The following is a 121,896-nucleotide window of genomic DNA, read 5'->3' as shown; positions in this document are numbered from 1 at the left end:
CACAAATAGAGGTAGTCAAAAAAGTGAAATATCTTGGTATTTGGATAACACCTAAGAACATAGATTTATTTAAAAATAATTATGAACCGACGTGGAGGGAAATAAAAAAAGACTTGGAAATATGGGGGAGGTTAAAACTGTCATTTTGGGGCAGGATTAACACAATTAAGATGAATGTATTACCCAGGTTGATGTTTCTGTTTCAAACTATCCCAATAATTAAAGGAAGCCGAATTTTTAAAGAGTGGCAACGAACGCTCTCGAGATACATCTGGCAGGGAAAGAAGCCGCGGATTCAGTTTAAATTATTGACAGATATAAAAGAAAGGGGAGGTTTCGCATTGCCGGATGTGAAGTTATACTATGAGGCGGTTTGCCTATGTTGGGTTAAGGACTGGGTAAAGTTGGAGAATAGGGAGTTATTGGATTTGGAGGGTCATGACAACAACTTCGGCTGGCACGCCTATTTATGGCGGGAAAAATGGAGGATACACAGGGGGTTTGGAAATCATATTTTTAGAGGACCACTAATTGAAATTTGGGAAAAATATAAAAACTTGCTGGAACCAAAAACGCCACATTGGCTTTCACCTCTGGAAGTAATGTGCGTAAAGGCTATTAATATGAGAAGTAACTGGGCAAGATATAATCAGCTAATAATTAAAGAAGACGGTAAATGGAAGGTCCGACCATACGATCAGGTCAAAGAGTATGTTTTCGATTGGCTACACCATCTCCAGGTGAATCAGATGTTTAAGAAAGATCTTAAAGAGAGAGGCTATGGAGAGAAGGAATCCAAGTTTCAGATGGAGATTATAAATAAAGAAGAGAAAACTGTTTCGAAAATGTATAGGATACTGTTAGACTGGAGTTTAGGAGATGAGGAAGTTAAATGTGTGATGATTCGCTGGGCACAGGACGTAGGACATAGTATACTATTTGAAGATTGGGAAAGACTTTGGAATGAAGGATTAAATTTTACGGCCTGTACAATGATAAAGGAGAACGTATTGAAGATGTTTTATAGATGGTATCTAACACCCATGAAATTATCAAAGATGTATAAGGTGGATAATAAATGCTGGAAATGCAGGGTTAGTGAGGGTTCCTTCTACCATATGTGGTGGGAGTGTGGAATAGTGAAGCAGTTCTGGGAAAAAATTTATATAGAATTAAAGAAGATCTTAAAATATACGTTCTCAAAGAAAGCAGAACTTTTCTTATTAGGCATGTTAGGCCATGAGATAAAGAAAAAAGATTGTAAACTAGTGTACTATGCAGTTACAGCAGCAAGAGTAATGCTTGCTCAGATGTGGAAAAGACAGGAAATACCAACGGTAGAGGAGTGGAGATCTAAACTACTAGATTACATGGAAATGGATAGACTTGCAGGTAAAGTAAGATACATAAGAGACCAAAAATTTACCAAGGATTGGGGAAAGTATGTGGATTATCTGGAACTTATTAGTCAAGGGAAAATAACGCTAAGGGGATTTAGAGATGCACTGTAAGTGAATATGAGTTATTGTTTGAAGATAATAGGAGTACAAATAATGTATAACGAATAATGAATAGTATATATTAAGAAATAAATATAAAAAAGTATAATGACAATATTTACTAAGAAATGCGTAGCTTAAAGTATTATTTCGAATGATTGTCGGGAAAGCTAAAGGAAGTCCCGAAAGTGTTAATTTAAGAAGGAGTAAATGTGAAAATTAAGTTTTTTTTTTTCTTTTATATTTCTTCTGTTCTTACTTTTTTTCTCTTTAGTGGTGTATGATTGTGTATGATTTCTATTTTTATTAGCTCATGTGTGTGTAGATAATTCTTCTGTTTAATCTTTTTCTTGATGCAAGTAATAAAAAAAATTAAATGTGAAAAAAAAAAAAAAACAAGTTTTCCCCATTCCCTATTAATATTTCGGTGTCCCAAAAGACGATTAATGCAATTCAGCGGAGTCACAACAATTCAAAACGTTGTTTCCTCGGATTTAATAGCGCTTTTATACTTCTAAGCAGACACGGCTAAGGGCTGCCCTTCATGCAAACCTAAAAAGTAATAAAAATCCCATGGGCACTCAAGTAGCATCGCTCCATCTTCTTATGGCTCGTAACGCTGCTACTACTTTTCCCGTTCTTTGGTCGGTTCTGGTGGAAGGAAGGAAGCTTGTCCTTAGCGGGCACCCATACGGGAGAGCGGTGCAGCGACGGGGAACGAAGCTTGTCCCTAGCGGCGACCCGTAGACGGCACAAGGCAACCGTGAGGAAGGAGGTTTGTGCCTAGCGGGCACCCGTACAGGAGAGCGGTGCAGCGACGGGGAGCGAAGCTTGGCCCTAGCGGCGACCCGTAGACGGCACAAGGCAACCGTGAGGAAGGAGGTTTGTGCCTAGCGGGCACCCGTACAGGAGAGCGGTGCAGCGACGGGGAACGAAGCTTGTCCCTAGCGGCGACCCGTAGACGGCACAAGGCAACCGTGGGGAAGGAGGTTTGTCCCTAGCGGGGACCCGTACAGGAAATCGGCGCAGGAACAGGAAGGCCCTTTCCGGCGCGAGTTCTAGCCAGCGGCCTTTCGCTCCAGCCGAGCCGGGAGGGGAGACGCTCGCCTGAGGGACGCGGTGGTGCGGGAGGCCATGTTCCGCATCGAGGGCCTGGGGCCCAAGCTGGACCCGGAGGAGCTGAAGCGGAAGATGCGCGAGGACGTCCTCTCCTCCGTGCGCACCTTCCTCATCTACGTGGTGGCGCTGCGCATCAGTGAGTGGCGGGCGGGCGGGCGAGGGGAGAGAGGCCTTGGGGGCCGGCCGGCCGTGGGGACAAGCGAGGGCAGGCGGAGGCAGGGCCGGCCCAAGAAGGGTTGGCGCCTGCCAAAGCCTGCAGCCGCCGGCCCTAGTTTGTCTAGGGAGGGAGTTCCAAAGAGCAGCCCAGCCAAGGCCTTTTTATCACCTCATTTTCCACACAAACAAGGAGTCACAACTGGGTGCAGCTACCCACAGAGCCTAGGGCTTGCCGATCAGAAGGTCGGCGTTTCGAATCCCCGCAACGGGGTGAGCTCCCATTTCTCGGTCCCAGCTCCTGCCAACCTAGCAGTTCGAAAGCACGTCAAAGTGCAAGTAGATAAATAGGTACCGCTCCGGCGGGAAGGTAAACGGCGTTCCCGTGCGCTGCTCTGAGTTCGCCAGAAGCGGCTTAGTCATGCTGGCCACATGACCCGGAAGCTGTATGCCGGTTCCCTCGGCCAGTAAAGCGAGATGAGCGCCACAACCCCAGAGTCGGCCACGACTGGACCTAATGGTCAGGGGTCCCTTTACCTTTACCAATGGTGTGCTTCTGTTGAGATCTGTGAATTGGAAAAATATGTACTTGAAACACTGCATTTTTTTTGGGAGGGAGAGAGGGGGGGTCAGATGTTCCTAAATGGAAAGGACATTTGATTATGTGTTATTATTATTATTTATTGAATTTCTATATCACCCTATACCCAGGGGTCTCAGGCGGTTCACAGAATAAAATCAATATATAAAACCACAAAATACATAATAAAAATAACCCAGTAACCCCCCCCCCCAAAAAAAACCCCCACACATTTTAAAAGGGCATCGGATGTAAATCAAATCAACCAAAGGCTTGGTTAAAGAGGAATGTTTTTGCCTGGTGCCTAAAGGTGTGTAATAAATTACGTGTTCCCCATAAATTGTTCCCCATAAAGTGCTGGCATACAAATGACTAGCTCCACAGCAGTGCAAGTGGAACGTCTGTGCAACCTTCTGGATGCAAGAGGGAATGTTGCATGGTGTGAAAACCAAACCACTGCTGTTTTAAGAGAGCTCCCTTTATGACACACCACTTCTTGGAGACCCGATTTTCGCTCCACCTTGTAGATCCAAGATGCGACTGAATGTAATTCGTGTGGCAGATGCGTCTCCAAACTTCAAAACTCCCAAAGCTCAATTCTACAAAGAATTTTTGGAAATGGTAGGAATGAAAATCCCATTAGAGCCACACACACTTAGCTTGACTCCTTTTTCTTTCTGGGTCTCTGAAGCCAGACAGTGGGCAAGACATGATGAGAGCAGCCTTGTAGGCCAGATATTCCCCACTTGAGTTGTAATTGCAGTGTTAAGATATGAAAATTCAAAACACGAAGTTATTTTTCATCAACTCATGGTAGGTAGGTACAAATAGCTCACTTGTTTTTGCTGGGACGCGGAATGGAGATTCCATCAATACAGCAGTGAGACAAGAGAGTTGGGCAGCTGTATGTTGCTTGAAATTAATATATAGATTGAGTTGGAGAAGGGAAGAGCAAATATATTGAGAATATTAGAATAATAGATACATTTTCTAGGAATGAAAATGTAATTGGCGAGATTGAGTATTCGAGGAGAGATGCTCTAATAGGTATATAGGAATACTTTATGGAATAACTGTATCAGAAGCAACCAGTGAATATTGGGAGATGCTCAAGTGTAGAACTAATGTATAGTTCAGAAGCTTCATTTGTTCTAGCATGTGGTTGACCATATTCTGTGCCAGTGCACAGTTAACTTATGGAATTCACTGCTATGTGGTTATGACTACAAACCTAGGTGGCTTTAAAAATGGGTGTATGCTTCTTTCTTCAGCTCCATTCATTTTAAAGAAGCTGGAAAGCATATGAAAACAAAAGAACATCAAGGACGGGCTGAATGGAAGACCCAGGCGGACAGTGGTTGCTCTCCCATTGAATGGGCTGCAAAGAAGAGGCTCTGTATCCTGACAAATGCATCCAGACATTTCCTACTGAAATATTTGGGAAGATTGTAGAAGAGCCAAAGAGAGAAAGCCAATAACCGTTATTTACATGTGCCAGTATGTGGTTTCTTTATGTTTGGTACAAATTTATTGTTCTTCAGAGATTATATCAACCGATTTGGGAAAATTGCTACCTGTAAACAGAGTTCTTTGGAGTAGAGCTTATCTCTGAGATGTTAACGATATGGTTATCACCAGAGTATCTCATTGTATCCTGTGCAATCTCGGTGGTTAAATCTTGAATGGCTGAAATAAAATGTGGCATATGTTCTAACATGGCATTCTACAATTACAGTCATTGTAGAGAATTTTATTCCCTTTGCAAATGTCTTTTCACATATAATGCGAGGAGGATAGTAGAAGCTTAGTGTGACTAGGCAGGAATGAAGAACGGTGAGGATAATGTTCTAGGCTTTTCAGAATGCAAAGATTTGAAAACCAATTGATGCTAAGTAGTGCCAAAATTGGGTCTGACCACTCTTCCTCTTTGCTTAATGAATCAGGGTGACATTGGAAAGAAGGCAGCAGAAAATGGTGACAAGCAGATAAGTTCATCCCCCTCATAATTAGAGATTGAGATCCTGCAGTGAAGTTGACTGGCAGGTTGTTTCTGGGCAGACAAAAAGAAGCCGTTTATATCAGTATGAGGCTCATGAATGAGAGCTAGGGTTAGGCGTGACAGGGCTGGCATTATTACTCCCCATACCACCATTGGGAACAGCCATATCACAGTGGCTTCTATGCTATTGCTTGCAGCATATGGATGGGGCCTGAGATGGCTTTTTAAAAGGATTAGACAAATTCTTGGGAGATGGGTCAATTAGCAGCCAGAATACCTAAATGGAACATCCACAGTCAGAAGAGGCATACTTTAAAAGGGCACCTGGCTCTTGGGAGACAGTTCTCGTCTTGGTTCGATTCCACAAGGCAATCCTTGAAACTATTAACAGGCTGGCAATCTTATTAGTGAGTCTTTCTTTCCCCATATCAAATAGTCAGCAATGCCGGATTTACTACAGTGGTACCTCGGGTTAAGTACTTAATTCGTTCCGGAGGTCCGTTCTTAACCTGAAACTGTTCTTAACCTGAAGCACCACTTTAGCTAATGGGGTCTCCTGCTGCCGCCGTTATGCCACAGCACGATTTCTGTTCTTATCCTGAAGCAAAGTTCTTAGCCCGAGGTACTATTTCTGGGTTAGCAGAGTCTGTAACCTGAAGCGTATGTAACCTGAGGTACCACTGTATAAGTGAGTTAAAAATCAATGATATACCAGAGTGTCAATTGCTCTCCTTAACGGAGAAAAGAAATTGCTGCGTGTTTCACTGTATGAAAGTAGCCACCAGGTGTCAGCAGCCAGTAGCTTTTTCTTCGCAAAAATCTAGCGTGGCTGTTTTAAAATAGCTATTTCAGCTGTCGGTCATGCAGATTAGTGTAGATTTCTTTGATCAGGAATGAATCCTCTCTCTCGAGGCATTGGAAGGAGAGAAATCAGAGATCTGCTAGAAAATTGCGCCTTGTAAGCAATCACTATTTTGGGAAGGAAAGCCATGCCTACATTTCTCATGCAGACTAATGCTGATAATGAAAAATGTCTTCTGTTTAAGCATCTGAAGATGCTGTTTTGGCCCACAAGTGCCACCAAAATGACTGAATTTGCCTGAAAGTTTCTGGCAGTGTCACAGCACAATCCTATGCTTACGTGGAAGTACGCTCCATGGAATTCAATGGGACTTATTCCTAGTTAAGTGTATGTAGGATCACATTATTATTTTTTGCCTGCCCTGCTCTTCTGCCTTGCTTAAATTATGCATGATAGGTTAAAGGCATAGCAGTATGGAAAATGAGGGGAAAGGTCGCAATCCTTTTCTTATTTAAAGATTAAACAAAGACAACTGACAGTGTACTGCCAGAAGTCAAGACAACAACAAATAGTCTTTCTTTGGGTTTACTTTCAAAGATACAAGTATTATAGTTCTACTGTTGAGATTTGTCTTTTATAGTAAATTGCAGTGAGAAGCCAGTGAGACAAGGAGAGGCTGCTCGGGTGCTGTGTTAGAACTACATCTGAGCAGCAGTACAAAGAGAGAAAAAATTAAGAGTGTAAAAAAACCACCATGCTTTTATTGAGCATTTATTACATCATTCACTACATGCCCAGTATTAATCAGACACTCTAAGAAAAAGGTGTGCAAATTGCACCATTAATCAATAAGAATATCAAAATGGTATCTTCTAGTCTTCAGCAAGTTAAGAAAGCAAATCACTATTCCATGGGTTTCTAGTCTGCTTGGCTCTGATTCCCTCAGAGGTAGTCCGATCACTTCATCCTAGAAGGAAGGGATGGAGGGAAAAGACAGTTATTGGGTGAGATCATCTGGTGATGCATTAAGACTACTAACCTCCACCCAAAGGTTGTGCAGCAAAATCCCCTTTGAAAGTTACTTTGGCCAAATTAGAGGGCCACATTGCTATGGAAATTGTAGAAAAGCAAGTACTACTAGTCACTTCTCTTTTTAACCCATTTTCTGATTGCTTTCTCTCTCAGATTGTCTCCAGGCTGTCAGTATTTTGTGGTAGGGATTAACTCTGAGATTTTCTTTCAAGTGGATATGTTATGCTAGGGCCACATGACACTTTAATTGTGCAAACCGAAAGCATCTGCATGAATCACCTGCAAAATACTGACATGCCTGGAGGCATACCTAGAAGATGGAAGTACTCAGTGCATGACAAGAATCTTTGCTACTCGGAGAATACTACTTCCAGCAACATGATCCACTCTATTGTGGGAACAGTGCAAATAAGAAAACCGCTTCTGGATTTTGGAGCATTTACATTCAAAGAATAATCTCAATGCTCGCTTGCTGACTTGTTTTGAGCCTTATTAACCCCCTCCCATTTGATAGCCTTAGAAGGCTTTCAAAGCAGCTTGCAGTGCTGTGAAAACGCAGTAAAAAAAGGTAAAGATACCCCTGCCCGTACGGGCCAGTCTTGCCAGACTCTAGGGTTGTGCGCTCATCTCACTCTATAGGCCGGGAGCCAGCGTTGTCCGCAGACACTTCCGGGTCACGTGGCCAGCGTGACAAGCTGCATCTGGCGAGCCAGTGCAGCACACGGAACACCGTTTACCTTCCCGCTGGTAAGCGGTCCCTATTTATCTACTTGCACCCGGGGGTGCTTTCGAACTGCTAGGTTGGCAGGCGCTGGGACCGAACGACGGGAGCGCACCCCGCCGCGGGGATTCGAACTGCTGACCATGCGATCGGCAAGTCCTAGGCGCTGAGGTTTTACCCACAGCGCCACCCGCGTCCCGTGAAAACGCAGTAGTTGCAATAAAATCACATTTAAATGACAAAGTCTGTCGCCTGAAAGAACATGTCACCAAAAAACTCCCAACCTGTCAGCAATAAATTGGGAAAAACCTGTCTACATGTCCACATTTCACCATGTAAAAAGTAGCTCAATAATGAACACTCCTCTCTAGGAAGGAAGTTCCACAGATGGGAGGAGAATGGAGTGCAACTGTTGTATCCACCCATTTACTTGATGGCCAAGAGGCAGAGACACTAAGCTGGGCTTCCTTAGCTGATCTTAAAGTACGTAGGGGGGGAAAACAGACTGAGAGGTCCCCTGAACCAGGTGTGATATGTCCTCAGGTGTGATGGTGCCAAACTTGTTGACACCATCTCACAACACACTTTATCCTGCAAGGGGCTTTGAAAATGGGATGACGAGCAAAATGGAATCCCTCTATGATTCCTCTTTTTAAAAAATAAATAAATAAATTTTATTTGGTTTTTCAGATTAAAGTTTTTCAATCACATATCCAACATACAACATAAAAACAAAGTTCCAAAGAATTTCCTGGACTTCCCTCCTCCCTCTCCCTTTTGTGGGTCCTGTTGTAAATCATTTCCTCCTGCATCTTTCATAATACCGGTAATCCAAATCTTTTACATCTCCCATTATGTCCAAAATTCCCATTAAACTACAAGTGTTATTCCAGGGACGTCCAACTCCCAAGAGACTGTGATCTACTCCCAGAAAAAACAAATGGCAGTGATCTACCAGTTGTTGTTTTTTTTTGGGGGGGGGGGAGTTCAGAGTTGTCAAGCTTTTTTTAGGGGGGTAGGCCAACGTTGTTAAGCTTTTTTGGGGCATAATCCATCAACTTAATCTGCCATTCTTCTCTGGTCGGGACTTTATCTTCTTTCCATCTCTGGGCCAAGAATCCCTCTACAATTCCTTTTACCTGTCGTCCGTAACTACACTAAGCTGCTTAAAAACGAAGCCTTTGTCTTAACCCCCCAGTCCTGGAAAAAAAAACCTTAAATACATTGGAATGAAGCATGATAGTAGACCAGGAATTTCATGGAGGTGAGCGTAGAATTCCAAGCAGGTGAGAGAGGGAGGAGGGATGGATCTCCCAGTCCACTTTGTGTGCTGGCTGCTGCGGAAAGGAAACTCATGCATCTGCCCTACTCTATTCCACTAGCTTGTTTGGGAAAAGGCTTTTCCCAAACTGGCTTGCTAACTAGTATTTACATGCTAGTTGGTGAGGAGGGATTTCCCACGTTTGGACAGAAACACTGGCTGCCAGCCTCTTAGTGCACTATTATGAAGGCTTATTTTTAAGGCTGTTCTAGAAGTTCCTTGGTATTCATGCCTCTGCCTTTCTCTCCTTGAGTTGAAATTAACACTGTAAGTTCCTCCGGGCAGGAACCTTTTCATTAAGAACACCATGTAAACCATGTACAAATCAGTGCTGACTATGACCCAAGCTGGACATACACAATGTCTTAAAATGGCACTCCTAGACTCAAAGAGGACTCAGCAGCATCAACATTACCTTGCTACTTCATGTCATCCGATGCCGGGAAATTACCCCTCTTATTTTTGCTTTGCTCTAGGACTTTAATATTCCCCTCTGCCTGTGTTTCTCCCACCATGTTTGTAGCATGGCACTGGTAAATGCCCTCGTCTTCTTTTGTCAGTGGGTTAATCTGGAAGGGAGACAGACACACAAAGGAGGAAAGGTGAACCGTAGCAACCAAAAGGGTTAGTTCCTGTCTGTACAATTCATAGATTCAGAATTCACGGCAGCTGCCACAAGGGAAGACTGGTGGGTTTTTTCCCTGGGATATTCTGCAACACTGATGCAATAACAATGGATTTATACCGGATAGTCCACACATCATCCTGCTCTATTTGTTGTTCAGCAATGCTGCTCCACTACAACAACAACAACAACAACAATTTATTATTTATACCCCACCCATCTAGCTGAGTTTCCCCAGCCACTCTGGGCGGCTTCCAATCAAGTGTTAAAAACAATAAAGCATTAAATATTAAAAACTTCCCTAAACAGGGCTGCCTTCAGAAGTCTTTTAAAGAGAAGATAGCTGCTTATTTCCTTCACATCTGAAGGGAGGGCGTTCCACAGGGCGGGTGCCACTACCGAGAAGGCCCTCTGTCTGGTTCCCTGTAACCTCGCTTCTCGCAACGAGGCAACCTACTGCTGTACGGAGGGGCACTCTTGAACTATATAGTGCAATGGGAACTTACCAAAACCCAGCCTGTGCTCTCATGTTTTGAAGGACCACCTCGGACCTGCACTGCCATGTTGACTCTGTCTCCAGGAAGTTCTTCTAAGAGCTTCACTCCCTTTGGGGACTCCGTGACCTGTAGAGTTTTAGCAAGGTGAAAACACAGTAGACAGGCTTTAAGCCCAGATCCGAATGTGAACCCCACCCTCCATGAAGCTAAGCTTTCCCGGACATTTCCTGGGCCATAAAATTGGATGCTGTTTTTGCATTTGATGTTAGAATTCCTGCTCCATGATTGCAGTCATGGGATTGTTGTCTATCACATGACGGTGTATGTTTTGACTCCACAGAGTTGGAAGCAACGGAGACAGGATGTTTGTGTCACTGTGTTCCGTGAAGTGGGACTGTTGTTCTTTGTTCTTTTTTTCTCTTTGCTGTCTGATGCTAGAGAGAGAGGGAGCCATGTTGCAGTGCTCCGTGTGTGTTTATATGTAAATAAAGTAGATTAGCCAAAATGCTGAGTTGCTGAGGTCTGTTACGCAACTGCGCAAACTCTGCAGATCCCTAAATGTGTTGGGTGTGTTGGTTGGCATCGGTCGCTGTGATGTTCGGGCTGAAGAAAGCTTTTGAAGCTCCCGAACGATCGACTAGGAGGGAGGGAACATGCCAGTCGGGCATGTATCTCTGCCAGGGTCCTACTCGAGTGTAGGGTTGAACTCCTGACATTTGAATCCCCTGGTTCCTAATGCTAGTATTGTAAGCAACCTTGAGTGGTGCAGTTATACCACTTCAAGCTTGTTCGGTAGAGCAGGAGACTTAATCTCAGAGAAATGGGTCTGAGCCCCATGTTGGCTAAAAGATTCCTGCACTGCAGGGGGTTGGACCAGATGATCCTTGTGGTTCCAACTCTACAATTCTATGATTCTAAATTTGATGTAAACATCTAGGGCATCTGAACTTACTGGTTATGAGAACAGCCTTCCTTAAGCTAGTGCCCTCCAGAAGTTTTGGTAGAGGCTGATGGGAGTTGTAGTTCAAAATACCTGGAGGGCACCAGGTTGGGGGAAGTCAGTTGTAGGAAAACCAAGATCTGGAGAGGACAACAGCCTATATACCAGTTTCCAGATCACTGGCTCTACCTGAAAGTGAAGCTTCATCTTCTATAATAAATTGATTTTACAAATATAAAATTATAACAATATAACCATCCACATTTAAAGATTCCTCCGAATCTCTAGACTTCCCACCTCCCCCTCCATGGGTCCTAACCTTTTCTGCTGCATCTTTTTCAATAGTCCATATTTTATACAACTCCATTATCTCCACAGTAATTGCTACATTACAAGTGTTATTGCAACCCTGCTAATGTTCTCATCTGCTTACAGTGGTCTCCAATATAAATTACAAATTTCCCCCATTCTTTGTTAAAGTTTTGGTCTTCTTGGTTCCTGAGCTTTCCGGTCAGTTTTGCCATTTTGGCATAGTCCAACAGTTTAATTTGCCATTCTTCTCTGGTAGGGACTTTATCTTCTTTCCATCTCTGGGCTAGTAACATCTGTGTGGCTGTTTTTGCATACACGAAAAGTCTTTTCCTTTCCCTTGGAACATCATCACCTACAATTCCTAATAAAAAAGCCTCTGTTTTTTTAAAAAAAATAAAAGTTAATTTGAACATTTTTTTCAACTCATTATATATCATTTCCCAAAATGACAGAAGCTTCAGCATCGAACATCAGAAACAAGGCTGGCTCAGCTCTAGATCTCTACCCCATAAAACACTTGGCATCTTTCACATACCTTCTTCCAGGTGATGATGGGTGTTGGGACTGCTTTCACCTCACAAGACAGGTAGACTTGGGCTCCAGTTACATTGTGAATCCTCTTTGGGGGTACAACAATAGCGGGAGCTGGAAGAGCAGGGAGAAAGTACATGCATTTCAGAATGGCAGTTTAGTGGGCTTGTCATATACATTGTCCTTTGGCATAATGAGTTCTCTATAGAATGGGAAGCTAGCAAAAAATTGATGGGCTACACTTTTTGTTGTGCTTAAAAGGTAAAGGGACCCCTGACCATTAGGTCCAGTCGTGGCCGACTCTGGGGTTGCGGCGCTCATCTCGCTTTATTGGCCGAGGGAGCCGGCGTACAGCTTCCGGGTCATGTGGCCAGCATGACTAAGCCGCTTCTGGCGAACCAGAGCAACGCACGGAAACGCTGTTTACCTTCCCGCCAGAGTGGTACCTATTGATCTACTTGCACTTTGACGTGCTTTCAAACTGCTAGGTTGGCAGGAGCAGGGACCGAGCAACGGGAGCTCACCCTGTCGCGGGGATTCAAACTGCCTTCTGATCGGCAAGTCCTAGGCTCTGTGGTTTAACCCACAGCACCACCTGTGCTAATTCTTTGTGTTAAGACAGGGCAAACAAAATGCATCCATTGGCTTTAGGACTGTGTTTAGTTTGCTGCCCTGGAAAGAAAAAATCTGTCCAGCAATTTATAGCATGCCACATTTACAAAATCTGAATGCCATAAACTGCTACTTTTATTTCATTTTGTTCATCATCCAAGCCCTCGTGGTTGTGGAGCTGCCTTTGACAACAGAAAGGAAGCATCAAGAAAAGGCTCCGATTATCCAGCACGTGGAGCTGTCTCCCTTTCTCATAGATTCAAACTGTGTTTCCTCATACTGGACCCAGACTGCTTCTGCATAGCTTTCTTCCTGCCGCTATTGAACTGTTTGCAAATTGATTTCAGACCCTGAAAAAAAACTATTTAAAATAAAAATAAAAATGTAAATCGAGCATGAAGAGAGGGTGCATCAATTAATATTCGGGACAACCAGAACAATGATGGGAAAAGTAAAACTTTAGCTGGATTTTTCTTCACGGCTGCAAGAATATTAATTTCTAAGTATTGGAAATATTTGGGGGGGGCTCTTTATAAAGGCATGGTATGAAAAGTTGTCATTTCTAGCAGTTTCTGAGCAGCTAACCACTAAAGTGCGACAATTTAGGGGACAAATTTAAAAAGGCAAATTTTACACCATTAGTGTAATGAGGTTGGCTTGAGATTCAGGAAAACACCTTCGCCCAACTCCTCCTCCTCTTCTTGTAAGGCCTTGAGGAGACCATAAGCACCTCTTCCCTCAGTTAGACTAACCACAGTTTGTCTTTATGTCACGACTGGACCAATTTGTGTTAGATTCAAGTATAGCTTATTAAAGCAAGCCAAGATCAAGTTACGGTTTCTAATCCTGGCTTGTTTCAGCAGACCATCATTTTGAGCGTCTGCGCATGCGCAAACGGTGAAACCTGGAAGTAACACGCTCCTTTACTTCCGGGTCGCCACGGCGCGCAACCCGAAAATGCTTATCCCAAAGCTACTTCAACCCGAGGTATGACTGTAGCACTCACAATCTGAAGCCAATAAAATTGTGGCCTTTTTTAGCCTATTAACCTAAAATACTGGCGTCAAGTGTCTTTATTCAACCTCCGGGGAGGAGGAGGGGCCTTGCCACGCAATGCGAAACTTATGGTTTAGCATTGCATTTGAATTGGGCTAGTGGGTTGCAAGTATTCTGCAGTTGCAGCCAGTTGCGATGTTCTTGGGTGTCACTGAGCAGAAGAGCTTTCATCGCTGGAAGAAAAAATGCCGCGATGTCTGTGGACCAACAAAATGCTTTTCCTTGAGCTGAAACTGGTTTGAGAGTGGGGGATCACTGTCTGTGAAGCACACACAAATGTATTTTGTGTCGTGGTTGCTTTTGATCAAGGAGGTTTTGTGATACAACGGCAAAACCTTATTAACCAGAAGTAAGAAGGGGCCGAGCGTGCCTTGCATACCATCAGAAGCAAGTCCTCTTTCAACCTAGCTTCACTTCTATGAATATCTCTTGGGGGGGGCTGGGGGTGGCAGAGTTACGTTTGTCTGCCAAGCCTGTGGCACAACAAAGGGAGCGCAACGGTTCAGGTGTCTTCATTTCCCTACATTTCCCCCTCGTTTTATTTCACGCAGAGTGCTTTGTTGGCGGTATCTATGGCAACATTTCAGAACAACGGCAAGCTTCTTTTGCGGGGACACCCTGGTGAAATTAAGCCAATTTTCTTCCGGCTTTTACGCCGCCGAGGAAGACGCGGGCTCCCTGGATTCCCTCGGCATTAGCCCTTTCAGACGGCAATTATCTCAGGGGGAGACCTCCGAATCAGTCTCTGGAAGCACAATGCCAAGCCTGCTAGAGTTCCCATCTCTACGGAGCTTAGCTCTCCGGAATCGACATGGCGGCACGTCTTCCGTGGGGCTGCTGCCATCGCACCTGCCACACGCCACAGATGCTGGGGGAATAGAGGACACGGCAGAGGATGCCTTCAGCTCAGGAAATAGGAAGGACACGGGGCTTCCTCCTCTGTTGGCACCTGTCCCTGGCTACACTGCTCTTGTGTGGGTAGGGGGAGAAAGGCAGGAGGCCATCTGTTAGGAGTTCTCCCATCTGTAAAATTACCATTGACAAATGAATATTTGTATTAATGCTACTTAACTGAGTCTGTAAGGAGATGAAGCTTTCCATACAGAATACAGAGTAATTCCCTTTGGATCCCAGGATTAATACCTGCTGAGTCCCTTCTGTTCCAAGATTTTTTTGTGTGTGGGTTTTTTTTTTTTTTGCAGTGTGTATGTGTCTAATGGCATAATTGTTCACACCTGCTTTGAGATGCGGTTGTCCCTCAGATGTAAATGTAACATTTTGTGTACGTGTGTGAAAAACCTGCACCTGACGTACAGAGGGCACAAAGGGATCTTGTTTTATGGTTCTTCCAGGGTTTAATTGTCGGCGGTTCATCGTGCAACCCCTATCACTGCTCTTGGTTTGCTGAAAAGATCTGAAATATGCACCAAGGAACACAATCCAAACCACCTGCACAAATGCAAATGTTTGGGCTCTGTCTAATAATACAGTGGAACCTCGGTTTTCGAACGTAATCTGTTTCAGAAGACCGTTTGACTTCCGAAACGTTCGAAAACTGAGGTGCAAAGGGTAGTCTGCCAATACAATAGGGAAAATTGTGAAAAGCAACAGATACACACAACGGAAGCCGTTTGACTTCTGAGGCACGTTTGAAAATGGAAGCATTTACTTCTGGGTTTTTGGCAACGGAGACGTCCGAAATCTGAGGTGCCACTGCAATACAGTGGACGCTCAGGTTGCGAACGTGTTCCGTGCGGGAGGCATGTTCGCAACCCGCAGCGTTCACAACCTGCAGCACCGTGTCTGTGCATGTGCAGGTTGTGATTCGGCGCTTCTGCGCATGCACAAAGCGCGATTTAGTGCTTCTGCACATGTGCGAGCGCCAAAACCCAGAAGTAACCTGTTCCAGTACTTCTGGGCTCAGCACGGCGTGCAACCCGAAAACGGAGAATCTGAAGCATCTGTAACCTGAGGTATGACTGTAGTAATACAGTGGTACCTTGGGTTACATACGCTTCAGGTTACATATGGTTCAGGTTACAGACTCCGCTAACCCAGAAATAGTACCTCGGGTTAAGAACTTTGCTTCAGGATGAGAACAGAAATTGTGCGGTGGCGGCGCAGCGGCAGCAGGAGGCCCCATTAGCTAAAGTGGTGCTTCAGGTTAAGAACAGTTTCAGGTTAAGAATGGACCTCCAGAACAAATTAAGTACTTAACCCGAGGTACCACTGTAATAATAATAATAATTATTATTATTATTTATACCCCGCCCATCTGACTGGGTTGCTCCAGCCATTCTGGTCAGCCTCCAGCACATATAAAAACATAATAAATCCTTAAACCTTAAAAAGCTTCCCTATACCGGGCTGCCTTCAGAAGTTTGCTAAACGTTATATAATTACGCATTCCACAGGGTGGGCGCCACTACCGAGAAAGCCCTTATAAACAGGTCTTCATTTGATTTGCTCAGTCTTGCATTGCCTAGTGCTTTCTGACTTTTGGAGAGAAGATTCTGGACCAGATGGATTCAGAAAAGCATATTTATTTGTAGCTGTGGAGAGGACAGCTTTATTCCCAGCTCTGCACACTTAACGCTTAATCCTTACGGACACGGGATGGGAAAAATCAATGACTGAGGTGCAAAAAAATGGGTGGACTCCTACAAGAATATTACAGTGCATTTCTCTGCTTCTGAATGAAACTGTGGGGAAAACTTTTGCCATATCTTAATACAAATTAATTGCCCATAAATTGCCCTGGGAGTTGAATCTGGGCCACCACAGGCCACCAGTTTGGGACCTTTATACACCAGGAGAAAACATTCTTCTTTACCCAGGCTGTTGGCCATTAAATTATCTATAGCCTGCTAAAGTTGGTGTGTGTGTGTGTGTGTTGTTATTATGATTATTTTATTATTATGCTTCTTATTGTGTTATTATTAGGGTTCGTAAAATGTGTTCTTAATGTTGTACAATGTCCTGGGGTCTTTTGATAAAGGGCAGTACAGTGGTACCTCAGGTTACATACACTTCAGGTTACAGACTCCGCTAACCCAGAAATAGTACCTCGGGTTAAGAACTTTGCTTCAGGATGAGAACAGAAATCACGTGGTGGCAGCGGGAGGCCCCATTAGCTAAAGTGGAACCTCAGGTTAAGAATGGACCTCCAAAATTAATTAAGTTCTTAGAGTTATAATATGTTAAGATACAGAGTTAAGATAAATGAAAGAGGGTAAGGATTTGCTGATTTGATTATTTAAATGGGAATATAAAAAGGGGAGGTATGAGGAGGCCAAGGAAATAAGCTAATGAGTTCAAAGTTACAAAAAACGGATTTGTTTTTAATTCTTTTTTTAGCTATTTGTCTTTTGTCTTTTGTATTTTTATTCATCTTTTTTCTTTTTCATGTATTTCTCTATGTTCTTTTCTTTGTATCTTTTTCTTATTATATGACCTTTTTTCATTTTGTAAACTTACGTTTTTGTGAAACTTCAATAAATATCTTTAAAAAAACAAAACAAAATTAATTAAGTTCTTAACCTGAGGTACCGCTGTATATAAATTGTATTAACAACAACAACCCTGATAATGTCCCTTGATTTCTTGGATGGAGGGAAGTTTGTATGTGTGCATGGGTGTAGCCAGGATTTGGGGGGCAGGCAGGACATCCACCTGCCATCATCCTCTGCCTGGCTCTGTCTAGCAGATTCGGAATGAAAGGTCTCAACAACAGGTTTTTGTTGTTGTTGTTGTTGTTTTACAAATTTAGTTATTTATTTGGTTTTTCAAATTAAAAATTTACAGAGGTATATCAAACATAAATCATAAAAACAAGATTCCAAGGAATCTCCTGGACTTCTATCCTCCCCTTTGTGGGTCCTATTATTAATTATTTCTTCCCGCATCTTTTATGATACTCCAAATCCTTGACGTCTTCCAGAATCAACCTTAAACTAAAAGTGCTATGCCAATCCTACTAACAAATTTAACAGTTTACAATGGTCTTTAAGATAAGTTATAAATTTTCCCCATTCCTTGTTAAAATTTTGCTCTTCCTGGCTTCTGACTCTTCCAGTCATTTTAGCCCTTTCAGCATAGTCCATTAACTCCATCTGCCATTCTTCTCTGGTAGGGACTTTATCTTCTTTCCATCTCTGGGCCAGGAACATCCGTGCAGCCGTGGTCGCAGACATAAATAGTCTTTTTGCTCCTTTGGGATTTTGGCACCAACAACAGTTGTTTTAAATTACTTTCTTTTGACCCCAAGTGCTCTGAAAAATCTGTTGAAATCTTCACTAGAATGCACCACAACATCATCCAAGTGACCTCAGTGAGCACTTCAATTTCAAATTCTTTCATTGATTATACTTTTAGTTAAGTATTTTTATTTATTGACTTGATATGTGTGGGAGGGCAGCTGCCTCCCCCCAGCTATGCCCATGTATATGTGCCCAGAAATGTCAGAATCCTGCATGGCTGGAATGAGTCTCTGGTCATATTCACAAGTACAGTGGTACCTCGAGTTAAGAACTTAATTCGTTCTGGAGGTCTGTACTTAACCTGAAACTGTTCTTAACCTGAAGCGCCACTTTAGCTAATGGGGCCTCCTGTTGCTGCTGTGCCGCCGGAGCACAATTTCTGTTCTCATCCTGAAGCAAAGTTCTTAACCTGAAGCAATATTTCTGGGTTAACGGAGTCTGTAACCTGAAGCGTATGTAACCCGAGGTACCACTGTATGTGGCCCTCAGAAAGTTGTTGAAAAGGTTCCTTACTCCTAGTGGAGAAGTATACCTAGCAGGACTAGGTCTCCAGTATATATTTGGGTTTTTTATTTAAACAAAAGTTTGGGGATGAGGTACAAGTGTTGGATTTTGGGAAGCCTTTCGATATAAAAGTGATGCACTCTCTTTCTTCAAGCCTTCTGATCCAGCCCTTTGTCTAAGCAACTTAGCTCGGCTTTTCTTTCTCAAACTGTATTGGCAACAATAGAATTGGCAACAGGATTCCAACGTGGTGTTTCTAACAAATTGTTAATAAGCAAGCGAGGGGGGGGGCTGGTGTGGCATTCTGGAGTGTTACTCGCGACTGCAGAGACCCAGATTGCCATGAAACTGGTCTGGGGACCTTAGGCCAGCCAGTGTCTCTGAAGCTCAGACTGCCTCACATGGTTGTGGTGCAGAGAAGCAAAATGGGACAACTTACCGTATTTTTCGCTCCATAAGATGCACTTTTTTCCTCTTAAAAACTAAGGGGAAATGTCTGTGCGTCTTATGGAGTGAATGTGTGGTCCCTGGGGCGGCGGCGGCGGGGACCCGGGCTTCCCCCGCCAGCCCTGGCAACAGCGGGCAGGCTGCGCGCAGATGCCCCGCACTCCTGAGCAGCTCTGGGGTAGCCCTCGAAGCCTCCGCAGGGCAGTGGGATGAAGGCTCCCCGCTGCCCTGCGGAGGCTTCGCAGGCTACCCCAGAAGCCAGAACAGCTAGAGAGAGTGCGGCTATCCTTGGCTTTTGCCCACAAAAGTCCCCAAGAGCTACGCTCCCTTTAAAGAGCCGCGCGGAGTGTGTGTGTGGCTCTTGGGGGCTTCTCCCTCCTCGGGGAAAAGCCTGCAAGCGCCGCACACACGCTCCACGCGGCTCGTGAAAGGGAGCGCTGAGCAGAGCCTGGGATGCATACAGGTTCTGCTCAGCGCTCCCTTTAAATAATATTTTTTTCCTTGAATTCCCCCTCTAAAAACTAGGTGCACCTTATGGTCAGGTGCACCTTATGGAGCGAAAAATACGGTATGTCCTACACTCAAAGCTCTTTAATGAAAAGGCAGGATCTAAATATCATCAATAACGAGGCTGATTTCAGTCCTCTGTATTTTAATAAGATGCTTGTGTGTGCATTTCTGCTGTATTTCAAAACCAGCTGGGGACAGAACCTTTGATCCATTCTCAAACTTGACCATTACGAAGGCTTTCCCTTGTGGCTATTTTGTCCCTTTGCTCTGGCTCTGATGACTACCTCCCTCCCTCCCTCCCTCTCTCTCTCTCTCTCTCTCTCTCTCTCACCCCACACTACAGAGTGCAGTTCTATAAGGCCGTTTCTTATCAGCACAATTTCTTACCACCACATGTCAACACAATTCTTTCCAGGCACAATCCACCCCGGCCCCACTACAAAGACCGACTGTACAAGCTTTGTGCAGGGAGCTAAGCCAAGCTGGGAGGCAGATGGAGACACCCAGGCTGTTGCTCGTCTCTTGCAGCTTATCCAAGACCCTAAGCAAGGAGGGAGGGAGTGCAAATTAGCGCACAGCGCATCCTTTCCTGGAACCCCTTGATAATTACCATTTGCTGAATATGAGGAGCTGTCATATTTATTGAAACTTGTTAAGGCTCCTGCAGACAATCTGTTTATTGAGCATCCATCTTTGCTTGCACAAAGTGCATGTGGTGGTCAGACTATGTCTGGTCTTTATCAAGCATTTGTTCTGAGTGGGTATAGCATAATGAGCACTCATGCCAATTTGCTTGTGGGGTGTTTCCATGTCTTCCTAGCGCACCACGTACAAGGCTCCATCCAACTGTTTTGGGACGCTACTCCAGATTTGTGTAGGGTTTACTCCTTTGCCTTTTCTTTTCCTGAGGACATCCCGCAAGGCAGAAGTTTAGGATCAGAGTTTCCTTCTCCTAGATTGGCTGCCTGTGAGAATGTTGAGGATAGCAGGGGAGGATATATTGATTATCCTTCCTCACTCATGCTAGTGAGCTAGTAGCAGAGCACATTCCCTTGCACATTGTGGGAAGCTAGTTGATGCATTCATTAGAACCATATAAGTTGAGCAATCCAGTCTGGCTTGTCCAGATAGGATTGTTCCTGGTAAATTCCCCTTTAGTTCCCTCTTAAAAACAATAATGATATGACCGTCTTCTTTTAAACGTACAGTGGTACCTCAGGTTAAGTACTTAATTCGTTCCGGAGGTCCGTTCTTAACCTGAAACTGTTCTTAACCTGAAGCACCACTTTAGCTAATGGGACCTCCTGCTGCTGCCACGCCGCTGGAGCACGATTTCTGTTCTCATCCTGAAGCAAGGTTCTTAACCCGAGATAATATTTCTGGGTTAGCAGAGTGTGTAACCTGGAGCGTATGTAACCTGAAGCGTATGTAACCCGAGGTACCACTGTAATGGTGAAGTTTACTTATGTTCAGTTCACAGTACAGTGGTACCTCGGGTTACCTACGCTTCAGGTTACAGACTCCGCTAACCCAGAAATATTATCTCGGGTTAAGAACTTTGCTTCAGGATGAGAACAGAAATCGTGCGGCGGTGGTGCGGCAGCAGCAGCGGGAGGCCCCATTAGCTAAAGTGGTGCTTCAGGTTAAGAACAGTTTCAGGTTAAGAACGGATCTCCGGAATGAATTAAGTATGTAACCAGAGGTACCACTGTATGGTCCTGAAGGCAGGCTTTAGTTTGTAGTTACAGTTACAGAGAAAAGTGTGGGTTCATCCTCCATGAGGGATGAGCCCATGTGCTGCTGGCTGAGAGCCAACAGAGAGGAAGATGGCAAAAGAGCAGTAGCAAAAGAGGAAGATAGCTGCATGACTAGTTCTTTTATAGGGTCTGCTAGGGTCGTGCCCATCTACCTGGTCACATCTACTTGCTCCAGGGCAAGTATGACTGGAAGTCCTCCTTGTCTGGAGCAACATTCCCCTGTGTGTCCGCTCTAGGAAACAGGAAATGTTGTATTTGACTGCTACAGTGAAAATACATCCCACACTGCCTTCCCAGGTTGACAAGACCCATCTGCCCCTCACTTCCCTCTGCAGCACGTGCAGGAACCACCTTCTTGACTGTTGGACCCATTATTGGTCTCACCTACTCAATCCATGGGGCTGTGGGTTAAACCACAGAGCCTAGGGCTTGCCGATCAGAAGGTCGGCAGTTCGAATCCCCGCGACGGGGTGAGCTCCCATTGCTCGGTCCCTGCTCCTGCCAACCTAGCAGTTCGAAGCACATCAAAGTGCAAGTAGATAAATAGGTACCGCTCCGGCGGGAAGGTAAACGGCGTTTCCGTGTGCTGCTCTGGTTCGCCAGAAGAGGCTTAGTCATGCGGGCCACATGACCCAGAAGATGTACGCCGGCTCCCTCGGCCAATAAAGTGAGATGAGTGCCGCAATCCCAGAGTCGGCCACAACTGGACCTGATGGTCAGGGGTCCCTTTACCTTTACTCAATCCATGGGACCCTGTCTTTGCATGCACGGGAAGTCCCTAACTCACTGAGGGTTTGAGACCCATTGGCTACCTTCATCTGGTTTAGCTGTCTAGTGAAAGCCATTTTCAGGGGTCTATGGGGATCGTCGTCATGCTCCTTCTGGGGTAGCTTGTCCGCCTTTGGTCCCCAACCTGCACTCAACTCTCACCTGTGACTCCTGGAAGCTGTCAGTATGAGATTACCTAAGGAGGTGCTAAGAGGCAAGGGGAAGGCATGGCAGCAATGAAGGTGTAAACGACTATCAGACTTTGAAAAGTTGGTTCCACTGGTCCAAGTTCATCAGTTTTGTTTTATTGAACTAAGTAGTTTTAATTGGATTTTGAAATCTTTGTTAGTACAGTAGTACCTTGGTTTTTGAACGTCTCGGAAGTCAAACATTTTGGCTTTCGAACGCCAAAAACCCGGAAGTAGCTGCTCCGGTTTTTGAATGCTTTTCGGAAGCAGAACGTGCCACATGGCTTCCATATTGAGTTTTCTGGACGTAAATGCTTCTGGAAAGGCATGCTTCAGTTTTCGAACATTTTGTAAGTCGAACAGTCTTCCGGAATGGATTATGTTCGAAAACTGAGGTACCACTGTGTTTTGAATTTGATTGTTATTATCTTCATTAGTGGGTCATGCAAATATCTATTCTGAGTAATGCTATATATAGAGAAAGGGCGATGGCCTGAGTTTATGGAACCAAGGGAGCAGTGCCCTGAAAAACTTTAGGAATCACTGTCCCATATGTGGGCACTCTAAGTTCTATGAAAATGACCTACAGTGGTACCTCGCAAGACGAATGCCTCGTAAGACGAAAAACTCGCAAGACGAAAGAGTTTTTCGTTTTTTGAGTTGCTTCGCAAGATGAATTTCCCTGTGGGCTTGCTTTGCAAGACGAAAACGTCTTGCAAGTTTGTTTCCGTTTTCTTAAAACCGTTAATACCCAGGGAATCAGTGCTTCGCAAGACGAAAAATTCGCAAGACGAAAAAACTCGCAGAACGAATTAATTTCGTCTTGCGAGGTACCACTGTACATGTTTTTTTGGGAGGTGAATACAGCTGCAAAATTACATCCCCCCACACAACCAAAATAAATAAAGGGTAACACTTCTATTCATTACCACCAGAATCTCTTTTTCATTTGGGAGTGGGGAGAGAAAGAAGAGAGAAAGGACATTTCTGAACGTCGTATTTCTACTTGCACTGTTGCAAAGCCATAGCCGGCATCAGTTAAAGCTCAAAGTTAAGCCAGGCACCTGTCAATCAAGCTCATTGTGCAACTATCACATAGAAGAAATCTCTTCTGCTCCCCCCCTCTCCCCACTTGCATCTTTCCCCTCCAACAGGAGAAGAGAGGGAAGCAAGATGCAGATGGGAACTTCTTCAAATCCTCCGACTGGCTGATCAGGTATGATGTGCGTAGGAGAGATAAGCCGGCCCAGATGGCAAAATGCACCTGGTTTGGTTTTTTTAAAAAGCTCCTCTATGTTATGGTACCAGCAGGTTTCACTCTGTCTTTAATCTTTAGTACATCCAAGGTCACAAGGTTTTAAAAAAGGAGTCAAGTGAGAGTTGGTGGTTAATACTTGATGGCATCTGCAGATGGTGACAGCAGCCACGAAATTAAAAGACGCCTGCTTCTTGGGAGAAAAGCAATGACAAACCTAGACAGCATCTTAAAAAGCAGAGACATCACCTTGCCAACAAAGGTCCGTATAGTAAAAGCTATGGTTTTCCCAGTAGTGATGTATGGAAGTGAGAGCTGGACCATAAAGAAGGCTGATCGCCGAAGAATTGATGCTTTTGAATTATGGTGCTGGAGGAGACTCTTGAGAGTCCCATGGACTGCAAGAAGATCAAACCTCTCCATTCGGAAGGAAATCAGCCCTGAGTGCTCACTGGAAGGACAGATCCTGAAGCTGAGGCTCCAAGTCTTTGGCCACCTTATGAGAAGAGAAGATTCCCTGGAAAAGACCCTGATGTTGGGAAAGATGGAGGGCACAAGGAGAAGGGGACGACAGAGGACGAGACGGTTGGACAGTGTTCTCGAAGCTACCAGCATGAGTTTGACCAAACTGCGTGAGGCAGTGGAAGACAGGAGTGCCTGGCGTGCTCTGGTCCAGGGGGTCACGAAGAGTCGGACACAACTAAACGACTAAACAACAACAACAACTTGATGGCATAGGCAGATCAAGGCTAGCTGGAATTAGATGGAGAATAAGGACTATTTGGTCCTTATAGATGACTGCAGTGTTTTCATCAAAATTTTCCTGATGAAAATAAGAAAACAAATCCAAATATAGCATTTTTTTAATTACCTTTTTCCTATTCTAGTTTGTATTTGTTTTCAAATTGAGGTCTGCCCCCCGCCCCCCTTTGTTCTTTTAAATATCTTCTGGCGCAGACTAGCACTGGAAATTTGTGCATAAAGGCTGTAGAGAGAAATGCTGAAATTGACAAGTGTCTTTGCCTTCTCTATTATAGAGGTGCGGAGGAATCTGGTCGTTCGCACTGCTAGATGTTGCATGCACTTCCGAGGACTTGAGCACAAAGATTGCTTATCCTTTAGAGCCGAAGTGAAACCGACAAGCTCCAGGCCAGACAATCGCCTTCAGAGTAGAAACGAAAGGGGCAAAAGCTTTCAAACTTGCTGTCGATTTCAGCTCTTGTGATGAAGGAAATTCTCTGGGCGGGCTGAGGTGGGAAGGGAGAACTCACATTTCTTGAGTCTTGGCCATATTGATTTTACAACATCAAAAAATACCCATTTTCTTTCACTTGCAAAACGAGGACGAAGCGAGAGCAGAAAATATTCGAATAATGCTTCCCTTTGCTGGTTTGCAAGGAGCCAGAGAAAACACACTTACTCCTTCCTTTGTGCTTCTAATGCAGTGTGCAGTGTTTGGGGAAGTTTTTAATTTTTCACGTTTTATTGTGTTTTCAATATTCTGTTGGGAGCAGTGCAGAGTGGCGGGGAAACCCAGTCAGACGGGTGGGGTATAAATAATAATAATAATAATAATAATAATAATAATAATAATAATAATAATAATTAAAATATACCATACAACATTTCTCCAGTGAAAATAGGGGTGTCAATACTACTACTACTACTACTACTACTACTACTACTAATGCTCCACCCATCTGACTGGGTTGTTCCAGTCATTCTGGGCATTTTCCAACATATATAAAAATATTAAACATTTAAAACCTTCCCTATACAGGGCTGCCTTCAGATGTCTTCTAAAGATTGTATTACAGTGCTCCCCGCTCCCAATAGGTGCCAGTACTCACCATGAAGTTGTTACAGTAAGTGCCACACTTTTTAATGACAACAAAAAGATATGCTGGTACTGCATACATTTGAGTACCGTATAAAAAAGTACTAGTTGTATACAGCGGTACCTCAGGTTACAGACGCTTCAGGTTACTGACTCCGCTAACCCAGAAATAGTACCTCGGGTTAAGAACTTTGCTTCAGGATGAGAACAGAAATCACGCAGCAGCGGGAGGCCCAATTAGCTAAAGTGGTGCTTTAGGTTAAGAACAGTTTCAGGTTAAGAACGGATCTCTGGAACGAATTAAGTTCTTAACCCGAGGTACCGCTGTAGTTACTTATCTCCTTGGCTCAGGGGTTGCAAAACTATATCCTCCAACATTTCTTAGGGAAGTCCTAAGGAAAAGTGGGACATTCTGGGATCAAATCAGAAACTTGGATGCTTTCTGTACATCTGAGGCTGTCCCTGGAAAACAGGGACACTTGGAGGGTCTGGCATGTGTGTGTTTGTATGTACGCACACGTACACACTTATACCCAAACCTCAGGGATACGTGAGATTTGTATATCTATACAGAAAACACAGGAGTGCCTGGTGTGCTCTGGTCCATGGGGACACGACTAAATGACTAAACAACAACAACATAAAACACACCTCAGCTATATGTACACACACACACATTGATCCCTTTCCTGAAGGCTTTCTCTCTCAATAAAACTACCTGTCTGAAACCACTTTCCCCACCTGCCCTGTTCACATGCAGAACTGCAGCCTAATGAATTTCATCGTTGCTTACACTTGTGGGTATTTGGTGCTGAAATATTCTTTATTTATAACAAAGGAAAGAACATTTGGTGGTTAGCAGATGGTATGCAACAGAGCTTCAGATTTCTAAAAGACCCCCAAACAGGTTTCACGATAATTGCATGGGTTTCCCCCCTTAAACTAATAATACCCTCTCCCTAATAATGCAAACTCCTGAAACAGCATCTGCAATTTGACGCTTTTAGGCTGCAAATCTAAGCAAAGGATCAGCTCTCGTTTCTCCTCTGAAGCCACTCAGGTGCGATGCCGCATTTGTGTCACCCTAGTTCCTGTCATCTTAAGCCATTTCTGAGATCATTAAAGTGTCAATCTCCATGCATCTAGAATATTCCGGTCCCCCAAGCCTCTTGAATCTTAACTCTTCACTTCCCTGGAATCTGATGGTTTAGTGCCACCATGGATGCAAATTCAACGATACTCAGCTGGTGTTCCACCCGCTAATTAGCTGTCCTATACATCACATGCAGACTGGGCTCTTTGCGTCTAAGTGACAAAAAGCTTGATGTTAAAACTATGACATATCTAAGATTATAACCATAAAGAAGTACAACCGTAAAACCAGGGCTCTGAGCAGGTGATGTTGCACGGGGAATTAGAATAAGCAACACTGATCTGAGATGAGAAGCAGCAGCCCCAGTTATCACGAGAAAATTATTGCCGTATTGTTATAGATTTAAGGGGGAGAACCCCCCCTAAACCCTGGAAAATAATAAATGCTAGGATTTTGATTATTTGGGACATGAAGGGAGAATGCAAGCTGCAGAGGAATTCCTGTGGCTAAGCTAAGGAACAATAAAGGTAAAGGACCCCTGGACGGTTAAGTCCAGTCAAAGGCGACTCTGGGGTTTGCGACGCTCATCTCGCTTTCAGGTCGAGGGAGCTGGTGTTTGTCCACAGACAGCTTTCTGGGTCATGTGGCCAACATGACTAAACCGCTTCTGGCGCAGCAGAGCACCATGACAGAAACCAGAGCACATGGAAACACTGTTTGCCTCCCTGCTGCAGAGGTACCTATTTATCTACTTGCACTGGCATGCTTTCGAATTGCTAGGTTGGCAGGAGCTGGGAAAGAGCAACGGGAGCTCACACGGCCTTCTGATTGGCAAGCCCAAGAGGCTCAGTGGTTTAGAACACAGTGCCACCCGTGTCCCTGTTAAGGAACAATAGAGAGCAATTGAGGGACATTAACAGTACAAGAGAACTCCTTTCCCCTTGCCCTGAGTTGTGAAACAGAGACTGGGGATTTGGAAGGTTGCCAGGGTAAATGTTCTGGGAGCATGGGTGGCTGGGAGGAAGGAGGAGGAAGAAGAGCTGAGATCCATCTTGGGGAGGCTGGCTGCAGGGCTGGCTGTAGAGAAGGACTGCACTTCTGTGGGGTACAAGCCCCTCTTGAAAGGTCTGTGCTGTCAGATCTGGACTCCTTCCATGCAGACTGAAGGTGCAAATAGGTGAATAAACCATACAGTGGTACCTCGGGTTAAGTACATAATTCGTTCCGGAGGTCTGTTCTTAACCTGAAACTGTTCTTAACCTGAAGCACCACTTTATCTAATGGGGCCTCCTGCTGCTGCTGCACCACGATTTCTGTTCTCACCCTGAAGCAAAGTTCTTGACCTGAAGCACTATTTCTGGGTTAGCGGAGTCTGTAACCTGAAGCATATATAACCTGAAGCGTATGTAACCCGAGGTACCACTGTATTTCTTAAAGCCACGGCAGTCTCCACCGTGTCTTCCATTCTCTAAAGACCCCGTGTGTGCATTTGGGATGCCATGGGCTCTTGCCACCGTTCGGCAGAGAGGGGGGCAGGCAGCCAACTTTTGTAACCATATGTTTTCTGGAAAGGGGAAAAGAGCCTACTGGATCCAGACCAGCCTCCGGTGGCCCATGTCAATGGGAATCCAGGAAGTAGGACCTAATTGCAACAGCACTCTCCTCATTTGTGATTCACAGCAACTGGTTTTCAAGCAGCCAATGACAGTCTTGTCCTCTTTTCCACCACAGTGCAGCCTCTCTCTCGTGTTCCGTCGGATTTGCCCCGAGTTGAACTGCATCTGTGTGCTGTGCAAAAGGAATGATCTTAATAGATGGTCCTGGTTGCGGGCAGGCCCTCAACCCGGTCGCCCCCACCCTGGCGTGGGTGGAGCCACCCTCATGCCAGGGTGGCACCACAGTCACCCAGGGATATTGCCCAATCAATTTGAATGGGTGATCGCGGGGAATGTATAAAAGCGGCAGCGGAACCTGTGCCAAGCAACTGTTTCACGCTGCAGAACACCCGCCCGCACTCCCTTTAATTTAAGTGTCCTTTGGCCTTGCTTTGGACTTCGGTTGGTTGCCTGTCTTGGGTCGGGGACCGGGTAGGAATTTTTCCATTTGGCGAATTGGCATGGGCCACTTGGTTTTTGCCTACCTCTTAGCAATCGTCACAACTTTGTAAGGTTTGGTGGTTAGGCAGTGGCTTATTGTTGAGGGAGGGAGGGGAGGACGGCCATCGCCTGACCCTCCATTGGTCAAGGGTATTCCGTTAAAGGAATATGGGGCCTGGATCCTGTCCAAAGTCCGCTTGAGGGGCCAGGGCCATTCCAGGCCTCTGGGGACACCAGGGGAGATGCTGGCGGGTTCCCCCGAAGCAGTTTCCCTTTGGGTGGTTTACCCTTACAAACTTCCTGCAAAGGGGGCACGAGTCAGATATAGTCTTTTACCAATGCCTAAGCCAATACAAGGCTGTATATTGTCTCCCTGCTTATTTAACTTATATGCAGAATTCATCATGCGAAAGGCTGGGCTGGATGAATCCCAAGCCGGAATTAAGATTGCCGGAAGAAATATCAACAACCTCAGATATGCAGATGACACAACCTTGATGGCAGAAAGTGAGGAGGAATTAAAGAACCTTTTATTGAGGGTGAAAGAGGAGAGCACAAAATATGGTCTGAAGCTCAACAGCAAAAAAACGAAGATCATGGCCACTGGGCCCATCACCTCCTGGCAAATAGAAGGGGAAGAAATGGAGGCGGTGAGAGATTTTACTTTCTTGGGCTCCATGATCACTGCAGATGGTGACAGCAGTCACGAAATTAAAAGACGCCTGCTCCTTGGGAGAAAGGCGATGGCAAACCTAGACAGCATCTTAAAAAGCAGAGACATCACCTTGCCAACAAAGGTCCGTATAGTTAAAGCTATGGTTTTCCCAGTAGTGATGTATAGAAGTGAGAGCTGGACCATAAAGAAGGCTGATCGCCAAAGAATTGATGCTTTTGAATTATGGTGCTGGAGGAGACTCTTGAGAGTCTCATGGACTGCAAGAAGCTCAAACCTATCCATTCTGAAGGAAATCAGCCCTGAGTGCTCACTGGAAGGACAGATCCTGAAGCTGAGGCTGCAATACTTTGGGCACCTCATGAGCAGAGAAGTCTCCCTGGAAAAGACCCTGATGTTGGGAAAGATGGAGGGCACAAGGAGAAGGGGACGACAGAGGATGAGATGGTTGGACAGTGTTCTCGAAGCTACCAACATGAGTCTGACCAAACTGCGGGAGGCAGTGGAAGACAGGAGTGCCTGGCGTGCTCTGGTCCATGGGGCCATGAAAAGTTGGACATGACTAAACAATAACAAGCCAATACTGCTCTCATTTCCTGTAATCAATAAAGTTGTGGCCAAAAAATTTGCCCGATAACCTTAAACAAAAATTCTGTGTGCGAATTTCTTTATGCTATTGGGCTTGAGGGTCTTGCCTTGCAATCTGTCTTGCAGAATGGCGAGACGCTCATTACTTCAGCCTCGGTGCTATAATTTAGGGAACGGGTGTAACATCCCCCGCAAGCTTTTCCCAGTCTCGGTGCTGAAATTCTAGGGCTCTGCTCACTCCTCTGGCCTCAGCCTTGTGTCACTGCGGTAATTGTCCTTCCGTGAACATGGAAAGTGAGAGGTGATCATTAGCAAGGCTGGGATCAAAGCTGCCACTCAAAGAATAAGAAGGGGACAGGGATCCCCTGCAATCTCAATTGAAGTTTCCCCACCCCCTTGATTTTCTGAGCAGTCTTCCCTCCTGCCTGTCTTCCTGAGAGGAGTCCTACACCTTTAATGATGATAAATATTATTTGTGTCACTATTCCTTGGCGTGTGCTGTGCAAATGATAAGATAAAGGAGATAGTAGTGCCCTTGCCTCAGGCTTACAGTGGAAAAAGATTTGCATTTTTCCACATTTCGTAGAAACACAGAGTTGTAGAGTTGGAAGGGACCCTGAAGGTTGAGTCCAACCATACCTTAGGGCTGGGCAATATATCAATATATCGGCCAAAACTGGTTTGAAGTCCGTATTGTGATATTGTTTTCATAATTTTTGACCTGGCAATATATTGCGAACCATGGTGTGTGGGTGTGTGAGTGTGTTATGCAAAAATCACATTGCGGGGGGAAACGTAAAGCCATATTGGGAAATGATCCATAATGAATTGAAAAAAATGTTTAAAAGTACTCCCCCCCCCCCAACACCAGAGTCCTTTCTTTTGGGGATAATTCAGACTGAAATTTCCAGGTGTCAAAAAACGGTTATTTATGTATGCCATGGACGCGGGTGGCGCTGTGGGTTAAATCACAGAGCCTAGGACTTGCCGATCAGAAGGTCGGCAGTTCGAATCCCCGCGACGGGGTGAGCTCCCGTTGCTCAGTCCCTGCTCCTGCCCACCTAGCAGTTCAAAAGCACGTCAAAGTGCAAGTAGATAAATAGGTACCGCTCCAGCGGGAAGGTAAACGGTGTTTCCATGTGCTGCTCTGGTTCGCCAGAAGCGGCTTAGTCATGCTGGCCACATGACCTGGAAGCTGTACGCCGGCTCCCTCAGCCAATAAAGCGAGATGAGCGCCGCAACCCCAGAGTTGGTCACGACTGGACCTAATGGTCAGGGGTCCCTTTACCTTTACCTTTATGTATGGCACTACTGCGGCCTGTGGTTTGTTAGTCCCAAAATGGAAAATGAGTGAGGTCCCAACCAAAGAAGAATGGCAACTTAAGTTGACAGAATATGTGCAGCTAGCAGACTTAACATAGAGAATAAGAGAACAAGAAGAACATATGTTTAGAGAAGATTGGAAAATGTTTATTGAATATATGAGAAATAATTGTGTGCAGCTGAAAACACTGGCAGCATTAAGATAAATTCAACAGTGTAAATAAGTTTTGATGGATGCAATCATGGAATACTGAATGGTATAGTTTTTGTAAAATATGCAGGGATTTATGATATGTAAAATGAACCATGGAAAGAGAAGAAGGGAAGTCATAGATATCCTAAGGATGTAAAAATGAGTACTTTAAATTGTAAAACAGAAAATTTATTAAAAATTATAAAAAAGAAAGAAAAAACGTGAAGCCAGCCAATTTCACTACATAGCTCCACCCTTATTTCAGACATTGTGATATATTGTGATATTTTGATATATCACGATGTCAAAAACCAGATATCGCCCAGCCTTACCACACCTTGAATGTTGATGGAACCAAAGAAGGAGTTCACCTCAGGATCTTAGCACCTGGGCAATTTCATAAAGGGAGATAATGATCTTTCAGGTAGTCAGTTGCTGTGATTGGCCTTGCTAAGCAAAACCCATCTAATCGTTTTGAAAAAATACAGCCCCTTCAGATATTTTCTTCCCTTTGTTTTCTGGGAATCGACTCGAGCCCCTGCACTAAGTGTCTACGCCCTGTCTTATAAGCCTTATACCTGATTTCAGCAAGCTGAATGGGCAAGAGAATGCTAATGGGCTATGCTAATTGGTGGCAAGGTCGTACTTCAAACAAGAAATTGCTGAATGAACCTCGTGGCAAGACTCTGAAACATTTTCTCAGGCATGAAGGCTTCTCCCTCCTTTTGTCTCTTGCAGAATGGTTGTCTCAGCCACTTCATAGTTGCTTGGTAACATGCCACCAAACAAGATTCAGTTGTTTAATCACTCCCCATCTTTTAATTCATGCTACACTTTTGCTGTGACAAACATGAGCTGGAAAGTCTTCATTATTTACAGAGGTTACTGTTGCAGCATCAAGCTTTTAATGGGTTGCATTCAAAAAAGGTTTGCTTTATTTCACTTAGTCTGCTGAACCTCTGAGGTTGCCAAACTGAAGAGCATGAAATGTAAATTCAGTCTGATACAATACATTGCAATTATCTTCTGTATCTGATGTCTACCTTCCAGGGGACTTTTGGAATTGTGACAATAGCCTTCTGAACAATTTTTTAAAAAAGGATACAAGGGGTTTTTTTGTGGGGAGAAGAGCGGAATTGGAGCCAGAGGCCAATATATATTGTCCTTTGCTATTTTATTCAACTTACTGAAAGTTTTCAAAGAAAATCCACGTTTTAAAACATTTTGGGCCATCTTTTGCTGTTTGATGCTACTTATTCATCATCCACAGTTGTGGATTAAGAATAGCAACGTTAATGGCTCGTGATGAAATAACCTAAAAATTCATTGATTTGAATGTAAAAAAAGGTAAAGGACCCCTGAACAGTTAAGTCCAGTCAAAGGCGACTATGGGGTTGTGGTGCTCATTTCACTTTCAGGCCGAGGGAGCCGGCGTTTGTCCACAGACAGCTTTCCGGGTCATGTGGCCAGCAGGACTAAACTGTTTCTGGTGCAACGGAACACAGTGATGGAACCAGAGCACACGGAACAGCATTTACCTTCCCGCTGCAATGATACCTATTTATCTACTTGCACTGGTGTGCTTTCGAACTGATAGGTTGGCAGGAGCTGGGACAGAGCAATGGGAGCTCACCCCATTGTGGGGATTGGAACCACCGACTATATGATCGGCAAGCCCAAGAGGCTCAGTGGTTTAGACCACAGTGCTACCCGCTTTAGCTTAGAGACCAATACATTTGGTGGTTAGTTTCACAAGAATTTCATTTGCATTATTGGTGATGTCCTTTGCTCTCCAGTCCACTTTTAGAAACAAGAATCAATACAGTACCTGGATGGAAGATTTGCACATTTATAGATCTGTTGTAAGATGTCTTGAAAGTCAGTTGGGCTAAGAAATTGGATAAAATATAGATTAAGCTAACTAAATGTCACTGTCCCAAGTGGCAGTTTCATAACGAAGCAACTATAAAGGAGAATTTCCAGTGTGGAAATCTTGAGGGAAAGCAAGGGGAAGAGACCAAGAGTTGCTTGCAGAAAGCCTGTCTATTGAGCATCTGTTCTGATTTGTTTTTATGGAGATTAAACAAGCATTGTCTATTTCAGGCATAGGCATACTCCGGCACTCCAGATGTTTGGGACTGCAATTCCCATCATCCCTAGCTAACAAGACCAGTGGTCAGGGATGATGGGAATTGTAGTCTCAAACATCTGGAGGGCCAGAGTTTGCCTATGCCTGGTCTATCTTAATGATAATTCTTTCTGTTTTCTTCATGGGGAGGCTAAATGAGCATCTGTCTTACATGCAGAACGCCCCAGGTTTTAGCATCTCCAGTTATGGCTTGGAGAGACTGAGAACCTTTCTGAAAACCCAAAGAGCCACTGCTAGGAGACTGAGCTAGATTCATTCTCAGTTCATTCATTCATTCAGCTTATTGTGCTAGCCAGAGGCCATGACAATTATGATGTACTTAAATACAAACATGGTAATAGCACAATGGGTCTTAGGGGAGGGGTAGTACTTCTGGCGGGGGACAAGTCATGCTCCTTCTGGGGTAGCTTGTCCACCTTTGGTCTCCACATTGTACTCAATTCCTGGAAGATGTCAGCAGCCACACCTTGGGAACAGATTCAGCTGGCTGGCTAAGCCAGGTGAGGGATGCCAATGGGTGTCAAACCCTTGGGGAGTTAGGGACTTGGGAGAGCCAGTGTGGTGTAGTGGTTAAGAGCGGTAGACTCGTAATCTGGCGAACTGGGTTCGCTTCCCCACTCCTCACATGCAGCTGCTGGGTGACCTTGGGCCAGTCACACTTCTCTGGAGTCTCTCAGCCCCACTCACCTCACAGAGTGTTTGTTGTGGGGGAGGAAGGGAAAGGAGAATGTTAGCCGCTTTGAGACTCCTTTGTTGTTGTTGTTGTTTAGTTGTTTAGTCATGTCCGACTCTTCGTGACCCCATGGACCAGAACACGCCAGGCACTCCTGTCTTCCACTGCCTCCCGCAGTTTGGTCAAACTCAGGCTGGTAGCTTCGAGAACACTGTCCAACCATCTTGTCCTCTGTCGTCCTCATCTCCTTGTGCCCTCCATCTTTCCCAACATCAGGGTCTTTTCCAGGGAGTCTTCTCTTCTCATGAGGTGGCCAAAGTATTGGAGTCTCAGCTTCAGGATCTGTCCTTCCAGTGAGCACTCAGGGCTGATTTCCTTCAGAATGGAGAGGTTTGATCTTCTTGCAGTCCATGGGACTCTCAAGAGTCTCCACCACCACCAGAATTCAAAAGCATCCATTCTTCTGCGATCAGCTTTCTTTATGGTCCAGCTCTCACTTCCATATATATGGAAGTGAGAGCTGGAAGTGAGCTGGAAGGATAGATATCACCATCCTTTGGGTAGTGATAAAGCGGGATATCAAATCCAAACTCTTCTTCTCTTCTTCCATTCATGAGAAGACAGGCTCCAGCAGATTGAGTGGATGAGACTAATAGTCATAGTCTGACTTGACTATGTTTATTGGGTTTTTGCAGACGGCCAATAGTGGGTCCAACAGTCAAGAAGGTGATTTCTGCACTTGCTGTTGAGGGAAATGAGGGGCAGATGGGGCTTGTCAACCTGGGAAGGTAGCCTACCTAGGAGAAGGAAAACTCTGATCCTAAACTTCCACTGCCTTCTGGGATTTCTTTGGGAGAAGGAAAGGCTAAGGAGTCTTCTTCTTCTCTGGCGATCACTCGTAGCTGAGTAAGATTGTCTTCCATAAACATGGTCTTCACAGTGAGTCCGTAAGTGACTGTGGAGGCCATTTCTGGATCCACACTTCCTTCCAACATAGGTTTCCGGGCAAGAGTTGATTATGGTGAGGGTTTGCCAAGCGTGCCTTCCTCTTAGTGTGTTTATCCCTTTCCTCCTAGGTTCGAGCCTCTTCAAAACCCATGACACCTTTGGTGAAAGGCTAAGGAGTAAACCCTTCACAAATCCAGAGTGAAGTCCCTTAGCCAGGCAAAACTACTAAAGGAGGGTGTAACGCAAGGCTGGGGGAGAGTGTGATTCAGAAGAGGCTGGGCCCTGAGAAGAGTCTCTAGGGCCAGATAGAGAGTCTTGGAGGATCACACTTGGTCCCCCAGGGCCTGAGGTTCCTCAAAACAAGCGGATCTTGCAACAAAGTCCTTCAGTGGGGAATGTTGGTGCGTTGGAGCGCCAGCCAGCCACTCCCCTTCCCAGAATACTCATTCTGTTTCTCCTCCGCTGCAGTTTTCAGTTGTTGCCTCTCAACAGCATTCTACAACAAGGGAGCATGTCCAGTCCTCGCTGGGCTGTTTTAGGGGTCAGCCTCTCTTTATTTTCTTTTAATACACTGCTGCAAACCTTACAGTTCCCTTAAGTCTGTTGGTATCTCCCTCTCGAGTGCGGATGGCTACATACGCTTTTCCCACTTTGAGAGTGGGCTGGCTATTAATAGAGATATCTGTCTATATATAGTGATTCACACATTTAGCATTACTTATATTTTTGGCCTCACCAGATATGTTTAACTAACCGGAAAAGATTATCTTACACTGGAATGTGATCTCACTTGTCAAGGACCTCCTCCTTCTCTCTCTCCCTCTTCTCTGCCACCTCCTCTTCCTCATTTTTCTTTCTTTTGGGGCGCTTCAAGACTGTAGCTCTTTTCAGCTTGGATTCAGTCTCATGCCAGCAAATTCAGGTTGTGCTGCTCCAGTTGATGGGTGGTCTTGCACAGCAAACCAACTTCTCCCAAAGATCTGATTTTTTGCAATACAGAAAAGGGAGGGCAAATGCCCTGGAAAGTATGGGGCAACTTCTTCTTCTTTGGCAATCACTCATCGGTGCGTAAGATTGTCTTCCATGAAAACGGTCTTAACAGGGAGTCCGTAAGTGACTGTGGAGGCCAGTTCTGGATCCGCACATCCTTCCACAGTGGGGACACAGGTTTCTGGGCAGGAGCTGATCATGCCGAGGGTTTGCCAAGCATGCCTTCCTCTTAGCACGTTTCTCCCTTTCATCCTGAGTTTGAGCGTCTTCAAAGCCCATGACACCTTTGGTAAAGGTTGTTCTCTAATTGGAGCACTCACAGGCCAGTGTTTCCCAGTTGTCTGTGTTTATACATTTTTAAAGATTTACCTTGAGAGAGTCTTTAAACCTCTTTTGTTGACCACCAGCATTACGCTTTCCATTCTTAAGTTCCATTTTTAGGTTGAGCGCCGCAATCCCAGAGTCGGTCATGACTGGACCTAATGGTCAGGGGTCCCTTTACCTTTTAACACTTACTTTGACAGAATGTCACAGGAACATAGGGGGCTGCTTTTTCCTGAGTCAGATTGTTGGTCCAACTAGGTAATAGTTGGGTTTTGGCTAATGTTCCTTCTGATTTTTCTTCTTTAATTATTATTGATTTTCAGGACAGGGCAGGTGCCGTAACCAAAGATTGAGCGAGAGCGCCTTTACATTGGCTCATGGAACTAGATGGGGACTCGCTGTCAAAGACAGCATCTCCATATAGATGTATTTATTATGCTTTCATTGCTAATCACTTTGAGGTGTATCATGGGAAGCCAATTCATAAATGAAACGAAAGGAATGAACAAATTAAGAATATCTCCTTCTCTTGGGAGCACATGGTGCGATGTTATCACATTCCAAGATTTGCCTTACATTAACTGCTCCACTCAGTTTGTAGAGGAGGAAGAAGATATATTACCTATTTTGTTTAGTTCAGTGTTTTCAGTTGTTGTTGTTGTTTAGTCGTTTCCGACTCTTCGTGACCCCATGGACCCGAGCACGCCAGGCACTCCTGTCTTCCACTGCCTCCCGCAGTTTGGTCAAACTCATGCTGGTAGCTTCAAGAACACTGTCCAACCATCTCATCCTCTGACGTCCCCTTCTCCTTGTGCCCTCCATCTTTCCCAACATCAGGGTCTTTTCCAGGGAGTCTTCTCTTCTCATGAGGTGGCCAAAGTACTGGACCCTCAGCTTCACGATCTGTCCTTCCAGTGAGCACTCAGGGCTGATTTCCTTCAGAATGGATCGGTTTGATCTTCTTGCAATCCATGGGACTCTCAAGAGTTTCCTTCAACACCATAATTCAAAAGCATCAATTCTTCGGTGATCAGCCTTCTTTATGGTCCAGATCTCACTTCCATACATCCATACTGGGAAAACCAAAGCTTTAGCTATACGGACCTTTGTTGGCATGGTGATGTCTCTGTTTTTTAAGCAGAGTGTTTTCAGTAGTAAACCATAACTCCTGCTTGGTGGATCCACTTGGTGGATATTGTCAGTCATATACTCGTATGACAAGGACAAGTTATCTTTAGCACACTTCCTCCTGGGGTGACTTGATACTGCTTCAAACAACATATTTGGTTGAACTCGAACTGTCTTTGGCTCTCAGTCAAGAAGGGCACAGTTATTTGAATGGGCAACACCAAAGTGAGTGGTTATTTCATCTTTCGGATTTAGCTGTGCTTAGACGCTTGGCATTTCCCTTCCACTTTACTATTTCAGTATATTTGCCACTGTCTCTTGCATTACTGCCAACGGATATAAACATAACAGCAGCTCCAATATGAGAGATAAATATAGAACCATGTTGCTCCTCTTTGCAAGATTGCATTTCAGATTTCTAATGGAGAGAGAGGGGTAGAAGAAGCATGCTTTGATGTCAGTGTCGTATCTGGAAAAGCAGCACATTTCATAGGAATGCTAGAAGCTCAAAACGAGCCGGGCATGATTCTGCTGCTTCCTTGCAATATCCTGTCAGGACCTGTGGCAGCTGAGATCACACATTCATTTCAGTTCATGTCAGGGTGGATAAAAATCAGTGATAAAAAACAACAGTTTTTTTTATTTAAACCAGATTTTTTAATACTTAAACCGGATTTTTTAAAATTTAAATTGGATTTTTAAAAATAAAATGCTTTTGGAGGAAAAGTCTTTCTAAAGATAGTTTTCTATCTAAGTTACATTATAGTCCAAAGGCTATTCATCAGGAAATAAAGATTTGTTTTTAATTATGTAGCATGAGGCTTTATATGCAATGTTTAATTTTTTTGGTAAATGAACTCCATTAGTCCATTCACAATGTCATGCTATTCCAGAGGCTTCTGTAAGATTATTTGGGGCAGTTTTTCTAATGAGAAGATATTATCACAGATGTTTGTTTTTGCACTTCTCAAAAGTGTGAATTTGTGTCTGCAGAGATAACGTGCCTTTTCTTCACAAGAAAAATGTTATAAAATAAACATACACAGAGAAAAACCTTAATCCCATTGTTCTTTTGCAAATTTATATCCACAGAATCAACCCCTTACCTCTTAAATGCTAAGTTCCAAGAGGTTCAATGAATAGATTGCTTGGAGTGGAGTAGATCTGCAGAAGTAGCTAAGTGTGAAGCAGTAAAAATGAAAGTGCAACCTTGTGAACAGAATACCCCATGAGTCTTGGGATCTTTGTGTGGTAATTGTGCAAGTCAGCAATTTTTGATAAAACTGTAAAAACTACTCTGAAAATTTATTATTCCAAAAATGAAACCTTCATCTGGTTGTAAACATTAAGATTATACCAGCAAGAATGAGTCTTTCTGTAAAAAAAATTAAAAATGATTTAAATCAAGTCTTACTGACTAGCGATTTAAATCTTGATTTAAATCGATTTGATTTAAATCAAATCCACTCTGGCTCATGTCAACATCAAGAGGACCTGAGCATTGACAAATGCTTGGACTGTCAAGAGACACTTATGAGGATGGCTTGCAACAGAGGAAGGTAATTTGTGGGGCCTCCAGAGGTTATTAGACTCCAACTCCCATCAGCCTCAGCCATCATGGCCAATGGCCAGAGGTGATGGGCTTTGTAGTCCTGCAACATCCAGAGAGCCCCCGCCCCACCCTCTACAACCCTGTCATAGAATGAGAGCCAAATTTGGACCTCAACATTGGCTTAGTTTATCTGGTGAGTTTGCCTTTTGGAATCATAGAGTTTGACGGGATCTAGTTTAACCCCTTGCGATGCAGGAATCTCAACTGAACTAAACTCTTGGGGGAAGCGTATTTATTTAGCAGGCAGAGAGCACCCCCCAGGAGATGACATCACTGTCCCTGCTGTGAAAGAAGAAGTATCTCATCCCTGCTTATCCATGTTCCACTCCACCACTAACTTTTTCGGTTGTGGAAAGAAGAAAAGCAATCAAGGAGAGAGATATTGAGTGAATAACGGGATGGAACAATGGAGAACTTCTGAAACAACAATGGGATATTATCTCCACTCAAGGCATGATGGAGAACAGCAACAACTGGGAAAAGATAGACGTATATTACAAGGACAGGAAGAAACATCACAGACAGAATCATTGCCACACACGGGAAGAACAAGGATATAGTTTGAATGCTTCTCCTGTAGCTTTATCAATATGAATGGAAGTCGTTAATACTGCAGTTGTTGTATAAGGGATTGTTATTTTGACTGGAGTGCAATTGAAATTAATAAGAGTTTGGAAAGCAGAAATAAAGAAAGTCACCAAACCATCAATTCTAGCACTTGGGGGGGGGGGGACAGGACCTAAATTATATCATTTGGCACCTGAATGATTAGTATTAGTAATTGTTTTATAATTTGCCATTGTTATAATGATGTTATTATTGCATTATTGTAATTGAAAACTAATAAAAATTATTATCAAAAAGAGAGAGAAGAGATAGTGAATGAATAAAGGCTCAGGGAAATAAACAGTTTGTTGTTGTTTAGTCATTTAGTCGTGTCCGAATCTTCGTGACCCCATGGACCAGAGCACGCCAGGCACTCCTGTCTTCCACTGCCTCCCGCAGTTTGGTCAAACTCATGTTGGTAGCTTCGATGTTGGTAACACTGTCCAACCATCTCATTTTCTGTCGTCCCCTTCTCCTTGTGCCCTCCATCTTTCCCAACATCAGGGTCTTTTCCAGGGAGTCTTCTCTTCTCATGAGGTGGCCAAAGTATTGGAGCCTCAGCTTCAGGATCTGTCCTTCCAGTGAGCACTCAGGGCTGATTTCCTTAAGAATGGATAGGTTTGATCTTCTTGCAGTCCATGGGACTCTCAAGAGTCTCCTCCAGCACCATAATTAAAAGCATCAATTCTTCGGTGATCAGCCTTCTTTATGGTCCAGCTCTCACTTCCATACTACTGGGAAAACTACTGGGGAAAAATAAATAGTTAACCCCCCCCAAAAAACCCAAACACACACATTGGCAGTCTCCTGTGTATGCTTCATGTAGGATGGCAGGAAGAGAGAGTGGAAGCTATTTCCCGCTATTCTTCCACATCAACCCTTAACTCTCCTATTTGAATTACATGCTGTAAAAGTGCTAGACTTTGGACTGGATTGGGCCCATATGGTTTTGGAGGGCTGGGTTTTTTTTTAAAAGGAGTTCCAAGCAAACTTCAAAGCCTTTTGGTGCAACGGGATAGCAGTTTGCTTGAAAGTGAGGTCCCCGAAGTCTCGCCCTTTCATTTTCCTGAAGATTAGAAGTGGATTTTCTGCTTGTAGCTGGCAATGTTATGGTTGTCAGATGGCATCACCGTTCATAAAAGCCCTTTGAGGTGGGGGTGGAGGGTGGGTTGCCGTTTCTCGGCTGATTTGCATGCAGTTTTCCTCTTTTAAGTCAGATCATTTCTGAAGATTTTTCCTTCTGAGAGTTTTTTGTATTCCAAGAGTGCTGTGGCCGCGAGGCCTGTGAAAACCTGCACCCTATTAATGCATGTAGCTGGAACAATAGAGAAGCTTCTCCCACTTGTCGTGAGAGATAAATATATAAAATTCTGCGAAACAGAAATAAAGGGGAGGGTTGCTAATTTCACGATGGGGGGGGGGGGTTACAGTATGCAAAATGCGGAATATGTGGATGCAATCACATCTTGAGAACAAACGAATTCAGAAAAGGGTAGCTGCTACTTTCTTCCTTGCAAGAACCCATCAAAAATGTTTCATAGCCAATGGTTGTACTGAAGTAACTTTTACTCAAAGTTTAAATGAAAGGCCCTGACTAACTCAGGTTTCAGTTAATTTCCATGAGTGTGTTATAAGAAAAACTGATCCCTTTCCCTTATGGGGTATTCCGGAGCCTGTATAGAGTTCTTAAGTGGGTTCCCCTATCGGCAGGAGAAAATAATAGAGGCCAACCAGAGTATACTGAGGAGCAAAGCGGCTAGTAAGCCTGATCTTTATTCAAGGAACTGTTGCAACAGGGTCCCCACGCACCACACGCAGGAGGGAGGAGAACCCTGAACAATGGTGCGCAAGCCCTTATATAGACTTTTGATATTGCCCAGCCTGTAGCCCAAGACCTCCCCCCCCCCCAAAAAAATAATACAACACAAAAATCCTGGGTTTCCCTAGCCACTCTGGGCAGCTTCCAACAGACTATTAAAATACAAAACCTATTAAACATTAAAAGCTTCCCTAAACAGGGCTGCCTTCAGATGTCTTCTAAAAGTCTGGTAGTTGTTGTTCTCTTTGACATCTGGTGGGAAGGCGTTCCGCAGGGCGGGTGCCACTACCGAGAAGGCCCTCTGCCTGGTTCCCTGTAACTTAGCTTCTCGCAGTGAGGGAACTGCCAGAAGGCCCTCAGCGCTGGACCTCAGTGTCCGGGCAGAATGATAGCGGTGGAGACGCTCCTTCAGGTATACTGGACCGAGGCCATTTAAGGCTTTCAATGTCAACACCAACACTTTGAATTGTGCTCGGAAACATACTGGGAGCCAGTGTAGGTCTTTCAAGACCGGTGTTATATGGTCTCGGCGGCCGCTCCCAGTCACCAGTCTAGCTGCCGCATTCTGGATTGGTTGTAGCATAGGACTCCTAATCTCAGGGTCGTGGGTTCCAGCCCACCTTGGGCAAAAGATTCCCGCATGGCAGGGGGGTGGACTAGAGGACGCTCACGGTCCCTTCCAACACTACAATTCCATGATTCCATGACACGTGGACACTTGCCAGTCTACATTTTCCTCCACAACGGTATACAGCACACTTCCTTGTCCAAACACACATGTGGGAGGGGCAGGGGAAATCAGTCAGGAGCTAGCCGGAATGTCAGTCTTCTTAAAAGGGAATTATTCGGATACGAGGGGTCGGGAGGAACCTGGGTCATGCCATGAAGGAGGCGTCCTGCCGCCTTTGTTAACAGACCTGGAAGAGATCCTGGGTGGGGTTGTCACCATCCCTGCAACAAAAGATACAAGCAAGGAAAGGAGATTGCAGAGCTCAGAGCCAAGCTGCACGATTTCGCTACACCCATGCAAATATATTGTAGGGGAGGGAGGGAAAAAATCTAATTTATGAAAACGTAACCGCACAGGCAGGGAAACGAGCTAAGCTCTGAACTAATCTTCTGCTGGCGGAGTCAGCAAGAGGATTAAAGAGTGCGAAAAGCACTGGCGGGAGAAAAAGGAGATCTGTCATTTGTGACTTGATCTGTTCAGAGTATTGCAAAGCGAGCGTTGGGTTGGGGCGGCTCAAAGGAACCACAGGTCCTTTGAAAGATTCCCATCTCTGGTGTTAGATCCCAAGTTCTGCCCGAGGCACGGGAAAGGGAATAGGGGTTGTTTCGAGAAAGTGCGACAAAGCCACGAATTAAAAGATCTGGAGACACACAGACACACAGGCACAAAAACACACACACCTCTCTTCAATCTGAACAGCATTCCATTAAATAAATCAGGGCATCCTGTGAAGCAGGCAAAGGCACAGACTTTGAAATGTACTTTTGAAGTTGGGTTGTGCTGGTATCAAAACGAGAACAATAAAAAATTATGGAATCCCCCAGATTCCCACAATGCTCATTAGGAAAAAACGAAAAAAACACACAGAGCATATAACAAACTAGAAGGAATGGGCTTGATTACAAATGGGCAGAGAAGCAGCTGTTACACACAACCCTGCGTCCCAAAGGGGACTGTTAAATATTACCCCACTGATTATACATGAATAAATTAGTGCCCTTGGGTTAAGATATAATGAGGTACTTACTGACACATAAAAGCCCCCTCTTTGGCAGAGCTTTCATTATCATCAGAATGGACAGTTACAGAGGCAGTCGGTGATATAATAGCAAGCGCCACCAAAAGCTCCGTTCAGACAGCTCTTTGTTTGTTACATTTTTATTCTGCTCCAAATAACTCCGAGGCATCTCTCACCTGCTTCCCCCTGGTTTTATCCTGACAACAACCCTGTGGGGTGGGTTAAGCTGAGAATGAACCCAGGACCTCCATACACACGGCCCAGGCTTGCGCATCCGAGAGATCACTTCAGTGCTGCTAACGCAGTGGTTTGACTTCACCCCCGGAGGTGCACTCCATTGTCTCTCGAGACAGACAGGTGCCGGAAAAGAAAGATATCAGGTTACATTTATATATTGGGGGGAAAATTGGTGGCTTTTCAAGCTTGCAAACAGTGTGCTGTCAATGAGAGGTTAAAGATGCAGAATTTGTTAGGTTGCCAGCCATTATCTCAGACACTCCCAGTGTCCCTTTTTCCAGGGACAGTCCCGGATTTACAGAAGCCATCCTGGTTTCTGATTTGATCCCAGAATGTCCCATTTTTCCTTAGGACGCCCCTATTTTCATTGGAGAAATGTTGGGTAAGTCACCTGAAGTCAGCCGTGTTTAGGGAAGTTTCTAATGTCTGCTGTTTTATCGTGTTTTTCAGTGGAGAAATGTTGAAGGGCATGTTCTCCTAATGCTTAAAAAGCCCTGCAAGTCCAATTTGACCAGAGACAGTTTCAATGCTAGCAAAACGAGAATTCAGCCCGGGCGGGGAGATCTGGTGGGGATTGGGCCCATGAGGCAGTTCCACAAGCCATGCACATGTGACCCACACCTGAAATCATATACAAACACCAGGTGTGGAGCAGGTGGAGGCTGGATAGGCTGAATGGCTGAGTTTGCCATAGGGAACTCGATTATGTAGACGAACCCTGCGGAAAGCTGCTTTCTCAGCCAGCCGGTTGTTGGGTGTTTGGGAAGCACTGCACAAAGGACTCCGATAAGCTGGCAGGTCAAGCCACAGCCTGAGGCCTGAGCAGATAAAAAAGGTAAAGCACCCCTGGATGGTTAAGTCCAGTCAAAGGTGACTATGGGGTTGCGGCACTCATCTTGCTTTCAGGCCAAGGGAGACGGCGTTTGTCCACAGAAAGATTTCTGGGTCATGCGGCCAGAATGACTAAACCGCTTCTGGTGCAATGGGACACCGTGAAACCAGAAGCACACGAAAATGCCGTTTACCTTCCCGCCGCAGCGCTATCTACTTATCTACTTGCACTGGTGTGCCTTTGAACTGATAGGTTGGCAGGAGCTGGGGCACAGCAATGGGAGCTCACTCCGTCATGGGGATTTGAACCACTGACCTTGTCCAAGTGACCCACACCTGAAATCATATACAACACAAGGTATGCAGCAGGTGGAGGCTGGATAGGCTGAATGGCCGATTATGCTGATTATGCAGATGATCCTTTCTCAGCCAGCTGGTTGTTGGGTGTTGGGGAAGCACTGCACAAAGGAATTTGACAAGCTGGCAGGACAACCAACCGAGGCCTGAACATATTGCAGGCAAAGCCCCCTTGTGCTGTGGTTCCCACCAGCCTAAAACTAGCTGGCTGATAGGTACCATATTTTTCGCCCCATAGGACGCACCGGCCCATAGGACGCATCAAGTTTTTTTGGGGGGAAATAAAGGGGAAAAAAATTATTTCCCCCCCAGGAGCTTGCAGGGCAGGCAGCGGGGAGAAGCGCTCTTCTCCCCGCCGCCCGCCTTCAGACCAGGTACGGGGACAGCGGGGAGACGTGCTGCGCCTCCCCACTGTCCCCGGAGCTTGCGGCGGGGTCTCCCCGCCGCCTGCCTCCAAACCACTTCGGGAGACAGCGGGATGGCGGCGTTCCTCCTCCCTCTGTCCCCCGACCTTGTGGGGCTGGCGCTGGGGCTCTCCCCTCTCACTCTGCAGGCTTCAGCGAAAGCCTGCATTCGCCCTATAGGACGCACACACATTTCCCCTTCATTTTTGGAGGGGAAAAAGTGCGTCCTATAGAGCGAAAAATACGATACTTGGGAAACCTTGGCGTCAGGTGATTGGCAGGTGGGTTGTCACACACACACATGCCAATGCTGGCCTGCAGGAATGGAGACACAGAATTATCTGGCCTGCTGGGCTAAGAAATCCCAGCTGGGTGCTGCATCTCACAATGCGGTGACTCCATCAGAAGGCAGAATCTTCTCCTCAGGACATTCCTGTGCTTACCACAGAAACCTGGACATGCTGGACCTTTCGCTAGTGCCTGTCAGCTGTCTAAGATCAGCAGGGGACCCATATGGGCTGCAGCACAACATGTGCCTTGGATTTGCAGGGGGGAGAGGAATTCTGAAACATTGCCAGGTCTCAAAATTAGAACCACAGGGAAAAGGGGGGTGGGGGATCCCCGAGGTTTAGATTCCCAGCTGTAGACAGCAGGGGTGCCAACTTGAATAAAATATGGGGGGGGGAATAAGCCCCACCCATATAATTGATATCGTGATGAGGTGCGTGCACAGCTCCATATTTCGCAATCAATATGGGGTCTTCAACTTTTCTATGGGCTTCTTCTTCACAGCTCTCAATTCTTAAGAAAAAAAATGTACCCACTATTCTGTACCTTTCTGCAAGGTAAAGGTAAAAGTAAAGGTACCCCTGACCATTAGGTCCAGTCGTGGCTGACTCTGGGGTTGTGGCACTCATCTCGCTTTATTGGCCGAGGGAGCCGGCGTACAGCTTCCAGGTCATGTGGCCAGCATAACTAAGTCGCTTCTGGCGAACCAGAGCAGTGCACGGAAATGCCGTTTGCCTTTCCACCGGAGCGGTACCTATTTATTTACTAGTACTTTGATGTGCTTTCAAACTGCTAGGTGGGCAGAAGCTGGGACCAAACAATGGGAGCCCACCCCGTCACGGGGATTCGAACCGCCGATTTTCTGATTGGCAAACCCTAGGCTCTGTGGTTTAGACCACAGTGCCACCCACATCCTTTACACCTTTTTGTAAGCTATGCTAAATCCATCAAAAGTGCCATGCATTGAAGTACCCACAACCCCTTGCATATAGAATCATAGAATTGTAGGTATTTAATTAATTTCCTCTCCAAAAAAGAGACAGGGGGCTGCAGCTTAATGGCAGAAAAGGGTAATGGTAAAGGACCCCTGGATGGTTAAGTCCAGTCAAAGGTGACTATGGGGTTGCAGTGCTCATCTCACTTTCAGGCCGAGGGAGTCAGCGTTTGTCCACAGACAGCTTTCTGGGTCATGTGACCAACATGACTAAACCCCTTCTGGCACAACGGGACACCATGATGGAAACCAGAGCACAAAGAAATGCAATTTACCTTCCCGTCGCAATGGTACCTATTTATCTACTCACACTAGTATGCTTTTGAACTGCTAGGTTGGCAGGAGCTGGGGCAGAACAATGGGAGCTCACCCCATTGTCGGGATTCGAATCACCGACCTTCTGATCGGCAAGGCCAAGAGGCTCTGTGGTTTAGACCACAGCGCCACCCGCTCCCTTGGGCTTATTCACACTAGTCTGAAGTAAGTTTGACTGAATGCAGTGGGATGGACCTCTCAGAAAACATGGATTGGATTGCACGAGTCAACCTGACAACAAGACCGGACCAGAATGCTATTTTCACTTGAACACTTGTCACTCCATTATTTCCCCTCCTTTCCAGCTGGGTCTGTAAGTCTTCAGCAGCCAATGGAGATAAAGAGACTATCCTCACCTGGATTCCAGGGGTTTTCAGACAGCCAATGAGCTGCCTCTGTGCTCTTCCTCTGAAAGTGCAGGCGGTTATTTATGTACGCCACTACTGCGGCCTGTGTTTTGTTAGCCCCCAAATGGAAAACGAGCGAGATCCCAACTAAAGAAGAATGGCAACTTAAACTGGTGGAATATGCTTGCCGATCTAACTTATAGAATAAGAGAGCAGGAAGAACATACGTTTAAAGAAGATTGGAAAACGTTTATTGAACATATGGGGGGAAATAGTGTACACTTGAAAACATGGGCAGCATTAAGATAAATTCAAAAGTGTAAATAAGTTTTGATGGAAGTAATAATGGAATACTGAATGGTTTCGTTTATATAAAATAGGCAGGGATTTATGCTATGCAAAATGAACCATGGAAAGAAAAGCAGGGAAGTCATTGATATTTTAAGGTTGTTCAAATGAATATTCTAAATTGTAAAACAGAAAATTATAGATAGATAGATAGATAGATAGATAGATAGATAGATAGTGCAGGTGCAGTGGCGTAGCGTGGGTTGTCAGCACCCGGGGCAAGGCAAGTAATTTGCGCCCCCTAACCCTAACCTCCAGATGTTGCGCCCGGTGCGGCCGGCCCCCCTGCACCCCCCACGCTACGCCACTGTGCAGGTGGAGATGCTCTCTTTTTGGTACTGGCGCTGTTGGAATGGGGGCACCCCGGAGAGCGGGCTGCTTTGCCTGCGCTTCTGCCCAAAGCAGTGCATCAACTTTGCAATTGAATGTCCCAGCATCAACACCCACCTTGCAGTGTTTCTGGTGATGGGAAAGTAGACAGCTCCCATTAAGGCTGCAAACGCACTTCCGAGGAAGGAACCTCCATTTAACTTGGTGGTACTTATTTCTGAATAAAGATGCTCAAAATTCTAAGACAGTGGTTCCCAACCTTTTTTGGGGCCATGCCTCTCCTAAGCATCTCTCAAATCCTGACCCCTCCCCCCCCCGCGACATATATTCAAAAAATGAACTATTCACTGGAGGAAGCCTAAAAGCCCATTAACTTGGTCTAAACAAGCTTCCAAATTGCCCCCCTTAAAAATCAAATTGCCCCCTGTGGTTCTAAGAGGTGTGGGTGTCTCGATTTTAACTGTTCAAACAGACAAGAAGGGTACTTATCTGGACCAAGGAACAACCATGCAAACATCCAGAAATGCAAACATTTCGCGATTGGCTGACTAACACTAAGGCGTAGAAATTTGGCGAGGGTCAGTCTATAGGTTGCGACCTTCGGAGGGTGAGCGACACCCCAACCACCGCCCCCCAGTGCCCCCACACCCCACAGAGGCTTACCGAGCTTGCACTCGCCGTCGTGCGCCTTCCGGACGCGCTCCCGGCCGCTGTGGAGGGCGCGCCAGCTGTGCAGGTGCAGGGCGCACACGCTGCTGTAAGAGCGGCCGTCGGAGCCGCAGACGGCGCCGTCCTCCTTGCAGACGCAGCGCCCGGTGCCTTCTTCCTGCTCCTGCTCCTCTTCCTCGGCGGCAGGAGGCTCCGCTTGGCGCTGGCTGACGCACACCAGCCCCGGGCCGCAGCGAGCGCCCCGCGCCCCTCCGCACCGCTCGCCCTCGGCGCTCAGGCACCGCTCGCAGCAGCCGCACTCGTCCCGCGCCGTCAGCTCGGGCGCTGCGCACCGCGCCGTCTCGCACAGCTCGGGCCGGCAGGGAGCGCACGCCGCCGTCTCAGCCGCGCTCCTCGACGCCAGGCATAGCCAAAGCGCCAAGAGCGGCAGCAGCAACCGCGACGGTAGCGTCGAGCCCCAGACGGCAGGCATCACGGCGAGCTGGGCAGGCAGACCAGGCGGGCGACAGCAGCTCAGGAAGGAGCCGTCTAAAGGGGCGCAGCGTCGACGGCAGAGTCAGGGGAGGTGGGTGGGAATGGCGAGAGAGACGCCCCCTAGACGACCACGCCTCCGCACTAAGGAGCCTCAGCGCTCAAACTGACTGCGACCGTCCTGCCTGCGATTCCTTAGCTGCAGTTTTGAACTCAGCGGAGCCCGACTGCCAGCACCTCGAGGCTCAGGATCAGGCGCAAGCGCTGGTTTCTGAAGAGAGAAGAAAAGCTAAGCAGTACGAGAATGGACGGGGAGTGTCGAGAGCAGAAGCGGATGATGCGTCCTTGTGCGTAATTATCCTTTCTCCGCCTGCCTTTTCTCTTGGCCAAATCACCTCCGCGCCAGTAGCTAGACCCCCGCTCGCCAGCTGCGCTAAGGGGGTTGTGCGTGTTTTGTTCTAGCCACGAAACTGTGTGCTGCTTCAGTTCCTATCTGCTTCGCTTTGCGGGTTTTGCACGGTGTTTTAAAAACATTACCAGGGACTGACCACATGCAAAGACCTACGGAGGCTTCCTTGTGCCATTAGCGAAGAGGTATAGCGCCCTCCTTGCACCCTGGGCAAGGAGCAATTGGCGGAGCGTGCGGGGTACCGGAGAGTCGTTGCCCCGGGCGCGCACAGATGCCCGTCATGCAGGTGGGTTTGTGCGGAAGGTGAAGAACAGCACCCTCTGCGCCCTGCCTGGGAGACGAGGGCTGGGCGAGCGGAGGGTGAAGAGTTCCCTCTGCGCCTCTCCCACCCGGTGCGTGAGCGCCCGCCCGTCGGCAGGAGGGCTGGGCAAGGCGCAGCGAATGCTCCGCTGCGCAAGGAGCAGCATGCCCTCCAACATTTCGTCAATGAAAATATGGATAATAATAGTAATAATCATTGCCCACCCATCTGACTGGGCTGTCCCAACCACTCTGGGCAGCTTCCAAAATATATATAATGCGCAATAAAACATCACACTTTTTTATTATTAAAAAAACACACACTTCCCTATGCAGAGCTGCTGTCAGATGTCTTCTAAAGGTTGTATAGTTATTTATCTCCTTGGCTGGGCGGTGTATCACTCCATAGCCTCCAACATTTCTCTGATGAAAATAGGGATGTCCTAAAGACGCGGGTGGCGCTGTGGGTAAAACCTCAGCGCCTAGGACTTGCCGATCGCATGGTCGGCGGTTCGAATCCCCGCGGCGGGGTGCGCTCCCGTTGCTCGGTCCCAGCGCCTGCCAACCTAGCAGTTCGAAAGCACCCCCGGGTGCAAGTAGATAAATAGGGACCGCTTACTAGCGGGAAGGTAAATGGCATTTCCGTGTGCGGCTCTGGCTCGCCAGATGCAGCTTGTCACGCTGGCCACGTGACCCGGAAGTGTCTGCGGACAGCGCTGGCTCCCGCCCTATAGAGTGAGATGAGCGCACAACCCTAGAGTCTGTCAAGACTGGCCCGTAGGGGCAGGGGTACCTTTACCTTTACCTTAAAGGAAAGCAGGAGGGACGCGGGTGGCGCTGTGGGTTAAACCACAGAGCCTAGGACTTGCCGATCAGAAGGTCGGCGGTTCGAATCCCCGCGATGGGGTGAGCTCCCGTTCCTCGGTCCCTGCTCCTGCCAACCTAGCAGTTTGAAAGCTCGTTAAAGTGCAAGTAGATAAATAGGTACTGCTCCGGCGGGAAGGTAAACGGTGTTTCCGTGCGCTGCTCTGGTTCACCAGAAGCAGCTTAGTCATGCTGGCCACATGACCTGGAAGCTGTACACTGGCTCCCTCAGCCAGTAAACCAAGATGAGCACCGCAACCCCAGAGTCGTCCGCGACTGGACCTAACGGTCAGGGGTCCCTTTACTTTTACTAAAGGAAAGCAGGACATTCTGGGATCAAATCAGAGACCAGGAGGGCTTCTGTAAGTCTGGGACCGTCCCTGGAAAATAGGGACACTTGGAGAGTCTGGAACTGTATCGTCCCCCCCCCCTTGCACCCTTGAGCCCTGCTGGGTGCTTCGCTCATACTCCTAATACTGTCATACTTGACACTATTGGCCCAGCCCACACCAGGGATGGGATTCTTCCATCAAGATGCTCAGAGGAGCATGCACACCTTGCCCAGCAGCCTAGACCAGGAGCAGTGGGGGAGCACAGAAAATAGCAAATGCAAAAGCACCTGAAGTTACAGTTTCAAATAAGGTCATTCACTTTATTATACGAGATGAAGATAAACGTGATCCAGCTTTATTTTGGACTGGAGTCCTGTTCTAGCTAGGTTTACAATGTGTGCTATTTTTTTGCTCATGTGCGAAACCTGGCCATCGTTTTACAAGGTGCGGCCTCCCCAATCCAGCTACGCTCCTCAGTGCATTCATTTGCAGAGTGTCTTTGCTTAATCCTTGCTCAGTAGCAAGGGATTGTTTATCCAGGCGGCTTTCAGAACTGCATTGTACAGAGCATAATAGCAAGCTGATTCCCACAGCATTACTGCTCGACTGGGATTAGCATTTTTCAGCCTGGCGCTTTTAATGGGATGGGGATATTGTGCTCTGTCTCAACACTTGCCTAAACAGGCTGGCCTCCGCTCCAGTCAAAGCAACACACAAGCTTTGATGAGTGTGAAAACGGCTCCGTAAGTAGTCTGTCTAGAAACTGAACAGTGGAAAGTGGAGTTGCCAGACTCCTGACTGCAACAACATTGGCTCTGGGGGCATCTTAAGCAGAAACAGGCTTTTGTGGGGTGTCAGTGTCCCCCAAGATCTTTGGAAGAGGCATGAGTCAGGAGCCAGCACCTGCAGCAGTGCTTGAATTATTTCTTTCTTTATTAGATTTATATACCGTCCTTCTTGATAAGGTATCAAGGTGGTTCACAAAATAAAATACAGTGGTACCTCTGTTTTTGAATGTAATCCGTTCTGGAAATCTGTTCGAGTTCCAAAACATTCGAAAACCCAAAACTGAAACTAGAAGCCTCAGTACGGAAAACTCAAAATGGAAGCCACGTTTCCTGTTCCACTTCTGAGGCGTGTTCGAAAACTGAAGCACTTACTCCCGGGTTTTCAGTGTTCGAGTTCTGAAACGTTCGACTACAGAGGTGTCCGAAAACTGAGGTACCACTGCACAGGATTAAAAAAAAGTAAATAATTAAAAACAAGCCAGCGAAACAATACCTCCCCCCCACCTTTTAAATGTGGCTGTGGAAAGGGGAAGTTTATTGTTTCGCTAGTTTGTTTTTAATCATTTACTTGTTTTTATTCTGTAATAAAGGCCTGGTTGAAGAGGAACGTTTTTGCCTGGCACCTAAAAATATAAAATGACATAGCCAGGTGAACCTCTCTGGGGAGAGCATTCCACAAGCCACTACAGAGAAGGCCACCATCCAGACCTCCTGTGGAGGAGGCACATGAAGAAGCACCTCAGATACAGTGCTACCTCATGTTAAGTACTTAATTCGTTCCGGAGGTCCGTATTTAACCTGAAACTGTTCTTAACCTGAAGCACCACTTTAGCTAATGGAGCCTCCTGCTGCCGCCGCACTGTCAGAGCACGATTTCTGTTCTCATCCTGAAGCAAAGTTCTTAACCTGAAGCACTATTTCTGTGTTAGCGGAGTCTGTAACCTGAAGCGTATGTAACCTGAGGTACTACTGTAATGAACACTGGGTCTGGGATGGTTTACTGGCAGAATTATGGGGGGGGGAGTAGATCCTCATATTGATACCTACAATATCTATCCCTGACACCTAATTTTAGCCCAATCATGCCCTTCATTGCCTCCTAAAAAACAGGGACTAAGAGGGCCAGTGCCAGATTTAAGTATAGGCTAAGTAGGCCGAAGCCTAGGGCCTCTATATCTAGGGGGCCTCGCCAGCCCGCCTGCTCTCCAGCGGGTAGTGTCCCCTCTCCCAAAATGGCAAACCCAATATTTCATGCGAGGGCAGGGCAAATCGTGCCTCTAAATCGTGGGGGCCTCACCAGCATGCCTTCTCCCCAGTGTCGCAGTCTCCCCTCTCCCAAAATTGCAAACCCAAGACTTCATGCAAGGACAGGGCAACTCAGGCCCAGCAACTATGAGACTCAGGACTAGCCAGTAGGGGCCCAATTTGAAGAAGTGGGACCCGACTTTAGTTTTTTTTTTTGGTAGGGCCCCAGTTCACAGCCAAAGTCTGCAAAATCTCATAGATATAAATAAAATCCATCTAGAGTGCCTTGGTGTGGGGGCCCCCTTAGGAGCAGTCTGCAGGGCCCAATTTGGCCCAATTGTTCCGATTACCTTAAGGTCAGCCCTGATGAGTCTGTGCAGGGGTTGGACTGACAAGCCCTGCAGCTTCTAGGTCCCTGGTGTCACTATTCAGAGTACAGACTCAAGGACTTGTTATGGAAATAAAGGGGGGGCACTTATTGGAAATCAGTTTTGTCCCCTTCCCCCCCAAACCCCGGGACGATGAGCCCAGCCACCTTTTATTCACAGTCGCATAAGCACTACACTACAGCATGGCCATAAAGCTGTATGTTCAACCGCTGAAATACCCAATATGTAGCAATGGAGATTTATGTTACTGCTTTATGAATGAATACTTTGTTTTATTAATGGACTTTGTATTTTGTGAATTACCTAAGAGCCAGCAATAGGGAGCTCTAGAATCTGAAAGCTAACCAGTTGGGTACTACCAAACAGCGACCCCTATTGCTGAAAACAGGTAACCAGCAGGGAACACTTCAGCTCAGCCTTTGCACTGTTGACTGAACACTTCCTGCTGTGTAGATAATGGAGAAAGCTTGTAAATTTTATCCCTTCTTTCATCCTGGCCAACTCTATTATGCTGGTGTAAACGCTGGTGCACCAGGAACCCAGAATAACAGCAAATAAAATCCGCTCATACGTCAGCGACTGATAAGACTTGTCAACCTGTTATTCCAAAGTCTTCCTAGATTATAAAGCTTCAAAATACAGGCCAGAAGACAGCAGTTCTGGAAAGAGCGAGCCATACAATGGGCACCACCAGTGAAAAGACCCTGCTCCATGTAGCTCCTGCCTTGTCATTCGACAGGGTGCTCATTTGCCCCCCTTCTTGACATGGAATGCTCTCTGTTGGAGTCTTCAGGTCCAATATAAAGACCATAAGAAGGGAGAGCAGGGACCTTGAAGTTCCCAACAGCTGATAAGCAAGCAAGCAAGCAAGCAAGCAAGCAAGCAAGCAAGCAAGCACATAGGTCACCTTTGTCACAGGTGCGTCACGCCTATGTCCTGGCCAGGCCTGCACCCAATTTTGTTGCTGTACACTCTTGTTTGTTCTCAGTAACCAAAAACATATTATCAACATACACAAGGAGAAAAGATGTTTTCCTTCATTTGCAAGGAATTGTACAAAACAAAGTGACACCACTAAGGAAAAGTTCCAGGGTGGCAACAGAAAGCAAACTAAAAATGCTTTTGCAGTTCATCAAAACTATCCAGCAACATCAAGTTATAGGAAAACTGGTGCTATTAACAGTTATCCTTCTAGTTGGTTAATTGGTTCAGCAACTTCCATGAACATGACGTGTGATGCTAATTATTTTCCCAAAGAGTTAAATGATAACTAATCAGAGGCAGCTACAGTTGCAAATGTCAACAACATATCTGTGAAAGGAAGAGGAGCAGGTTTCCTCATGTGTGTTGCAGGTAGAAATACTGTTTGTAATGAAGTGAGAGCTGTAGTTTACTTGCTCAAATTAACAAATAAGAAAGTTTTGAGAATTTAAATTCTAGATTAAAATTGATTACTTAATTGAGAAGGGGATTGTAACAAAAACACTGGGGCCTAATTTGAATAGTAGAGTGCCTGGTATCTGGTGGGCTATCTCATCCTTTGTTTCCACACTGTGGCTGCAGAGTCAGGAGAGTTATGAGATTCAGGTGAGGGTCATATGCCTTGTCAATCCCAGCAGGTATATAAGAGGATGACCGCCCTTGCCCTGGCCAGGCCTTCTTCATAAAGGATCACTTTGGGATGTTCTGAAAAATGGACCAGATGATACCCAGCCGAAGATGATGTAATCTAGGTCTCTGTGTGGAAAAAAACCCTACAGACACAGCAGTTATGAATTGGGGGCTAGAATAGAACTAGATAGACACATAACCCTTGTGGATTCCGCCACCTGAGGCAGTTGCTTCACCTTGCCTCATGAGTGGACTGGCTTGGTAGCAGCATCTTGCTATGGAGCTCTGCTGTGAGATCAGTAGATTTGCTTTGTTGGAGTTTTTGTAGGTTGTGCCTCCACCTATATTGCATCTGTATATTTATAAATAAACATGACATATTACAAAATGCCTTAAGCTTCCAAAGAGAACCAAACGTGGGCACTAAACTCACTGCTCAGACAAGTGGGATGCACATCACGATATCAAGTAACGGAGCAGAACTGAAAAACTTCTAATAGGAACGAACAGCTATTTCCCCAGGGAGTTCCTCAGTCTAAGGGGGCTGGAAGGAGCTGCTTCCCAGGAAAGAGGTTGCAAGCCCCCCAAGGAGGTTATTAATTTTCCTTATCTTTCTGTTTCAGACACTACTTCTGCCTGTGCCATCAAAGCAGTTCAGGAGAGAGTCGACAGGCTCGAGAGGTATAGAAAACCGTGATAGAAAAATAACATTGCTTTTGACTGGTGCCTTGCATAGAAAATTTTGCACCTTGTGAAAGCTGAAATGGTCTTCACTTCCACATTACTGAAAACCTAATTGGTTGTTGCATTCCTCCACTCCGTAGTTTGTGATTTGAATTGATGCAGTTTTTGTAAAGCGTGGAGCTCAGTTTATGCAACACTCACTGCGTTGATTGCCTTGGGAGAAGATGTGGGGGTATTGTTCCATTCTGAAAAGCGCTTTGCCCTCACTCGACCCCAGGGCAAATAAGGACACACAAGAGGTCACTGTGCAGACTAGAATGGGGAAAGTTACAGGCACTTGCCTGTGGAATGAGCACCATCTACTGGGCAATATTAATCCTGCCTTCCTAGCTTCATGCATGCCTGTTTGTATGGATTGGTTTTGTAACGGTCTGATAAAATCGTTTTATTGTCTGGTGCTTATATTTTATCTTTTATATTTATTTGTTGCCAGCTTCCTTAGGCAAGGGGCCTGTAGGCTGAAAGGCATTATATGAATGTAAGCCTAAGAAATAAGGTTGCAAAATATACTTATAGGGTTGCATCCAGTTGTGGCATGCTCAGAATAGAGACACCGAAATTAGTCCTGGCTAAGTATGGAGATAGGGACATGGGTGGTGCTGTGGGTTAACCCACAGAGCCTAGGTCTTGCTGATCAGAAGGTCGGTGGTTCGAATCCCCGTGACGGGGTGAGCTCCCGCTGCTCAGTCCCTGCTCCTGCCAACCTAGCAGTTTGAAAGCACGTCAAAGTGCAAGTAGATAAATAGGTACCGCTCCAGCGGAAAGGTAAACGGCGTTTCCGTGTGCTGCTCTGGTTCGCCAGAAGCGGCTTAGTCATGCTGTACGCCAGCTCCCTTGGCCAATAAAGCGAGATGAGCACCGCAACCCCAGAGTCGGCCACGACTGGACCTGATGGTCAGGGGGTCCCAGTGAAATCAGTGCATGCATAAAATGAACTTACAGGAAAGTGCTTGAGCACAGCACTCAGGCACAGAGAGTTCACTTTTTATATATTTTTAAAAAAGTATTTATACTTTTCAGATATATACATTTCACTGATTTTACAATCATTTTGACATTTCAAAACCTGACTTCCTTCCCCCTCTTTGTTGGTTCCTTAAATTTATTTTTAATATCTTCTGCATATCCAAATTAACTTAACTTACTCATTTTTTTATCTTCTTTAAATATATACTTTGTAGCTGCAGGTTATTAAAATAATCCTGCCAATTTTTTTATCTGTTTACAATTTATCTGTAAATATTAAATAAACCATTTCCATTCTTTTGTAAAAAAATTGTTATCTTGATTTCTTATTCTTCTGGTAAGTTTTGCCATTTCTGCATATTCCATAAGTTTTTGTATCCATTCTTCCTTTGCTGGGACGACTTCTTTCCATTTTGGGGCAAGTAACATTCTTGCTGCTGTAGTTTCACACATGAATAAATTTCTATATAATTTAGGTTGTTCTATCCCTATAATTCCCAAGAGAAAGGTTTCTGGTCCCCCCCCCACCCTTATTTTAAACATCCTTTTCATTTCATTGTATATCATTTCCCAGTAAGCCTTAACCTTACTACAAGACCACCACATATGATAAAAAACAACCTTCTTTCTCTTTACATTTCCAGGACATATTTGATTTAGTTTTATACATTTTTGCCAGTTTACTCAGTGTTATGGGCCCAGAGAGTTCAGCTTAGTTTCTGGGCCCATTCAGAGTGGGGCTTTTTGCCTTCAAAGACCTTCATGGGTTCCAACTGAAGTACCATCCCTCATAACTTATTCACACTGTTGAATTTATCTTAATGCTGCCAGCCTTTTCAGCTGTACACAGTTATTTCCCATTTATTCAATAAACATTTTCCAAACCTTAGGTGCCTGAAGAAGAGGTTTCTCCATTGGCAGACCTTGGGTGAGTTAACATTCTATGGCCTTTAACATTCCACAAACACATTTTAATGGCCTTTAACATTCCACAAACACATATGTAATGAGGGCACCAGGCAGGTCTCTGTGAGGAGAGCATTCCACAAATGGGGAGCCACCACAGAAAAGGCCTGCTCTCATGTCGCCACCCTCAGGAAGTCTTGTGGAGGAGGTACATGAAGAAGGGCCTCAGATGATGATTGCAGGGTCTGGGTAGGTTCATATGGAGAGAGGTGGTCCTTGAGGTATTGTGGTTCTGAGCCACGTAGGACTTTATAGGTCAAAACTAGCCCTTTGAATTGGGCACAGAAAGTGTGGGAGAAGCTGTGTGACATTAGACGCATGTGGTGGACTTGTATGAAGCTGGCCAAATTTTGTGATGAAGTGCTTAATGAATTTACTGGAAGAAGGGCAGTTAAATGCCCTGGATGGACTTTGTTCAATCTATTTTGTGTGTGTGTGTTTGGGTAGGGGAAATGCAGATGTGTGCTGTATTATTTGTGGCAAGACTTATGGTAACTAGGTATAGGAAATATATGGAAGGAGCCTCCCTGATGAATTGGTGTAATAAGGTCTGGAAATTGGCACTTGCTGAGAAATGCACAATAAACTTAGAATGGCACAAGGTATAAAACAAAAGGACTCCTTTATGGGAGAGCGGTACGGTTTTATTATGCATACAGTGAAGAATGATTATAAAGGACTTCATAAAAGCAGTTTTGGTTGGTTTGACTACTTTTTGTCTTATGTTTTGTGGACCTCGTGAATTTGTATATATGATGGAGACATGAATGGACTTCAGATTTGAATGCAGACTTTATTTCTCAGGGAGAAATCTATTAATATATATATATATATATATATATATATATATATATGCCATAAATGTATGGTGTGTGTACACATCCCCCTTCTCTCTTTCACATTTGTGCTCTCGCACTATGCACATGTCAGGCTTCAGCGAATCGGATCCTTCCTCTGGTGTCAGTAAATAAGCAGATGAAATGAAAGGAGTGTTCTTACCAGATAAGTTCTCTAATAATCACAGCGAGAGACAAAGGAATGCATATCTCTCTAGAAATAGTGTTGCTCCCACTAAAGGCTCACCCCCTCCATCCCCATTAATATACGTCACTTCAGTGTTGGGTAATCTGAGCTTGTTGCCGCTGTGCTTTCTGTTCTGTTACTCTCGAAGCCCTTCTAGTCTTGGGGGAAGGTGGGGTGTCAGGAAGGCTGTACAAGTACACTGAATCTGCCAGCTGTCTCTCTCCTGGTGTTTCCTCTTCTAGCTGTTCCTCACCCAGTATTTCCCAGCTTTTCCTCTCTGGACTGTGCCCCTCTGCAAACCACTGTTCTAAGTCAATACTGTCCTCCTGCCCTTGGGGAAGGTTCAGGAAAAGGTGTGTGTGTGCTCCCATCATTCCTCCTCAGTCTTGCCCCTGACAACACAGTAACATACATACACAACACACATGCTTACTAAACAAATAAGCAGATCTCTCTCTCTCTCTCTCTCTCTCTCTCTCTCTCTCTCTCCTCTCCTTGTCCACAGTTCTGTTTCTTTCATGCTTTGTAGGCATGGGTCTGAGCGGTTCTGCCTTTACCCCACTGCTTTCCACAACTAAATCAGAACAAACAGCAACCTGCAGAAAACCCAATTGCAGTTTGTTCCAGTTCAGCGCCAAAGATAGGGTTTCCCTGGGGAACAGCGGTAGGGCAAAGGGAAGTGTGGATAAGCCCCTCCTCTCCCAGTACATAGATATTGGCAAAACAACAACAACACAGCACTCTCTTCTCTTCCTCCTCACTCTGATGGGAAGGAGACAGTGGCGTAGCACAGGGGCAGTTGCTCCGGGTGAAAAATTCTTATGGGTGCAAAATTTCAACATGTGGTGCCGCCTCAATACACCTGTGCACTTCTGTTGCTGGGCTCCGTTGAAAATGGCAAACCAGGAAGTGTCCTCTCCATACAATGGAACGACTCTTCTTATCTCTGCAGCTGCAATCTACTAGATGACGCGGATCAACACCGTTCGGCAGTTGAATGTGCATGTGCACTCCGTCCGTTTCCCTTGGGATAAAAAAAACCAAACAAACCAGTACTTGAAGGTAGAGCCTAGAATATGTCTGGACGTCCAGGAGGCTAGAGCCCAGCAGGAGCCGGGCAGTTTCTGCCTGATCTAGATGATGGTGGAACAGTTTGTTCATCTAGGTTTTCACCCAAGATAATGGCAAACAGAGTTCGGAATGCCTCAAGGACTGCCTCTTTCCATATGAACCTACCTGGACGCTGAGATCATCTTCTGAGGCCCTTCTTTGTGCGCCTCCTCCACGAGCAGAGAATGGGCCTTTTCTGCAGTGGCTCCTTGTTTGTGGAATGCTCTCCCCAGTGAGGTATGCCTGGTGACTTCATTATACACCTTTAGGTGCCAGGCAAAAACGTTCCTCTTTAAACAAGCATTTCGCGGATTGACATCCAATGTCCTTTTAAAACGTGTTGGGGAGGGGGTTTATTGGGTTCTTTTTCTTTCTCTTTTTCTTTTTGTTACGTATTTTGTGTTTTCATACTGTGATTTTATGTTGTAACTGCCCTGAGACCTGTGGCTATAGGGTGGTTTACAAGTCAATAATAATAATGATAATAATAATAATAATAATAATAATAATAATAATAATAATAAGTAGTGTTTGTGTTGCAGCTCTTTTAGAAATGCAGCCAGATTCATTGCAAGACTGAACATTCTATTAAACATTATTCAGTTCAAACAGCAGCAGGAGGCTGTTGTGCATTAAATAAATACAGCATAAATCTGTTAGAGAAGAGCCTTCAACAACATTTAATGGATTACTCCGATAGTGATCCTCTGTCCGTTGAGTATGAGAGAGTGTCCCTCTCAATTCATATGAGAAAAGCTATAACCAAGTAGCCACCAGAGGACAGTATATGCCAAGTTATCACCAGCAGCGGCTGCCGCCCCCCCACCCCAATCTAATTTGGAATCTCCTCAGAATGCTTCCTGGCAGAAATGTTTAATGGACAAGTTTATTACACAAGTCACACTACCTTATCTCCATGAATTAGGGGGAATGGAGACTGTACTGATGAGAGAACCTTTATTGAGGGTCAAATGAGATGTTAAGTGGAGAGATGGAACCGGAAATCCGGGGTAAAAATGTAAATGTAAAATGTATGTGTGTTGTGGTTTTGGAAGGAAGAAACACAGAATAGGGGGGAAATGTGTATTTCCTGCCTCCCAAGTAAAGTCCCTGGCTTTGCGTTGGGAGAAAAGCAGCTGGAAGAGGGGAGAGAAGGGGCATGTGGGTTAAGCACCTACATTTCTTTTCACCAAACTGCACCGTCACCCACAACATTTTGATATTTGGCCTCTGCCAAATCGGAGAGACAATGGGGTGCACCTCCCAGGGTGAAGTCAAACCGCTGCGTTAGCAACACCGAAGTGACTTCTGTGGCCAGGCACAAGACTGGGGTTTGTGCATGGAGGTCCTGGACTGCCCAGATGACAAGACTTTGCTCTCGGTCTCGTTGATGTCTTCCAAAGACAGCAAAGCAATATGTTTGGCCCTGGCTTGGTTGCAGAAGTTGCTGGAAGGAGACATACAGGGATGCAGGTGGCGCTGTGGTCTAAACCACTGAAGAAGAAGAAGAAGAAGAAGAAGAAGAAGAAGAAGAAGAAGAAGAAGAAGAAGAGGAGTTTGGATTTGATATTCCGCTTTATCACTACCCTAAGGAGTCTCAAGGGACGAGGGTGGCGCTGTGGGTTAAACCACAGAGCCTAGGATTTGCTGATCAGAAGGTCGGCGGTTTGAATTCCTGTGACGGGGTGAGCTCTCATTGCTCGGTCCCAGCTCCTGCCAACCTAGCAGTTCGAAAGGACATCAAAGTGCAAGTAGATAAATAGGTACCGCTCTGGCGGGAAGGTAAATGGCGTTTCCATGCACTGCTCTGGTTCGCCAGAAGCGGCTTAGTCATGCTGGCCACATGACTCGGAAGCTTTGCACCGGCTCCCTTGGCCAGTAAAGCGAGATGAGCGCCGCAACCCAAGAGTCGGCCACGAATGGACCTAATGGTCAAGGGTCCCTTTACCTTTACCTTTACCTTTAAGGAGTCTCCAAGTGGCTAACAATCTCCTTTCCCTTCCTCTTCCACAAAAAACGCTCTGTGAGATGAGTGAGGCTGAGAAACTTCAGAGAAGTGTGACTGGCCCAAGGTCACCCAGCAGCTGCATGTGGAAGAGCAGGGAAGTGAACCTGGTTCACCAGATTACGAGTCTACTGCTCTTAACCACTGCACCACACTGGCTCTCCACACTGAGCCTCTTGGGCTTGCCAATCAGGAAGTCAGCAGTTCGAATTTGTCCCGTTTCTTTGTCCCAGCTCTTGCCAACCTAGCAGTTCAAAAGCACACCAGTGCAAGTAGATAAATAGGTACCACTGTGGCAGAAAGGTAAACGGCATTTCCGTGCACTCTGGTTTCCATCACGGTGTCCCATTGTGCCAGAAGCGGTTTAGTCATGCTGCCCACATGACCCGGAAATCTGTCTGTGGACAAATACTGGCTCCCTCAGCCTGAAAGCGAGATGAGCGCCGCAACCCCATAGTCGCCATTGACTGGACTTAACCTTCCAGGGTCCTTTACAATTTTTTTTATAAGGTGCTATCCAACCCCAGAAACTCTACTCTGGATTGGTGTAGGGTTTACACCCTAGCCTTTTCTCCTCCTGAAGTTATCCTGTAAGGCGGTGGAGGCTTAGGAACAGAGTTTTCCTTCTCCTAGATGGGCTACCTTCCCAAGTGGACGAGCCCCAAATGCCCCACACTACTCTCTAGAGCACATTCAGAAACCACCTTCTTGACCGTTGAACCCACTATTGGTCTCATCCACATAATCTGCCCTAACTCACAGAACATTTGAGACCCATTGGCTAACCTCACCTGCTTTAGCCGGCCCCATTAGCATGCAATGCACAATGTGGATGCACATTTTGCACAGTGTGGATGTACATTTGCGCACACCATTCCATGTGCTATGAAAGCATTACTGGGGTCTTCAGTCAGGTTCTGGTAAAAGGTTATTTTATCAATTTCAATGAGGAGTCATAATTTGCCATTTACTTTTTGGTTACAGTGGTACCTCGGGTTAAGAACTTAATTCGTTCTGGAGGTCTGCTCTGAACCTGAAACTGTTCTTAACCTGAAGCACCGCTTTAGCTAATGGGGCCTCCTGCTGCTGCCGCTGTGCGATTTTTGTTCTCATCCTGAAGCAAAGTTCTTAACCCAAGGTACTATTTCTGGGTTAGCAGAGTCTGTAACCTGAAGTGTCTGTAACCTGAAGCGTATGTAACCTGAGGTACCACGGTACTTGATTGGCCACATTGCACAACAGACAGGCGGTCAGCTCTTGAAGCAGACTGGAGGCTGTGACTACCTCCCTAATTTGATTCTATCTCACTGGTTTAGCCAGCTCTGTAATAATCATGGATCTATTTCGAGTTTCCCTTTGCAGAAACCCATTTGGGATTCAGCTCCACATATTTTTTATCGATCTCAACTCTCGTGCAAGCAAGTGCCTTATTCTAATCTCCTCATTTTGAGCAGCATTACCTGCTAGATTTGCTACTTTATCAACTCGGTCTCATCTCGAAGTTTCGGAGGCCCAGTTTGAGAGCTTCCCAAGTTTGCAATGACAGAAAGGAGCCACTGTACTCCCAAATCTCTTACACACATCATCATAAAGCCTGAATTTATGTGTCGTCTAATGAAATATTTTCCATTCTGCTCGACTTTACTGCTTCATTATGGGCAGGACTTCCCAATCCATCACCCACCTAAGACCACAGCAGTGATATTCGGCTATTGATTTTCCTCCTCCAGGGATCATAGGGAGAACTCTGTGTGGGTTTTTAAAAGAAGGCACAGTGTAATAATCCCGAGAGAATGATTCATGTCTACTCAAAAGTAATTCCCACTGAGTTCAATAATAATTACTCTATGGTGTTTATGGGATGTGGGTTAAACCACAGAGCCTAGGGCTTGCTGATCAAAAGGTCAACGGTTCGAATCCCCACAATGGGGTGAGCTCCCGTTGCTTGGTCCCTGCTCCTGCCAACCTAGCAGTTCGAAAGCACGTCAAAGTGCAAGTAGATAAATAGGTACTGCTCCGGCGGGAAGGTAAACGGCGTTTCTGTGCACTGCTCTGGTTCGCCAGAAGCAGCTTAGTCATGTGGCCACATGACCCGGAAGCTGTACGCTGGCTCCCTCGGCCAATAAAGCGAGATGAGCGCCGCAACCGCAGAGTCTGCCACAACTGGACCTAATGGGCAGGGGTCCCTTTACTTAGGTGTACATATGAGTGCAGTCCAACCATTGTTCTGGCAACCGCACATCAAGACAGAACTGGGATTTGGTGAAAAGGAAGTACAATGGTACCTTGGTTCTCAAACATCTTGGTTCCCAAACGCTGAAAACCCGGAAGTAAGTGTTCCAGTTTTCAAACGTTTTTCAGAAGCCGAACGTCCGATGCAGCTGTCAGCTATTGTTTCCGGGGCGCCTGCACCAATCAGAAGCTGTGCCTTGGTTTTTGAACATTTCAGAAGTCAACAGACTTCTAGAACGGATTAAGTTTGGCACTTTTGTTTTTGAGGCTTTTTCGGTTAATTTGTTTTTGTGACTGTGTGGAACCCAGTTCAGCTACTGATTGATTGACTGTGTGACTGCAGAAATTGATAAAAGCCTCCCATCCAAACAATGACTATCATCAGTGGAGGTAAGAAAAAAAAGTAATTTAAATTTTTATTATCTACAATACTGTCTTATTTATTTTATAGTACAGTACATTGATTATTGCTTTCATTTTATGGATCAATGGTCTCATTAGATAGCAAAATCCATGTTAAATTGCTGTTTTAGGGGTTGGAACAGATGAATCCATTTTGCATTACCTTCTATGGGAAAGCGCGCCTTGGTTTAAGAACGCTTTGGTTTTGGAACGGACTTCCGGAATGGATTAAGTTTGAGAACCAAGGTAGCACTGTACATGAGCACATTTCATCTTTCAAAGAATGCATGTGGTTTGAGTTTAGGTGAACACATTTAGAATCTTCCCTGCCACTGGGAGCGATGTGCAATCATGAGCCCCAGTCTCGGTTCAGGGACAATGTCCCCTTAGGAGAGTCCTGGTACCTTGTCACAATCTCTCAGAATTGGGCTGATCTCAGAGCCCTGTGACAAAGTGAGTTGTTGTTGAGAAGGTAACTGGAAAATGGCAGTGCATCGGATATTGGCTGTCGAAGCCTGAAAGACTCATCATCAATCATAATTTAAATATCTATGCCTTTGGCAGTCAATTAAAGCTACTCAAAAGTCTTCAACGACCCATCGGCTAATTGCAAGCTTAATTTTGAAAAATGAACCAATTGGTGATCATTAGGGTAGGATAATGTGACATGATGACATTCCTCCAGATTGTAGAGCCATGGAGATAACATGCTAATAACCCCATGTGATCGTACAAAATATATGCGTGATAATTACTAATTGGAGGCATTGGTTGTCTATCAAGATCCTTGGCAAGCCGTAGCTTTTTCCTGGCATGAGGTCTTCCAGTATATCAGATGTCACTAGATATAAATAAAAATTCCCTTTTGTGAATGCAGGGTCTACTGATATGTTTACCACTCATTTGTGTCTTCACAGAGGTCGGCACTATTTGGATTCTAAGAGCTCTACTGCTTGCAAGGAAATTAATTTATGCTTGTGCAAATCAGTTTCCCTGGAATACAGCAATAGCCGGAGGAATTAATTCATATGACAGAAAAAGAACACATCAGACAAGGGACCAGCATGTTCTGCAGAATGCTTTAGGGGAAGCACCTAGGACAGCCTTCCCTAATCTGTGCTTTCCAGATGTTATAGACGGTAACTCCCATCAGTCAGCATGGCCACTGGTCAGTGAGTTGTGGTCCCCAAACATCTGGAGGGTACCAGGTTTGAGGAGACTGATCTAAGGAGTGGTTTGTAACTACCAAGAAGGTGTGTTGTTGTCCAGTTGACAACTCTGAGAAGTGCAGGAGGACACAAGTAGCAAGAAATGGAGAAATGTCCAACAGGATCTGAGCAGTGGGTCCTGAGTTAGAAGGGGCTAAGCAAGAGAGCTGTTGGACTATCAACGGTCAGACAGAGGCGGGAGAAGGACCTTGACTCACATTCTTGTCTCAAATGTGGTTTCTTATACAGTGGTACCTTGATTCTTGAGCTTAATTTGTTCCGGGAGTCTGTTCGACTCCCGAAACCGTTCGAAAACAAAGGTGCGGCTTCCGATTGGCTGCAGGAGCTTTCTACACTCAGTCAAAAGCCACAGAAGCTGTGTTGGACATTCGGCTTCCAAAGAACGTTAAAAAATCGGAACACTTATTTCTGGGTTTGTGGCGTTTGGGAGTTGATTTGTTCGGGAGCCAAGCTGAACGACTACCAAGGTACCACTGCACACACAGAAGCCATTTTAGCAAGTGAGCCATTTTAGCAAGTAAGCAGCTCAGAAAAAAGAGCTTTTTTGGGAACAAGATCTCAGTGTGAAATTGCACGAGATCACAACACCCAAAATGGCCACCCTGATCTTGCACGAGAAAATGGGATGTCCCATTTTTTTCTGGGATACTTACAAGATATGCAACAGTCTTTTCAAAAAGTAGCGTAAGTAATATACACCCCCCTTACCTGTAAAAAATGCTCTTTCTGAGGTAAAATGTGGCCCATTTTTCATGGACTTCTGTGGAATAAAATCCCACCTCTTTTAACAAAGCTGGAACGTACCCCAGGAATTTAGATCAGGCTGCACATTTGGCAAAGGTGTGTAATTTTCAAATATAAACTATGCTGTCTTGGTAAAGCTTCTTAAAGCTGCCTTAATTCCCTGATTGGTTAGATGAGGCCTCGGCAATTTGAAACAAGCCTAATCTGAAATAATTTGAAGACTGGAATTTTCTAAGCGAGAGGGGATTAGCTATGTGTATGTGTGTAAGGGCAAACCCTATCTTCTGAAGCTGAAACAAAGTGAGATATCACACACACCCCAGTGCTTATGGTGGGTTCTGAAGACAAGCAATCCTCTCTGTTTGGTTGTGGGCTTTCAGTGAACATCTGCAGTTATGTGAAAAACAATTGCTTGGCTTACGGAGCAACCCTCCTCTCATCAGTAGCCAGAATCCAAGCCTAGCTTTAATGTGATTATTTTCCTTTTGGCTCACGGGAACACTGGGAGACGTTCGGAAAGCAACCCTGCTTCTACAAACTGTCCAAGGTTATCTTATCTTTGTTTTTTTGCCTTCAAAGAGAGATCAAAATGTTTTGCTGCCTGAGCTGGAAAACTGGAATTTCCACCCCTGGGATAAGGCAACGGTGAACCTCTGGATCAGTGGTTCTCAACCTTGGGTCCCCAGATGTTTTTGGCCTACAACTCCCATGATCCCTAGCTCACAGGACCAGTGGTCAGGGATGATGGGAATTGTAGTCTCAAAACATCTGGAGACCCAAGGTTGAGAAGGCTGCTCTGGATGAACAGTAGTTCAGCCTATGGGCTAGTTTTATATTCATGTTATCATGGCATTTATTACAGACTCTTCGCCATATACAGTATTTTTTTGCTCTATAAGACTCACTTTTTCCCTCCTAAAAAGTAAGGGGAAATGTGTGTGCGTCTTATGGAGTGAATGCAGGCTGCGCAGCCAGAACAGCAAGAGGGATTGCTGCTTTCACTGGGCAGCGATCCCTCTTGCTGTTCTGGCTTCTGAGATTCAGAATTTTTCTTCTTCTTATTTTCCTCCTCCAAAAACTAGGTGCGTCTTGTGGTCTGGTGCGTCTTATAGAGCGAAAAATACGGTACATTGAGGAGGCCCTCTAAATGTTGTGGAACTTCCATCGGCTTCAACCAGCATAGTGAATAGCAAGAGATGATGGGAATTGGGAGCCTAGCCACATCTGGAGGGGCAATAAGTTCCCCACCCCTGATTTAAATCTTGGTTATCAAAAGCATCTTTTCAGAAACTCCGTTTAGCCAAAGTTCTCCTTACCCTAATCTTATAACTGTTTCCAGACCCTTCCTCTTCCTCTGTCCTGGATTTGTGTTATAGCTTCAGATCAGGACCACAGGATCTTCTGACATAAATCTGGAGCTAGCATAAGTCGAGGGACATCTTTGGTGACTGCACAGCTAAACTCAAATTACATCATTGCGGCCAGAACTCATGAAAACCACAGCTATATATAAATCTCTTAGATGAATGCCTAATCAGCGGAAAAAAAGAAACAAAGGCTAGGGTGTGGGAAAACCTCGGCTATATTTACAATTGAATTTAGCAAGCCTAAAAATCAAATAAATTTGTGTCTGTACAGCACATGCAGCCAGCAGCATGCCTGTAAATGAAAGACACCAACCCCCAAATATCTATGGGGCATAGATCTGAGATGATTCTTTTTGTGGGGGGGGGGCAGGGGGAGTCTGCATGCATCTTAGAAGACGTTTTTGCTTCCACATCAATACCGTAGGATGGTGTGCAGGAGGGAGGGGAGAGGAAAAGGATTAATAACTCCAAACCCTGCAGTTATTGTGAGTGATGGTTGTTTGCGCACAACCACATTCGCCCCCCCCCTTTTAAAACATATATACATGAATATTTATAAAGTACTTTGAAAGTCTCAGATGACAGTAACTACATAAGAATCTTATTATTTTGACCTTAACAAGCAGAAACTCCTGCCTAAGCAGTTTAACCATTGCTGGGCAGAATTTGCACACTTGCGGGCAAGGAAAAACAAGCAACTTTAATGGGAACATGGATTTTGTTCATGGCATGAATGCTAGGAATCCCTCCCCCTCTGCTCAAATCAGAATAGGATCAAGTACTATATCATACCCTCCAACATTTCTCTGATGAAAATAGGGACGTCCTATTTTCAGGCCTCTGCGAAGCTGCATGTTAGATGCTCAAACAGGTAAGGGATTTTGTGGCAGTGACAAAGCCCCAGGCAACAGCTGGATGGGCAGTGATGATGTAACAAAAGCTGGGGGGGTGATGTCACAGTGAAGTTGAACGGCAGAGGAGAGCTTAGGAGTTGCTCCCAGAGTCAGGGTTGCTATCCACTCCATTGGATGAAGCATACCCCCCAACATTTCTCCGATGAAAATAGGGACATCCTATTCCACAACAGGGACGCGGGTGGTGCTGTGGGTTAAACCACAGAGCCTAGGACTTGCTGATCAGAAGGCCAGCGGTTCAAATCCCCGTGACGGGGTGAGCTCCCGTTGCTCGGTCCCTGCTCCTGCCAACCTAGCAGTTCGAAAGCACAGCAAAGTGCAAGTAGATAAATAGGTACCGCTCCGGCGGGAAGGTAAATGGCATTTCCGTGCGCTGCTCTGGTTTGCCAGAAGTGACTTAGTCATGCTGGCCACCATTAGGTCCAGTCGTGGCCGACTCTGGGGTTGTGGTGCTCATCTCACTTTATTGGCCAAGGAAGCCGGCGTACAGCTTCCGGGTCATGTGGCCAGCATGACTAAGCTGCTAATGGCGAACCAGAGCAGCGCACGGAAACGCCGTTTACCTTCCCACCGGAGCGGTACCTATTTATTTATTTGCACTTTGATGTGCTTTCAAACTGCTAGGTTGGCAGGAGCAGGGACCGAGCAACGGGAGCTCACCCCATCGCGCGGATTCAAACTGCCAACCTTCTGATCGGCAAGTCCCAGGTTCTGTGGTTTAACCCAGAGTGCCACCCACGTCCCTAACTTTGCTAACTTACTAGGAGTCGAATACCACCGGTACATCATTTTCATGTAGTTTTCTTTTATCGTACAACATGCCGAGAATTTCAAGTCTGTTTCCCATAACCTTTCTCAATTTGGAAGCTGAATATTATGCCCCAAATCCCTTGCCCATGATCCTTTCCTTTCTAATGCATCATCAAATATGAGAATACCTATCAAAAATAAAGTGTAAGATTGTGATTGAGACATTTTTATTTTTGTTTTTAGTCCAGTGTCTAGTGCATTTAAATTAAAAGTAACAATTGCCACCACCACCACCACCAATTTTATATTCCATCAAAGGAAAGCTAAGACTGTTCAGTTACTGATTTCAGTGCCCTGTATCACATTGCATGAGCCTGAACAGAGTCACCCTAACATAGTATTGTATATAAACAGCAGAACATATCATTTGGTGTAATAAACCAGAAGTGGAAGCTGAGGGAAGTCAACGGGGGGGGGGGGGGGAGGGGATGAAAAAGCTAATGTTTAGTATTGATATTGGATATTTGTTTTGAAAATGGAAAATCAATAAAATCTTTTTTAAAAAAAGAACAGAACCACACAAAGTAATAGTAATAATAGTAATAATAATAGTAATAATAATAGTAATAATAATAATAGTAATAATAATAATAATAATAATAATAATAATAATAATAATAATTTATTATTTATACCCCGCCCATCTGGCTGAGTTTCCCCAGCCACTCTGGGTGGCTCCCAATCAAGTGTTAAAAACAATAGTGTTACATATTAAAAACTTCCCTGAACAGGGCTGCCTTAAGATGTCTTTTGAATGTCAGGTAGTTGTTTATCTCTTTGACATCTGATGGGAGGGCATTCCACAGGGCGGGCGCCACTACTGAGAAGGCCCTCTGCCTGGTTCCCTGTAGCTTTGCTTCTCGCAAGGAGGGAACCGCCAGAAGGCCCTCGGCGCTGGACCTCAGCGTCCGAGCAGAACAATGGGGGTGGAGACGCTCCTTCAGGTATACAGGACTGAGGCCGTTTAGGGCTTTAAAGGTCAACACCAACACTTTGAATCGTGCTCGATTCAAGTAGGAAACCCTATACATACAACACAATTTATTTTCAATCTTGGGTTGTTTGCTGTTCTTCATCACCTTCCACAGGCTGAAAAGTACATGTGGCAATTATTCTGGCAGCCCCTTGATTTGTCTGTTCTGAGAAAAGGCAGGATTTGCAGAAGTGGCTGCAAAATTTCAGCTAGCAGAACATTGCAAACACTCAACGAGGAGTATAAAACTATAAGCTTTCGACTAATTTATATTTTTTTCCAGGACAGCTGGTGAAAAGCCAGGGATTTCTGTTCAGAAAACAACAACACACAAACCAGCCCTTAGCAGATTCAGAAATCCATTCTGGACCATGTTTCTGTTCAATGGAGATGGATGAATTAATGCAGATATCTCTGCAATTAGTGCAAATTGCTCCACTAATTCTCATGCAATGTAAATTTAATGACCATCTCCGTAGAACGGAACCCAAACATGTCCCATTTTTATTTTTTTCCCAGAGCACTGCATACAATTTATCAATAGGAAATGTGTATGATTATCATAAGACTACAACCCACTCATTCCATCTTTGTCATTATGTCAGGGGCGTTTGCCATAAAAAAAGAGAGTCTGTCTGAAGGGGGAATTCTAAGATCCAGGAAGAAGCTTGAGTCCAATTACTACCCGTGTTACATTGTATTGATTGAAAATGATACATCTTGTTTTCTGTCTAGCCCCTAATTACAGGCTGCATTAGTTAAATTAGAGAAAGTGTCAGAGTGAGCTGGACTGGCCATTAGGGAGAAGACAAATCCCTGTTCACATCTCATTTGTACCAAAATCAACTAAGTTAAAGATTCTTGGACAATTTTTTTTTTGAGGAGGAGCAAACAATGGCCTTGGCAAATGAGTAAAGATCTCACCCTAAGACAGGGCACAAATCAATCACAGAACATCAAGTGGGGGCATGGAGGAGCAGCCAGGGTTTGCTTTAACTTGGACTGGAATGTTAAAATCTTAACAGCTAATGGCAGTGCTTCCCCCCCCCCTTAAAATGTTTAGGGGTACTCTCATTTTGACAAAAGTACAAAGATTCACAAAATGTTTAGGGGGTATGCGTACCCCTGCGTCCCCCCCAGAAAAAAAGCACTGGCTAATGGGGGAAATAAAGAATTTTCCCCATAAAAGAATGTGTAGGTTTCCTCCAATACAAAAAGACTGTTTTAGAATCCCAGTATGGTTTGTTTTGGAGCCTGTTGGCTAAGAGTGAGAGCGTGATAACAACAGCTTCTTCTTATTCTACTAAACATTAGTGGATATGCTAACACTTAGAGAAGTTGTCCCAGTTTCTGATTTGATCCCGGAATGTCCCGCTTTTTCTTAGGCTGTCCCTATTTTCACTGGAGAAATGCAGGAGGATATGGAGTTATGCAACGATGCCTTATGAGGAATGGCTAAGGTAGCTGGGCATGTTTAGCCTGGAGAAGAGGAGGTTAAGGGGTGATATGATAGCCATGTTCAAATATATAAAAGGATGCCACATAGAGGAGGGAGAAAGGTTGTTTTCTGCTGCTCCAGAGAAGCGGACACGGAGCAATGGATCCAAACTACAAGAAAGAAGATTCCACCTAAACATTAGGAAGAACTTCCTGACAGTAAGAGCTGTTCGACAGTGGAATTTGCTGCCAAGGAGTGTGGTGGAGTCTCCTTCTTTGGAGGTCTTTAAGCAGAGGCTTGACAACCATATGTCAGGAGTGCTCTGATGGTGTTTCCTGCTTGGAAGGGGGTTGGACTCGATGGCTCTTGTGGTCTCTTCCAACTCTTCCAACTCTTCCAATGATTCTATGATTCTATGAACCCCCCAATCCATCTGAAGGCCCCTGTATAGGGAAGTTTTTTTTTATTTTTAAAAAATATTTTATTATGTTTTTATATATGTTGAAAGCCGCCCAGAGTGGCTGCGGCAACCCAGCCAGATGGCTGGTGTATAAATATTATTATTATTATTATTATTATTATTATTATTATTATTGAATAGGGCGTCCCTATTTTCATTGGAGAAATGTTGGCGGGTATGAGATCTTTCTGCCTTGGACCTGTGCAAGTTGACCTAATGCCTACATTATTCCAACCCCTCTCAAATGCATTTACTTTTTCTTGGTGTTTCCTATTTGCAAAACTCTTCTGCATTTGCTAATTGTATTTACCCAGCTGGGACGAGTCTCTTTTCTTGCCAACCCAGCTTGGTAGTTATTCTGCTATTGTTGTGCATGCAATCAAAGGAGAGCTGATAGGAGCAACAGCATCTCTGCGAGAAGGAGCCGCGTGTAATGTCGCAAGGTTGCTTTGATATGAAGTGCTGTACAGACTCATTTGCCTGCTTTTACACCCTGCCTAAACTTCAAAAGCCCAGCTTGGAATAACAGTGTGGAATAGAATTGTCAATGTTCTTCCACCTACGCTCTTAGTTCAGAATGCATAATAGATGAATGTGGTCTCTCTCTCTCTCTCTCTCTCTCTCTCTCTCTCTTTCTCTCTCTCTCTCTCTCTCCCTGGAGCCCAACGCTTCCTTTGCTCCTTAAATGATGTTGGTCTGTAAAAGTCGGAAGGAAGGCGCATTAGTTTAACCAAAGCTGATGCACAAAATGCTGCTTCAATCAGAATTCCGGCTTTATCCCAACATCTAGTAAAGGTAGAGGTAAAGGGACCCCTGACCATTAGGTCCAGTCGTGACCGACTCTGGGGTTGCGGCGCTCATCTTGCTTTATTGGCTGAGGGAGCCGGTGTACAGCTTCCGGGTCATGTGGCCAGCATGACTAAGCCACTTCTGGCGAACCAGAGCAGCGCACGGAAACGCCGTTTACCTTCCTGCCAGAGCGGTACCTATTTATCTACTTGCACTTTGACATGCTTTTGAACTGCTAGGTTGGCAGGAGCAGGGACCGAGAAACGGGAGCTCACCCCGTCGCAGGGATTCGAACCACCGACCTTCTGATTGGCAAGCCCTAGGCTCTGTGGTTTAACCCACAGCGCCACCCATCCCAACATCTACATATCATGAACAGGTATGCCCAGATGGGCATTGTGATGTGACTACTTCCTATGGCATGGCCACTTAGGTGTGGAGTGAGGACATTAATTTGGGGAAGGGCCATACTCAGTGGCAGAGGGTCTGCCGTGCTGATTCCTGGCATCTGCAGGTTGGAAGCCTGGGAAGAAAACCGCTAAATATCCAGGACTGTAGTTGAGTAACGTAGCAAGGGGGTGATTTATCTGTTCCTCTCTGCTCCCTGCTTCTGTGGGTGCCTGCCTGTCACATCTAATCTGTCCCATAGCTGGAAAATGAAGCGGTTGCATTCAGATTTCTGAAAAGCCCCTGCGAGTACTTCTTCCTTCTGATGGTTTGTGAAGGTGTGCGGCAGGAGGCAGGAGGCCTTGATCACCTTCAGCTGTGTGCTCATGTAGTCTTTATTTCAGCGGAAATGGCATCAGATCTTCCATCTACGCTCCCCGTGGTTCCTTCCTGTCTTTGATATCATCCAGAAGTTATGTCGAATCCCTGCCGTAATTACTCCCAGGCTGCTGAGATCAAGCGTCTTCCTCTCGGAAATATGTTTCGTTGTGGACAGGAATAGTCCAAACCCCGAAGCTGTTGTATCATGCTGCTGAAAGGAGCAACGAGCCATAGGCACAGAAGCATCAGCAGACAAGAGACAAGGGAATTCAATGGAGAGGATCTCATGTACTCTAATGTGACTTCCTTCCACAACAGAGCCCTTTTGTGTGGCTGAGACAGGGAAAGATGAACTAAAATGGAGAGCTCGCGTGATATTATGGAGCTATATTGCCCAGAAATGTCCTGCCTCAGGGCTGAGATTCTTCTAGGGTATTTACTCAGAAGGAAATTCCATTTAATAAAGGTCCCTTCCAACATTCATTGAAACTTTCCTGCTTGATGGAGGGAACGTTCTTTCATATGTGGTGGACTAGTAAAAGGGTAAAAGATTATTGGGAAATGATCCATAATGAATTGAAAAAATGTTTAAAAGTACTTTCCCAAAAAACCCAGAATCCTTTCTGCTGGGGATAATTCAGACTGAAATTCCCAGGTGTCAAAAAAGGTTATTTATGTATGCTACTACTGTGGTCCATGTTTGGTTAGTGCAAAAATGGAAAATGAGCGAGGTCCCAGCTAAAGAAGAATGGCAACTTAAGTTGACAGAATATGCACAATTTGCAGAATTAACATATAGAATAAGAGAACAAGAAGAACATACCTTTAAAGAAGATTGGAAAATGTTTATTGAATATATGGGAAATAATAGTGTACAGCTGAAAACACTGGCAGCGTTAAGATAAATTCAACAATGTAAACAAGTTTTGATGGAAGCAATAATGGAATATTGAATGGTATAGTTTATGTAAAATATGCAGGGATTTATGATTTGTAAAAAGAACCATGGAAAGAGAAAAAGGGAAGTCACTGATATCTTAAGGATGTAAAATGAGTATTTTAAATTGTAAAACAGAAAACTTAATAAAAATTATATACAAAAAAGAAAGAAACTTTCCTGCTTGTTGATTGTGGCTCTTTATTGCTTGCTATTTAGCATGACTGAGTGATGACTAGCTGGTTGATTCCCCCTTTTTGTCGGTTTCTGCCTCCCATGTGGGGGAAGAGGGGCTTAGCTGCTGATTTCCTCTCATTATGTGCTCTTTTCATTCTGATAGAGTAAAAGGGATAAAATAGAAGAGAAAATAAGAACGTGAGGAAATTAATAATTACAAGCCAAGTCCCAACTGAAGAGGAATGGCAACTTAAACTGATGGAATATGCGCAGCTTGCGGACCTAACATGTAGAATAAGAGAACATGAAGAACATGCGTTTAAAGAAGACTGGAAAATGTTTATTGAATATATGGGGGGAAATTGTGTACACTTGAAAACATGGGCAGCATTAAGATAAATTCAACGGTGTAGACAAGTTTTGATAGAAGCAATAATGGAATACTGAATGGTATAGTTTTTGTAAAATATGCAGGGATTTAAGTTATGCAAAATGAACCATGGAAAGAGAAGAAGGGAAGTCATTGATATTTTAAGGTTGTTTAAATGAATATTCTGACATGTAAAACAGAACATTTAATAAAATGTATAGGATAATAATAATAATAATAATAATAATAATAATAATAATAATAGCCCTCTACCCCAACATGGGAACAGAAACGGACTAAAAGGGCCAGTTAAGAGTTTGTTCATGACTGATCTCCCAGCCATATTCAACAAGGAATAATAAAACAGACTGAACCTCAAACAGGCCCCTATGTGCACTTCTCCCAGCACCCATCAGATATCCGAATATCTGCACCAGCCTGTCCCTGACTCTCTCTCTCGCTGCTGTGCAACATTTCCTGCAGGTAATGCCTGTCTTCAGTTGAGTGCCTGCAACAGCCCTGCATTCCACCCCCACCCCCAAATTTGTCCTGGATTTAAACTCTGTAGTGCTGAAAGATAAATCGTTCTTTATCTGTTGCCTTGTGAATGAGAGGGGATTGAAAATTAAAAGTCTGAATAATATTCCGAATGCGGCAGGCGTCTCCGCATGGTTTTAATTTATGGCTTTCACTTTGAGTTTCCGTCTGATATGTGGTACCTGTCTTTTCTTCAACGAGTAGCGCCTCCTCTAAATTGGATTGAGAGGCTCATTGTTTAGGAGCAATGCTGATCTGGTATGCGCAGAAAATTAATGCTCCTGCGCACATCAGATTTTCTGCTCAGTTGCTTGCGAATCTATCCTGGGCCCCGGCGCATTCATGATGAAAAAAGGACCAAGGTCAAATGCAATCAGATGGGTCTGTCTAAATACACCTCTTCAGACTGGCATGTTTTACATTTCTACATGAAGCAGAGGAGCAAAAGGCTGTGTGTTTTTCTTTGTAAAGAGCTGATCTTAGAAAAGGGAGCACTTGAAGGAAATATTAACTAGGTGGAATGAAGCATGCAACTGGTTTTAATAAAGGAGCCCTGAATATAATGCTGCTACTTAGCATTTATATAGCTAAGAGTTTAAGCTGAGCTGTTCACATATATTGCCTTAGTAGTCTTAACAACGACCCTGTAAGGAAGGCTTGTGTACTGAGGTCATGATATTGTAAATGGGGTGGATGAATCTGTAACTATCGAGTTCTCTCTGTTTTTAATTTTCCCGTCTTAAATTCAGTTCTCCGCATTTGGCATCAGTTTGCAAAGGTTACAACTTATTGTTAAAAAGAAGTTTCTTGTTAAGAATCTCCCTCCCCCTCTGATTCCCTACTAAAATATCTTTCTAGCTTCAAAAAGTAATGAGTCTGTTCTGAACTTGAGTGCCTGTTGATCATAGAATTGTAAGAGATTGCCCATATGCAATTGTCCCATGTGGGGATCAAACCTGAAAGCCTGGTGTTATCAGCACCACACTCCAACCAACTGAGCTATCCATACTGTCAGGGACTAGGGCAAAGGAGGAATGATAGATACAACCTCCCCAGCCTGACCCTTCCAGAGAAGAAGAAGTTCAGAATTACAACAGGGGTTTGAGGGAGGTAACAGCTCATGGCCATAGTGTTTCAAGTTAGGATAACTGGAATGCAGTAACTTACACACTGTGGACCCATTTATATATTGAGGATGCCAAGGCACCACGGAAGCTGATGGGATTTGGGTGAATTTGCAGCTCTGCTAGTAGCACACTGTCATTTTAGGAGCGCGACTTAATTTTGGCAAATTTCTTCAGAGAGGGGTCTGCTCTTATTTTTGTGATTGGATAACATTCAGCTTGGTAAGTCTATGTTTGCTGAAGAAGCACATAAACTGCTTTTGGGGAAAACAAGTAATTTTATTTTTGCATTTTGAAACTGTCAGGTAATACTAGATGATGATGATGATGATGAAGGTGATACATACCATCCTCTATCTGTCAGGGACTGGGCAGAGGAGGAATGGTGGAGATCGCCTCGCCAGCCTGACCCTTCCAGAGAGGAAGACAGTTCAGAATTACAACAGGGGGTTGAGGGAAGTTGAAGCTCAGAAGCAGATGAGGAGAAAATCTGGGAAATAACGGGAGCCATCCTGATGACGTTGTTGTTGTTGTTGTTTAGTCGTTTAGTCGTGTCCGACCCTTCGTGACCCCATGGACCAGAGCACACCAGGCACTCCTGTCTTCCACTGCCTCCCGCAGTTTGGTCAAACTCATGTTCGTAGCTTCGAGAACACTGTCCAACCATCTCGTCCTCTGTCGTCCCCTTCTCCTTGTGCCCTCCATCTTTCCCAACATCAGGGTCTTTTCCAGGGAGTCTTCTCGTCTCATGAGGTGGCCAAAGTATTGGAGCCTCAGCTTCACAATCTGTCCTTCCAGTGAGCACTCAGGGCTGATTTCCTTCAGAATGGATAGGTTGGATCTTCTTGCAGTCCATGGGACTCTCAAGAGTCTCCTTCAGCACCATAATTCAAAAGCATCAATTCTTCAGTGATCAGCCTTCTTTATGGTCCAGCTCTCACTTCCATACATCACTACTGGGAAAACCATGGCTTTAACTATACAGACCTTTGTTGGCAAGGTGATGTCTCTGCTTTTTAAGATGCTGTCTAGGTTTGCCATCGCCTTTCTCCCAAGGAGCAGGCGTCTTCTAATTTAATGACTGTTGTCACCATCTGCAATGATCATGGAGCCCAAGAAAGTAAAATCTCTCACTGCCTCCATTTCTTCCCCTTCTATTTGCCAGGAGGTGATGGGCCCAGTGGCCATGATCTTCATTTTCTTCGTTTGGTCAAAGGCAGACATTGGCAAAACAAGCTGAAAGGGAGCCACTTTTTTTATGAGCCTGAATGTGAGCGGGCGATGGCATTGCTCCTTCTGCATCCCACTAGCTACTATCACAACATCAGCACTGTTGAGTACTATGGAGCGACTGCCAAGAGAAACACATCTTCACGTTGCCTCTTTTGTGAATAACCTCTGCCTGGGTGTCTGAGGCTTTTTGTTTTGCTTTGCTTTGTGTGTGTTTGTTTACATGGAGCGTAAGAGGGTTGTCAGATAAGACCATTGCCTCGGGGAGAAGCACAATCACAGGCGCATTCATTCAGAAATAAATCCCACTGGCTTCAATGGATCTTTCTCCCAAGTAAATGATTATTGGATTGCAATGTTAGTGGTTCTATGGCATGCTATAATAATCACAATCATAATCTTAATCATAATAATATTAATATTTTATACTCCTCCCACCTAGCTGGGTTTCCCCAGCCACTCTGAGTGGCTCCCAACAGAATATTAAAAACATGATAAAACATCAAACATTAAAAACTTTCCTAAACACGGCTGCCTTAAGATGTCTTCTAAAAGTCAGATAGTTGTTCATTTCCTTGACATCTGGTGGGAGGGTGTTCCACAGGGCAGGCACCACTACTAAGAAGGCCCTCTGCCTGGTTTCCTGTAACTTCATTTCTCACAGTGAGGGAACCAGTAGAAAACCCTTGGAGGAAGACCTCAGTGAACAATGGGGGTGGAGACGCTCCTTCAGGTATACTGGGCTGAGGCCATTTGGGCTTTAAAGGTCAGCACCAACACTTTGAATTGTGCTCAGAAACATACTGGGAGCGAATGTAGGTCTTTCAGGACTGGTGTTATAGGGTCTTGGCGGCCACTCCCAGTCACCAGTCTAGCTGCCGCATTCTGGATTAGTTGTAGTTTCTGGGTCACCTTCAAAGGTAGCACCATGTAGAGCACATTGCAGTAGTCCAAGCGAGAGATAACCAGAGGCTGCACCACTTTGGCAAGACAGTCTGCAGGCAGATAGGGTCTCAGCCAGCTTACCAGGTGGAGCTGGTAGACAGCTGCCCTGGACACAGAATTGACCTGCGCCTCCATGGACAGCTTTCCTCATGCCTTCCCCTTTTATCAGTCCTTTGTCTAGGTCAATGCTAGTGTGAGGCTTTCCTTGAAACAAGTGGCAGACAGAGCAAGTGTGCATTCTTGGGAACATCACTGAAGATAAAGTCAAGGCATACCTTAAAGCACGTGAAACATTTTGCATAAGCGACAAGTTCTTTTGTGGCTGTTCCCATCTCCCAATTTCTTGTGACACATGGTGCTCCTCTATCTGCAAGGACCTTCCTTGTTCTCTTTTGGTGGAGGAGCAATTGGGCAATTAAAGCAATGGAGCTGACCTCTCCATTGAACTGAATGGGGAATCCCCTGGGAGATGGACACTGAAAGTGAACTGTCCAAACCGTGATGCTCAGCAAGCATTAAATGAATTATCAGCTGTAAGAGGTTTGATTTATGTTGCATTGTAACCCTTCAGCTCTACAGAAAGCAAATCTGAAAGGATATCTTAGGTGAATGAATGGCCGGAGAGAAGTATGCAGAGGGGCTGAAGTAATGGGTATTAGTCAGTGACATTTAAATGTTAGCTCACAGCATTTGGTTGGTGAAGTCTATGGAAATTGGCACTTTCATGCATTGTATTCAACCAGGAGTGTCATCGGCTGGAGCCCTGAGGTCAGCATAATGTCATGCCCATAGTGTTTCAAGTTAGGATAATCTGATATGCAGTAACTTACACAATGTGGATCCACTTAAATATTGAGGATGCCAAGGCACCATTTTAGCTGATAGAATTTGGGTGGATTTGCAGCCCTGCCAGTAGGAAAATCAGTCCAGGGATGAATGGCACACCGTCCTTTTAGGAGTGCGACTTAATTTTGGCAAATATCTTCAGAGAGGGGTCTGCTCTTATTTTTGTGATTGGATAACATTCAGCTTGGTAAGTCTGTGTTTGCTGAAGAAGCACATAAGCTGCTTTTGTTAAAACAACCACAGTGGTACCTCGGGTTACAAACACTTCGGGTTACAGACTCTGCTAACCCAGAAGTAGTACCTCGGGTTAAGAACTTTGTCCCAGGATGAGAACAGAAATCGTGCGCTGGCGGCGTGGCGGCAGTGGGAGGCCCCATTAGCTAAAGTGGTACCTCAGGTTAAGAATGGTTTCAGGTTAAGAATGGACCTCCGGAACGAATTAAGTTTGTAACCCGAGGTACCACTGTAATTTTAATTTTACACTTTGAAAATGTCAGGTAATACTAAATGATGATAATGATGATGATACACACCATCCTCTGTCTGTCACGGACTGGGCAGAGGAGGAATGGTGGAGACCACCTTCCCAGCCTGACCCTTCCAGAGAAGAAGGAGACAGTTCAGAATTACAACAGGGGTTTGAGGGAGGTCACAACTCAAGAGGAAGATGAGGGGAAACATTGGGAAATAATCGGAATGGAGGAGCAGGAAGAGGATGCAAAGGGGGGTGACAGCTGATGGACATAGTGTCTTTAGAAGGCATTCCAGACCCCCCTCTCCCAGAACCCAGCGAGCCTTGAAAGTGGAAGAGCAAAGGGCTCAGAGGCAAAGGGCCCTCTGTGCCACCCGTAGGGGAGAAGGTGACAAATGAGGAAGTGGGAGAAAACGGAGTGGAGAGTCACTTGGGGCAATGCCATTATTCCAAGAGGTTGCATTCCCAAATGTTGAATAAAAAGTAGATGGTAAGAACTTTTCCTTGTCTTTTCCAATCCTGGCAACCTGCCAGGGAGTTGGTTCCTCTGCCGCCTGACACTATCTAAGCAATAATAACCACTCAAGGATACATCCTAGCAAACACTTTGAGGAGCAGGACTGGTGAGGACTGGGAAGAGTCCCAAGGGATGGAGAGAGAGAGCCCTGGCTCCCTTACTGCTGCTTTAGGCAATCGCTTTTTCCAGACAATTGCTGGCACAACATCCATTCCTGCTGCTCTGAGAGCCTTGCAGCCATCCTCTCATATCTGCTCTACAAAGAGCTGTCCATGGTACTGAACTCCCACAACCAGTTTTCGCTGTTGCCAAGTTTTGCCAGCACTCTTGCGGGTGGGGAAATGATCCAGGCTGGAACAGATCAATAGGTGTCCTTTACTGACACGACACATTGATTTCATTGCAGTATAAGGCAACGTAACACAGGATGGGCATGAATTCATATACTGGTGCCCATAAAACCTCAGAAGTATCTTCTTCTTTGGCGATTGCTCGTAGCCAAGTAAGATTGTCTTCCATAAACATGGTTTTAACAGTGAGTCTGTAAGTGACCATGGAGGCCAATTCTGGCTCCACACACCCTTCCACAGTGGGGACATAGGTTTCTGGGCTGGAGTTGATCATGGTGAGGGTTTGCCAAGTGTGCCTTCCTCTTGCACGTTTCTCCCTTTCGTCTTGAGTTTGAGCGTCTTCAAAGCCCATGACACCTTTGGTAAAGGCTGTTCTCCAATTGGAGCGCTCGCAGCAGGCCAGTGTTTCCCAGTTGTTGGTGTTTATACTACATTTTAAAAGATTTGCCTTGAGAGAGTTTTTAAACGGGTGAAGACCTGGCCAGGACAAAAGTCTGGCCAGGGCGGTCGTCCTCTTATATACCTGCAGGGATTGACAAGGCATATGACCCTCACTTGAAACTCATAACTCTCCTGACAGGTGATTTGGTCTGCAGCCACAGTGTGGAAATATAGGATGGGATTTCCCACCAGATACCAGGCACTCTACTACTCAAATTAGGCCCCAGTGTTTTTGTTACAATCCCCTTCTCAATTAAGTAATCAATTTTAATCTAGAATTTAAATTCTCAAAACTTTCTAATTTGTTAATTTGAGCAAGTAAACTACAGCTCTCACTTCATTACAAACATTATTTCTACCTGCAACACACATGAGCAGACCTGCTCCTCTTTCTTTTACAGATATTTTCTTGCCATTTGCAACTGTAGCTGATTCTGATTAGTTATCATTTAACTCTTTGGGGAAATAATTAGCATCACACTTCATGTTCATGGAAGTTGCACTCAAGTCCTTGAGTCTGTACTCTGAATAGTGACACCAGGGACCTAGAAGGTGCAGGGCTTGTCAGTCCAACTCCTGCACAGTCGCATCAGGGCTGACCTTAAGGCAATTGGAATAATTTGGCCAAATTGGGACCCATGTGCCTCACCAGGACAATCTAGATGGATTTTATTTATACAGTGGTACCTCAGGTTAGGGACGAGGGTGGCGCCGTGGGTTAAACCACAGAGCCTAGGACTTGCTGATCGGAAGGTTGGTGGTTCTAATCCCCATGACGGGGTGAGCTCCCGTTGCTCGGTCCCTGCTTCTGCAAACCTAGCAGTTCGAAAGCACATCAAAGTGCAAGTAGATAAATAGGTGCCGCTCCAGCGGGAAGGTAAACGACGGTTCCGTGTGCTGCTCTGGCTCGCAGAAGCGGCTTAGTCATGCTGGCCACATGACCCAGAAGTTGTGCACTGGCTCCCTTGGCCAATAAAGCGAGATGAGCGCCGCAACCCCAGAGTTGACTGGGGTGACTGGACCTAATGGTCAGGGGTCCCTTTACCCTTTTACCTCAGGTTAAGAACTTAATTCGTTCTGGAGGTCTGTTCTTAACCTGAAACTGTTCTTAACCTGAGGTACCACTTTAGCTAATGGGGCCTCCCACTGCTGCTGTGTGGCTGCCACGCAATTTCTGTTCTCATCCTGAAGCAAAGTTCTTAACCTGAGGTACTATTTCTGGGTTAGCGGAGTCTGTAACCTGAAGTGTCTATAACCCAAGGTACCACTGTATCTATAAGATTTTCAGACTTTGGCTGTGAACTGAGGCCCTACCAAAAAAAATTTCAAGTTGCACCCTACTGCTTCAAATTGGGCCCCACTGGCTAGCCCTGAGTCTCATAGTTGCTGGGCCTGAGTTGCCCTGCCCTTGCATGAAGCCTTGGGTTTACAGTTTTGGGAGAGGGGAGACTGCGGCACTGGGGAGCGGGCAGGCTGGCGAGGCCCCCTAGATTTAGAGGCCCAAGTTATCCTGCCCTCCATGAAGTATTGGGTTTGCGATTTTGGGAGAGGGGAGACTCCCTGCTGGAGAGCGGGCGGGCTGGTGAGGCCCCCTAGATTTAGAGGCCCTAGGCTTCAGCCTACTTAGCCTATACATAAATCCAGACATGGGGGGAATGAAAGAAGGGGAGGAACTGACGCACAAAATTGTACATGTCCAACTGAAGAATGACCAAAGAATCAGCAAATGGTGTGTACTGCAAGTAAGAGACCTGGAGGTTTCAGGAAGAAAAAAATGCTTCCAGTAATGTTCCTTGGGTTTGTTCAGGGCTCCCGGCAGCATTTATTTTCCATCAAATGTTATGGCCAAAGGTTCTGTGTGGTGCATACAGAACTGTTACTGTATCTAATGATGGATTGCTTTTCTTAAATTATACTTTGTAATATATGCCACTGATTGGTTTACTACTGTATCGCTTACGACAGGATCTAATATTTCAGTTTTATAAATTGGTTTGTAGCCTTTGAAATTTATTTGGAAGAAAGGGTCTAGGTTATTTTTTTGTGCAGCTGTCATGTTATTGAATAGGGATGTTGGAATAAGAGGCCCCTGTACGGACTTCCTTTGTACATCAGCAAGAAGATTCTGTTATGAGACAAGGCATGGCGGTTGCTTTGGCTAAAAAATCTGGGAAGCGATTAAGAAGTCAGAGAGCATTTACACAAGAGGTGCAAACCAGTGGACATTCTACTGCATCAGGCCTCTTGGTAGCAGCAGGCACTTCACAAGAGCACAGAACTACTAACAATCTAGTGAGTTGGATGCTAATCGGTGACCTGTGACTGCATGTAATCTTTCCTCAGAGCCTTATTTTGGGCAGTGCAACATCGGCCTCTGAGATTGGCTGGCAATATGTACCCCCTGGATTGGCCAGGCACAGTATAAATACCATGAACCTGGACTTGCCTGGTCAATAGTACAGATAGATAGATAATTTATTACAGTCGGAGACCAGCTTATAAAACACACTTGGGGGTACAATCCCAGAAGGAAAACAAACATTTAAAACAATGTACAACAATAAATTTAAAATTTATAGTTGCGATAAACGTATAGACACTTAAAACTTTAAGATAAGCTACCGCAGAGAGATGACCCAAGAGTCACCCATGGAACCGAGTTTGGGGATTTTCTTAACGAACTAGTTTGGGTTGGGGGATGGTCTGCGCCTACAGATCTGTACACAGAATCTGGCGACCATCCGGGTCGTCTTATGATCTTTGCCTAACAGGAGAAGGTCAAATTTTTGCTTTTCTGGGAGGTCGGCGAGCCTCACCAGCAGGGGATCAGTGGTCTCACTATGTGCCTCTTCATAAAAGGAACATCTAAAGAACAAGTGCTCTGGGCTTCCTATATCCCCCATTGAACAAGCACAAAGTCTCTGAGCATATGGGACTTTTTAAAAGAATCCTTCCAGGAATCCTTCCAGGACTGGTGAGGGCAGAGCTGAGCTTCTGGTGAGTGTAAAAACCGTTCTTGCAAATAGTACAGTATCTTCTGTCTGCCTCTTTTCAGGGTCGAGCCCTTGTCTTGATCTCAATGACTCTGTGGAGGAGAACAAATGCTCCACATCATCTGCCCATTGCTCTAGCATGACAGGGACTGCTCAGGTCTTGCACAGGCATTGACAATAGTTTATTCCCAACACAGGATGGAGATTTAGTTCACAACCATGCAATTAGGCCTGAGCAATGTATACGTCGCCCAGGACAGGTTTGAGGGCCAAAGCGCCATGATGCCTTTACTTGGCAGTATATCACTGGTGAAACCACTGCCACTTCCAGCACACTGAAGGAGGAATGAGCTGCATTGGCCCCAGCCCCTTGAGGCGCTGGGGTGAAACCACCACCGCTCCTGCACTGTTTGGCTGGTGATACATCGTAATGTTGAAAAGCTGATATCGCCTAGCATGTACAGTGGTACCTCGGGTTAAGAACTTAATTCATTCTGGAGGTCTGTTCTTAACCTTTAACTGTTCTTAACCTGAAGCACCACTTTAGCTAATGGGGCCTCCTGCTGTTGCGCCACTGCCACTGCATGATTTCTGTTCTCATCCTGAAGCAAAGTTCTTAACCCGAGGTACTATTTCTGGGTTAGCGGAGTCTGTAACCTGAAGCGTATGTAACCTGAAGCGTATGTAACCCGAGGTACCACTGTAATTGTAGGAGAATTGCAGTTGGACCTCAGCTACTTGTTAACAAAACACATTCTCTCCTTGCAGCACCAGCAAACCTATCCCATGGTAATATGCTCCAATTGTAACCTAGTCTTGGCCAAAATCCCAGTCCCATGCACAGCAGGTAAGATGGCAAATATTTCCCATTAGGCAAAAGGTAAAGGACCCTTGGACGGTTAAATCCAGTCAAAGGCGACTATAGAGTTGCGGCGCTCATCTCACTTTCAGGTCAAGGGAGTCAGCATTTGTCCACAGACAGCTTTCTGGGTCATGTGGCCAGCACTTATGTGCAGCGGAACACCATGGCAGAAGCCAGAGCGCATGGAAATGCTGTTTACCTTCCCACCGCAGCGGTACCTATTTATCTACTTGCACTTGTGTGTTTTCAAACTGCTAGGTTTGCGGGAGTTGGGACAGAGAAATGGGAGCTCATCCTGTTGCGGAGAATCAAACTGCCAACCTTCCGATTGGCAAACCCAAGAGCATGGGTAGGCAAACTAAGGCCCAATCGCCTTCTAAATCCAGCCCATGGATAGTCTGGTAATCAGCGTGTTTTTACATGAGTAGAATGTGTCCTTTTATTTAAAATGCATCTCTGGGTTATTTGTGGGGCATAGGAATTCTTTCACCCCCCCCAAATTTATAGTCTGGCCCCCCCACAAGATCTGAGGCACAGTGGACCGGCCCTCTGCCTAAAAAGATTGCTGACACCTGCCAAAGAGGCTCAGTGGTTTAGACCACAGCGCCACACATGCTGTCAGAAGATGCTACACAGGGCTACATCAACAAAGTGATGCAGTTCAAGCAGTGTCAAGTACCGGAATTCATAGTAACTGTTCTTTCACCAGTCAACTTACTGAGACAATGCCGTTGGCAACTGTATACAAAAAAGAGCAAATCAGTATGCCTCCACATTACTCCTACATTTCCACCTTGTGTTAACCCAATCCCACCTTGTCCACTCTTCCAGATTCTGCCCAATTAGAAGAAGAGTTTGGATTTGATATCCCGCTTTATCACTACCCTAAGGAGTCTCAAAGCGGCTAACATTCTCCTTTCCCTTCCTCCCCAAAAACAAACACTCTGTGAGGTGAGTGAGGCTGAGAGACTTCAGAGAAGTGTGACTGGCCCAAGGTCACCCAGCAGCTGCATGTGGAGGAGCGGAGACGCGAACCCGGTTCACCAGATTATGAGTCCACCACTCTTAACCACTACACCACACTGGCTCTCAGTTAGGCTCTCAGTTAGGGTGGCAGAGTTGGGGAATGGCAGCCTTCTCCTCAGGGTGTAGTGAACCAGGCACTCTGTATGAATGCACAGTTGTGTGGAGATCCAGTTTGTGTGATTGTCTCCCCACAACAAATATGCATACATATGTTTGGGAGAGGGTCTCTTCATTCTGATTCCTCTCCATTGCCATAAAGCATGTGTGTGTGTGTGTGGGGGAACCCTTGGCCCTCCAAATGTTGTTAAACTACAACTCCCATCATTCTTAGCAAATGACTGTGCTGCCTAGGACAGATGGGAGTTGTTGTTCAGCAAATGTCTGGAGGGCCAAAGGTTCCCAACACCTGCCTTAAAATGTCTTTAAAAATATTATTGGTTTTACATAATGATTATACACAACAAACATAACAATTCCAAAGAAAAAAGAAAAAGAAAGGAAAAAGGTTCTCTCGAACTTTCTGACCTCCTTCCCTCCCTCCCTGGGTTCCATTTTTTAAATTTTATTCCTGCATCTTTTACTGTAATCTATTATAAATCCATAGTATCCAAAGTTCGTGCCACTTTACAAGTGTTATTGTATTCCTGCTAGTGATTTCAGCTGTTTACAATGGTCTCTAAGATATGCTATTAAATTATTCCAAACCTTGATAAAAATATGGTCTTCCTGATTTCTGATCTTTCCCATCATTTTTGCCATTTTGGCATAGTTCATCAACTTGGTCTGCCTGCCTGCCTGCCTTAAAATGTCTGATGCATTACAGCATTTTGTCGATCTCTTGTTCTTAGTTGAAGCATTCGTGCCCGAATTAGTGGTATTTTTCAGACCTCCAAGATTTCCAATTAACAATTCATGCTGCAATTAATACATGTGAGAGACTCTCTCCACATCTTTATCTTTATCTTGCTGCATCAAATTAGCTTAATAACACAGTAAAACTGAAGTGCTCTTGGATAGATTCAAACTCGTTATCTGCTAGATTTTTATGCAATTTGCCAGTCCAAAATTAATGGATTTTTAAAAGATTTATAGTCCCCCTTTTGTTTATATTTGCTCTAGCAAAGCAGGATGATTTATGACTCATAAAAATGAATGAATTTTGCATGCCATCAGATAGCATCTTGCAATTCTCTTCTTTTGGAGCAGGTTATAGGGAGGGAGGAAGCCTGCCTGTCCTTTAACCAAGGACCTTTCCACATGCCATCTGTTAATTTCAAACTAGGAGGCAGGCAGGGTTTAAAAACACCTGGGAGGCCGCAGCGCATGGCTGGCAATTTCTGTTTGGCTTGGTTGATCACAAGTTGTGCAGCCCTGAGATAAGGAACCAGCAACCATGTGGTGGAGCTGTGGGGAATTTCAAACGCTGGGGGAAGAAGATTCTGTTTCCACACAGAGCCTCTCTCACATAATTCCGTTACAGTGAGAGGAGGCCCAGAGAAATGTCAGCCTCTCGATGCAGACTTGTGTTATTTTAAGGGGCAAAGTGTCACGTTCCCCAGGGCCGACCCTACAATGAGGCAGTGTGAGGCAGCTGCCTCAGGCAGCAGATGCTGAGGTGTGGGGCATGGCCAGAGCTGTGAGTGTCTTGTGGCCTTCCCTCTAAGCCCTGCACTAAACTGCTGCCCTCAAGTTCAGTGGAGGACACTGTAAAGGTAAAGGGTAAAGGGACCCCTGACCATTAGGTCCTGTTGTGGCCAACTCTGGGGTTGCGGCGCTCATCTAGCTTTATTGGCCAAGGGAGCCAGCGTTCAGCTTCTGGGTCATGGGGCCAGCATGACTAAGCCACTTCTGGCGAACCAGAGCAGCGCACGGAAATGCTGTTTACCTTCCCGCCGGAGCGGTACCTATTTATCTACTAGTACTTTGATGTGCTTTCGAACTGCTAGGTTGGCAGGAACAGGGACCAAGCAACGGGAGCTCACCCCGTCACAGGGATTTGAACCGCCGACCTTCTGATCGGCAAGTCCTAGGCTCTGTGCTTTAACTCACAGTGCCACCCGCGTCCCACCCTTCCACTGGTATTGGAGTACAATTCTACCAGTCCAATTGGCTTCTGTTTGTGCCTTGGGAAAGGGTGCCAGCGTGACCTCAGGCAGCAAAATTTCTTGCGCTGGCTCAGCTGTTCCATCACAGTGCCATAGTGACAAAAAGAAGAAGAGCAAATGTCAGGTACTGGGCTGAAGGGGGCGAGATTGAAGAGGAATGGTGGAGGTTGCCACCCCCCACCCCCCACTTCTCCTGGAGCTTCCAGAAGGCACAATGATTAATTTTAGGTTATATTTTAGTGATCAAGATTTAATATGTATTTTTAACCGCCGCTATATCTGAATTGTCCCTGTTATACCCAATTGCAATTCAATGTATTCCTGTTGTGTTTTATGATTTTCCTGATATTGTAAGTGAGCCAGAACTGGTCTGTGACCGTAATAATAAAATTCAATTCCAGAAGGCAGTATTGAATAACAGCAATGGCTTGAGGAAGGTCACAGCTCAGAGACAGGTGAACAGAAGAGTTGGGAGATGTTGGGAGAAGGGGGGGGGGGAGAGAGAGCCAGAGCAGCCACCTGACACGTTATCACTGGAGAATATTTCTGACCCCCCTTCTCCCAGAACTCGGTGTTCATTGAGGGTACAAGAGCAAAGGACTCAGAGACAATTAGCCCCTGGCAGTCACCATAAGGGGAAATGCTGTTGGTAGGAAGGGAGGCAGGAGGAGCTCAGTTGGAGCAATGACATTGACGGGAGGCAGACTGCATTCCTTGTCTCTTGCTGTGATGGCCTGGGATTCAGACTTGGAGGCTGAACCTGAGGAATCCCAGCCTGCACAGGAGTCCCCACCTCCAGAACCAGCTGAGCTGGGGCTGGGGCTTGAGCCTGAAGGGTCCTCACCTGTGCTGGATTCTCGGGTGCAGGCATCAGCTGAGTCTGCTCTGGCTCCTCAGGTGATGGAGGACCCATTGCCTGCAGGTGCTCCACTCTCAGCCCCGTCAGGGGAAGCTGAGGTTGCCTCTGGGTCCGGTAACCCTCCAGCCTCTCCTGAGCTGCAGAGGCTCAGGGCAGAGAGGAGTGCTCGCCTCCAGGCCAGGAGAGGCGAGTCACCTGAGGGTCGGGGCTGCCCTATGCCTTGGGGCAGATAAAAGCCAGCCAGCCCCAGTCCCAAGTTGCGGGAGCAGCGTTGGTGGTTGTCAGTCTCTGCCTGAACCCTGCCCTGCACCCAGCTTCGACTTTTGTGGACTGCCTTCATACTGCTTTATCGGCCACGGACTGGACTTGGACTTGGACTTTGCCTCTTGATTAACCCCCGGGACCAGCACAATCTCGCTGTGATGATTGAATAAACTCATTAGTAAGAATTCTGTTTTTTTCTGCTCCTTGTGCCCCGGAGTCTGACAGTAAGTGATGGAATGTCTTGTTCTATAGCAGGGGTGAGGAACTTCAGGCCTGGATGGGGGCGGTCAATTGCTGTCCTCTAGGTTTCTCTGTCTGGCCACTGGGAGTCTCCCATTAAGTTACCATCTTTTCCCGTCTATAAGACGCCCCCATGTATCAGATTTAAGAAAATGGGGGGAGATGGCCCAGAGTTGTTGAGCTTTTTTTTTGGAAGGGATTGCCCACTGTTTTTGAGCTTTTTTTGGGGGGGGGAGTGGCACAAATTGCTCACCCATAGTACAGATCACAGCCAGCAACCACCACTCAACTGTCCGCTCACCTCAGTGCCAGCCTATCAACCAATCAACATCCCTATTGCCACTCACAAAATCCTGCTCACAGCAACAACCAATCGCAAGTCCATCCTCACCACTATCCATGTATAAGACGCCCCCTAATTTTTTCACATCATTTTTTTTGGGGGGAAACCTAGCCTTATACACGGAGAAATACGGTACTCCCTCCCCTTGCCTGGGATGCCACGTTGAACTCTAAAAATGCCCCTTGATTGCCTGGATGGAGGATATTATTATTATTATTATTATTATTATTATTATTATTATTATTTACGGTCAAAGGCCAGCTCGAAAAGCACAACTGGGACAGCTTTCACAAGAATAAAATATACATTTAAAACTTTGTACAACAACAGCTTAAAGATTAAAATCTGAGATAAACGCATATACACGTAAAGACCTAAAATTTTGGGCTACCATGCTGTACATATTGGCCCTGCCACCATGGAGTCCGACTTCGACTGTTTTCCTAGTGAACTAATTTGTTTCAGGGGGTGGTTTGCGCCTGGAAATCTGTGCACAGAATCTGGCAACCATCCAGGTTGTCTTGTGGTCTTTGCCTAAGAGGAGAAAATTGAATTTAGACTTATCCGAAAGGTCAGCAAGCCTCTCCAGCTGAGGGTCAATGGTATCTCTGCATATCTCGTCATAAAAGGGACATCTAAAAAATAAATGCTTGGGGCTTCCTATTTCCCCTAATGGATGGAGGATAAAATGGTGTGTGTGTGTGTGTGTGTGTGTGTGTGTGTGTGTAGAAACTAGAGGCATGAAAGCCCAGGAAAAAACCCAAAAAATCATGAAAAGACTATCCCCCGCTTTCCCCCCAGAAAAGATAGGGAATTATTTTTTTTTGGGGGGGAAGGTTATTAAACATTTTCTTTGAGAATGATAAACAAAATGTTTAAGAAAAGGTGTTCATCTATTTACTGCCCCAAAATGATTTCTAAAACTGCATATCAGGAAGACTTTTATAGAAGACAATGTACAGTGTCAGATGATTACAATTCCTGTACAACCTCCCCAATCCATTTCCCCCAGCCTCAATTTTTTGAGAAATTTCACATTCCAGCCTTCTGTATGAAAATAAAAATTGCATTTGCTCTTTGACCGCTTTTGTCTCTGGCCCCACCCACTACTGGTCTGTGGCCCCCGGCACATTGCGCAGAAGGCAAGATGGCCCTCTGAAATGCTTCTCCGCCTCTGGAGTAAGTGGTGGAATTGATAGTTCTAGAGGTTCCCTAACAGTATGAGGGCAGAAGACTATTCGGTCAGCCTGGTTCTTTTTGCTGGTATGAAGAATGGTGGAGTCTCCTTCTTTGGAGGTCTTTAAGCAGAGGCTTGACAACCATATGTCAGGAGTGCTCTGATGGTGTTTCCTGCTTGGCAGGGGGTTGGACTCGATGACCCTTGTGGTCTCTTCCAACTCTATGATTCTATGATTCTATGATTCTATGAATGCCAACACATGTGGACACTCTTTTGTTTACTCTTTCCCAATGACAGCTGAAAGAAGAAGAAATGCTGGAATAAAGAAAATGTGCTTCTTTCCTCTCCCTTCTTCCACAACTGCTGAAATTGACACCTGACATCCTGAAATCTGTTAAGGGTTTTTATTTTTACACCCTCCTGTCACTCATTTTAATGGGTGCTGGGAGTCTAAATCCCCTTAGTAGCCTTGAATCTCTCAGTTCTTGGAAGATTATTTCTATGCTGCTATGACACCCGGTTTTATCGATTGCCCAGGAGGTCATTAGCTGAAGTGTAGTGGCCACGCCATTTGGCTTACATCTCGGCTGCAACCGGTGTTGGCAAATGGACTGCACAAGCCTGTGTGTGTGTGTGTGTGTGTGTGTGTGTGTGTGATGGCAGCTTAGCATACACTCAGCTCCAAGGTCTTATATCCCTTAGCCACAAGGGCAATATGATAGTATCCACTGCTAATTATTATGAACGTTATGATCAAATCCCTTCAGCCTAAAAGTTGGCTCTAACCTCAGAGGGGGTCAGTAAGATCTTTTTTCTTTTCTTTTCTTTTCTTTTCTTTTCTTTTCTTTTCTTTTCTTTTCTTTTCTTTTCTTTTCTTTTCTTTTCTTTTCTTTTCCTTTCTTCTTTTCTTTCTCTCCCCCCAAGTTTCAAAAAGAAAAACAAAACAATTTATACACACACACACACACACACACACGTTTACATTAAACCATAGTCCATATCTGTACCTTTTTGTGGTTCCCTGAACCCCCAGACTTCCCTCCACCCCTCCCTTGACTTCCAAAAAATTATCTTGCATTTTTCACTGCATCTAATTTCATTTGACCAAATGGTTGCACTTCATTTTTATCCTTTGTTATTTTAAATTACTGCTCAGCAACTCTTGATATTCAAGACCGTCTCCTAATAAATCTTATCACCTCCGAAGGATGCCCTGCACTGTCTTTTGCAGGGAGTTTCCTCATGTCATTCATCTGTGAACATATTTCTGAACATATTCCTGTGAATCACCCTGAGACCTGCAGGACTAGGGTGGTATACAAATTCAATAAGCAACAACACAAAAAGCAACACTGATATTACCTTGCTTATGTGCTCAGCATACCTGGGAGCTGTGGGGCCTCCTACTTACACACCAACCAGGAAATGACTCTTTTTCTCATTTTTTTCTATTTAAAAAACCCCCTCTTCCTTCCTTCTACTTACTATGAGCCCATCTGGACTGAATGCTGAAGTAGCAGAAAATACCCCCCCCCCAAAAAAAAATACTGTCAAGGGAAACCAACATTTGTTAAAGTGACGACTCCTCCTTACAGTTTCAGGCCACGACAGCCTCTTGGCCGCCTGCTGAGAGCTCCTGTCTATAATACTCGCAGTGACAACTCCTCCGTGAACGTGATGAACAACACCTTCGCTGCAGTGCTCCAAGTGATGCTCATGTCATTAGCTTTGTGTAAGTGATGATGATGTACTTGGGCCTGGTGGGCTCTTTTTGCCATTTTTTTGGGTACTACTTCGAAGACAAGGGATGCGGGTGGCGCTGTGGGTTAAACCACAGAGCCTAGGACTTGTTGATCAGAAGGTTGGCAGTTCAAATCCCCGTAACAGGGTGAGCTCCCGTTGCTCGGTCCCAGCTCCTGCCAACCTAGCAGTTCGAAAGCACGTCAAAGTGCAAGTAGATAAATAGGTGCCACTCCGGCGGGAACGTAAACGGCGTTTCAGTGTGCTGCTCTGGTTCGCCAGAAGCGGCTTAGTCATGCTGGCCACATGACCTGGAAGCTGTACGCCGGCTCCCTTGGCCAATAGAGCGAGATGAGCACCGCAACCCCAGAGTTGGTCATGACTGGACCTAATAATCAGGGGTCCCTTTACCTTTACCTACTTCAAAGACAGGTTCTCTCTGTAGCCGCTTCAGATAAGTTCCAGCTCATTTCAGGCCAATGGCTCAGTTCCCCGAGAAAAGGTTTAATCACCCTCTGTTATAACCATTTGCATAAGTGGTAACCAGGGTGTTATGGGGGGGGTACTACCTCTGGTGTGGGACACAATGTTTTCCTTCCCCACCAAGCACTCAGTTCTCACCTGTGGCTCCTAGAAGCTGTCAGCATGTGACAGCAGACACACCCTGGGAAATGGCTTCAACTGGCCAGCTAAACCAGGTGAGGGTAGCCAATAGGGCTCAAACCCTCAGTGAGTTAAGGACTTCTCTTGCATGCAAAGGCAGGCTCTGGAGGATTTAGCGGACGAGACCAATAGTGGGTCCAATGGTCAAGAAGGTGGGCAGACGAAGGTGATAGACTACATGGGACTGGCTGAGATGACTGGCAGAATCCGCGACCAAGGGAAAGAGACGGTGGAAGAAGATTGGAAGAAATTTAAAGTTTATCTTAAGAACTGTTGTAAAATCAATGAGTGCTAAAATGTCATGGGTAACGTAAAACAGAATTGCAGCGATAAATGATTGGGTAAGAGAAAAAGGATTAAAGAAAGTGAATCATAAGTAATTGAAATTAGGGGTTGCTGAAAAAGTTCAAAACAGGGATGCAGAAAAGGGAGGTATGGGGAAGTCGTTGAAATAAGGCTTAAGAAAAAGAGGTTATGAAATTATACGTGTTTATATGTTTGTTTGTCTATGTATTGTTAGTTGTAATGTGTTTTAATTCATGTTGGAAAATCAATAAAAATTTATAAAAAAAAAACCAATGGTCAAGAAGGTGGTTTCTACACATTCGGTAGAGGGAAGTGAGGGGCAGATGGTGCTCATCAACCTGGGAAGGTAGTCCATCTAGGACAGGGGTCAGCAAACTTACCATGTCTCGGGCCGGTGTCTCCAGCTCCGATTGGGTGGCGAACCGGAGGGCGGGGGAGCACGTGCCCATACGCGTGCGCACACACTATTTCCGGTGCACGTCCGGGTCAGAGAAGCACCGGAAATAGCTTGTGCGCATGTGCACGGGCCTCCTCCGACCCGGATGTGCAGCAGAAATAACACTTGCGCATGCACACAAGCTATTTCTGGTGCTCCTCTGACCCAGAAGTGGGCAGCTGCGCAGTGCAGTGCCGGTAAGAGCGGGCGGCGGCAGCGGGCAGCAGGGGTCGCCGTGGCCCAGATAAACAAGTCCCTTGGGCCTTATCCGGCCCGCGGGCTTTAGTTTGGGGACCCCTGATCTAGGAGAAGGAAAACTCTGACCCTCTACTTTGTTGTTTATCTTCAGGTGAAGAAAAGTCATGGATGCTTCAATTGAGATTCCTCCATTGCAGGGGACTGGACTGAATGATCCTTGGGTTCCCTTCCAATTCTATGATTCTATAATTCCAGGTAGAGTAGACTAAGGGACAGGGGCTGGCCCAAGGTCACCCAGTGAGCTTCACAGCTGAGTGGGGATTTGAGCCCTAGACTCCTCAGGTGGATACTATACAGACCTACTTTCTTTAAAAAAAATTTTTTTAAATCATTTTTATTGATTTTCCAATAAAGACAGCCAATCAACATGTCCACATCATAATCTAATTAAAAACAAAAAACTAAAATAAAAAGACCAAATTGTAATCCAAATTTTAATTAATTTTTCCGGGCTCCCCATAGTACAGACCTATTTTCAGGTTACTCTTGTCACCGCTATTTACCTCAGTTCTTCTGATTCCCTTTCAGCTGCAGGGATCTGCCCTACATCTTCCACAGTAAAGACATAAAGACCATTACATCATATTACTTAGATAATGTACAAGATAATAAGAAGATGGTACTTTACACTTAAGGCATATCTCAGCAGAAGAACTGTCAGCGTAAAGGAAGATTTATATGTTTTTAGTAGTCTGAACCAAAAGTGCAATGATTCTGAGCAAGAGAACTGCATTACCCAAGAAGAATCACTGGACACAGCTGACAGCTGGCAGTTAAATGGGGAAGCAATGTATTTTGAGAAATGCAATTTGAGAAAATCCTAGGCTTGCTCGTCTTGGATCTAATATCACACTAAATGAAAGCCCTGCAGGATCCAACTCATTTGGGTGACTTCCTTGGCAGTTGGTTTATCTTGCTTCATATTTACAGAAAGTGATGATGTTCAGGCTGAACAATCAGTTTGATATAACCTAGTATCTATCTATCATCTATCTATCTATCTATCTATCTATCTATCTATCTATCTATCTATCTATCATCTATCTATCATCTATATCTATCTATCTATCTATCTATCTATCTATCTATCTATCTATCTATCTATCTATCTAATCTATCTATTTATCTATCATCTATCTATCTCTATCTATCTATCATCTATCTATCTATCTATCATCTATCTATCTATCTATCTATCTATCTATCTATCTATCTATCTATCTATCATCTATCTAATCTATCACCATCTTCATATAAATAAACACAAACACACACACACACACAGCGGTTCTCATGGGGGATATGAAATTGTTAAATTCTTTCCTAATAAGCAACAAATGCCCCTGAAAATATGGTACATGCACCTAAGTTTCTATAAAAATCTGGAAAAAAGAGATAGTGTGCACATCTCCCTCAATATGGGGGACATTGGAACCCTCTTCACATGCTATTCTATGTAAAGGGGCTCCACACCATTAAGGGGGAGTGGGGCCTCACTAATTATCCTACCTGACCCAATATCCTGTTTTGAGTGTTGGCTCCAAATGGTACCATGGACAGCTCCAGGAAGAACTCAAGCTGGAGATTCAATAAGAGCTCAGATGTTGCTTCAGCAGCAGTCATCAGACTGAGCCTTAAGTAGAAGCTGCAACTCTTGCATTATTGACAGAGTGGGATAGACTGTGGTTGTATGAGAGCTTCTCAACCTGGACCCCTGTGAGTCAGAGGAGAGGGATGCAATCTCATCAGGTCAGAGAGCTACTGGCACAATTGGCTCCTCTTCCACCAGGGCAACTGGTTTGGTATGTACACCCTGAGGGCAATTCTCTCTTCCACTCCAAATCTCCAGCCTCCTCGGGTCAGAAGTAAGGGAGTCTGACCCCAGGGTTATGTCACTGGGATTGAGAGAAGGCCTGAAGATGGGGTTGCCTCTACTTGTGGAGGTTCATCCAGGCAATTACAGAGCCCTGATCACAGATGGCTCTGAACTGTTAACACAGCTGGCTTCCCCTCAAGCCTTTTCTATGCATAGAGGTTGCAGGCAGATCTAGATTATCAGGCACAACATTGCGGGTGGACCCGGCAGCACAGAACAGCTACCTTTTCATTGTGTGGAGCTCCTTTATTTGGATTAGCATGGGGGGGGGGGGCTTAAAATGAACCTCCAGGAAGCTGAAATTTGGTACCCAGGCAGCCTGATGCCCTGAAAAGTCAAGTTTTTAAATTTCCATTTTCTGTATGTTAATTGAGAATGGGATTAACAAATACTATCCTTTTCCTTTATTAACTTTTCTTTAAAAACCTGATTTGTTTTTGCTTTTGTTGACATTTAAAGTTGATTGCGGTGTTTGAAAAATCTTTAAAAGAAGTAGTTTAGAAGAAAAGAAAACCCTTTGCCGGAGAAATTAATTGAGTTCTCTAGATCCACTCACCTGAAAACGCTACACAGATCAGCTGCTATTGGCACAGCTCCAGAGACTAATGTTATCATTATTTTTATAATTATTGTTGTACTTCAAAGCAATTTATGCATCAAAATTATAATAAGCCAGAAAATTGTTGTCTCTGGCTTTGCAGCCTAGATTTCCTGAAGGCATCCAACCACTCTATGCATGCAAATCTGAAGAAGCAGCCAAGAGAGAAATTGCCAGCATAAGCATTGGAGATTGTATTGTAATAGCTTGCGTTTTAGAGGGTACATTTAATCACAAGGGTCCACATAGCACTTGCTCCTTTTTTCTTTTGTTTGGATTTATACAGGACTCATGTCCTACCCTCCTGGCATGCAGCAAACCCCAGCTACATAACCGCTCCGCAAAATGTTTGAAAGCAAAAAATAAAAAATTAAGCTGTGCTATCAAAGCCTGCCAACGTTAGCATGGGAATTGAAATACAGTGGAATAAAATTATTGCTTGCTCTAGTTAATGCCCCAAGTCTTAGAGAAGGGGCCATGGGAGATTTCATGAATGCATATAGCTAGAACCTCTCCTCCTCACAAACAATCTCATTGGAAAGATGGCTGTTGTACAAAGAGTGTCCCTTCCATTCTACTCCCGTAAAGACTTGAAGGCTGTGTACTAATCCAGAAGAGATTTCATTGAGTGACCCAGTTTAGAAGACTCTCATATTATCCAAATGCTTTATCCACATGAAATGTGTTTTGCAAGTGATAGAAAACCTTGGAATGTATGAGCTCATAAAATCCTGTCTACCACAAATGGCCCTTACTTATGGCAACTTGTCTCTGATAAAACACTGTTGCTATTTTGCCTTCTGAAGCTTCCTTCGTGAAATGTTGCTAGCGTACATATGGATGTAGTAGAGATTCTAAGTATCTGAGATCTCTCAGTACAGTGGCTGATGGCTCTTGAGCCTAACACCATGCAAGTACGAGGACTAGGGGTCTGTGTGCCGAGGTCCCCAAGCCACCCCTCAAATAACTCACAATTCACACATAATTTTCGTTTAAGGTTTTTTGGCATAATTTTGGCCACAACTTTATTAAAATACATATCTGTGAGTGGTTGCTTAGGCATTGGTTAAGACTATCTGTCCCCCCCACCTGGGGACAGAACTGACATCCAAACTCCCTCGGAAGCCAGTAAGGGAAAACAATATTGGGGAGCAATGGAGCTGAGTCACAGGCCCTCAGCGCTCACCCACATGCTTCCCGGGGCTTGCCGACCCTAGCCCCTCTCCAGGGATTCGGTCGAAATCGTGGCAAGCCCCTGGATTCCTTTAATTGAATTCCCTTCTGCAGCAGCATTGGAGGGGCAGGCCCAGCCAATCCTTACCCCTCCTCCAACCAATTTGATAACCAATGCCTAACTGCCAACCTTACAAGTTGTGACGATTTGCTACGCAGGAGGCAAAAACCAAATGGCACCAGCCAATCAGCCAGATGGACAAAATTCCTACCAGGCCCCTGCCCCAACGGCAGACGACCCCATGACAGGCATAGCAAGGTCAAGCAAACCCTCCAGATTCAGGGCGGGTGGGCGGGTGATCCGGCTCACGCAGCGAAAGAGAAAGCACCAAGCTGCGTGCCCGGAATTTAAACAGTTCGATCCCTCCCACCAAATTTGCAACAAGTAAATTCCCCCAGCAACACAGCCATCCAATTAAATGCCAGGGTCATTTTTTTACCACCCTACCTGGCAACAGAGGGGTGACTCAGCGGACCCCACCGCAACACGTGTTCTCATTTAGGGAGAACACGCTATGTAAAGGAAGAGGGATTGTTCAGCTTTTTCATTCATTGTCATTTTAAAAGGTTTCATACGTCCCATCTTACATTTGTTTGAATCCATTATTCCTTTCATTCCTTCATTTCAGTGGAAGGCCACTGCCTGTCATTTGATATTTCCCATCCCAATGGCACGTGATTTCCTGATCTTCTGCAACCTCTTTCCTAAGCACCAGACATGCCAAATTTCAGACTATGAGATGATGGAACCCTCAGTAATTAAGAAGATGCACATATAATGTTTGAATGTTTAACGAAGAAGCTGCCATCTTCAATTAAAGGAGGCAAAAGCCCATGCATGGATAAGCACACGAATGTAAATACTTGGCATGCATTCTTCTTTAGCTATATGTTCTGCAGGTAAAAGCTTTTGAATAGTTTGACAATTGTTTGGACGTTGTTTTACTTTCAAGACAGGAGTCCTCTTTTAATGCATCTAGGCTGATGATCCTAATTGCCTCCTGTGGGAGTGTGTTCCACAATTTAACCAAGCACTGCATGAAGAAGTCCTTTCAAAGTGTGGACACTACTGTTTTGGAGGCAGTTTCCAGTCCTCCATTTTCTCACCAGTGCAACTAGAAGAATCCAATAAAATGAAACAGACTAAACCAAGGGGAAGGTGCAGCTCAGCCACCCCTTCCTTTCCCCTCAAGTCTTTATATTTCCTATAAAGTGCATTAGCGCAGGTAAATCAATGAAATTGTATTAAGATAAACTGAAGGCCTGAGGCATAGGCTATCAGGCAGCCCTCATATTTGATCTATTTCAGAGGTGTTGCTTATTGGATTTGTTTTACTGAGGGGTGATGTGTTTATGGAGAGGGTACACAAATGTTCATCTCTGTCATTTCTCATGGATTGATCACGGCGGAGGCCAACTGTTTAGAAAATGCAGGAGGCTCGGTGAAATCAATATTGTCTCTAGCATTTTGTGAAATATGCCTCCCCTGGGACATGCCGAAATGCAAAAAGCCATAGTAATTGCACTGTATTTCGTAGAAGCAAAGCAAAGCAATACTGTCATATTCCGAGCACCAGGGAGCCTTAAGCAAATATTGCGCTCTTTAAGCCGATGCTACACCCCTTAAGCCAATATCATGCTTTCAACCAATTAAAAGGTTTGGCTGAAGGCCGAGCATAGCATGAAAAAAGAACTCATTATCATGTGATGCAAAAAGTTCAGCAAAGTTTCCTTGATTGATTTAAAGTCTCATGGGTACTGGTACTTTCTCAGATCCTCTTCGTTAAGCCTTCTTGATAAAATCTTGCAACATAGAGATTGAAATGGGAGCAGACATTATATAGGAGATCTCTAATGGTCTAAAATATGATCCAAGAAATGCTTGTTTTCCTCCTCACCAAATAATCATGAAAGGGTGGATTAATTATATTTCACTGGCCATCATGAAATTGGTGGTGCGTCTGAAATAAGGGAAATAAAGAATTTAAACTAGGGGTGAGAAACTTGCAGCCCTCCAGATGCTATTATATTACAACTCCGACCATCCCATCATGATTACAGAAAGGTAGCCGTGTTGGTCTGCCATAGTCAAAACAAAAAAAATTTTTTAGCACCTTAAAGACCAACTAAGTTAGTTTTTGGTATGAGCTTTCGTGTGCATGCACACTTCGTCAGATACACTGGTGTTTTGTTTTGACTATGGCAGACCAACACGGCTACCTTTCTGTAACATCCCATCATGGTCACTGTGTTGTTAAATTCTACTCTTTCCTATTCTACTTAATTCAAGAGGGTTCTGGAAGCTTCTCTGTGTGAAAGAAACAAGCAAAAGGTTCATGATATTTGGGTTATTCCTTCAGAGAAGCTGAGTGCATCTGATTTAAACTGGTTCTGTTATCTCTTCTGTCAAGGTCATGCTGACTATAAAAGTAGGGGCAGAAGGAGCCTGGGCTTCACTTTCTCTTTCTATCCATAGCTGTCAACTTACAGATTTGAAAATAAGGGACCAGTAGCCAAAATAAGGGACCTGCAGCCCAAATAAGGGACCAGCAGCCCAAATAAGGGACCTGCAGCCAAAATAAGGGACCAGCAGCCAAAATAAGGGACCTGCAGCCTCACCTGTTCCAGGCACTCCAATCTTCCTGTCCTCCTGCAGTCTGGTCAAACTCATGCTGGTAACTTCGAGAACACTGTCCAACCAACTTTGTAACCAGAGGTTCAACTGAATAGAATCTGAATCACATGCACCACAAGGCCTATGCAGCCTCAACTTAAGATGGCTCCCCGGCCTGGCTTTGCACTGCAAAGTTTGCAGCAGCACGTGCAACAAAATGGCGTCCAGCATTCAAAAACCCCCTCAGCTTGCATTAACTAGCCACACACAAGGCATGCAAGCCCCACCCCCCAGTCATTCTTAGACTCTTTATTGGGTGAGCAACATAGCCAAGCAACACAGTTGGAGCCTCCCTCCTCCCTGGCTGGCAGGGAGGGAGGTAGAGGAGCTGCTTGCTTTGAAATTTAAGGGACATCATTTAAGGGACATTTAAGGGACATCCATCAATAAGGGACAGCAGCGAGACATGGCGCTGGAATAAGGGACTGTCCCTTCAAATAAGGGACACTTGACAGCTATGCTTTCTATCCTTTTTCCTTCTGGTGTTGTGTTCTGTATATAGTGTTAAGGTTTAGACTTTCATTGGACGCATCCCAACACTTTTGTCTTCTGAACTATGTCCCTCTGCGAACCACTGTTCCAGATCTAGACTGTCCCACTACTCCTGAGAAGATTCAGGATACTGATCAGGAGCAGGGAGAGAGGGAGGCTCCCACCATTCCTCATCTGTGCAGCCCTCCTCAGCACAGTCCCTGACACGTATATGCACACTTGCCAGCAAATCCATCCTTTAAAAGTTTGACAATGAAGTTTGCGGAAGGCACAAAATTACTCCAAGATGGAAGCACCATAACTGGCAGCATAAACTTCTGTCTCTTGTCGCTGCATTATTCATGGATTGCTGCACAGGTCTTGCCAGTGTTGATATGAGCAACTGTTTCGCCCATCTGTAGTTGCATATGCTAATTTTTTTGTTTTTTTTTAACAGCAAAATGACAACCTACGAACATTTTTTAAATGTACAAGGCTGGTTAAGTAAGAAGAAAGATGAGAAAGCTGGCGTTTGGGTAGCCAGAAAAATTGCGGTGGGTTTAGGAGGTCTTTAGGAAGGATACAGCAACTCAGGTGCCCAGTAGCTACTTGTACCTCAGAATTGCGGGTCATGGGCACGTGAATGTCTGAAGAGGGCAAGAATCAGGTCTGTCCTCCTGCCACAGGTGCTGCTGCTTGTAAGAAATAACTGATCCTCCCCCATACTCAGGCTTCCATCTTCCTCTAATCTTTCTAGGAAACAATACAGGATATAAAGTATTTCAAATGTTTTGGCATCTCTGGTCTAAGGATACATTTAAGAGGGACCATTGTAAGTCACTGTGATCTTGCCAAAGCCTAAAATAGCCAAGCAAAATAATTCAACAACATTACTTCTAATACCATTAACAAATACATTCCAAGTGCCCAAGGAGTTGTGAACGATCCTAGGCTGGTATCTAGTGGCAGTCATTTTTAAATTAAGTTTAATATTATACCAGTCTCCAGTTATATACCTTCCAACTGGAGATGAAAGATTATTAAAAATGTGTTTGTTAGGAGAAGTGTGGACTATTGATGAATTTTCACAATTTTTTGTTTTGTTTTGTTGGAGAAATGTGGAGAACCGCATTTCAGATTGGATAACTGAGAAACGGGAAGGGTTGAAATGGACAAGTCTTTCCATCCCTAACTACTTCTCCATTGCTAGGATCACCAGCTCCTCCAGCGCCTCTTCCTCACCATTGCTTGCTTGCTAAGGGAGAGACAATGAGCAAGCAGGCAGGGGCATCTACTGTGACTCCTTCTTACCGCCACTGTTGCCTGGACCAGACAAGCAAGCATGGGGAAAAGGAGACGCATGTCCAGACAGTTCGTGTAAAGAAGCCCCCGACTGCAGCATCGACCCTTGGCAGGTAACCCCAGACGCCAGCCCTGCCCTCAACCTCCTCCTTCATGAACCTCCAGCTGTGTTCCCCCTGCACTCACACACATTTTGCAGCTGGGCACTTTGGCTTCGGCTGCCGCTGTTTGCTTGTGGCTCTTTTTAGATGATACTTCCTGAGCCAGCCTGTTCAATAACACAAGCCCAGCAGGCTGCATCCATCCCACTTCTGGCTATACTGTAAAGGTAAAAGGTAAAGGACCCCTGGACGGTTAAGTCCAGTCAAAGGTGACTATGGGGTTGCAGCACTCATCTTGCTTTCAGGCCAAAGGAGCAGGCGTTTGTCTGCAGACAGCTTTCCGGGTCATGTGGCCAGCATGACTAAACCGCTTCTGGCACAACGGGACACCGTGACGGAAACCAGAGCGCACAGAAATGCCGTTTACCTTCCTGCCGCAGTGGTACCTGTTTATCTACTTGCACTGGTGTGCTTTCAAACTGCTAGGTTGGCAGGAGCTGGGACAGAGCAACAGGAGCTCTCCCCGTCATGGGGATTCGAACCGCTGATCTTCGGATCGGCAAGCCCAAGAGGCTCAGTGGTTTAGACCACAGCACCACTGGGTTCCCCCTGCTCTCTCAAGCAATTTGCAGCTGGGCACTTTGGCCTCACTTGCTGCTGTTTGCTTGTGGCCCTTTTTAGATGATACTTCCTGAGCCAGGCTGTTCAACAGCACAAGCCCAGCTGGCTGCAGGCATCCCACTACAGTGGTACCTCGGGGATACATACGCTTCAGGTTACATACGCTTCAGGTTACAGACTCCGCTAACCCAGAAATAGTACCTCGGGCTAAGAACTTTGCTTCAGGATAAGAACAGAAATCATGCTCCGGCGGCGTGGCAGCAGCAGGAGGCCCCATTAGCTAAAGTGGTGCTTCAGGTTAAGAACAGTTTCAGGTTAAACCTCCAGAACAAATTAAGTACTTAACCCGAGGTACCACTGTACTAGACATACTGTGGCTTGTATGAATCATCCTGTTTGAAACTGACCCGGCTTAGACATCCGTGGAGCTGCTTCTTGCTTCCCCCCAATTCTTCAGAGGACTGCTAAAGTTGTGGTTTGTATCATCTGTCAGAAAGGTAAACTGATTCCAAGGCATCCTCTAACTCGGGAGCACCTAATGGCTGGCTTGCTGTCTAGAGAGTGCATGAATCACGGAGCTGGCGCGACAACCTCGTAAGGTTATGCAATTACCAAAATGCTGCCTCTCTGCTAATGGGATCAGAAGACAGTGAGAAATCAGAGAACTTTAATCTTTAATATCACCCCCCCCTACTCCCACCCTCCACATCACCAGAAAAAAGGCCTCCTCATCAATTTGGATTTTGTAGGGATTTGAAGCATTCCTTTCTGTGTGGTGATTTTATGACCAAACCCAGGGAGGGGGTTTGATGCAGGCAGGGGGATGGGGCAGAGGCACTGTCAGAATTCAAACTAAAAACCATCCAGTGGGAAAAGCAGGCTCAATAGGAGAAAACAGAGGAAGGGAAACATCACACCTGATGAGAGCTGGGGAAAAGTATAAAGCTGTTTTGGCCTGGATCCTAAGACAACTAGAACATTAAATACACTATTTGAGGACGTGGTTCCTGGGCCTTATGGAAGGCGATGCACCAGCCCTTCTGAAACGCCTTTGAATCAATGCCTGGATGAAAACCCACCATGCACAGTACCACATAGTTTGCATTTCTTAGTGCAGAAAGTATTGATCTTATGTGTAGAGATCTTTCCTATTCTACTTACCGTATTTTTCGCTCTATAGGACGCACCCGACCATAGGATGCACCTTGTTTCAGAGGGAGAGAACAAGAAAAAAAAATTCTCTCCCTCTCTGTGCAGCGCCCCTTCAGCGAAGTGGCAGGAGAAACGGAGCCCCTTCCATTTCTCCTCCCGCTTCACTGAAGGGGCGCTGCGCAGAGAGGGAAAGCTGCACAGCGCCTCTGCAGCGAAGCGAAGCCAGGAGAGCAAGAGGGGTTGGTGCGCACCGACCCCTCTTGCTCTCCAGGCTTCAGCGAAAGCAACGTGAAGCCTCCAGAGCGTGGCGGGAGCTCTCCCTCTGCGCTTCGGAGGCTTTGCGTTGCTATCGCTGAAGTCATGGAGCCTGCATTCGCCCCATAAGATGCACACACATTTCCCCTTAATTTTTGGAGGGGGAAAAGTGCATCTTATAGAGAGAAAAATACGGTAATTCAAGAGGGTTCTGGAAGCTTCTCTGTGTGAAAGAAACAAGCAGAAGGTTCGTGATATTTGGGTTATACCTTCAGAGAAGCTGCGTACAGCTGGCTTAAACTGGTTCTGTTATCTCTTCTTCAAGGTTGTGCTGACTATAAGAAGAGGCCTGGGCTTCACTTTCTCTTTCTATCTCTCTTCCTTCTGGTGTGGTGTTCTGTACTGAGTGTTAAGGTTTAGACTTCTTATATGTTATTGTAAGTTTAAGTTAAGTCTGCTGCAACTGGATTTCTTACGGACAGTGCCGATCCTAAATGTATTGGATTTGTGACCATTATGCTCATTTGCCTTCAGTACCGGCCAAGCTCTGTTGGATGAAATATTAATTGCCTTTGGTGTGTTTTCTGGGAATCCTGCAATGTGCTTAAGTTTTTACTCTGCTAACTATACATTGGAATCTATTCTGGATCAATACTGCGTAGAATTCCATGACACATAGTTACATCATGAATGGAGCTTGCTATGTTGCACTATCTGTAGCGCTACCCTTGGCCACATACCCAGTAAAATGGCCGGAGACTAGGGAAAGAGCTTTTTCAAATGGCATGTGCTAAAACATTCATGTAAGGACAGAGGGAACTGGTGTGTCACGTGACAAGTTGACCTTTGCCATATCTCTGGAAAGAGGGTATCATTCGTGGCAGAGCACTCGCATTGCACCCAATGGGCCATGTGCTCCATCTATGAGCACCTTCGCCTTGCCATGTAACAGGGCTACAAAAGATCTCAGAGTAAATAGCAGGTCCAGATGGCTTGATGGCCTGACTCACAGCTTCATATGTTTGTCCCCCACCTTTCTGATGAGATGTAAATTTGGTTTTGGCATATTGGATGGATGCTACGTATGACCAGTCCCCCATGTGGATGCAGGCACTGTGCAGTGATTTTATAATGAAACCAGTGGGTGCATCTATAGATCCACCCTATGTTGCATATTAAAATATCTAGAAGGATTGTCTGTGTTTCACATGTAATTTTTAAACAAAGTAATCTAGGAATTGAGAGTCCCATGAGAGACTGCAAGAAGATCAAACCTATCCATTCTGAAGGAAATCAGCCCTGAGTGCTCACTGGAAGGACAGATCCTGAAGCTGAGGCTCCAATACTTTGGCCACCTCATGAGAAGAGAAGACTCCCTGGAAAAGACCCTGATGCTGGGAAAGATGGAGGGCACAAGGAGAAGGGGACGACAGAGGACGAGATGGTTGGATAGTGTTCTCGAAGCTACAAACATGAGTTTGACCAAACTGCGGGAGGCAGTGGAAGACAGAAGTGCCTGGCATGCTCTGGTCCAGGGGGTCACGAAGAGTCGGACACGACTAAACAACTAAACAACAACAACAACAATCTAGGAATATAGTAATTGCCTTATACTGAATCTGACCAACTGGTCCATCTAACTAAGCTCTATCTGCACTAATGGGCAGCATGTCACCATGTTTTCAGAAACAGGACATTCCCAGCCCTACCGAAAAATGCTAGGGATTGAATTTGGGACCTTTTGTATGCAAAATGGATGCTCTACCACTTGGGATTGGCGGAGCTGTCAACTCCCGTTTTTTCTCAACTTTGACAGTCTTCAGTTCTTCATAGTTCCACATCTGCATTTTTTTTTAAAAAAAACCCCTCAGAATTTTAGTGTGAATATACACATTTTGCATTGTAATATTACCTGATAAGCACAACTTGGCACAACAGTTTCCCCTGCTGTAATACAGGTTGTATTTTATTTTCAACAATATATGCACATTTTACCCATGCATATCCCTTTGTAAACACATCATTTGGCTGGAGAAAGAGCTTTGCAAAATTCAGAGAAGCGTGAAAGTGTGGCTGCATTTTGGTTCTCTTCCCCCCGCAATTATATTTTTTTAAGTTTCGACATTTTTAACATATATGATCAAAACACAATTTTGTCATTTTTCATATGTTTTCTTCTATCTAGTAAATGGTAACCACGATCTTATAATCGAATTACTTCTGTTGCTCATAGCTCAAATCCTGCTCACAGTTTTTTTTTATTCTTGTATTGTTTCCCAAAGCGTGATCCAGGTAGGTTCACATTTAAATGAAAATGGAAACGAATTTATCCCCACCACTACCACGGTGCCACTGCTCCCCTCCCCCACCGATAGAAATAAAAAACCGCAAGCTTCATTCATTATGGAAATTGAGCAATTTTGGATCGTTCCTCTTTTTTGCATAATTCATTCCATTTCTGCTAGACATGGGGAGTGAGGAAGAGCTATGTAACCAGGCACCAGAGATGTTAATCAACCAGCCCTCTGGCTTCTGAAGCACCAGCAAGCATTAACTGCATACTTCAGTTGTCATAAAAGGATATCGCCCATCAAAAAGGATACCCCACCCCCCAAGTAATCAAAAGCCCAAGAATATGTGAGCAATCATAAGGGCTGGAAACTTGCTTTCAAAAAGAAAAGGAAAGCAAGATTTTCAGGAAGTCAAAGCTGTGTGTCTCTTCCCTGCCTCATAATTCTTCCCCACAATTCTTTGTGCATTCACAAAACCCTGACAACAGGGAACAACAAGGAGCTGCTTAACTTGGAAACGATCAAACTTCCTTCTGCCTCTTCCCTGAGAGATGTATCACTTGTTGGCCCAAACCTCTCTCACTATGCAAATTGTTTTATTCAGCAGAGAAAACACACCTTTTGTTTTAGCTAGCTTTGCTTTTCGTGGTGTATGTAAAGCGCATATCCGGAAGCGCTGCTTTTTAATGTTTGCCGGGGAGCGTTTTGCAAAGCTGCTTTTTGAGAGGAGGGTTTTGCAATGTTATGCGGCATAATGGCCGATGCAGAAATTTCCTTGACCTGGTTTCAGTGTTTTGTTTTTGTTTTAAATAGCATATTCCACCCCCGGGGGTCTCCAGTAAAAATGAGGAAATGCTGGAACTCAAGAATTTGCCTGTGTGATTTGGTCAAGGTACAAAAAAGTGCAGATCTCAGCAGTGAAAGGGGAAAGGGGGAATTCTTCAACAAAATGCCGGTGTAGATGATTTGGAGCATGCGAGGAAGGAGCTGCAGTTTAGTGGGGTCTAGTGATGAGCCACTGTGTGCCTAGGAGAAGGGGTTCGTGAACTGCACCCCGAATGTGCCTGTCAAAGTGTGGTAGCCCAACATTCAGTTATGGGGTGGGGTCCAACTCTTCTGGATAGCAATCATACAAGAAATATGCAAAATAACTAAGCAAGTATTAGAAGTCACCCCAGAACTGGCCCTACTAAACATCTTAACAGAAGTTGTGGGCGAACATATCAGACGACACAGCGATTCTTCCAAAGCAGCTCTTTATTAGTAAGCTGGAACAGAACTGAACTGAGGAGCTCAGTCAGCCTGCTTATATAGAGCTCCAGAACAATGTAAATGTTGCAACTTTATAAAACTATCCAATCACTGAACGTCACTTTCGATCCTTCATTTGCATAACTATCTACAGTATCCCCCTGCTGGCCCAGGGTGAGAACTTCAGTACATAACATCTTCCAATATAAGAATGCCCACTCACATCATAAAGAGCTCATAACCCACCTACTCTCAGCAGCTAGAAACATCAAAGCCAGACACTGGAGAGACCTGTCAGAAGTAAGCATGGACCAATGGTATCATATAGTATGGGACCGTATCGAAAGCTGACTTTAGATTGATAAAAGCAACATATAATTTTTGCTTCAAATTATGGATGTATTTACATAGCAGAAAGTTCATCACAAAGCACTGGTCCAATGTAGATTCCCTCTTTGGAAACCTGCCTGGACTTCAGATATCACCTTATTTGTATCTGCCCATTCTTCCAGTCTCCCAAGAAGGAGCCTAGCATATAGTTTAGAGGCTACATCTAACAAACTAATGTGTCTATAATTGGCAGGGTTTTTCTTATCACCCTTTTTATATATTGGGGCAATTATACACAGCTCCCACCCTCCTGGTATGCGACCTGAGCTGTTAATGTGTGAAAACAGTTTTGCAAAAATGAGTGACCAGAAATCAGGTCTTATCTTATAAATCTCCATTGAGATCCAATAAATGAAACTGACACGGGGGAAAATAGAAGATGCCTTCACCCTGGTATGGCTCCCCTTTATCACGTACATAGCCCAAGAAGACAACGACAAGAATCGGCTGACAGCATACGAATCGATCTGGCTAACCCGATTCAAAAATACACACTCACACCCCAGTCACACACAAAATCAAATCTCACTACAGCCAACCAAAGATAACCAACCACCCCCTAGGCCACCCTCAACCTCTTTCACCACCAAGGAAATATGAGTGAATAGAAAGAGAACCTACACAAGTGTCGCTGACACAACCCCCCCCACATATACTAAGCACAATACAGTGGTACCTTGGGTTACAGACGCTTCAGGTTACAGACGCTTCAGGTTACTGACTCCACTAACCCAGAAATAGTACCTCAGGTTAAGAACTTTGCTTCAGGATGAGAACAGAAATCGTGCAGCGGCAGAGGGAGGCCCCATTAGCTAAAGTGGTGCTTCAGGTTAAGAACAGTTTCAGGTTAAGTACGGACCTCCAGAACGAATTAAGTTCTTAACCCAAGGTATCACTGTAATAGAAGCATTGCTACCCGACCCCACCCCACTCACTATGCCCCTCCCCCTCTTTCTCCCTCTTCTCTTCCTAACCTAACACTGTATGTAACACTAATGTCTCACAACAAATGAAACTGATCTTGCAAAAAGAGACAACACACGTATTTTTATAAACTAAGAAATCTTTAATATATATATATATTTAAAAAAAATAATGTGGAGGGAGGGCTTTAAGCCCAGGGGTCAAATGTTGCTTCCTAGGCCTATTTGGCCTTCAGACCCATTCCCAGGCCACACCCCTCTTATCAGACACACCTCCTCTCTCCAGGCCCCACCCCTCACAGTTATAGAGAATGCAGGTGGCTATCAACCTGTAGAGCTTGGTTCACCTTAGTCTTCCCCCATGCTGTTGATTGTATGGAGGAAGCCATCCTAAACCATCATATGTACTGAAGCAGAGGACCTTTTGCATCCAGAGGACCAGATCCAGAGCTGGCTCACCCACCATGAGGCCACCCACTGATCAGTCAGCTGATTTCTAAAGGCTTGTGTCCCCAGTGAAGGTCAACCAAACCACAGGGTCATGGGGAACCGCTAGACATGTCCCATCAGAGGATCTTAGTGATGGAGCATATGGAATTAAACAGTCCTTAGGGTACTTGGGCCCAAGTTGTTTAGAGCTTTGTGAATTAGCTCAGGTATCATGAATCTGGCCTGGTAGCCAGTTGGCATCCCCACTAAATGGCAATAGATTGGTGCATGCATGCGAAATGCACAACACGCCCCCTGCCAGCCTCTGGTCTGCTGCCACTAAAGTTGCCCCAAGCTTCTCTACCCCAGGCATATCAGAGATGGTCAACCCGATTGGCTACAAGAATCACTAATTGCGGGGGCTGACTGAACCGATCAGTTAATTAAATTTAAATAAATGTGCATGTTTGCAACATCTCAGAATAAATGTTTTTTGCAGTGTGATATTAAAAGGAAAGGGAATGCAGTTTAATAAACAGAAGCTGTCATTCATCCTTAAAAGAATTCCCTGCTTCAATAATGCACCAAAGTCAAAATAAATATTCCACTTCTGTTTCACCAATGAAAAATTGCCCTCACTAAGAAATGGATGAAAGCTTTACGTGATTAATATAGTGATTAAACCAATTAAAGCTTGCATCCATCTAACCAATTTTAGAGGTGGAAATCAGTCTTTTGGTCTCCCCCTTCCCCAATTTCCCCACAATCTCCATCCTTTCCTTCCATTACATAGCTTCTAAATTGAAGCTATGAGTTCTTTATAACAGTGTTTTGGTGAATGATACAGTTTTGAAAAGTGCTAACAATTTCAAAAGAGTAGAAGGAGCGGCAGAACTTCCCCTTCACAGTTTCAAATCTGCACCTACTCGGAGCAATTGGCTCTCTTCCATGCAGCAGAAAGTGAGCGAATGCTAGAATACAGAAAATATAATTAGATTTATATTGATTTTCCCCTCCCAAATATTTGAAAGACCAGCATATTTTCCTCCAATGCATTAATTACTAAGGAAAAGAGGTGTGCAGAAAAGGAAGCAAGTTAGTGATTGAGAGACCACCTATAGTATTATTCCATTTCTATATCTTGCATGATTCCAGAATTTGTAAATATATTATCAAAGGCTTATTTACATCTAGTGCCTTTTGGGTGCCTTCTCTTTGCTTGTGTTAGGGATAGGAATCTTGCTGCCCTTCACATGTTAGGTAAAGGTAAAGGGACCCCTGACCATTAGGTCCAGTCGTGGCCGACTCTGAGGTTGCGGCACTCATCTCGCTTTATTGGCTGAGGGAGCCGGTGTGCAGCTTCTGGGTCATGTGGCCAGCAAAACAGAGCAGCACACGGAAACGCCATTTACCTTCCCGCCGGAGTGGTACCTATTTATCTACTTGCACTTTGCCGTGCTTTCGAACTGCTAGGTTGGCAGGAGCAGGGACTGAGCAACGGGAGCTCACCCCGTCACGGGGATTCGAATCGCTGACGTTCTGATCAGCAAGTCCTAGGCTCTGTGGTTTAACCCACAGCGCCACCCGCATTCACCTTCACATGTTGCTGGACTACAATTCTTATCATCCCCAAACATTGGCCGTGCTGTCTGGGGCTGATGGGAGCTCGAGTCCAGCAGCTCTGGTTTATGAACTGAAGCCCAAGTCCCACTTACTAGTTGTTGTGTGGGAGCTGCTTCCCCATACCTGGGTCCTGTTCTGCTCTGCTGAGCATTTGAAACAAGAGACCACATAGAGAGGGACGTCTGCATGATATACAGGCTTCTTGAACTCTGCGACCCTGTGTGGCAACCTATGTGCTGCTCGCAAATAGAAGGGGAGGAAATGGAGGCAGTGAGAGATTTTACTTTCTTGGGCTCCATGATCACTGCAGATGGTGACAGCAGTCACAAAATTAAAAGATGCCTGCTTCTTGGGAGAAAAGCAATGGCAAACCTAGACAGCATCTTAAAAAGCAGAGACATCACCTTGCCAACAAAGGTCTGTATAGTTAAAGCTATGGTTTTCCCAGTAGTGATGTATGGAAGTGAGAGCTGGACCATAAAGAAGGCTGATTGCCGAAGAATGGACGCTTTTGAAATATGGTGCTGGAGGAGACTCTTGAGAGTCCCATGGACTGCAAGAAGATCAAACCTCTCCATTCTGAAGGAAATCAGCCCTGAGTGCTCACTGGAAGGACAGATCCTGAAGCTGAGACTCCAGGACTTTGGCCACCTCATGAGAAGAGAAGACTCCATGGAAAAGACCCTGATGTTGCCCTCCGCACAAGGAGAAGGGGACGACAGAGGACGAGATGGTTGGACAGTGTTCTCGAAGCTACCAGCATGAGTTTGACCAAACTGCGGGAGGCAGTGGGAGACAGGAGGGCCTGGCATGCTCTGGTCCATGGGGTCACGAAGAGTCGGACACGACTAAATGACTAAACAACAACATGTGCTGCTCTGTAGCTGTCCTTGGTACTAAGGAGCTGGCTTCCATCTCTGACCTTGCTAAGCCTTGTTATGCAGCTTCTTAAGATTGCCACTTACCAGCTACTTGATACCACTACCTGTTTCCAGGTGTACCTTCTTGCTTGAGACTAGAGAGCCTGCCCAAACAGTTGTCTGAAACAGTTCTTTTGTTGTTCCATTTCTCATCACACCCTCTTCCCATCCTTAGGCTCAAATCTCATGTGAGTAAACCTCACTGAACTCACTGAGATTTACTTCTAAGTAAACACACCCAAGTGCGTGTGTGCTGGTCAGGATGAACCTCAGAGCAGGTCCATTTTCTGTTCCAATACCTTAAAAAATGCCTGCAATGAGCAATACCAAGGAATGTCATGCCGTCTTGGAAGTAACTCATCAGCTCAGCTAGACATAAAAGTGAAACGAGGTGTAAAATACCTTGAAAACCTCAATTTATTTTCGCGCCAGAAAGAGACTGTTCATTTAATTATTATCATTTTGTTCAGGAGGCCTAAATAGGATACGGTTCTGGAGATTTTAAAAACCGCCTCCAATTTCCCACCTATTATTCCACTATGTAGCAATGCATCTGAGAGATGGTGGGTCCAATTAGTGGAGGGACATTGCTCTAAGACAGTAAGAAGAGGTTATGTGTCCTGATTTACACCTCCCATTATGACACAACTAGAGAAAGAACCGCCACAAAAATATGTTCAGCTGAAGCCAAGGGTGACCAATCCAGGTGTAATATGATCACAGCTCCATCTTCCAAACTAATAAGGCTGCCAGTTGGCGTCGATGGCCAATTTTCTCTTCAACAATCAGGTTATGAGGCTATATGAATTTCACTCAGATGTGGAAGGGGGCCAGATCTCCTCAATAATGTCCTTTTCTTCTGGATAATAGACTAACTCCACCCTGATTAATAGCTGTTCCCCAGCTCCACCATTGGCCTAAAGGATTTTTGCTGACTTTGTCACTAGAGAAATATATGCTCTTGCCAGGCATTATGCATTCTCCACTTCTGAATGCTTTTGCTTCTTTACGCTTCTGGCTCTTCTTCCTTACCCTGTAAGTTCCAGCGCCATACAGCACATGCCAGTGAAAAGAGAAATAAATCACAGATTTATAAATTACCACAAATCAGGCGGCCTATTTTTCCCTCCAGCCCATCATAAATACAGCTTCCTCTTGGCTAAATTCACCTTCCTGTACCCATTACAAATTTACATTTTCCCTCCTTCCTTTTCCTTTTGCATAGATCACAGTACTGTCTTGGTGTGTAATCATTTACTCTCACATCTGGGGCTCTCGGGGAAATGAAATCTAAGTTTTTGGATGCATTTCCCATCAACAATTTCCCATGAATAAATTCTTAGCTATTCTGCAAAATACTTAGGAAGCAAGCATCTCAAACTTCGTCACTGGGTATTTCCTTTTCATGAGACACGGAAGATTTTGCAAGGAGTAACACCAGACCTTTCTTTCCACCCAGGCCCTCTCCCTCCATGACTTGGGAGTGGTGTCTCTTTCCTGGGCCACTACCAGTAACTTTGGAAGCCAGGGGAAGGTGGGAGGAGCTGGCAATCTCATATCTCCTGGGAGCTGGAGCAAAAGCCAATTTTGAAAAGAGAGTACCTGTCTATTTCTGGTCCACATCAGCAGAGCCGTCTTTTCTATTGGGCTTACTGGCTCATTGTGCCAGGGCACTGGCCTGTCGGGGGCGCCCCAGTGAGTGGGAGAGCTGTGCGGCTTTGCTGGCAGTCTCCCCTTTCCCTGCATGCCCACCAGCTGTGCCCCGTCAACCATATGGCTGGCAGGCATGCAGCAGAGGTTTGGGAAAAGGTCGACAACTCTGGGAAATGGGGTGGGGGGTGCTGGAGGGATCTTTGCACCATGGCACCGGATATACTTAAGATGGCCCTGCACATCAGTGTTGCATGTGTCTATTTTTAATTCAATGCTGCTCTGTTTCCACACCCATCTGTGCATTTTTTTTAAATGCACAAAATTCACACTATTTCGGTATGTATTTAAAAATAAAATATGCATTTTACCCTAAAATGTGGATGCATCTTAAAATTTAACACATGTAATGGGCCGCATTAATCTTTTTAGATGCAGAGAAAGCTTTTGATAATATTTCTTGGTCATTTCTGATTAAGGTATTAGAGAAAATGGAAATAAGTAATTCTTTTCTGGCTGGAATTAAAGCGATCTATACTGACCAATCAGCAAAATTTTTAGTAAATAATATTCTTGCAGACGAATGTCAAATAGAAAAAGAAACAAGATAAGGTTGTCCCTTATTTCCATTGGTGTTTGTTTTGACATTAATAATAATAATAATAATAATAATAATAATAATAATAATAAATTTTATTTATATCCTGCCCTCCCCAGCCGAAGCCGGGCTCAGGGCGGCTAACAACAATAAAATAGTACAACGTTCTAAAATCATTTCATTATAAAATTAATTCAAATCAAATTGGAAAATATTAAATCAAATTAGAAATATTGCTTCAGAATATAAGGACAAATAGGGAAATTAAAAATAAATAAATACATGTTACGCTTTTGGTGGAGTGGATAACTGTATTCTGATCTGCTTATTGCATGTTGTCTGCAGCTTCTGACGGAATAGTGCACGAAGAAGACACAATGCAGCAGTATTTGCACCACTGAAGTCATACTGGAGAAGGCTCTCATACGAATGGTTTGGTTAGCAAGGCAGGAAGGAGGAAATAGCAACATCAAGCTATAGCCAGAGCTGTCAACATCACATGAGCCACCTGAAAAGCGATTGATGGACTGCTCCTGCCTAATGACCCTTAGGTTTCCTTGGAGACACCAGTTTGATAAATTATATCACAGCCTCCATCCAGAATTAAATCTGGCTTCACAGCAGGGCAAGTGTAGCCACAGTGTCATCCAAGGTCCCTACAGTAGTCAAATCACCGTCCTTTCAACTTGCATGGACTGTGGCATTCAGTCACCTTAGCCTACAGCCAGGAAATCATGCAATTGCACCTATGAGGGGGCAAATTTAGCTTGAATAATGCTACTGCAATTCCCATTGAAAGGGGATGTCAACCTGTGATATGGAAGGGAGACAGGTGAAAGTTATTTCTGAGGCCTGGGAGAAATCAACAGGCATTAGGACCGAGGAGATGCTAGCAGAATATTGCACCTTGGCCATCGTACACACACCCAGGGATGGAAACCATGAGGTTAGACCTGGACAACTGCTGGTGAAAGGTTAAGAAGGAGACTAGGCAGGTGCATGAGAAACAGTTGGGAGAAAGGCCAGGGATAAGGGGAACCCTACTCGCTGTTGAGAGTGGTAGAAATCATAGGAAGTTCAAATGGTGCTCCTTATGGCTTTGCCCCTTTTTGTTGATTATATTAATTAATTAATTAATTAATTAATTAATTAATATACTGCTTATACCTCAAAGCAGCTTCAAACAGTACTGAACTAGACTGACCAATGGTCTGCCTTAATACAAGGCACCACTCCATACCACTGGGCTTTGGCTATCTTGTATGATATGATATATGATATGATATGATATTTCTGTGCTCCTAATCAGCAAAGAACGTTCTGAACATTAATAGGCCAGATAGCTCGTGTGGCAAAAGGCTGACCTCTTAAAAACAGCTTCCAGGTCACGCCTGCTGTCTGGTATGGCTTCTTCCATTTCCCACAGGTGTTACTTTTTTCATAGGGAATGAGGGTGGTGCTGTGGTCTAATCCACTGAGCCTCTTGGGCTTGCAGATCAGAAGGCTGGCAGTTCGAATCCCTGCTTCGGGGTGAGCTCCCATTGCTCTGTCCCAGCTCCTGCCAACCTAGCAGTTCGAAAGCACACCAGTGCAAGTAGATCAATAGGTACCACTGTGGCGGGAAGGTAAACGCCGTTTCTGTGTGCTCTGGCTTCCACCACGGCGTTCCGTGCATCAGAAGCAGTTTAGTTGTGCTGGCCACATGATCTGGAAAGCTGTCTGTGGACAAACGCTGGCTCCCTCAGCCTGAAAGCAAGATGAGCACTGCAACCCCAGTCGCCTTTGACTGGACTTAACCGTCCAGGGGTCCTTTACTTTTTACCTTTTTTACTTTTTTTACTTTTTCAGATCTCACCTCACCAGAACCTTTACTCCCCATTCATTTGGCAGCAGCTGGATTGGACAGCAACAGCGAAGGAGAAGAAGATATATTCGAAGAGACCTATTTTTTCGAAGTGGCCTCCATGACATGAAATACGACATAATTCCTAGGTCCCTGCAAGAGAGGTCTGCATCCTCCTGGCATGCCCATTTGTTTTCAAGATGCAGAGTGGAATTCTAGGTCCCAGGCACTGTGTATATACCATGCTTTTTAAAAAATAAATATTTTATTAAACAATTTCAACAGAACAAATTATCAATCAAAATAACCAATTACATTTTTTGCCCATTTTTATTCCCCCCTCCCCCCACCATTCTTTTGGACTATTTCTTCAGCAAATTAACATTCCACTCAAAGTATCTTTTGCAGCAGACATAGAGCAGGCAAGTCCCTTATCTGACAATCCTTTCCTGTCCAGCATCCATAAAACACGGATAAACCTCAGCAGGACAATGGAGAGCATATGGGCTTCTGGACGTTTGCGTATTTGCCAGATTATGTAATCTGTCCGTTATCAGGGCAGTGCCCTACATCTGCTTACCGCAAAGCCCAGCAGTCGAGTCCTCCTCCTCCTGGCCTCCTCTGCGTGGCACCCGGCGTTAAAGCTACAGGTCACCAAGTGAAAAGCTCTATTCATGAGGCTTGGCTCCTGGCCTTCTGGCCAGCCATTCATAAAGCAGCGATCGCTCCATTCATCTGTCAATCTGGCATGAGGATTTAATTAAATCCCTCTTTGGCTAGAGCTCCCAGGTGCAACGGGAGGTGGGGGTGGGATGCGGCCGCACAATAATGATGATAATTATTTATACTTGAGCCGAATGACCTAAGCATTCTTTTGTTGGGATGTTATTACCATTTTTCATTAAAAATGAGTCGGTTTGTTGTTCCATTTTACTGCTAAGGGAGAGGGCTTCAAAGCCCTGGGTGCTCCTTATATGAAGCTACAATCTCAAAAATGGAAGCAGTTTGTCATTGCCAAAGAATGATAACTGCATACCGTCCAACATTTCTCTGATGAAAATAGGGACGTCCTATTCAACAACAACAACAACAACAACAACAACAACAACACATCACCCATCTGACTAGGTTGCCCTAGCCACTCTGCATGAGGTTACTTGGATGACGCTTGGGGGGCAAAAGTTGCAAGTAGCCCAGATTCTTTTGCTCCCGCCCTTCTTGTTCCCTTTCAGCTGCCGGCTTTGTGAATTTGGCATCTTGCAGATCTGTGTGCTCTCTCCTCCTATCCTGCTGGCTGGGATTTTCCAGGCCTCTGCGAAGCTGCATGTTAGATGCTCAAACAGGTAAGGGATTTTGTGGCAGTGATGAAGCCCCAGGCAACAGTTGGATGGGCAGTGATGATGTCACAAAAGCTGGGGGGATGATGTCACAGGGAAGCTGAGCAGCAAAGGAGAGCTTAGGAGTTGCTCCCAGAGTCAGGGTTGCTATCCACTCCATTGGATGAAGCATACCCCACAACATTTCTCAGATGAAAATAGGGACGTCCTATTCAACAACAACAACAGCAGCAGCAATAATAATATTTATACCGTACCCATCTGACCGAGTTGCCCCAGCCACTCTGGATGGCTTCCAACATATATAGAAACATAAAGCATTAAACATTTTAAAAAAACCTTCCCTATATAGTGGTACCTCGGGTTAAGAACTTAATTCATTCCGGAGGTCTGTTCTTAACCTGAAACTGTTCTTAACCTGAAGCACCGGTTTAGCTAATGGGGTCTCCTGCTGCTGCCGTGCCGCCAGAGCATGATTTCTATTCTCATCCTGAAGCAAAGTTCTTAACCCGAGGTACTATTTCTGGGTTGTTGTTGTTGTTGTTTAGTTGTTTAGTCGTGTCCGACTCTTCTTGACCCCATGGACCAGAGCACGCCAGGCACTCCTGTCTTCCACTGCCTCCTACAGTTTGTTCAAACTCATGCTGGTAGCTTCGAGAACACTGTCCAACCATCTCACCCTCTGTCGTCCCCTTCTCCTTGTGTCCTCCATCTTTCCCAACATCAGGGTCTTTTCCAGGGAGTCTTCTCTTCTCATGAGGTGGCCAAAGTATTGGAGCCTCAGCTTCACGATCTGTCCTTCCAGTGAGCACTCAGGGCTGATTTTCTTAAGAATGGATAGGTTTGATCTTCTTGCAGTCTATGGGACTCTCGAGTCTCCTCCAGCACCATAATTCAAAAGCATCAATTCTTCGGCGATCAGCCTTCTTTATGGTCCAGCTCTCACTTCCATACATCACTACTGGGAAAACCATAGCTTTAACTATACGGACCTTTGTTGGCAAGGTGATGTCTCTGCTCTTTCTGGGTTAGCGGAGTCTGTAACCTGAAGCGTCTGTAACCTGAAGCATATGTAACCCGAGGTATCACTGTACAGGGCTGCCTTCAGATGTCTTCTAAAGGTTGTATAGTTACTTATTTCCTTGACTCAGAGGTCGCATAATTCCATACCCTCCAACACATCTGATGAAAATAGGGACGTCCTAAGGAAAAGCGGGATCAAACCAGAAACTGGGACGGTTTTTGTAAATTCAGGACTGTCCCTGGAAAATAGGGACACTTGGAGCTACTTTTCAATGAAGTGGCCCCATACATCTGGGTGCTGTTCTTCTGCTGGAACCACCAATCCCGGAACAGATTGCATTGGCCTTTCACATGAAAGGTCATACTGGAGCAAGTTTTCCATGAAGCTGTATTTACGTGGGTGCTGATTTTCTGGGACTTGTGTGACCTGCCAAGTCACATGGTTGCCTCATTTACTCAGATAGCCAAACGAGATGACATCATGGGAAAGCAAGTCCTCCAACCCAACGGCCCGGTAAGGAAGGTACATGAGAAAGCCCTCTTAAGGCAAGAACTAATGTCAGGCATTCACTTCTACAATCTGATGGGCAAACTCCTCTTGACTCAATTTTGAATTGACTCAGTAAATATGAACTTTGCCCTGTGAGTGTTTCAAGAGTTCTCTCTCTCAGTTCATAATATTTGTGCTTGTGTGCTGATAGGATCACATCTAGGCACTTTATATCACCCCCCAGAATTGTAGTGCCCAGTGTAACAGAGAGGCATTTGTATCTTCTAGATTACCTTAAAAGATGCAGTAAGAAAAGCATAACAGTAAGACCCACAGAGGGGAGGTGGGAAGTCAAGGGGATTCGAGGGAATCCTGTATGTAGATAAAATGATGTGTGATGAATGTAAAATTTAATGCAGTGGAACCTCGGTTGATGAACATAATCCGTTCCGGAAGACCGTTCAACTTCTGAAACATTCGACAACCGAGTTGCAATGGGCTGTCAGCAATCTCAATGTTGAAAATTGAGAAACACGCCTTGGGAGCCGTTACCCTTCTGAGGCGTGTTTGAAAACGGAAGCAATTACTTCCAGGTTTTTGGCATTCAGGTTCCGAAAAGTTCGGCTTCTGAGATGCTCGAAAACCAAGGTTCCACTGCATGGAAAATCAAATATTTTTTTTGCGAGGGGGAGAGAGGTATTTGCCACCCTTTTCATTTCCCCCCAGTATTCTGCAGATTCTTTCTTAAGATGGGAGTGGTTACAACTGAAGCCAATATTGCAAATGTGGTTGTATTGATCAATGTAACATGTTATGTATTGAGTTGAATAGGATTCAAACCGCCGACCTTCTGATCGGCAAGTCCTAGGCTCTGTGGTTTAACCCACAGCGCCACCCGCGTCCCTTCTTTATAATAACTAACATCAAAACATCAAATTTGTACGGGCAATGTTTGATTCCTGCCAGAGCCTCATGCAAGAAAACCTCCCTTCCCCAACTCATCCCCCATAAAACTGGGACCATTTCACTTGCCAGTCCTCAGCCAGTTCCAATCTTAAATTTATCATTGGTATGTCATGCTGACTTGCCACAGATTTTATTTACCTTTGATGCTTATACTGTGAAATTGCTTGGAGATATTTCACAGAAAGTGACTCCTGGCATGAAGTAAATAAATAAGGAAAGTATGCAAATGTCTGATGAATTTAAGAATGGGGGTGGGTTTCATTTCCTGTGCTCAACATAGACTCTCCGTTTTACCCTCAGTTACCTTTCAAAATGGTGACACTGGTATATATACCTTTGCAGTTTGAAAGATCTGCGGTGGCTTACATGTGGATTATGAGAAAGAGAGAGACAGACAGAGAGAAGCAGTAAGGCAGACTCTGATTGTTATCAGAAACCCTCCCTCTCCCACTGATGGAGACGAGACTTAAGAGGGCAAATTTCTAATTCTACACCACGCTTCTCTGCTTCCTAGGGCATTCTGCAATATACGGGCAGATTAGGCACTAACTGGTTTTGACTGCATTATTATTATTTTTAAAGACCATCTTGTGTGAAAATCCTGGCTTCCCCGTGTGCCTCATTAATTTCAGATCACGCCTTGTCAGTCGCCGGCATTAGATGCTGCGAGGTCTTAACACCTGTCGTGCATCTAATCGGCTCACCATTTCAGGTTTGGAAAAGAGCCATATTTTTGCACAGTGTAAAGTTACACCGCAAGAACCTAAGTAGCAGAAGATGTCACCAGCAAAGGGGCTGATTCCTGCGACAGAAGCTGGTGGCAGGCCTGGCACATGAGGACTGAGTGAGGCCAGGGCACCAGAAGTGATGCTGAAAGCTCCAAGTAATATAATCTAAGGCAG

The 121,896-nt window shown here is 45.0% G+C and overlaps 2 protein-coding genes and 1 long non-coding RNA gene across 4 annotated transcripts; 1 reads left to right on the top strand and 2 right to left on the bottom strand.

Annotated features, from left to right (window-relative positions):
* Window positions 1–2,517: 2,517 nt before the first annotated feature.
* Window positions 2,518–5,065, top strand: TOMM5 (translocase of outer mitochondrial membrane 5). Its single transcript, XM_083594223.1, has 2 exons — window positions 2,518–2,754; window positions 4,623–5,065. Exons 1-2 carry the CDS (start codon window positions 2,634–2,636, stop codon window positions 4,655–4,657), a joined length of 156 nt encoding a protein of 51 aa, XP_083450349.1. The 5' UTR covers window positions 2,518–2,633; the 3' UTR covers window positions 4,658–5,065.
* A 1,819-nt stretch (window positions 5,066–6,884) lies between these two features.
* Window positions 6,885–48,932, bottom strand: IGFBPL1 (insulin like growth factor binding protein like 1). Its single transcript, XM_083593981.1, has 5 exons — window positions 48,402–48,932; window positions 12,136–12,245; window positions 10,358–10,474; window positions 9,642–9,795; window positions 6,885–7,119 (listed from the first exon to the last, which is right to left on the bottom strand). Exons 1-4 carry the CDS (start codon window positions 48,877–48,879, stop codon window positions 9,646–9,648), a joined length of 855 nt encoding a protein of 284 aa, XP_083450107.1. The 5' UTR covers window positions 48,880–48,932; the 3' UTR covers window positions 6,885–7,119; window positions 9,642–9,645.
* Window positions 48,933–113,486: 64,554 nt separating this feature from the next.
* LOC310753090 lies at window positions 113,487–118,546 on the bottom strand. 2 transcript variants are annotated; one of them, XR_014543170.1, is made up of 2 exons: window positions 118,295–118,546; window positions 113,487–114,120 (listed from the first exon to the last, which is right to left on the bottom strand). It is a non-coding gene; the product is annotated as an uncharacterized lncRNA (long non-coding RNA). The 2 variants fall into 2 exon arrangements; XR_014543171.1 differs by lacking the exon at window positions 118,295–118,546 and adding an exon at window positions 115,618–116,666.
* Window positions 118,547–121,896: the final 3,350 nt, after the last annotated feature.

The sequence above is a fragment of the Podarcis filfolensis genome, assembly GCF_964270895.1.
Source record: "Podarcis filfolensis genome assembly, chromosome: 17".
In the NCBI taxonomy this organism is placed as follows: Eukaryota; Metazoa; Chordata; class Lepidosauria; order Squamata; family Lacertidae; genus Podarcis; species Podarcis filfolensis.
The sequence above is the reverse complement of the archived record's forward strand: the minus strand, read 5'-3'. Positions and strand labels throughout refer to the sequence as shown.

Excerpts from the sequence above, each read along its gene's own strand:
- TOMM5 (XM_083594223.1), top strand. The coding sequence starts at position 2,634 with ATGTTCCGCATCGAGGGCCTGGGGCCCAAGCTGGACCCGGAGGAGCTG. Across the intron at positions 2,755-4,622 it reads CGTGGTGGCGCTGCGCATCA|CTCCATTCATTTTAAAGAAG; the intron begins GTGAGTGGCGGG and ends TTCTTTCTTCAG.
- IGFBPL1 (XM_083593981.1), bottom strand. The coding sequence starts at position 48,879 with ATGCCTGCCGTCTGGGGCTCGACGCTACCGTCGCGGTTGCTGCTGCCG. Across the intron at positions 12,246-48,401 it reads CGACGGCGAGTGCAAGCTCG|CTCCCGCTATTGTTGTACCC; the intron begins GTAAGCCTCTGT and ends CTGCTCTTCCAG. Across the intron at positions 10,475-12,135 it reads CCATCATCACCTGGAAGAAG|GTCACGGAGTCCCCAAAGGG; the intron begins GTATGTGAAAGA and ends AAAACTCTACAG.